The sequence below is a fragment of the Ornithorhynchus anatinus genome, chromosome 4 (assembly GCF_004115215.2).
Source record: "Ornithorhynchus anatinus isolate Pmale09 chromosome 4, mOrnAna1.pri.v4, whole genome shotgun sequence".
NCBI lineage: Eukaryota > Metazoa > Chordata > Mammalia > Monotremata > Ornithorhynchidae > Ornithorhynchus > Ornithorhynchus anatinus.
In genome coordinates, this window is record NC_041731.1 from 131,274,932 (window position 1) to 131,417,185 (window position 142,254).

The following is a 142,254-nucleotide window of genomic DNA, read 5'->3' on the forward strand; positions in this document are numbered from 1 at the left end:
ATCGTATTTATTGAGCGCTTCCCGTGCTGAGCGCCTGGGAGAGTACAGCCCAATATAACAGACACATTCCGGCGGGGGGAAAGAGGAAACGCACATCCTTTTACTTCCATAATAATGATAGTAATGTTGGTAACTGTTAAGCGCTTACTATGTGCAGAGCACCGTTCTAAGCGCTGGGGTAGATACAGGGGAATCGGGTCGTCCCACGTGAGGCTCACAGTGAACCCCCATTCTACTGATGAGGTAATCGAGGCACAGAGAAGTCGAGTGACTTGCCCACGGTCGCCCAGCTGACGAGCGGCAGAGCCGGGAGTCGAACCCATGACCTCTGACTCCCAAGCCCGGGCTGTTCCCATTGAGCCACGCTGCTTCTCTAAATGGAGATGCGCTCCGGGTGAGGCTCGAACTCACAACCTGGGCAGGGAGAGTACAACCCGACAATATAACAGACACATTCTGGCGGGGGAAGGAGGAAACACACATCCTTTTACTTCCGTAATAACGATAGTAACGTCGGTATTTGTGAAGCGCTTACGATGTGCCCAGCACTGTTCTAAGCGCTGGGGCAGATACGGGGGAATCAAGTTGTCCCACGTGAGGCTCACGGTCTTCACCCCCCTTTTCCGGATGAGGGAACGGAGGCCCAGAGAAGCGAAGCGACTCGCCCACAGTCACCCAGCTGACGAGCGGCAGAGCCGGGAGTCGAACCCGTGACCTCTGACTCCCAAGCCTGCGCTCTTTCCACTGAGCCACGCCGCTTCTTCCATTCCACGACCGAGGTTCCGCGCTCCTAAAGACTGGCCCGGGAGAGAGAGCAAGAGCCGAACCGAAAACACAAAACAAAACAAAACTCGACCGCAACGGCTTCGCCTTTGCTCGAGCGCCAAGGGGCTCCTCAGCCGTGAGCCTGTTGCAACAAAATTCCTTCCCCCGACACTCGCCTCGTTTAAAACCCGGCTGTCGCTTCCCGACCGGCGGGTGGAAATCCCACAGAGAAGAGAAGGCCCGTTTATTCATTCGCCCGGATTTATTGAGCGCTTCCTGTGGGCCCGGCGCTCTCCTGAACGCCTGGAAAGTACAATTCGGCGATGAAGAGAGACAATCCCCGCCCACAGCGGGCTCAGAGCCTATAAATTCCTCAGGGACACAATCCCCACCCTCTCTTTTCCGCCGGCCTCACTTCGTATCACGGAGGTCACCAGAGTTCTAGAGACGGACGGCGGGCGTCTCTTCCCTCGGACACGTTCGGATGCCTGCTCCGTGACCTTGGACAAGTCACTCAACTTCTCTGGGCCTCGGTTACCTCATCTGTAAAACGGGGATGAAAAGCGCGAGCCCCACCCGTCGCCCTTCTAGACCGGGAGCCTAGGGCAGGGATCGTCTCCGTCGCGACCGTCTCTATCTGGTTTCGAAGCGGACTTTCCGAGCGCCTACAACGGCGCTCTGCGCACAGGAAGCGCTCGGTAAATACGGCTGGAGGATGAACGAACAACCTGATCACCCTGCATCTACCCCAGTGCTTACAACGGTGTTTCGCACATAGTGAGCGCTTAGTAAATACCGTCATTATTACGATTATAGCCACACACATTTTGCGATAATGCCGGATAGGAAGCTCGCATCTTGAGCGCTACCCCTCTTCCCCCTCCCCCTACTCTCCCCCGCACCAAACCCCCTCCTCCCCCCCTCCCCCTTCTCTTTCATTCAATGGTATTTACTGAGCGCTTACTATGTGCAGAGCACTGTACTAAGCGCTTGGGATGTACAAACCGGCAACGGATAGAGACGGTCCCCGCCGCCTGACGGGCTCACGGTCTGATCGGGGGAGACGGACGGACGAGAACGATGGCGATGGATAGAGTCGAGGGGAGGGACTTCTCGTAAAAACAATGGAAAAATACGGAACGCTTACGCCCCATCCCCGTCCTGCCGTCCCACCGCCACCCCTCATCCCCCTCTCCCCGTCCAGGGCCCCGCCGCCTCCTTCCCATCCAAACCCTCCCCTCCCCCCGCCCTTCCCCCCCTCCCCCCCTTGCACCCACAGCCGCTTTCAAGTGCGGCCCCTGGAACCCCCGCTCTATTCCAGGTAAGCCACCTTTCGTCCGTGACCTTCTCCTCTCCCGCTCTCTCCTCCTCCTCGCCCTTTCGGAAACGCGGCTCACTCCCGAAGACGCGGTCTCCGCCGCCGCCCTCTCCGGCGGAGGCCTCTCCTCCTCCCGCTCCCCCAGACTCACCGGGAAGGGAGGAGGCGTCGGCTTCCTCCTCTCGCCCCGTTGCCGCTTCCGCGCTATCCCTCCTCCCCCCTCCCTCTCCCTCCCCTCCTTCGAAGCCCACATCGTCCGCCTCTACCGCCCCCTCCGGATACTCGTCGCCGTCGTCTACCGCCCTCCCGGTCCCACCTCCGACTTCTTGGACCACCTTGACCCCTTCCTCACCTTCCTCCTCTCCTTCTGTCCGCCCGCTCCGATCCTCGGGGACTTCGACGTCCACGTGGACGTCCCCGACGGCTCCTCCGCCGCCCGCCCGCTATCCCTCCTCGACTCTGCCGACCCCCTCCTCCACCGTACCGCGCCCGCTCACCGACTCGGTCGCGCCCTCGATCTCGTCATCTCCTACCGCTGCGCCATCTCCCCCCTCGCCGACGCCGAAATCCCTCTCTCCGACCATAACCTTCTCACCTGCCTCATCTCTCACACTCCCTCCCCCTGCAGATCTTCGCCACTGCCCCACGGAGACCTCCGCTCTCCCGATGCCATCCGTCTCTCCGAAAGCATCTCTCCTCACCTCGCCGCCCTGTCCTCGCTTCCCACTCTCGACGACCGGGTCTCCGCTCTCGACTCCGCCCTCTCTACTCATCTCGACTCTCTCGCCCCCCTTTCCCTCCGCCGCTCTCGCTCCGCCGACCCACGGCCCCGGATCGCCTCCTCCGTCCGCCTCCTGCGCTCCTACGCTCGAGCCGCCGAGCGCCGCTGGCGAAGGTCCGAGCGCCGGGCCGACCTCGCACGCTTCAAATTTATCCTTTCCTGCCTTAACTCTGCCCTCTCCTCCGCCGGGCAGAACTTCTTCTCCTCCCTCGTCGACACCCACGCCCGTCACCCCCGCCGATCGTTCCGCACCTTTAACTCTCTCCTTAGGCCCCCCGTTCCTCCCCCTCCCCCATCTCTCACCCCCGATGATCCGGCCACCGATTTCCTCACGAAAATCAACGCGATCGGGTCTGAGCTCCCCAGAGTCACCCCTCCGCCTCTCCCCTCCCCCCCACCGACCCCCTCCCCTACTTTCCCATCCTTCCCCGCGGTATCCTCAGAGGAGATCTCCTCCCTCCTCGCAAGCGCCACCCCCTCCGCCTGCGCCTCGGACCCCATTCCCTCTCGCCTGCCCTCTTCCCTTCCTTGACTTCTATCTTTAACCACTCGATCTCCAACGGCTCCTTCCCCTCTGCCTTCGAACATGCCCACGTCTCCCCCATCCTCAAAAAACCCGCTCTCGACCCCACTTCCCCCTCCAGTGATCGCCCCATCTCCCTACTACCCTTCCTTTCCAAGATCCTAGAACGAGTCGTCTACGATCGATGCTTGGAATTCCTTAACTCCCATTCTCTCCCGGACCCCCTCCGATCTGGCTTCCGTCCCCTCCGCTCTACCGAGACCGCTCTCTCTGAGGTCACCCGTGACCTCCTTCTTGCCAGATCCGATGGCTCCTACTCCATTCTGATCCTCCTCGACCTCTCTGCTGCCTTCGACACCGTCGACCGTCCCCTCCTCCTCCTCACCTCATCTCACCTCGGCTTCACGGACTCCGTCCTCTCCCGGTTCTCCTCGTATCTCTCCGGCCGGTCCTTCTCGGTCTCCTTCGCCGGCGCCTCCTCCCCCTCCCATCCTTTAACCGTCGGAGTTCCTCGAGGGTCGGTTCTCGGCCCTCTTCCGTTCTCCATTTACACTCACTCCCTCGGTGAACTCGTCCGCTCTCCCGGCTTCGACTACCATCTCTACGCAGGTGACACGCAGATCTACATCTCCGCCCGTCCTCTCCCCCTCCCTTCGGGCTCGCGTCTCCTCCCGCCTCCGGGACCTCTCCGCCCGGATGTCGGCCCGCCACCTAAAACTCGACGTGAGAGAGACCGAGCTCCTCGTCTTCCCTCCCGAACCCGGTCCTCTCCCAGACTTCCCTATCACCGTGGATGGAGCGACCGTCCTTCCCGTCTCTCGGGCCCGCGATCTCGGTGTCGTCCTCGACTCGTCTCTCTCGTTCACTCCGCGCGTCCTATCCGTCACCTAGACCTGCCGGTCTCACCTTTACGATATCGCCGAGATCCGCCCTCTCCTCTCCACCCAGACGGCTACCTTACTATTACGGGCTCTCGTCATATCCCGGCTAGACTACCGTGTCGGCCTTCTCTCCGACCTCCCTTCCTCCTCTCTCGCCCCGCCCCGGTCCATTCTTCACTCCGTCGCCCGGCTCATCGTCCCGCGGAGACGATCCGGGCCTGTCGCTCCCCTTCTTAAACAACTCCGGTGGTTGCCCATCGACCTCCGCTCCCAACAAAAACTCCTCACTCTAGGCTTCGAGGCTCTCCGTCCCCTTGCCCCTTCCCACCTCTCCTCCCTTCTCTCTACCGCCCACCCCGCACGCTCCGCTCCTCCGCCGCCCACCTCCTCGCCGTCCCTCGGTCTCGCCTCTCCCGCCGTCGACCCCCGGGCCGCGTCTTCCCCTCGACTCTATTTATCGCCATCGTTCTCGTCTGCCCGTCTCCCCCGATCAGACCGTGAGCCCGTCAAACGGCAGGGACCGTCTCTGTTGCCGACTTGTTCATTCCAAGCGCTTAGTACAGTGCTCTGCACATAGTAAGCGCTCAATAAATACTATTGAATGAATGAATGAATGAATGAGTGGGTCACTAATGGTCGTTTATTTGCAGGAAGGATTAAACAACAGGATAAGAACAATATCCCGGCAGAGCGTCATCTTAGCTGGAAAGAGCCGGCTCTCGGAGCATCTGCTGAAGCTTCGGTCTAAACAGACCTCATGGGGATCGTTTCTCTGCAAGTTACAGTCGATCGCGGCCTCCGCGGGAGCTTGGAGAACGGGGTTTTTGGGAACAGGGTTTGGAAGAGGAAGAAAAGAGAACGCCTTTTAAGGACGCAAGAAGAGACGAAGGAACGGAGCGGAAATGGAGAAAGGGAAGAATAAGACGGGCCGGAGGAGGAGAGGAAAGGGGGAGTATTCCAGGACAGAAAGTGTGGAATTCGGGTTCAAAGGAAGGTAAAGATTTCGAGTCAAAATAATCCCAGATGGAATGCTGAGAATTCGAATTTCGTTAATCTCATTTTTATTCGTTGGCATATCTGAAAACATTGGCAGATTGCCGCAAGCGAATGGAATAGTCTCCGTAGGACACTCCATTTTGATAGCGGTACAGATCTCTCTTCTGACGCTCCATCGTGGTGTACGCGGACATGCCTCGCCAGAAAGACGCTCCCTAATTTCCCGAGAATATTCTAATCAAAATGGTGAGCGAAAATGAGCACGACAGGAGAGTTGCCTACATCTTCCCCTCTCAGGGTGGCACCTGGAGAGTTTCCAGTCCTCTACCGAGAAGCAGCGTGGCTCAGCGGAAAGAGCGCGGGCTTTGGAGTCAGAGGTCATGGGTTCGAATCCCGGCTCGGCCACTCGTCAGCTGTGTGACTTTGGGCAAGTCACTTCACTTCTCGGTGCCTCAGTTACCTCATCTGTAAAATGGGGATGAAGACTGTGGGACAACCTGATTCCCCCGTGTCTACCCCAGCGCTTGGAACAGTGCTCGGCACATAGTAAGCGCTTAACAGATACCAACATTACTACCGCTCTCGGCTACGGGAGGGAGAGTGAAGCGGAGGCCCGTCCAGTCCGTTCCCAGCTTGGCCGGTGGCTAGCGAGGGGCGGGCCGTCGGCTACGAGGCAAAGCGCCCCCGTGCCGGGCGGCGGCCGCCCGGGAGAGAGTCGAGGGCGGAGACTCGAGTTGACCGTGCGGAAGGAGGCGACGGTCAACTCCCTCCGGATTTTTCCCAAGAAAACTCTGTGGATCCACTCCACGTTGGTAGACGGAGAGGCGCGTCCACGGAGTCGCTACGGGTCGGAGACGCCCTCGGCGGCACAAGACGAGACCGCATTTTAATAGATAAACCTCTTTCCCTTATGAGCAGGGGTTTTCTTTTACATCTTTTAACACCGTTTTAACGCTTCAAGGGATCGACAGAAAAAATCCAAGAAGTCTGCTGACTTCCTTCCCTATTGTCTCCTATATATATCTTCATCACCCTGTTTATTTTGTTGATGAGACGTACTTCACCTCGATTCCATTTATCCGCCACTGTTTTCAGGAGCCGTTCGTCCCCTCGATCCTATGCATCGCCATCGTTCTCGTCCGTCCGTCTCCCCCGTTTAGACCGTGAGCCCGTCGAAGGGCGGGGACCGTCTCTATCTGTTGCCGATCTGTCGATTCCAAGCGCTTAGTAGTGCTCTGCGCACAGTACGCGCTCAATGAATACTGTTGAGTGAATGAATGCGTCTGTTCTAGCTAGAATTTTTCTCTAATTTAAAAAATGGGCATTCAAAATTGGTTAACGGGCAACGTTTAGAAGAGTCTGGGGATCCTTTAACTATTTGAGCACAGGTCAGGGATATATTCCTTACCCTTAGGATGGATGGCCAGGTAAGCGACCGGAGAAGTGACTCGGAAATGTCTCCACCTGCTTCTGATTCATTCATTCGATAGTATTTATCGAGCGCTCACTATGTGCAGAGCACTGTACTAAGCGCTTGGAATGGACAAATCGGTAACAGACAGAGACGGTCCCCGCCGTCTGACGGGCTTACGGTCTGATCGGGGGAGACGGACGGACGAGAATGACCACCCACTTCTGTGTTAAAAGAACTAACCGACTGAATCAATTCACCGTTAACAATGAGCACGTGCCCCATTTACAGGTCACCTCTACCGGCAAAAGCATTCTAAACTGTCCCGCGGATCAGTCATCGTGTCCATTCTAATTGGACGTTGACACCGCTTCTATTTGGGACACCAAAGATCGGGGAAAAAAAAATTACATCGCTCATACCCAATAATAACTCCTAATCCGGATAAGCAAAATAAGATCTAAAGAGGGACACCCCCTCCCCCCACCCCCCCCCGCCCCCGGTAACACTGGAATGAAAAATTCCTGGAGTAAAAATAATAATTAGACTGGGATCTCACTGTGGGCAGGAAATGTCACCGTCTGTTGTTGTACTGTACTTTCCCAAGCGCTTAGTGCAGTACTTTGCACCCCGTAAGCGCTTAATAAATACCACCGCGTGAATAATAATCGCGATATCTGTTAAGCGCTTAAACACGTGCCAAGCGCCGGACGGAACGTGAGCAGATTGGATCGGAGCCAGTCGTCGTCCCACCCGGGGGTCCCGGGCTTCATCCCCGTTTTACAGAGGAGGAAACCGAGGCCCAGGGAAGTGAAGTGACTTTCCCGAGCCCACAGACGGCGGCCCCCGCGAGGGCACGGCTGGAATTTTCATCCGCGTGGCCCCTGCGGGAGAAGTTCTTAAGGGACTGGTTCCGTGTGGAATTTTCGGCAGGAGGTTTCGCTTCGGGAAGGAAGACGGATAAACAGGGGGCTGGCGAGACGGGAGGGGGGTTTGCCGGGGGCCCCGTTCATTGGGCCGTATTTATTCAGCGCTTACGGAAGAGAACGAAATAGCCTCAGTAGGACACCGTACTTTGACGTCGGTACAGATCTTCCTTCTGACAGGCGATCGCGTTGCACGCGGACACGCGTCGCCGGGAAGGCGCTCCCTGATTTCCCAATTGGGGAAAGAGCCCGGGCCTGGGAGTCGGAGGTCGTGGGTACGGATCCCGGCTCCGCCGCTTGCCCGCCGGGTGACCTTGGGCAAGTCACTTCACTTCTCTGGGCCTCGGTGACCTCATCAATTAAAGCTGGGAGCCCCACGTGGGACAGGGACCGTGTCCAACCCGATCTGTTTGTCCCCACGCCCAGCGCTCAGTACCGTGCTTGGCACGGGGTCAGCGCTTCACAAGTACCATCGTTACCGAGGTCACGCCTCCTCCAAGGGGCCTTCCCCGACGGAGCCCTCTTCTCTCCTCCTCCGTCTCCCTTCTGCGTCCTCTGTGCGCTTGGCTCTGCGGCCTTTGGGTTTGGGGATTTTCTCCCCACCCCCTCAGCGCTTACGTCCGGATCTCCGACTCGTGTGACCTAAATCCTCTTTTCCCATTAACGTCCGTCTCCCCCTCTAGAGCGTAAACCCGCGAGGGGCGAGGGGCGTGCTCCGGGGCGTCGGACTCTCCCAAGCTTCCGGTACGGCGGCGTGCCCGTGGCGAGCGCTCCATAAATACCAGTGTCGGGTCGATCGACCCGGAGCGTCGCCATTTCGCCTTAGAGCTTCCGGCAGGACGCCGGACTCGGATCCTCCCCTTTCCGGAGGAGCGAGGCGGCCTAGCCGAGGTCACGCGGCGGACGAGCGGCGGAGCCCGGACGGATGACGACGACGCCGCCGCCGCCGCCGGTCTCCGTTAAGCGCTTACTACGCGCAGGGCACCGTTCTAAGCGCCGAGGGGAGATCCGGGGTCATCGGGTCGCCCCGCGCGAGGCTCACGGTCGATCCTCATCGTACAGATGAGGTGACCGAGGCCCAGAGAAGTGAAGTGACTCGCCCACGGTCGCACAGCCGACAGATTAGATGAGAAGCCACGACCTTTTGACTCCCGGGTCCCGGCTCTAGCCGCCGGCCCGGAACTATCTAAATATCACCTATAATTCGATTTCTTTCCACCGAGGCCCGTTTACGGGTTTCGACGTCCGCCTCCCCCCGGCTCCGGACCGTAAGCCCGCTGCGGGCGGGGACCGCCTCTCTCCGCTGCCGTCCCGGACCTCCCGAGCGCTCGGTACAGTGCTCCGCAGACGGCGAGCGCTCGGTAAATACGCCCGAGCGAAGGATCGCCGCTCGGCAGGTCGGGGGCGGGGGGGGGGGGGGGGGGGAGGACGCTCCAGGCGAGAGGGGGGACGCGGGGAAGGGGTCGGCGGCGGGAAGGACGACGACGTCGGGGTCCGCCCACCTACAGTTTGGACGTCAGGCTTCCCAGGACGGGCTTCTTCACCGCCAACTCCGCCCACCACGAGGGTCGTTCCAGCACCCGGCGGCCCTGCAGGACGGCGCCCCGCAGGTTCTTGTGCAACTGCGACGGGGGCGAAGGACATCCCCGCCATAAGCAGAAGGAAACTGATGATCACGGCACCCGTTAAGCGCTCACCGTGCGCCGAGCGCTGTTCTCATCGCCGGGGCGGACGCGGGGTCCTCGAGTTGTTCCCCGTGGGGCTCACCGTCTTAATCTTGTGACTCTGAGCGGGTAACTTAGGAGAAGCAGCGCGGCTCAGTGGAAAGAGCCCGGGCTTGGGAGTCAGAGGGCACGGGCCGATGACAATGACGACGTTGGTATCCGTTAAGCGCTTACTACGCGCAGGGCACCGTCCTAGGCGCCGGGGGAGATACGGGGTCATCGGGTCGTCCCACGCGAGGCTCACGGTCGCTCCCCATTTTCCAGACGAGGTCACCGAGGCCCAGGGAAACGAAGCGACTCGCCCACAGTCGCACAGCTGACGAGGGGCGGAGCCGGGCGTCGAACCCACGACCTCTGACTCCGAAGCCCGGGCTCCTTCCACTGAGCCGCGCTGCTCGTATCGACCCCGGCGCTCCGAACGGCGCTCGGCACGTAGCGAGCGCCTAACGAATGTTAAGAATCCCCATTTTCCAGAGGCGGTCGCTGAGGCCCACAAGAGAAGAGGCTCGCCCACGGTCACGCGGCAGACAGGTGGCGGAGGCGGGATTAGAACCCCCCGACCTCTGACCCCCGAGCCCGGGCTCTTGGCCTCGGGCCGGACGGCCGGGGCGCTCCTTGAGCGCTTCCTAGGTGCCGGGCGTTGCACTAAGCACTGGGGAGAATGCATCCCCGTCCCCCCGCCCGGGTCACCCAGAGGGAAGCGGCGTGGCTCGGTGGGCGGAGCCCGGGCTCGGGAGTCGGAGGTCGTGGGTCCGAATCCCGGCCCCGCCACCTCTCAGCTGTGCGACTCTGGGCCCGTCACTTCACCTCTCTGGGCCTCAGTCCCCTCATCTGTGAGACGGGGATTAAGACCGGGAGCCTCGCGCGGGACCATCCGACGACCCCGCGTCGCCCCCCCCCCCCCCGGAGCCCGGGAAAGCGCTCGGCACGTAGCGAGCGCTTAACGGATACCGACGCCGTCGGTATCCCGACCGCCCTCCCGGGGGGATCGGGGCCGGGGAGGGGGAGCGGGCGGGGGACCCCGGTACCTGGCCGTCCGCCCGGCCGATGGGCGAGTTCAGGATGAAGTCCGGGGGGGGGGGCGACGACGTCCACCGGGGCCACCGCGTCGTCCTTCAGCTGTCGGGAGAGGTAGAGGCGAGGAGACGTGGCGGAGATCTCCCTCCCTCTCCCGCCACCGCGATTTCTGATTCGCCGACGTGGGACGGAGATGCCCATCTCCCACTCGGAATCGCCCCCCTTAGAGGAGAGAGCCCTTCTGCGGGGAGGCGGTCCGTTTGGAAGCGGGCTATTCAGACATCAGGCCATCGACGGCATCGACTGAGCGGCGCGCTTACCGTCCGCGGAGGGCTGGGCCAGGCGCCGAGGAGGGGACAGGGTAAAGGAGTCGGTCCGACCCGGTCGCCCCCCCCCCCCCCCCGCCCGCGAGGAGCTTCCGCTCGAGAGACAGAGAGAGCGGGCGTCGAAACGGTTCTCCGTTCCCCGCCCGAAGAGGGGCTTCCGGGGAAGAGCACGGTCACCCACGGTTTCCCGACCGGACTTTCCGATCTTCTCCCTTCCTCCCGTCTCTCCCCGCTCCGGTCTACTCTCCGTTCCGCTGCCCGGCTCGTCTTCCTACAGAAACGGTCCGGGCCCGTCCCTCCCCTCCTCGGAAACCTCCGAGGGGTCGCCCATCCCTCCACCTGTGGATCCAACGGAGACTCCTCGCTCTCGGCTTCCGGGCCGTCCGTCCCCCTTCCCCTCCCCCCTCCCCTCCCTCCTCTCCTCCTCCACCGCAGCCCGCCCGCTCCGCTCCTCCGCCGCCGCTCGCCTCCTCCCCGGGCCCCCTCCTGGCCCGCCTCATTCGTTCATCAGATAGCGCCGATCGAGCGCTCGCTACGCGCAGGGCACCGGACCAGGCGCTTGGACCGTCCGATCCGGCAACGGACAGCGACCGGCCCCGCCCGCTGACGGGCTCACGGTCTAAACGGGGGAGACGGACGGCAGAGCGAAACCCAACGGGACGAAAACAAGACCGCGCCATCAGGATAGAGAGAATCAAGGCCACAGACACCTCTTTAACAAAATAAACGGGGCACCGAATAACGTACACGGATGAGCACGGCGCCGAGGGGAGGGGAGGGGGGAAGGGCGGCGGGTGGGGAGGAGGGGGAGGGGGGGGGAGCCGAGGGGAAGGGGGGGCTCGGTGTGGGAAGGCCTCCCGGGGGAGGTGAGCTCCCGGCAGGGCACCGACGAGGGAGAGCGAGCGGGTCCGGCGGAGGCGAGGAGGGAGGCCGTCCCGGGACCCCGGGAGGACGCGGCCCGGGGGTCGACGGCGGGACGGGCGAGGCCGGGGCGACGGCGAGGAGGCGGGCGGGGGGGGGGGGGGGGGGGGTGGGGGGGGGGTGGGGGGGGCCGGGGGATGGACAGTCCGGAAGCCGAGAGCGAGGAGCTTCGGTTTCGGGCGGAGGTCGACAGGGTGACCCCTGGAGGTTTTCGAGGAGGGGAGGGACGGGCCCGGAACCTCCTCCCGCCGTCCCGAAACGCCCTCCCTCCCCTCCACCAAACTGCCTCTCTTCCCCTCTTCAGAGCCCCGCCGAGAGGTCCCCTCCTCCAGGAGGCCTTCCCACCCCGAGCCGCCCCTTTCCCTCCGCTCGCCCTCCCCATCGCCCCGACTCCCTCCCTCCGCTCTGCCCCTTGCCCTCCGCCGCAGCACTCGCGCGTGCAGATACGCATTCAGAGTTATAATTCCTTTCGATTAACGACGTGTACGTATCTATGATTCTCTTCGTCGACGAGAAGCGGCCCGGCTCCGTGGAAAGGGCCCGGGCTCGGGAGTCGGAGGTCACGGGTTCGAATCCCGGCTCCGCCACCCGCCCGCCGTGCGACCGCGGGCGAGTCGCTTCGCGTCTCCGGGCCTCGGTTCCCTCCTCTGTAAAACGGGGATCGACCGGGAGCCTCACGCGGGACGACCCGATTCCCCCGTCTCTCCCCCGGCGCCTAGGACGGTGCTCTGACGTAGTCGGCGCTTAACAGATACCAGCATTACCGTTCTAACGGCGCTACCGATGGCCGCTCCCTTGTCCCGGGGTCCGCCTCCCCCGCCGCGAGCCCGTCGCGGGCAGCGACCGTCCCCGTCCGTTGCCGAGCCGCACTTCCCCGGCACTTAGTACGGTGCTCCGCGCCCAGCAGGTGCTCAACGGATACGATGGGACGGACGGCAGAGTGCTCACCGAAACGGTCCTCGGACAGACCCATCCGCCGTAATGTTTTCGGTCGCCTCACTTCTCCGTGCCCCTGTTCTCTCGTCTCTCAAACGGGGATTCAAACGGGGATTCGCCACCCGGTGTTTTTTTTTAACGGCATTTAAGTCGCCGAAGGGGCGCTCCGCCACCCGTCAGCCGGGTGACCGTGGGCGGGTCACGTCACTTCTCCGGGCCTCTCGGTTCCCTCATCTGTAAAACGGGGATTCACCGTGAGCCTCACGCGGGACGACCCGATGACCCCGCGTCGTCCCTCCCCCCCCCCCCCCCCCCCCCGCCCCGGGCGCTCAGAAGGGTGCCCTGCGCAGAGTAAGCGCTTAACGGATACCAACGTTATCGCGGCGAAGACGCAAACGGTCAACTCTACGGCGTCCCCGGTGTCGGCGCAGGGCTCGGAGAGCGGGAGAGGGAAAAAACGGGATCCGGAGCACGTGGATTCTTTCGAAATGTGCCGTCGGAGAAGGCTTCGGGGAATGCCACGGACTGCCGGCAAGACAAAGGAATGGATTTCGGAGCGAACGTGACCCGCGCGGTCTTTGGGAGGCCGGAGGACCCGACTCGGATGAGCGGATTTTGGCCCCGCGATGGGGACGACGGATTCTCCGGAGAAGACGACGCCAACGCCGCCGGGGAGAGTCCGGGGAAGAGGCGGAAGGGGCCGCCCGGCAGCGAGACGGACGGACCGCCTAACGACCGTGACGGAAGAACCGGGCCGCGGGTCGGGGCGGAGGCCGGGACGCTGCGGAGAAGTCGCTGTCCGTCGGAAACGACTCGACGACCCTCGGCGACGCCAATGACAGCGCTGGCGTTTGTGAAGCGCTCACTAGGCGCAGAGCACCGTTCTAAGCGCCGGGGCGGATACGGGGTCCTCGGGTCGTCCCACGTGAGGCTCACGGCTGATCCCCATTTTCCGGACGAGGGACCCGAGGCCCGGGGAAGGGAGGCGACTCGCCCCCGGGCAGGCAGCTGACGGGCGGCAGGGCCGGGAGTCGAACTCACGACCCCCCGACGCCGAAGCCCGGGCTCCTCTCCGCCGCGCCGCGCCGCTTCACAGAGGGCTTACGACGGGCCAGGCGCCGTACCGAGTGTGGCGGCAAACTCTCATGCTGCTGTTCTGTTACAATTTAAGGTATCTGTTAAGCAGTCGCTACGTGGCAGGCAGCGCGCTAAGCGCTGGGGTAGGTCCGAATTTCTCAGTTTGGACCCGGTCCCCGTCCCCCACGGGGCTCGCGCTCGTAATTTCCATTTTACAGAGGAGGGAACCGAGGCCCGGAGAAGCAAAGGGACTCGCCCGAGGTCTCCGGGCGTCAGACCGTGAGCCCGTCGTCGGGCGGGGATCGTCTCTACCGCCTGCCGGACTGTACTTCCCGAGAGCTCGGTCCAGTGCTCCGCGCACGGTAAGCGCTCCGTAAATGCCATCGAACGAGCGAGTGAACGACGCGGCGGGAGCCGCGACCGGGACCCGGGTCCTTCCGGCTCCGAGGGCTTAAAAAATAGATGGCCGCAAAATCATCTACCATCTCTGTTAGAATGCGCTCTCCCGGGGCTCTGCGCACGGTGAGCGCTCCGGACTCGGAGGTCACGGGTTCGACTCCCGGCTCCGCCACTCGTCGGCCGGGTGGCCGTGGGCCGGTCGCTTCACTTCTCTGGGCCTCGGTTCCCTCATCTGGAAAATGGGGATTAACCGGGAGCCCCACCCGATTCCCCCGTATCTCCCCCCAGCGCTTAGAACGGCGCTCCGCACATGGTGAGCGCTTAACAGACGGCAACGTTACTGTTACTGATAAATGCAAGTCCACTTCAATTCACTTCAACTGTAATAATAATAATAATAATAATAATCACGGTATCCCGTTCAGTGCTCGCTACGTGTGCAGGGCACCGTTCTACGCGCTGGGGGAGATACAGGGTCCTCGGGTCGTCCCACGTGGGGCTCACGGTCTCCGTCCCCATTTTCCAGATGAGGGAACTGTATTTACCGAGCCCTTCGCGTGCGCAAAACACCGTACTAGGCGCTTGGGAACGTACAGTACGACACTAAAGAGACACACAGTCCCCGACGAGTGGCAGGAAGGGGACCTGTCGCCGACGAGAAGCAGCGCGGCTCGGCGGAAGGAGCCCGGGCTCGGGAGTCAGAGGTCAGGGGTTCGAATCCCGGCTCTGCCCCTTGTCAGCTGGGTGACCGTGGGCGAGTCGCTTCACTTCTCCGCGCCTCGGTTCCCTCAGCTGTAAAACGGCAAGACCGAGAGCCTCACGCGGGACGACCCGATGACCCCGTATCTGCCCCGGCGCTTAGAACGGTGCTCTGCACACAGGAGGCGCTTAACTATCGCCAACATCATCATCATCATCATCATCATCATCATCATCAACGTCCTCGTCATTCATCTATTCGTATTTCTCTGTACTGACGTCCGTCTCCCCCCCCCCCCCCCCGTCTAGACGTTAGCTCGCCGTGGGCAGGGAATATGCCCAATAACGCTGGCATCTGTTAAGCGCTCACTACGTGCCGAGCGCCGTTCTAAGCGCCGGGGGCAGACGCGGGGGAATCGGGTCGCCCCGTGTGGGGCTCCCGGTCTTCATCCCCGTTTTCCAGATGAGGCCACCGAGGCCCAGAGAAGCGAAGGGACTCGCCCACGGTGACGCAGCTGGCGAGCGGCAGAGCCGGGATGCGAACCCACGGCCTCTGACTCCCAAGCCCGTGCTCTCGCCACCGAGCCACGCCGCTTCTGGCGCTCACTCGTTCCACCGCGTTTACCGAGTGCTTCGCGTGTGCGGAGCCGCGCGCCGAGCGCCCGGGAGCGTACGGCGCGACAGTCGACGGACACGTTCCCTGCCCGCAACGAGTCCAGGGAGGGGAGGAGACGGCCGGCGATACAAATGCATCGATCGCAGGTACGTACGTAAGTTAACAGTAACGACGACGACGGCGTTCGTTAAGCGCTTACTATGTGCAGGGCAGCGTTCCGAGCGCGCTGGGGGGGGGGGGATACAAGGTGATCAGGTTGTCCCACACGGGCTCACAGTTTTCATCCCCATTTTACAGAGGAGGTCCCGGAGGCCCAGAGAAGTGAAGTGACCTGCCCAAAGCCACCCAGCTGCCAAGCGGCAGAGTCGGCATTCGAACCCGTGACCTCTGACTCCCAAGCCCAGGCTCCTTCCGCCGAGCCAGGCCGCTCCTCTATCGACCCGTCCTCTCCCAAGCGCTCGGTACGGCGCTCCGCACCCCGCAAGCGCTGGATGGGTACGACTGACGGAATGAACCTGGCACAGAGTGAACACTTCCCGGGCAGCTTCCCGTCTGGAGAACGGGGATCAAGGCCGCGAGCCCCACGGGGGACGACCCGATCCCCCCCCCGCGTCTCCCCCGGCGCTTGGAACGGCGCTCGGCACGGAGCAGGCGCTTAGCGAACACCGACGTCGTCATATACCGGTTTCGAAAGTGGCATCCTAAAGGGGACGGGACTCACCTTCCAACGGAGCTCCAAGATGGCGTTCTGGACGTCTTTGCCCGCTCGCTCTCCGGAGAAGTATCCGCCTGGAAGGGAAGGGCCGGATGGCGTTCGTTAAGCGCTCCCTAGGCGCGGGGCGCCGTTCTAAGCGCCGGGGCAGACACGGGGCGATCGGGTCGTCCCACGTCGGGCCCCCGGTCTCCGTCCCCATTTGCCGGATGAGGGAACCGAGGCACCGAGAAGTGAAGTGACCCGCCCCCGGTCACACGGCCGACGGGTGGCGGAGCAGGGAATCGAACCCGCCACCTCTGACCTCCGAGCCCGGGCTCCTACCGGACGCCATCCCTGTCCGCAGGACGGACGCGGCCGGATCCCTCCCCTCGAGGAGCCTCGCGTCTAGAGGCAGCGTGGCTCGGCGGAGAGGGCCCGGGCTTCGGAGTCAGAGGTCCCGGGCCCGAATCCCGGCTCCGCCCCTCGTCGGCCGCGCGACCGTGGGCGGGGCGCTTCACTTCTCTGGGCCTCGGTCCCCTCGTCCGCAAAACGGGGACGAAGACCGTGAGCCCCACGCGGGACGACCCGCTTCCCCTGCGTCTCCCGCGGCGCTCGGAACGGCGCCCCGCGCGCAGTAAGCGCTCGACGAGGACCCGCGTTACTGACGGTCGTCGTTAGGAGGGGGACCGAAGGGCACGGGGGTCGGGCCGCGGAGCAGCGGCGGGGCCGGGCTCAGAACCCGGGACCGGGCGGGTCCCCGGCCCGGGCCCGCCCCCTCCCCCTCCCCCCCGCCCCCCCGCGCCCCGGGGACCCGCCCGCCCCCCCGTCCCGTCGCGTCGACCGAGCGCCGACGGCGTGCGGGGCGCCGGGCCCGGCGCTCGGAAAGCCCGACCGGGCCACCGAGGGAGACCGTCCCCGCCCGCCGCCGACGGGGGGGGGGGCGGACCGCGGAACCAAACACGGAGACGGCCGTCCGTGGCGGCCAGACAGACGGAGACGGTTACAGTCCATAATGCTACCTATATCTGTGTATGCTATCATCTATATAATAGAATCACATACTATCTCCAGATCTAGCGGGTATCCGTCTACGATCCTATTCATCTTGATATCCGCGCCGCACGACCCGTTCTGTTCCGCCTCGCTTGGCCGCCGTCTCCCGCGTTTAGACCGTGAGCCCGGCGTTGGGCGGGGACGGTCTCTCCCCGTTGCCCAGTTGTGGTTTCCAAGCGCTCAGTACGGCGCTCTGCACATCGTAAAGCGCCCGACAGGTACGACCGAATGAGCGAATGAATCATCGGCAAGGTAAACAGAATGAGAAACGTTTTCCTTTATAGACAAGCGGTGTGGGGCGGGGGAGGGGGAGGGCAGAGGGAGGGAGTCGGGGCGATGGGGAGGAGGAGCGGAGGAACGGGGGGGGGGGGGGGTTTAGTGTGGGGAGAGACCCGGACCTCTGACCAGTCGAAGGAGGCAGCGCGGCTCAGTGGAAAGGGCCCGGGCTCGGGAGCCGGGGGTCTCTCTTGTACGTGTTGCTATTTGTTAAGCTCTTGCTACGTGCAGGGCACCGTTCTAAGCGCCGGGGGTGATAAAGGGTCATCGGGTCGTCCCACGGGAGGCTCCCGGTTAATCCCCATCTTCCAGATGAGGTCACCGAGGCCCAGAGAAGTGAAGCGACTCGCCCACCGTCACACGGCTGACGGGCGGCAGGGCCGGGAGTCGAACCCACGACCCCCGCCTCCGAAGCCCGGGCTCATTCCACTGAGCCGCGCCGCTTGGTCGTGGGTCGGGATCCCCGTCTGCCACCCGCCCGCCGCGTGACCTCGGGGAGGTCACTTCGCTTCACTGCACCTCGGCTCCCTCATCTGTATAACACGGGGATCGAGGCCGCGAGCCCCACGTGGGACGGGGACCGTGTCCATCCCGATCCGCTCGGACGCGCCTCGGCGCTCGGTACGGTGCCGGGCGGAGAGGGCCCGGGCTCGGGAGTCGGAGGTCGGGAGTTCGAACGCCGGCCCCGCCGCCCGTCGGCTGCGTGGCCGTGGGCGGGGGGGGGGGCTTCACTTCTCCGGGCCCCAGTGACCTCCTCTGGAAAAACGGGGATTAACCGCGAGGCTCACGCGGGACGACCCGACGACCCCGTATCTCCCCCGGCGCTCGGAACGCTGCTCGGCGCGTAGCGGGCGCTCCACGGATACCCACGTCGTCATCGGTACGAGCGCTTCAGGGACGCCATCGTTTTTCGCTATCGTCATTCTTTCGGAGGCCGTTCTCACCTGGCCGTTGTTTCTGGCTTCAAAATCGTCTCGTCCGGACGCTCTCTCCTGCCCGATCTTCCGCTGGCTCTCTCGGAGCGGGTAGCACACCAGCCACCGGTAGGCGGCCAAAGACGCCGCAACGGAAAAGACGCGGCGCGTCTCGCCGTTCCCCGCGGCCGTCGATCCGGCGCCCGTAGTCTCTGAGCCCCACGTGGGACCACCCGATTCCCCCGTGTCTCCCCCCCCCGCCCGGAACGGGGCTCGGCACGTAGCGAGCGCTTAATGAATACCGACGGTGTTATTTTGAGCGCCTGCTCCGGGCAGAGCGCCGTCCCGACCCCTCGGGACAGTCGTTCAGTCGGTCGTCTTTACCGAGCGCCCACTGCGCGCACGGCACCGCGCCGAGCGCTCGGAACGCGCAAATCCGAGGACAGACGGAGACGATCCCCGCCCACTGACGGGCTTACGGTCTAATGGGGGAAGACAGACGGACAGAAACGATGACGACGATTAACGCCGGCATTCGGTGAGCGCTCACTACGTGCGGAGCGCCGGGGGCCACACGGGGGAATCGGGCGGTCCCACGTGAGGCTCCCGGTTAATCCCCATTCTACAGATGAGGGAACCGAGGCACAGAGAAGCGAAGCGACCCGCCCGCAGTCACCCAGCCGAGAGGCGGCGGGGCCGGCGTTCGGACCCGTGACCTCCGATTCCGAAGCCCGGGCTCCTTCCGCTGAGCCGCGCCGCTTCTCGTCAACGGGACGACGTGGTCGCGACAGACGGAAGCAAGGGGACACGGACGCCTCACGAACGGAATGTTCATAAAGGGGAATAAATGATACAGACAAAGGGGCAGAGCGCCGGGGGGGGGGGGGGGAGAGGCCCGCGGGGAATTGCGGATTTAACCGTAAACGCCGCGAGGCCGAGGGAAGGGCGACCGGAAGGTGCGGATTCGAGAGCGGGGCCGCCGCCGAAGGGAGGGGGGGAGGGGGAAAGGCGAGGTCTAGTCTGGGAAGGCCTCTCGGAGGAGGTGGGCCCGCGGTAAGGCTCGGGAGAGGGTGGGGTACGAGCCCGGGAGTGGGAAGGAGCCGGGTCCTAAGCCCGGCTCCTCCGGCCGTCGGTTGAGTGACCTCGGGCCGGTCGCGTGAACCCCCCCCCGGGCCTCGGTGACCTCATCCGTAAAACGGGGACGAAGGCCGGGAGCCTCACGTGGGACCGCCCGATGACCCCGGGTCTCCCCCGGCGCTCAGAACGGCGCTCGGCACATAGGGACGCGCTTAACGGATACCGACGGGACCACGTTAGTATCGATCCCGACCCCGCCACTTAGCAGCCGCGTAACCCCGGACAGGCCACTTCACTCCTCCGGGCCTCGGGGACCTCATCCGGGAAACGGGGACGAAGATCGGGAGCCCCACGTGGGACACCCCGATGACCCTCGCGTCTACCCCGGCGCTTAGAACGGTGCTTGGCACGTGGTAAGCACTCACCAGATGTCGTCGTTACTATCGCTTTTATTTCGGGCTGGCTTCCTAATTCCCCCTTAGTCCACCTCCCTTCCTCGCTTCACGGAGCGACTCGCGAAGCGCGCGACGAGACGGGGTGGAACCGGCCCGAATTCGGGGATGTGACGACGTCGCCCGATCGGTAGAGAAATCTCGCCCGAGCGGTACAGACGACGACGAGAGTAGTAAAACGATCATTCTGGCGTTCGTTAAGCGCTTACTAGGTGCCGGGCGACTGCCCGCTACCTAGAGCCCGGACCCGGGAGTCGGAAGGTCACGGGTTCTGATCTCAGCTCCGCCACTCGTCTGCTGTGCGGCCTCGGGAGAGTCGCTTCAGTTCTCCGTGCCTCGGTTCCCTCGACTGCAAAATGGGGATTAAGACGACGGGCCCTACGCGGGACAGGGCCCGCGTCCGACCCGATCCGCGTGGATTCACCCCAGCGCTCGGCACGGGGCCCGGCACAGAGTAAGCGCTTAACGAACACCAACGTTATCATCACCGAGTGCCGGGGGGGGGGGGGCAGGCCGCTTCGCTCCTCGGCGCCTCGGTTCCCTCGTCTGCAAAACGGGGACGGAGACGGTGGGCCCCCCGCGGGACCACCCGGCTCCCCCGCGTCTACCCCGGCGCTCGGAACGGTGCTCGGCCCACGGCGGGCGCTGCGCGGATCCCAACGGGATTATTACGGTGTCATCGGGTCGGGCGCGGGCCCCGTCCCACGTGGCGCTCGTCGTCTTCATCCCCATTTGACAGACGAGGGCACCGAGGCGCCGAGGAGCGGAGCCACCCGCCCGAGGTCACCCGGCGGACAAGGGGCGGGGCCGGGATCGGGAGCCGGGACCTCGCGACTCCCGGGCCCGGGCTCCAGCCGCCGGGCGACTTGTCCGTCTACCCGTTTGGTTTTGGCGTCCGCCTCCCCCCGATTAGACCCGGAGCCCCTCGACGGGCGGGGACCGTCTCCCTCCCTCTCGCCGGACTGTCCGTTCCAAGCGCTCAGCACGCCGCCCCGCACACGGCGAGCGCTCGACGGACGCGACCGGACGCACGAGAGGCGCCGCCGCCGCCTCTCTCCGCGGCGGACGGTCCGTCCCTTCTGTCCCGCCGCGGGCCCGGTGACCCGCGACCCGGAGTCGGTCCCGCCGTCGGGGGAAGTCGGGGAAGGGGCCGGGATCCGCCCGACCCCGGCCGAGCGGAGAAGGAATACGAGATCGTCACCCGAACGACCCGGCCAGTCTTCGACCGTAGACGCCGAGCATTTCCGGCCGAGGATGTCGTCCGGGTCTTCCAGGAAATCCACCGGTCCCAGCGGGGTCCGAAGGCGCTTCTTCTCTGACCCGCGAAGGGGAGGGGAGAAATACGACGAGAAAGGCAAACGGGGGGGACGGGACGACGGGGAGGACGTTCCATCCGGCCGAGGGAGTCCGTCTGCCGCCCCGGGATTATCCCGACGGTCATTCCCGACACAGTTCCCTCCCACCTTCCAACAGAATCGGATACAGGCCCACGGTCAGACCCCCACGTCTCCCCGTCTAGGCCGTCGGCTGGCCGCGGGCGGGGGACGTGCCAGTTCATCCCTCGCCCCGTCCTCTCCCAGACCGCTCAGCACGGCGCCCTGCACGCAGCGCTCGCCGGGAAATGACGACGGTGACGATAATGACAATGATAATAATGTAATGTCGGTATCCGTTAAGCGCTCACTACGGGCAGAGCACCGTTCTGAGCGCCGGGGGAGACCCGGGGGAATCGGGTCGTCCCACGTGGGGCTCGCGGTCTTCGTCCCCGTTTTACAGTTGAGGGAACTGAGGCGCGGAGAAGTCGAGTGACTCGCCCACGGTCACACGGCCGACAGGTGGCGGAGCTGGGATTCGAACTCACGAGCCCCGACTCCAAAGCCCGTGCTCCTCCCGCTGCGCCACGCCGCTTCTCGTAATGACGACGTTGGTATCCGTTAAGCGCTCCCTACGTGCAGGGCACCGTTCTGAGCGCTGGGGGAGACACGGGGTCATCGGGTCGGCCCACGTGAGGCGGGACGAGCCCGGGTCTGGGGGTCGGAAGGTCCCGGGTTCTAATCCCGCCTCCGCCACCCGTCCGCGTCGCTTCGCTCCCCTGGGCCTCGGTGACCTCGTCTGGAAAACGGGGATGAAGGCCGGGAGCCCCACGGGGGATGACCCGACGACCCCGCGTCTACGCCGGCTCTCGGAACGGAGTCCGGCACCTAGTGAGCGCTTGACGAACGCCACCGTTTTATTTTTTTCCCCTCCGTTGGAAAACGGGGATGGAGACCGGGAGCCCCACGGGCGGGCGACCTGATCACTCCGCATCCACTCCGGCGCTTAGAACGGCGCTTGGCACCTAGCAGGCGCTTTGCCAACACCACGGGCGGCGGCGGCTCGGCGGAGAGGGCCCGGGCTCGGGAGCGGGGGGTCACGGGTTCGAATCCCGGCTCCGCCGCTCGCCGGCCGCGTGACTACGGGCAAGTCACTTCGCTTCTCCGGGCCCCCGTTCCCTCGTCTGGAAAATGGGGATGGAAACCGTGAGCCCCACGGGGGACGGCCCGATGATCCTGCACCCCCCCGGCGCTCGGAAGAGCGCTTTGCGCGCGGTAGGCGCTTGACCGACGCCACCATTCATTTCTTTCTTTCCCTCGGCTGCGAAATGGGGCTCAGGACCCCGAGCCCCACTGAGGGGCAACCCGACTACCGCTCAGGATAGCGGCTGGCACGTAGTGAGCGCTCAGGCAATACCCTAATTATCATTACTAATAATGACGTTGGTATCTGTCAGGCGCTCGCTACGTGCCGAGCACTGTTCTAAGCGCCGGGGGAGATCAGGCCGTCCCACGTGAGGCTCACAGTCGATCTCATTCATTCATTCATTCAGTCAATCGCATTTGTCGAGCGCTTACTGTGCGCAGAGCACCGTCCTCGGCGCTCGGAATGGACGAATCGGTGACAGGCAGAGACGGTCCCCGCCCTCGGACGGGCTCACGGTCTACGTTTTACGGGTGAGGGAGGCGGGGCCCCGGGCAGCGAAGACACGCAGCCGACGCGCGGCGGGGCCGGGGTCCGAACCCACGACCCGGGGCTCTTTCCGCCGAGCCGCGCGGCTTCGCGCTTAGAAGCGGGGTGGCCCGAGGCGAGCCGGCCGACGGCGGGGGGGGGGGGGCGGGATCGGAACCCGGGTCCTCGGGCCCCCGGGGCGGTGGGGGGGGGGGGGGGCCGACCTGGCGGGCCGGAGGGCAGCAGGCTCAGGAGGTAGTTGCCGGTCTGCTGCAGGAGGACGTTGTCGTCTCCTTCGTACGTGCAGTTCGGGTCGTTGTCGTTCCCGACGGCGCCCAGGCGATTGGCTGCGGGAGAATCCGCCCGGCTCGGCCCGGCCCCCCGCCCTCCTCCTCCCGGCCGCCCGCCTCGCCGCGGGCCAGGGGACGGGCCCCGCCGTGGCCCCGCCGCCCCCCCCCCCGCGGCGCCCGGTCCGGCGCTCCGGGCGCCGCGCGGCGCGAGGGGCGGCGCGATGAGGACCGTGGCGTTCGCCGAGCGCTCCCGGCGCGCCGGGGCGGCCGATCCCTCGCCCGCGACGGCGTCGGTCACGACGACGACGACGTCGGTATCTGTTAAAGCGCTCGCTACGGGCGGAGCGCCGTTCTAAGCGCCGGGGTAGATACGGACTCCGTCCCCGTTCCGCGGAGGAGGGAAGCGAGGCGCGGAGAAGCGGAGCGACTCGCCCGGAGTCACGCGGCCGACCGGCGGCGGGGTCGTCTCATCCGCGGAGCGGGGGGGGGGGGGGGGGGGTCGAGACGGCGAACCCGTACGCGGGACGGAGACCCCGACCGATCCGACCGGCTTGGATCCGCCCCGGCGCTCGGCCCGGCGCCCGGCAGGCGCTCGAGAAACGCCGCTGTCACTCATCGAAGAAGCGCGCGATGAACACGGGCGACCGATCGGTCCGTTAAGCGCGGAGGGCCGGCGGCCCGGTCTCCCGGCGGCGGCGGGACGGCGTCTCGGCCGCGCCGCGCCGCCCCGGGCGCTTAGCGCGGTGCCCCGCCGACGGCGGGCGCTCAACGCGTCCGACGGCACGAACCAACGGGGGCGGGGGCAGCGGGACGGGAGGGGGCGGAGGGGCCCGGGCCCCGCCGGCGATCCCCTACCTTCCAGGTAGCCGTGTCCGCCGCAGGCTTCCCGACATTCCCGAGCCCCCCGCTGCGCCGTCCAGGAGGCCGGGGCTTCGCCCGCGCAGGCCAGGGCGTGAATCTCCCGGCCCGGCTCCGCCTGGGGTCACGCACCGTGCCGGAGGAACGACGATAACAATGACAATAATGACGCTGGTATCGGCTTACTACGCGCGGGGCGCCGTTCTCGGCGCTGGGGGAGATACGGGGTCATCGGGTCGTCCCGCGGGAGGCTCGCGGTCGATCCTCATGAGGTCGCTGGGCCCGGAGAAGCGAGGTGACCCGCCCACGGTCACCCGGCCGACGAGCGGCAGAGCCGGGAGCCGGACCCACGACCTCCGACTCCCGGGCCCGGGCCCCCTCCGGGCTCCCACCCACCTGCCGGCGGCTCTGGATCTTCGCGAGGAGGCCGGCCTGCAGCCCCGCCAGGTCGAGGAACGGAGTTCGGCCGAGATGATCCAGGGCGTAGGTCGCCGCCAGGTGAGGGAGCAGGCGCCACCGCCGCGGAGAGAGAGAGGGAGGGGAGAGGCGAACGGGCGGCACTCGGCCACGCGACGGGACTCCCCGAGCGCTCGCCGCGGGCCCGGCGCCGTCCCGGGCGCGCCTCGCCGCCCCTCCGCGCGGCCCCGGGCGCCCGCCGGACTCCGCGCGGCGCGACGGGGAACCACGGCGGGGCTCGGCCGTCGGGGGTCGCGGGTTCCGATCCCGGCTCCGCGCCCCCCCCCCCCCCCCCCCCGTCCGCCGCGTGACCCCGGGCGAGCCGCCTCGCCTCCCTGGGCCTCGGTTCCCTCCTCCGCCAGAGGGGGACGGAGACCGGGAGCCCCACGGGGGACGGCCCGATCGCCCCGGATCTCCCCCGGGGCTCAGAACGGTGCCCGGCCCACAGCAGGGGCTCAACCGACACCGACGTCATCGACGGTGACGGCGAATGGTATCCGATGAGAACGCCCGTACGACGGCTGGCGACGGCCACGGTATCCGTCGCACGTTCGCCACGGGCCGGGCGCCGTTCTGAGAGCCGGGACACCCCCGCGTTCCAAAAGGCGGGTGGGAGGCTGCGATCTTTCATCTCCCCCGGATTCCGAGCCTCGCCGAAGGCCCATCTCCTCCGAGGAGCCTTCCCCGATCTATAACGATCCCGTCGGCCATTCGTTGAGCGCTCACTCTGTGCCGAGCGCCGTTCCGAGCGCCGGGGGCGATGCGGGGTCACCGGGTGGTCCCGCGTGAGGCTCGGCGTCTTCATCCCCGTTTTCCAGATGAGGTCGCCGAGGCCCGGAGGCGTCCGAACCCACGACCTCCGACTCCCAAGCCCGGGCTCTTTCCGCTGAGCCGTCCTCTCCTCGTCTCCCGCTCCCTTCTGCGCCCCCCCCGCCTCGCTCCCTCTGTTCACCCCCCTCCCGGCCCCGCGCCGCTCAGGTCCCCCTCTGTCATTTATTCATCCGTTCATTTGTTTACGTATATTGAGGTCCGTCTCCCCCCCGCCGGACCGTGAGCCCGTCGCGGGCAGGGACCGTGTCTGTTTTTTTGTTCTCGTGATCAAAATAACGATGCCGGTATCCGTCAGGCGCTTGCCACGTGCCGAGGACCGTTCCGAGCGCCGGGGGAGGTACGGGGGAATCGGGTCGTCCCCCCGCGGGGCCGCCGGCCCTCGTCCCCATTTTACGGACGAGGGCGCCGAGGCGCCGAGAAATAGAGCGATTTGCCCGAGGCCCCCCCCCGGGCCGGCGGGCGGCGGAGCCGCGATCGGAACCCACGTCCTCCGATTCCCGGGCCCGGGCGCTCGCCGCTAGGCCCCGCTGCTTCTCGTCCTCTCCCGAGCGGTCGGTCCGGTGTCCCGCTCCGTAGGCGCTCAATAAATCCGACGGGCTGAAGGAATGAATGATTTAGAGAGCGGGCCGCGGGGGAACGCTCCCTCCCGGGCCGGGCGCGTCGCGTCCGGCCGCCCGCGCTCCCCAGGTCACGGTCCGCCGTCGAGCGGCGGCGCGGCCTGGTGGGTAGAGCCCGGGCCCGGGAGTCAGAGGGTCCCGGGTTCTCGTCCCGGCTCCGCCGCCCGTCTGCTGCGTGACCTCGGGCGAGTCGCTTCACTTCTCTGGGCCTCGGTTCCCTCATCTGGAAAACGGGGACGGGGACGGGGAGTCCCACGGGGGACAGGGACCGCGTCCACCCCGATCCGCTGCAGCGGGGCTCGGTGGAAAGAGCCCGGGCTTGGGAGTCGGGGGGTCGTGGGTCCTAATCCCGTCTCCGCCACCTGTCCGCGCGGCGCTTCGCTTCCCCGTGCCTCAGTTCCCTCGTCCGTCAAACGGGGATTAAGACGGCGGGCCTCACGTGGGACGACCCGACGGCCCCGTAACCCACCCCGGCGCTTGGAACGGTGCTCGGCGTTGGGTAGGCGCTCAACGGATACCGACGTCGTGATTATCGTGTTATCACTAGTATCGTCACGGCACCCACCCCGGGGCTTAATACGGCGCCCGGCGCCTCGTAACGCTTGACGAACGCCAGGATCGTTACGACCGCTGCGATTCCGCCTTGAGCCGCCGCTCCGAGAACACCGATTTCGGATGCCGCGGGGACGTGGGCCTCGTCGGGAGCCCCGGCCGCCCCGATCGGGCGACCCTGACGTCTGGGCGGTGGGTGACGTTTATTATTATTATTATTATTATCGTCGGGGTATCCGCTAAGTGTCTGTTACGTGCTAAGCCCTCTGGCGTAGGGGGCATCCCTCCTTACCTGCATCTGATACTCCAGCACGGGGATCTCCTCCTCCTCCTCCCCCTCGGCCGCGTCGGGCCCGAACTGGCGCCGGGTGGCCGAGAAGCGGACGGCCACCGAGAGGGCCAGCTTCAGGTTGACCACCGACATCCCGACGACGGCCACCCTGGCGGCCGACAGGGCTCCCAGGGAGGCCCCGAAACGTCGCCTCGCGTCCTGGCCGGCGGAGGACGGGGACGATGATTAATAACAGTGGGGCCGGGCGTCAGGCCCCCCCTTCACCGGATGCCCCCCCCCCCCCGCGGGCGGGGGACGCGGCTTCCGATGCCGTCGGGGCGCCCTGCCCCGGACACCTAGCATTATTCTATCACGTATAAAAGTATACGTAACGTGAGACGCTATTTTATCACATACAAGGCAATATGATATGCCATGTAATAATAATGACGACGTCGGTATTTGTCGAGCGCTCACTACGTGCAGAGCACCGTTCTAGGCGCTGGGGGAGACACGGGGGAATCGGGCCGTCCCCCGTGAGGCTCACGGTTAATCCCCATTTTACAGAGGAGGGAACTGAGGCCCAGAGCAGAGGAGCGACCCGCCCACGGTCACCCAGCTGACGGGTGGCAGGGCCGGGAGTCGAACCCATGACCTCTGACTCCGAAGCCCGGGCTCCTTCCACTGAGCCGCGCCGCTTCGCTATATATAACCACGTATTCCATACGTATATAACATATTATAAGGATTCGAACCCACCGGGGTATGCGTTGTTGTTAATAGTAATGATGATGACAATAACGGCTAAGCGCTTAATAACAATACTAACAATAACAATGAGGCACGTGTTGACGATTATATCCGTTAAGCGCCCGCTATGGGCCGGGCACCGTACCGAGCGCCGGGGCGGACGCGACCGGACCGGGTCAGACGCGCTTCCGTCCCGCCCGGGGCTCCCGGTCTCCGCCCCCGTTTTCCAAACGGGGTCGCCGAGGCCCGGGGAAGGGGAGCGACCCCCGCCCCCCCCCGCCCCCCCGCCCCGAGGGATCGGAACCCGCCACCTCCCGCCTCCCGGGCCCGAAACGCCGACCCCGCCGACCGACAGGGGGGAGGCGGCGAGCGGACCTTAAAGGGCGCGCGGCAGACTCCCTCGGGGGTGACGTCGCCGGTTCGGTCGAGCAGGTGGGTCCGCGGAATCCTGACCCGGTGAGAGACGGCGAACCTGTCCGGAGACACCCCGGCCCCCGCCCGTCCACCCGTTCATCCCGCGGTACCTACCGAGCGCTCACTACGCGCCGGGCGCCGTACTGAGCGCTTGGAACGGACGGGTCGGTAGCGGATAGGGACGGTCCCCGCCCACCGACGGGCCCGCGGTCTAATCGGGGGAGGCGGACGGACCGGGACGGCGGCGAGGGACAGAATCGGGCGGACGGACGCCTCGTCGTGACGACGGCAGTGAACGGAATCGGGGCCGTGTACATCTCGTCAACGGAACAGACAGGGCGCCGAAAACACATCCAACCGAGCGGTGGGGCGCGGTGCCGAGGGGAGGGGGAGGGAGGGGGAGGAGCGGAGGGAAGGCGGGGAGAGGCGGAGGGGGGGTGGAGGGGGAGCGGAGGGAGCAGAGGGAAAAGGGGAGGCTCGGTGTGGGAAGGCCTCCCGGAGGAGGTGAGCTCCGACGGCCCCCAAGGCGAATCGAGGGGAAAAGCCGGCTGGGGGAGAAGCGGCGGGGCTCGGCGGCGAGAGCCCGGGCTCGGGAGCCGGGGGCCGCGGGTCCCGAGCCCGGCTCCGCCCGCCCGGCGTCGCTTGGCTTCTCCGGGCCTCGGTTCCCTCGTCCGGAAAATGGGCATCGACCGTGAGCCTCACGTGGGACCACCCGATGGCCCCGTATCCCCCCCGGCGCTCAGAACGGGGCTCCGCACGCAGCGAGCGCCCGACGGACACCAACGTTACGACGACGACTCTGTCTGTTTACACCGACGCCCGCCTGCTCGTCCCGACGGGTTCCATAATCCTATTCATCCGTAGCGGCGCCCGTTCGCCCGTTCTGACGTCCGTCTCCCCCCTTCCGGAGCGCCCGGCGCGGGCGGGGGCCGCCTCTCTTTACCGCCGGATCGGACTCGGCAAGCGCTCAGTACGGCGCTCTTCCCACAGTAAGCGCTCAGTGAATACGATTCAGCGAACGAACCAACCCCCGTGGCCCTCACCCCATCTCCGCCGGGCGAGGTGCTCGGCAAAGGGCCCCGGCGGCTCGGAAGGGTGGCGGGCAGGGAACGTGTCTCTCTGCCGTCGTGCTCCAGGCTCCCGGGCGCTTAGCACGGCGCCCCGCACGCAGCGAGCGCTGGCTAAACACGACCGAGCGTGAGGAGGAACTCCGTCGGCCGGGAGGCGGCGGGGAAGGGAGACGGAGAGAGGGAGGGGAGGCGAGGCGGGCGGGGAAGGGGGGTGGCCAAGCTCACCCGTTATCCAGACCGTTCTGCCCCGGCTCCCGGCCCGCGTCCCCGACCACGACGCCCGGCACGGGAAGGAGCGTCTTTGGGTCGCGAATCTGTTTGGCGGCGGGGAAACAGAAGCGGAAACCTCAGAGGGGATCCGAAGCCCAGAGGGGACGGGCCGGGGATCCGCGACTTGAATCCACCCCGGAGCCGAGAACGGCGTCTGAGACGTAGCCGGCGCTCAAGAGATACCGTTAAAGAAAACGGCCCCCCCCCCCGCCCCCCCCCCCCAAAATCGCGTTAGGGAGACGATCCTCCGCTGGCCCCGGCCTCCCAGCCTCCCGACGAGAACCCCCGCCCTTCTTCCTTTGGCAAACGGTTCACGCTCGGCTGCCGTGTGACCTCGGACGGGTCGCTTCGCTTCTCCGGGCCTCGGTCCCCCCGTCCGTAAAATGGGGATTGGGCCCGGGAGCCCCACGAGGGACAGGGACGGCGTCCCACCCGATCCGCCCGTACCCACCACGGCGCTTAGTCCAGTGCCCGGCACACGCTGAGTGTTTTGTTCTGTTCCGCTTTGCCGTCGCCCCCGTTTAGGCTGTGGGCCCGTCACTGGGCAGGGACTGCCTCTGTCTGTTGCCGGACTGTCCGTTCCACGCGCTCGGGCCGGTGCCCCGCACGTAGCGAGCGCTCGGTAGATAACGACCGAACGAAAGAATGAATGAAAAGTACTTGACCGATAAAATGATAACAATTATCGTTCTCGCTCGGGGCCTACTGCGTGTCGGGCACCGGACTAAGCCCGGGGATCGATGCCAACTCATCAGGTTGGACGCGGTCCATATCCCGCACGGGGCCTTCGTCTGCCCCGGCGCTTAGAGCGCCGGGAAGCGGCGTGGCTCGGTGGAAAGAGCCCGGGCTTGGGAGTCAGGGCTCATGAGTTCGAATCCCGGCTCCGCCACCTGTCGGCCGGGTGACCGTGGGCGAGTCACTTCACTTCTCCGCGCCTCAGTTCCCTCGTCTGTAAAACGGGGACGAAGACCGCGAGCCCCACGTGGGACGACCCGATTCCCCCGCGTCTCCCCCGGCGCTCAGAACGGTGCTCGGCACACAGCGAGCGCTTAACAGATACCGACGTTAGAGCGGCGTCTGGTACCCACGGAGCGTTTGACAGATCATAACGCTCGAGCGCCGCCGAGTCGTTTGCGACGGACAGCGGCCCCGCGGATAGACCTCCTCCGGGACGTCCCGTCCTCCGCCGTCATCCGGACCGTGAGCCCGTCCGAGGGCAGGGACCGTCTCTATCTGTCGCCCACCTGTCCGTGCCAAGCGCTTAGTCCGGTGCTCCGCACACAGTAAGCGCTCAATAAATACGACCGAACCAACGAACCTCCCTAACGGTTCTTCCGCGATGGCGGCTTCGGAATAGCCGCCGGGCGGCCTCTTCCCCCTTCTCCCGGGACTTTTCCCAGCGTTGGCGTCTCCTCCAGAGGATCGGTCCTCCCGAGGACGTGTCCGAAAGATAACACGGACCGCCTGTGGGGTGCCGGGGCCTCCGACTCCCCATTTACTGACCGCTTACTGGGTGCAGAGCACTGTAATAAGCGCCCGGGAGTAGGTTTAGGGGTTTTTCTGTGGTATTTGCTGAGCACTTACCCGGCGCCAGACACCTCACCAAGTGAGGCGATCAGAGAAGCGGCGTGGCTCGGTGGAAAGAGCCCGGGCTCGGGAGTCAGAGGTCGTGGGTTCGAATCCCGGCTCCGCCGCCCGCCGGCCGCGCGACCGCGGGCGAGTCGCTTCGCTTCTCTGGGCCTCGGTTCCCTCATCTGGAAAAGGGGGACGAAGACCGGGAGCCTCCCGTGGGACGACCCGATGACCCCGTATCCACCCGGCGCTCAGAACGGTGCTCTGCACACGGTAAGCGCTTAACGGATACCGACGTTATCATCATCAAATGCTGGGGGGGGGGGGGGGGGGGGGTCACAATAACAACGTCGGTACCCGTAAAACGTTTACCACGTGCCAAGCACCGTTCTAAGCGCTGGAGTAGATGTGAGTCGATCGGGTTGGACGGAGTCCCAACAGCCTCAGTCTTCACTTCGCGGAGGAGGTAGATGAGGCCCAGAGAAGCGGAGTGACTCGACCGAGGTCACACGGCAGACAAGCGGCACGACCGGAATGATAACCCACGGCCCGGGCCAGGGAGTCAGGAGGTCCTGGGTTCTAATTCCGGCCCAGCCACTTGTCTTCTGGGTGACTCTGGGCAAGTCCCTTCGCTTCTCTGGGCCTCAGTTCCCTCATCTGGAAAATGGGGAATGGGACTGCGAGCCCCACGGGGGACCGTCCCGATTCGCTGACATCCACCCCGGCGCTCGGTACAGCGCCTGGCCCACAGTAAGCGCTCAGCAAATACCGCGATTATTATTACTAGGACTCTCAGGCTCGTGCTCTATCCAGCAGGCCTCGCCGCGCCACCGTCTGTCCGTCCATTCGTTCGTTCGGTCGTTATTTACTGAGCGCTCACCGTGTGCAGAGCACCGTACCGAGCGCTGGAGAACGGACGACGCGCGCGACAGACAGAGACAGTCCCCGACCAGCGACGGGCTTACGGACGAACCGTCCATTCCAAGCGCCCAGTACGGTGCTCTGCACGTAGTAAGCGCTCGACAAATACCATTGAACGAGTGACTCGGCAACAGATAGAGACGGTCCCCGCCTAACGGTGGGCTCACGGTCTAAACAGTCCGTTCATTCAGCGGTATTTACTGGGCGCTCACTGTGTGCCGAGCACTGTATTAAACGCCGGGGAGAGGACGACACAGCGAGGAACGGACGCATTCCCCGCCCGGAACGGGCCGAGGCGCGGCGCCGGTGCGCCGAGAGGCGGGCGGCTCCCGGGAGGGGGCGGGGAGAAGGGGCCGGGGTCGCGGGCCGCCCACCCGCCGGCCGGGGACGTACGTGGCGGTCGTTCCGATGGCCTTCGTGTTGCTGCCGTGGCTCAGCTCCGTCAGGGCAAAGCACCCGAAGATCTGGGGGGGGGGTTGGGGGGGGACACAAGCAGAGGTGAGGGAAAGGCAGCCAAAAATCGGGGGGGGGGGGGGCGGGGGCGGCAAGCAGAAGGTCGAGGAAAGGCAGCCAAAAATCTGGGGCGGGGGCAAGTCGAGGGGGAGGGAAAAGCAGCCAAAAACCGAGGGGGGCAGAGGGTCACGGAAAGGCAGCCCAAAATCTGGGGGGGCAAGCCGAGGGTGAGGAAAAAGCAGCCCAAAATCTGGGGGGAGCAAACAGAGGGTCAAGGAAAGGTAGCCAAAATTCTGGGGGGACAAGCAGAGGGTCAAGGAAGGGTAGTCAAAAATCAGAGGGGGCGAGCAGAGGGTGAGGGAAAGCGATCAAAATCTGGGGGGGGGCGAGGAGAGGGGAGAAGAAAAGCAGCCAAAAACCTTGGGGGGGGGGCAAACAGAGGGTCAAGGAAAGGTAGCCAAAAATCTGGAGGGGGGCAAGCACCGGGTGAGAGAATAGCAGCCATAAATCTAGGGGAGGCAAGCAGAGGGGGAGGGAGAAGCAGCCCAAAATCTGGGGGGGACAAGCCGAGGGTGAGGAAAAAGCAGCCCAAAATCTGGGGGGAGCAAACAGAGGGTCAAGGAAAGGTAGCCAAAATTCTGGGGGGACAAGCAGAGGGTCAAGGAAGGGTAGCCAAAAATCAGAGGGGGCGAGCAGAGGGTGAGGGAAAGCGATCAAAATCTGGGGGGGGGGGCGAGGAGAGGGGAGAAGAAAAGCAGCCAAAAACCTTTGGGGGGGGGCAAACAGAGGGTCAAGGAAAGGTAGCCAAAAAATCTGGAGGGGGGCAAGCACCGGGTGAGAGAATAGCAGCCATAAATCTAGGGGAGGCAAGCAGAGGGGGAGGGAGAAGCAGCCCAAAATCTGGGGGGACAAGCAGAGGGTGAGGAAAAAGCAGCCCAAAATCTGGGGGGCAAGCTGGGGTTCAAGGAAAAGCAGCCCAAAATTTTGCGGGGGAGGCAAGCAGAGGGTGAGGGAAAAGCAGTCAAGAATTGTTGGGGGCAAGCGGAGGGAGAGGGTAAAGCAGTCAAAAATCTGGGGAGCAAGCAGAGGGTGAGGGACAAGCAGCCAGAACTTTCAGGGGCAAGCAGAGGATCAAGAAAAAGAATGCAAAAATTGGGGGGGGGGGGGGCAAGCAGGGGGTGGGGGAAAAGCAGTCAAAAATCTAGGAGGGCAAGAAGAGGGAGAGGGAAAAGTAGTCAAAAATCTGGGGAGCAAGTAGAGGGTGAGGGAAAACCAGTCAAACATCTAGGGGGGCAAGAAGGGGGTGAGGGAAAAGCAGCCAAAAATCTGGGGGGGCAAGCAGAGGGGAAGGGAAAAGCAGCCCAAAATAGGACAGGGGCAAGCGGAGGATGAGGGAAAAGCAGTCAAATATCTGGGGGGGCAAGAAAGGGGTGAGGGAAAAGCAGCCAAAAATCTAAGGGGGCAAGCAGAGGGGGAGGGAAGAGCAGCCAAAAATCTGGGGGGGGGCAAACGAAGGGTGAGGAAAAAGCAGCCAAAAATCGGGGGGGGGGAGGCAAGCAGAGGGGGAGGGAAAAGCAGCCAAAAATCTGGGGGGGCCAACAGAGGGTCAAGGAAAGGCAGCCAAAAATCGCGGGGGGGGGGGCAAGCAGAGGGGGAGGGAAAAGCAGCCCAAAAATCTAAGGGGGGCAAGAAGGGGGTGAGGGAAAAGCAGCCAAAAATCTGGGGGGGCAAACAGAGGGGGAGGAAAAAGCCCCAAATCAAAGGGGGTGAGGGAAAAGCTGCCCCGAATCTCGGGGGGCAAGGAGAGGGGGGAGGGCCGAGCAGCCAAACACCTGAAAGGTTCAAGCCGAGGGGCTTCAGCCCCTCTAGACCGGCAGCTGGTTGTGGGCGGGGAACGCCTCTACCCACTCCGTTCTAGTGTCCTCTCCCAAGCGCTCAGTACAGCGCTAAGCGCACGGTAAGCGCTCCGTCAGTAGGTCAGGTTCGGGGCAGAGCAGCTCAAAACCGGAAGGTCGAAGCAGAGGGTCTCCGGGGCCTCTAGACTGGCCGCCCGGCGCGGGCAGGGAACGCGGCCGGCGACCCGGGACCCACCCGGGCGTCCGGCGCCGTGCCCGACAGCTCCGACCGAAATCCTTTTCCGGGCGTTCGGTACGGTGCTCGGCACACGGTCGGCGCCCGACAGGTACGACCGGTGGGTCAGGGGCAGGGCAGGCCGACCGAAAACCGAAAGGTTCCGGAAGAGAAATCGGCCTTCCCCGGATTCGACCGTATTTACTGCGAGCGGGGGCGCCCGGGCCCGGGGGCCGGGGTCATGGGTTCCGATCCCGGCCCCGCCGCTCGGGCAAGTCGCTCCACTTCCTTGGCCTCGGTCGCCTCCCCTGTGAGATTGGGGATTAAACCCGACCCCCCTCCTACACATCATCGGGATTCATTGAGCGCCCAGCGTACCGTCCTCTCCCCGGCGCTGGCTACGGTGCTCCGCGCACGGTAAGCGCTCCATAAACACGGCCGGCCCGAACGCGCGGCTAAATCGGAGCCAAGTCAGCCGCCGACGATATCTCCGCTCGCCTCCGTCGCTAAGATCTTCCGAATCAGTTCCGGATGCCTCTGAGAGGGAGTGGGAGAGGGAACCGGTCCGCCGGTCGGCGAATGCGGAGCCGCGGGACCCGGGTTCTAATCCCGGCCCCGCCGCCTGTCCGCTCTGTGACCTCGGGCAAGTCACCGGACGTCTCTGGGCCTCCGTGTCCCGGGGATCCGTTGCTCGCTGTGGGCGGGGGGGGGGGGGTGAAACTGTCCGTTCATCGTTGTCTTGTACTCTCCCCCGGCGCTCAGCACAGTGCTCTGCACACAGTAGGCGCTCGATCAATACCAACGCAAAGTGGGGCCGCGTCTGACCCGACCGCTTCGCATTTACCCCGGTACTTAGGACGGTGCTCGGCACACAGAAAGCACGTGACGACTTTCTTCCTCCTACTCCTGCGAAGCAGCGGGGCTCAGTGGAAAGAGCCCGGGCTTGGGAGTCGGAGGTCATGAGTTCGAATCCCGGCTCTGCCGCTCGTCAGCTGGGGGACTGGGGGCGAGTCACTCCACCTCTCTGGGCCTCAGTTCCCTCATCTGTCCAATGGGGATTAAGTGTGAGCCTCACGCGGGGCGACCCGAGGAGCCTGCGTCTCCCCCAGCGCTTAGAACGGTGCTCGGCACATAGTAGGCGCTTGACAAACACCAACATCGTTATTATTATCATCATTATTATCACTCCATCCCCGGGCGTAGCGCTCGGCGCAGGGCCCGGCTCCGCCGGCCCGTCAGCTGTGTGACCGCGGGCCGGTCGCTTCACTTCTCGGTGCCTCGGTTCCCTCGTCTGGAAAACGGGGCCGAAGACCGTCGAGTCCCACGCGGGACGGCCCGATGACCCCGGACCTCCCCCGGCGCTTAGAACGGCGCTCGGCACGTAATGAGCGCTTAACGGACACCGACGTCATTATTGTTACGTGCTTAATAAACACCGTCACTATCACCATCACTTCAAAACCCCCGAGGACGCTGGTCCGCGCGGCGTACTTGCAAAAGAGTTGAGGAAAAACTTGGCCGCCAGGGACCAGTCGTACATTCCCAGGCAACTGATGAAGGCGAGGATTTTCAGCGGCTTCTCCAGCAGGTCCTGGACGCTCAAAAAGTCGTACTCGAAGAGTCTCTTACAGCGGAGGAACGGTCAGCTCCCGCGACTCCTCCAGGGGCAGGTCGCCCTCCGAGGGACGGTGAGCGAAAAGGGGGTCGTTTTCCGAGGCGCCGAAGATCCTCCGCTACAGGGGACGGACGGACGGACGGACGGACGGACGCGCGGGCGGACACGGCGTTAACGATACCGACAATGGTGGGGTCTGGTAAGCGCTCACCATGCGCGGAGCACCGTTCTAAGCGCCGGGGGAGAAGCGGGCTGCGCAGGTCGTCCCGCCTGAGGCTCCCCGCCTTCATCCCCGTCTTCCAGGTGAGGGAACCGAGGCACGGAGAGACGGAGCGACTCGCCCGCGGTCGCACAGCTGACGAGCGGCGGGGCCGGGATCCGAACCCGCGGCCCCCGAGCCCGGCCCCTTCCCGCCGAGCCGTGGCGGAGTGGAACGGAGCCCCGGGATCGGGAGTCGGAGGTCGCGGGCTCCGACCCCGGCTCCCCCACCCGTCGGCCGGGTGACTCTGGGGCGGTCACTTCGCTTCTCTGGGCCTCGGTCACCTCATCCGGAAAATGGGGATCTGAGGCCGGGACAGGGACCGTGCCCAACCCCATTCGCTTAGATCCACCCCAGCGCCCAGTCCGCCGCCGGGCACACTGTCGTCCTCCTCATCGTCGGTATTAAAAAGCGGAGAAGCAGCAGGGCCCAGCGGGTAGAGCCCGGGCCTGGGAGTCGGGGGACCCGGGTTCTAACCCCGGCTCTGCCGCCCGTCTCCGGTGTGACCTTGGACAGGTCGTTTCCCTCCTCCGGGCCTCCGGGATCTCCTCCGTCGAACGGGGATCAGGAAGGGAGCTCCGTGCGGGAGAGGGACCCGGCTGGGGTTCGACCTGACGGTCTTCGTTCAACTCCAGCGCTCGGCACGGTCCCCGGAACGTCATTATCGTTATTTTCGTCGTTACTAGAAAGCGGGGAAGCAGCGTAGCCCAGCGGCCGGAGCCCGGGTCCGGGAGTCGGAAGGTGGTGGGTTCTAATCCCGGCTCCCCGTACGTGTCTGCGGGGAGACCCCGGCCGAGTCGCTTCGCTTCTCTGGGCCCCGGTCACCTCATCCGTAAAATGGGACGTGAGACCGTGAGCCCCGGGGGGGGACAGGGACTTCGGCCGGCCTGATTGGTTCGCATCTACCCCGGCACTCAGAACGGTGTCAGCGCATAATACTCATACTAATAACGCCGCCGCCGTCCGTTGAGCGCTTACGAGGTGCCCGGCCCCGTTCTGAGAGCCGGGGAGGACGCAAGGTGATCGGGTCGTCCCCCGTGGGGGCTCACGGTCCTCATCCCCATTTGACAGATGAGGTCACTGAGGCCCAGAGAAGCGACTCGCCCAAAGTCACCCAGCCGACAAGCGGCGGAGCCGGGATTCGAACCCACGGCCGGGCTCTTTCCCCTGAGCCACGCTGTTACTCTCTGATATATCAGTCTACGGTAACGACTGCACGTCAACGTACGGCAGCGATGATTCTAATATGCGACTCCGTCTCGATAGCATCTGTTAAAGCGCTTCCTCCGTGCCAGGCCCCGTCCTGAGCGCCGGGCGGAGACGGGCAAATCGGGTCGGACGCCCACCCCCGCCCCGCGCGGGGCTCGCGGGCTCAACCCCCGCGACGAAGACGAGGTGACCGAGGCCCGGAGAGGCGAGGTGACTCAACCACGCCGGCCACGTCGCTCGCGGCGTCCGTTAAGCGCCCACCGCGCGCCGGGCACGGGGTGGGGTCGCTCCGCGGTCGCCGGCCACGGGTGCGAGGACGCGCCGGCCCCGGAAAGGGGCGGGAGGGGGAAGGGGCCGGAGACGCTCACCTTAAAGCGGAGGACGTCGTCCTCGTCCTCCAGGAACGGGGCCATCTCCCGCCAGGGGAAGGAGGCCCGCCGCCGGCAGCCGTCCAGGGCACCCCGCGGAAAATCGGGCAGCAGGACGCCGGGGGCGCCGGGCGGCGGCGCGGGGGCCGTCGGGGAGGGGCGGAGGAGACTGAAGAAAATGGGAAAAAAGTCAAAAGCCTGCCCTTAGCCCCCGCTAATGATAAGAACGGGGGTCGAGCGCGGGCCCTCGGCCCAGCGCCGGGGTGGACGCGAGGGAGTCGGTGTTGGACGCGGCCCATCCCGCACAGTCACGACGTTGGTATCTGCGGGGCGCCCTTCTAAGCGCTGGGGGAGACACGGGGGAATCGGGTCGTCCCACGCGAGGCTCACGGTCTTCCTCCCCATTGGCCGGATGAGGCGACTGAGGCCCAGAGAAGGGAAGCGACTCGCCCCCGGTCGCCCGGCCGACGAGCGGCGGGGCCGGGATTAGAACCCGGGACCTCGGACCCCCAAGCCCGGGCTCCTGCCCCTAGGCCCCGCTCCTTCTGAGAACGGCCAGGTGGGTAGAGCATCAGAAGGACCCGGGTTCTAATCCCGGCCCCGCCGCTCGTCGGCTGGGTGACCTCGGGCGGGTCACGTCGCGTCTCTGGGCCTCAGTGACCTCATCTGGGAAATGGGGATTAAGGCCGTGAGCCCCACGGGGGACGGCCCGATCGCCTCGGATCCGCCCCCGGCGCTTGGAACGGCGCTTAACAAATATTCATCCGTTCATTCAGTCGTATTTACCGAGCGCTTACTGGGCGCAGAGCACTGCGTTAAGCGCTTGGGATGTATGATTGGGCAACGGACAGAGACGACCCCGGCCCAACGAGGGGCTCACGGTCAGAGAGGCAGCGCGGCTCCGTGGCAAGAGCCCGGGCTTGGGAGTCGGAGGTCGTGGGTTCGAATCCCGGCTCCGCCGCTTGCCAGCTGGGTGACTTCGGGCCACTCACTTCGCTTCTCTGGGCCTCGGTTCCCTCCTCTGTCAAATGGGGATGAGGACTGTGAGCCCCCCGTGGGACAACGTGATCGCCCCGTATCCCCCGGCACTCAGAACGGCGCTTTGCGCATAGCGGGCGCTTAACAGATACCATTTTATTCATTTAAAATGGGGATTAAGGCCGTGGGACCCAAGTGGGACAACCTGTTGGGCTTCTATCTCCCCCGGTGCTTAGAGGAGTGTTTGGCACAGAGTAAGCACTCAAGACACCGGCATATTGTTCTTATTCGCTTCGCTGGGCCTCAGTTCCCTCATCTGTAAAATGGGCATGAATAACAAGGAGGATGGGATTTGTTAAGCGCTCAGCTATGTGCGGGTCACCGTACGAAGCGCCGGGGCGGATCCAGAGGAGCAGCGCGGCTCAGTGGAAAGAGCACGGGCTTTGGAGTCAGGGCTCGTGAGTTCGAATCCCAGCTCTGCCGCTCGTCGGCCGCGTGACCGTGGGCGAGTCGCTTGACTTCTCTGGGCCTCAGTTCCCTCATCTGGAAAATGGGGATGAAGACCGTGAGCCCCACGTGGGACCACCCGATTCCCCTCCGTCTACCCCGGCGCTTAGAACGGTGCTCGGCACGTAGTGAGCGCTTAACAAATACCAACGTCATTATTATCGTTATTATTATCCATGCAAAGCGGGTTGGACACGGTCCCTGTCCCACGTGGGGCCCACAGTCTCAGTCCCCATCTTCCAGATGAGGCAAGTGAGGCCCGGAGGAGCGAAGTGACTGGCTCAAGGTCACACAGCAGACGAGTGGCAGAGCCGGGATTGGAACCCATGACCTTCTGACTTCCAAGCTCTTCTCACTACGTCACACTTCCCCGCAGTCATGATGATGATAACGTTGGTATCCGCGAAGCGCTCACTAGGTGCCCAGCACCGTTCTAAGCGCCGGGGGAGATACGGGGTCAACGGGTCGTCCCGCCTGGGGCTCACGGGCTACATCCCCATTTGACAGATGAGGGAACCGAGGCCCAGAGAAGTCAAGCGACTCGCCCACAGTCCCCCGGCTGACGAGTGGCAGAGTCGGGATTCGAACTCATGACCTCTGACTCCCAAGCCCGGGCTCTTTCCCCTGAGACACGCTGGGGAGGGGCTGGCCCAGGGCGACCCAGCAGACACGTGGCCTTTCCCTGTACTTTCCCGATGGCTCCGCGCAGTGCTCTGCACCCAGGAGGCGCTCAGTAAATAGGCCTGGCTGCCTGCTGGGTGACCTTGGGCCGGGCCCTTCTTCCCTTACGCTGGGCCTCAGTCTCCCCCCCCTCAGTTAAATGGGGACGGAGGCCGTGAGGAGGTTCAGGGGCCGCGCCCGACGCCACATTCATTCCTGGATCCGGGCCGGCGCTCAGCACAGCGCCCCGCCCACGGGAAGGACTAACTGAACGCCCTCCGCCTGGGGGGGGGGAGGGGAGGGGACAAATCGGGACTGCGCCTGCGCCCTGTGACGTCACCGCCCGGACTCCCCGTGGGGTCAAATCGGGGTCTGCGCCTGCGCCCTGTGACGTCACCGCTCCCGCGACGGCGCGCCGCGTCATCGCCCGGCCTCCCCGTGGGGTCAAGTCGGGGTCTGCGCCTGCGCCGCCCGACGTCATCTCCCCCCCCCCCCCGCGACGGCGCGCCACGTCATCGCCCGGCCTCCCCGCGGGGGCCCAACGGGGACCGCGTCTGCGCCGCGCGACGGCATCGGCCCCGCGGTCGGCGCGCGGGCCGGGGGGCGGCGGCGGCGGCGGAGCCGGGATGGCGGGGCCGGGCGGGGACCCGGGGGCGGACCTGATCCCGGAGCTGCCGCTGCCGGAGCTGGTGCCGGCGGGGTCGGCGCCGGTGAAGGCCGCGGGCTCGCACCTCCCGCGAGGCTTCTGGACGGCGGTGCGGCTGTGGCTGGAGCGCCCCCAGCTGGTCGACCGGCGCCTGCGCGGCGCCGCCCTGGAGGCGGTCGGGGGGCGGGGCCCGCGCCTGCGCGGAGCGGCGTTGCCCGGGGCCGTCGCCAGGGGCGACGAGGGCGCCCCGCCCGGGGCCTGGTGCGCAGGCGCCGCCCCGCCGCCCCACGTGACCCTGCGCACCCTCCTGCCCAAGGCCCGGCCGGAGTCGGGACCGCATCTCGTCGTCAGGGGTAACGCCGGGGGCGGGGGGGAGGGGCGGGGGGGGGGCGAGCGCCCACTCACTCATTCCCTCCCTCCCTCATTCATTCATTCATGCATTCGTTCATGCACTCATTCCCTCACTCATTCATTCACTCATTCATTCACTCCCTCACTCCCTCATTCATTCATGCCCTCACTCATGCACTCACACACTCATTCACTCATTTATTCACTCATTCATTCACTAATTCCCTCACTCATTTATTCATTCACTCATTCACTCCCTCATTCATTCATTCACTCTCATTTATTCACTCATTCCCTCACTCATCTATTCATTCACTCACACATTCACTCCCTCATTCATTCATTCACTCTCATTTATTCACTCATTCATTCACTCATTCATTCACTCATTTATTCATTCACTCATTCACTCCCTCATTCATTCATTCACTCTCATTTATTCACTCATTCCCTCACTCATAATAATGTTGGTATTTTTTAAGCGCTTACTATGTGCAGAGCACTGTTCTAAGCGCTGGGGTAGACACAGGGGAATCAGGTTGTCCCACGTGGGGCTCACAGTCTTAATCCCCATTTTACAGGTGAGGGAACTGAGGCACAGAGAAGTTAAGTGACTTGCCCACAGTCACACAGCTGACAAGTGGCAGAGCTGGGATTCGAACTCATGAGCCCTGACTCCAAAGCCCGTGCTCTTTCCACTGCGCCACGCTGCTTCTCAGCTATTCATTCACTCACATTCACTCCCTCATTCATTCATTCACTCTCATTTATTCACTCATTCATTCACTCATTTATTCATTCACTCCCTCATTCACTCATGCATGCATTCATTCACTCACTCATTTATTCACTCATTCATTCCCTCATTCCCTCACTCATTTGTTCATTCACTCACTCCCTCATTCATTCATTTATGCACTCCTTTATTCACTCATTCATTCACTCACTCATTCACTCACTCACTCCCTCATTCATTCATGCACTCACTCATGCACTCACGCACTCATTCACTCATTTATTCACTCATTCATTCACTCATTCCCTCACTCATTTATTCATTCACTCATTCCCTCACTCCCTCACTCCTATTCATTCATTCATGCACTCATTCATTCACTCACTCATTCACTCACTCCCTCATTCATTCATGCACTCACGCACTCATTCACTCACTCACTCATTTATTCACTCATTTATTGGAGAAGCAGCGTGGCGCAGTGGAAAGAGCACGGGCTTTGGAGTCAGGGCTCATGAGTTCGAATCCCGGCTCTGCCACTCGTCGGCTGTGTGACTGTGGGCGAGTCACTTCACTTCTCTGTGCCTCAGTTCCGTCATCTGTAAAATGGGGATGAAGACCGTGAGCCCCACGTGGGACAACCTGATTCCCCTGTGTCTACCCCAGCGCTTAGAACGGTGCTCGGCACATAGTGAGCGCTTAACAAATACCAACGTTATTATTCACTCATTCATTCACTCGCCCATTCACTCACTCATTCCCTCATTTATTCACTCACTCATTCAATCGCTCATTCATTCACTCACTCATACACTCATTCATTCATTCATTCACTCATTCATTCACTCACCCACTGACCCATTCACTCATCCATTCACTCATTCATTCGCTCGTTCATTCGCTCACTCCCTCATTCATTAACTCATTCATGCACTCAGTAATTAACTCACGCCCTCATTCATTCACTCATTCGTGTACTCTCATTCACTCCCTCCCTCCCTCATTCATTCCCTCCCTCATTCACGCACTCATTCATTCACTCATTCATTCGCAGCCCCCAGCGGTTATCATTATTATCATTATTAGGGAAGCAGCTTGGCTCAGTGGAAAGAGCCCGGGCTGGGGAGTCAGAGGTCATGGGTTCGAATCCTGACCCCACCCCTGCCCAGCTGTGTGACTTTGGCCAAGTCACTAGACTTCTCCGTGCCTCAGCTCCCTCATCTGTAAGATGGGGATAAAGACTGTGAGCCTCACGTGGGACAACCTGATCGCCCTGTATTTACCCCAGCGCTTAGAACAGTGCTCGGCACATAGTGAGCGCTTAACAAATACCAACATCATTATTCTACAAGGTCATCATGTTGTCCCCCCGTGGGGCTCTCGGGCTTCGTCCCCATTTTCCAGATGAGGGGACTGAGGTCCAGTGAAGTGACTTGCCCAGAGTCACACGGCTGACCAGCGGCGGAGCCAGGATCAGAACCCATGTCCTCTGGCTCTTGCCACAGCGCCACGGACGATGGTATTTGTTAAGCACCTACCTTCTGCCAAGCGCTGTCCGTTCGTACCACCGAGCGCTTCCCCCGTGCGGAGCACGGGGGTATTTAACACTTAGCACGACCCTCTGCCCACATGGCGTAATAACCATAATAATAACGATGGCATCTGTTCAGCGCTTACTATGTGCCAAGCACTCTTCTAAGCGCTGAGGTAGATACAAAGTAACCAGGTGCTCCGCGGCTGAATCGTACTTTCCAAGCACTTAGTACAGTGCTCTGCACACAGTAAGTGCTCAATAAATAGGACGGAATGAATGAATGGATGAATCGGGTTGCCCCCCCCCCCCCCCCGGGGCTCACCGTTGTAATTCCCATTTTCCAGTTGAGGGAACTGAGGCCCAGAGAAGTGAAGTGACTTGCCCAAAGTCACACAGCTAACGGTTGGCGGAGCCGGGATCGGAACCCATGACCTCTGACTCCCAAGCCCGGGCTCTTGCCGCTAAGCCACGTTGTTTCTCATGATGACGGTGTTGGCGCTTGTTAAGCGCTTACTGTGTGCCGAGCACCGTTCCGAGCGCTGGGGGAGGTGCGGGGTCATCGGGTCGTCCCGCGTGAGGCTCACGGTCTTCATCCCCATTTGACAGACGAGGTCACTGAGGCCCGGAGGAGCGCAGTGACTTGCCCACGGTCACCCTGCTGACAAGTGGCAGAGGCGGGATTCGAACCCGTGACCTCTGACTCCCAAGCCCGGGCTGGTTCCACCGAGCCCCGCTGCTTCTCATAAGTATTAGTGCTTATTCGTACTCTTGTCGTTACCGTGTGCAAAGCACCGTTCTAAGCGCTCGGGAGAGTCCAGTGGAACGCTCAAGGGCCCCATTCCCTGCCTGCAGCGAGCTGACAGTCTGGAGGGGGAGGCGGATCTCAATATATAAAATATTAATATTCATTCCGTTGTGTTTCTTGAGCGCTCACTGCGTGCAGAGCACGGTCCTAAGCGCTCGGAGAGTACAGTTCGGCAAGAGATAGAGATAATTCCCGCCCAGCGACGGGCTCACAGACTAGAAGGGGGAGACGGACGGACAAAAGCGAAACCAGTAGAGAGGCATCCCTTTTTTCCCTTCGGGTTTCCTTTTCTTTTCCTCAGATTTCTCCAGTGGAACCGTGACCTTTTTTCCCTTGGAAGAAGGCGACGGAGGGGATTTCAAGGTTAAGGAAAGCGGCATTTATCAAATCCGGCTTCGGCACGTCGAAGGCGAGGACTGGTGAGGATCTCGGAGGGGACCCCGCTTTCGGTCGCGGTCGATCCTTGTCTCTCGTGCAACTCGGGAGGGCTCGGGCGTTAATAACAGCAGGAGTAATGATGATCCGTGGTCCTCGCTAAGGGCTTGCTGTGTGCCAGACTCCGTTCTGAGCGCTGGGGGAGATGCAGTCCCCGTCCCCCATGGGGCTCGCGGTCTTCTGTTCATTCATTCGGTAGTATTTATTGAGCGCTTACTATGTGCGCCGGACTAAGCGCTCGGAACGTAGAGTCGGGCGACGGATAGAGAAAATCCCTGCCCAACGACGGGCTCGCAGTCTAAACGGGGGAGGCCGACGGCAGATCCAAAGGGAACAGAACGAAACCCGATTAACCTTTCATTCGCTCATTCAGCAGTATTTACTGAGCGCTTACTATGTGCAGAGCACCGTACTAAGCGCTTGGGATGAACAGGTCGGCAACGGATAACCTGTTAACAGATAACGGGCAACCCGATGACCCTGTATCCGCCCCCCCCCCCCCGCGCTTAGAACGGTGCTCTGCACGTAGTAAGCGCTTAACGCGTATCATCGTCATTATTATTATCCACCCGATGACCCCGTGTCTCCCCAGCGCCGAGAGCAGTGCTCGGCACGTAGTAAGCGCTTAACAGATGCCGTCGTCATTCTTAGCGTTACCCTGCTCGCCTCGTCCCCCCCCCCCCCAGCGCCGAGAACGGCGCCGCGCGACCAGTAAGCGCTTAAGAAGCACCGTGATGGTTACTGTCGTCATCATTGTCGTTATTAACCCGATGACCTCGTATCTCCCCCAGTGCCGGGAACGGGGCCCCGCGCCCGGTAAGCGCTTAAGCAGCCCCGTGATGGTTATCATCATCAACCTGATGCCCCGGTATCTCCCCCAGCGCCGCGGACGGTGCTCCGCACCCGGTAAGCGCTTCGGGAAACGCCCTAACGGTTATCATCGCCCCGGTCTGCCCGCTCAAGGTGCATCTCGGTCTTCACGTCCCCGCCGGAAAGCTGGGAGGCGTCCGGAGTTGGGCGGCGGGAGCCGCGGTGGCTGGGGACCGAGCTGCTGGGCAAGCTGGCCGAGTGGTCCGTCCGCACCGACGCCGGGGAGTTTAAGAGCGCCCTTTCCCTCGTCCCGGTCCTGAGGTACACTCGCCTCTACCGGGAGCTCAAAGACAGATACAGAGGTATCGCCAAGGTAATCGTCGGGGAGGGCGGGAGGCGGGGGGCCGGGCGGGTAGAGCGCCGGTCGGGGCGGCGCCCGGAGGGTCTCCCGTCCTCTAATCGGCTCGGCTACGGGAGGGAGAGTGAAGCCGGGGTCCGTCCGGGCCCTCGAGCTCCCCTTTTTCCCTCCGCTCCCCCTACCCCCCCTTCACCTCTCCGCAGCTAAACCCTCTCCCCCTCCCCCTCCCCCGTCCCCTCGGCCCCGTACTCGTCCGCTCGACCGAACGTATCTTCATCGCCCTGTTCGTTTGGTTAACGAGACGTTCGTCGCCCTGGTTCTGTTTATTTGCCGTCGCTTTAATGAGATGTTCTTCCCCTTGATTAATAATGATGTCGGTATTTGTTAAGCGCTCGCTATGTGCAGAGCACCGTTCTAAGCGCTGGGGAAGGCACGGGAATCGGGTCGTCCCACGTGGGGCTCACGGTCTTGTAATAATAATAATAATAATAATAATAATGTTGGTATCTGTTACGCGCTCGCTATGTGCCGAGCACCGTTCTAAGCGCTGGGGTAGACGCAGGGGCATCGGGTCGTCCCACGTGGGGCTCACGGTCTTTGTCCCCATGTTCCAGACGAGGTAACTGAGGCCCCGAGAGGTGAAGCGACTTGCCCACGGTCGCACAGCTCTGTTTATCGCCGTCGTCCTCGTCCGTCCGTCTCCCCCGATCAGACCGTGAGCCCGTCAGAGGGCGGGGACCGTCTCTGTCTGTTACCGATTTGTCCGTTCCAAGCGCCCGGTCCGGTGCTCTGCACATAGTAAGCGCCCGGTCAATACTGTCGAATGAATGAGTGGATTTTTGGCTTGCCCGGCGGCCAGCGAGCGGCAGGCCATCGACTCCCCCGTGCCGGGCGGCGGCGGCCCGGGAGAGAGTCGAGGGCGGAGACCCGAGTCCACCGCGGTCCCCCACGGCCGCGTCTTTCCCCCAGAAAACTCTGCGGCTCCGCCCCCGGAGCGATGGCGGACGGCGAGCGGGACCTGCTGGGAGAGACGCGTCCGTGGCGTCGCCGCGGGTCGGAGGCGACTCCGCGGCCCGAGAGGCGGCGGGGAGGAATTTCGGGTCCGGCTCATCCGCTTTCGCCCTCAGGTGTGGCCCGAAGTGACCGATCCGCAAAAGTTTGTGTTCGAAGACGTCGCCATCGCCGCCTACCTCCTGGTGAGGAATTTCCCGGCGGCGGTTGAAGCGGCGGCCCGAAGGAAGATCTTTTCCCGTCCTCCCCCGTCCCGGCCCGGCCTAGCGGAAAGGGCCCCGGGCAACCGGGATTAGACTGTGGTATTTGTTAAGCGCTTCCTATGTGCAAAGCACCGTTCTAAGCGCCGGGGGATACAAGGTGATCGGGTTGTCCCACGTGGGGCTCACAGGTTTTTAGAACTCGCTAGTCTGCTGGGTAACCTTGGGCAATAATAATAATAATAATAATAACGTTGGTATCTGTTAAGCGCTCACTATGTGCCGAGCACCGTTCTAAGCGCCGGGGTAGACATAGGGGAATCGGGTCGTCCCACGTGGGGCTCACGGTCTTCACCCCCATTTTCCAGATGAGGTCACTGAGGCGCAGAGCAGTGAAGTGACCGGCCCAAAGTCACCCAGCGGACGGGGGGGGGGCGGAGCCGGGATTAGAACCCACGACCTCTGACTCCCCGGCCCGGGCTCTTGCCACTGAGCCACGACGTCATCCAACTTCCTTGCCGCCTTCACGGAAAGAATGAAAATAAAATCAACTGGATCTTTTTGGGTTTGTTTTCGATCCGTCTCGGTTCAGGTTCTCTGGGAAGACGAAAGAGCGGAGAGGCAGCTGACGGAGAAACAGTCCTTCGTCGACTTGGGATGTGGAAACGGTCTCCTCGTTCATATCTTAAACAGCGAAGGGGTAAATGCCCATTTTCCGGTGGAGTTTTAGGAAGCCCCTGACAGATCGTTACCGCCTCCCGGGTGGACGTCGAGCGATTTGCAACCTTCGGCTTTGATGAGGGTGACGGTGGTGAGGCCGCGGCCGCGTCCGACCTTCCCCGCTGGCGGCGAAGGTGAAATCGGGGAATTTCCCAGAGATTCCAAGGAGTGTCAGTTGGAAATAAGAAAGCGAGGCCCCCGCTCGGAATTCCCTGTTTCTTTGGCGAATGAGGTGCCCATCCCCTCGATTCTATTTACCGTGGTGATGTCGTCCTGTTCTTGTCCGTCCGTCTCCCCCGATTAGACCGCGAGCCCGTCATTGGATTGTCTCTGTCTGTGGCCGAATGGTATATTCCAAGCGCTTAGTGCAGTGCTCCGCACGGAGTAAGCGCTCAGATACTATTGGATGAACGAATTCGTGAAAAATGAAATGGCTTAAAAGGACGAGACCCCCGTGGCGGGCTTCGGGAGACGTCGTCTCCGTAGATCGTAGGCCCGCGGTGTCAAAATCCGGTCGAAAAGTTCGCCGGTTCCGAACGGCATCCGAAACCTACGGAACTTCCCCGATTAGATCCCGTTTTCCCCTGCTGGCTTTTCCCTCCGCGTCAGCTGGGCGCTTAGTTTGGGCCCTCGGTTTCCACCCCGCCCTCAGCCGCACGGCACTTACCGCCCGTATCCGTAATTCATTTACGTTAACGCCTTCTCCCCTTTTCAGACGGTACGCTCCTCGTGGGCGGGAAACATTCCGTCGTCTTGTACTCGCCCAAAAGCTCCGCACGCGGCAAGCGCTCCCCGACCGCCATCGACTGACGTGAGCCGAAACTTCGGACGTAAGCTCGTCGTGGGCGGGGAAGCCGCTCAATCATCCGGTCGTATTTACTGAGAGCTTACTACGTGCCGAGCACTCTCCCGTGCCCTTGGGAGAGTCCAGTAAACAGACACGCTCCTTAGGGAAGAGCGTGGCTCAGTGGAAAGAGCCCGGGCCCCGGGGGGGCGGAGGTCGTGGGTTCCGACCCCGGCTCCGCCGCTTATCCGGCTGTGTGGCTTTGGGCAAGTCACTTCATTCGATAGTGTCTGTTGACCGCTTACTATGTGCAGAGCACCGTACTGAGCGCTTGGAATGGACAGATGGGTAACAGAGACAGTCCCCGCCCTCTGCCGGGCTCACGGTCTAATCGGGGGGAGACGGGCGGACGAGGACGACGGCAATGAATAGAATCGGGCTACTTCTCTGGGCCTCAGTCCCCTCCTCTGTCAAATGGGGATGAAGACCGGGAGCCCCACGTGGGGCGACCCGATTACCTGGTATCTCCCCCAGGGCTCAGAACAGCGCTGGGCCCGTAGCGAGCGCTTGACGGATACCGTCGTCATTCCCTGCCCTCAGCCAGCCTCCGGTCTCGGCGCCGCCGCCGACTGAATTCCCCCAGAGCTCACGCTTTAGAGAATCCATCGCGAATTTAGCTCATCGAATGACCGGCCGAACTGATCCGCGGCTCTTTCTTCTTTCGGATCCCGCCACCTCAGCATCCGGGGAAAGGGATTGACGTCAGGAGACGCAAAATCTGGGCTACGTATGGGCCTCAGACTCACTTAGAGGTAGGACCGTGGCGGGGGATCTTGGTGTTGGGTCAGTCGTTGAACGCGCGGGAATCTGTTGGCGGGATATTCTGAATGTCACCGTCACCGTCGTCAGGGTATCCGTCGGGCACTCCCTGCAGCCGTTCGTCCCCTCGATCCTACGCCTCGCCATCGTTCTCGTCCGCCCGTCTCCCCCGATCAGACCGTGAGCCCGTCGGAGGGCGGGGACCGTCTCTATCCGTTGCCCATTGGTCCGTTCCAAGCGCTCAGTACGGTGCTCTGCGCGTAGTAAGCGCTCCATAAGTACTATGCGATGAATGAATAAGCTCTGGGGTGATAATGATCATACCGACGACGATGCTGGCATCTGTTAAGCGGCTACTGCGCGCCAAGCACCGTTCTAAGCGCCGGGGGCGATAGACGAGGTGGTCGGGCCGGCCCGGGTGGGGCTCGCAGGCTTAATCCCCATTTGACAGATGAGGGAACCGAGGCACGGAGAAGTCAGCGCTCGGCCAGCGCTTGGCACGTAGTAAAGAGTTTAGTGGAAAGAGCCCGGGCTTGGGAGTCGGAGGTCGCGGGTTCTAGTCCCGGCTCCGCCGCTTGTCTACTGCGTGACCTCGGGCAAGGCGCTTCACTTCTCTGTGGCTCGGTTCCCTCGTCTGGAAAACGGGGATGAAGACCGTGAGCTCCACGTGGGGCAGTCTCATGACCCTGTGTCCACCCGAGCCCCTAGGACAGCACTTAACAAATCCCGTAATTATCATCGTCATCGTCATCAACGACATAACGAACGCCGTAATAACGATTGTCGATAGCCAACGCCGTTCATATCATTATTAAACGTCTTGCCCAAAGCCACAGAGCTGACAAGCGGCCGAGCCGGAATCAGAACTCACACCCCCCGACTCCCAAGCCCGGGCTCTTTCCGCTGAACCGCGCCGCTGCTCCGCTGCTCTTCGCCCAACCTGATCGGCTGATATTTCCCCCGGCGTTTAGTACAGCGCCTGGCACCTTGGAGAAGCAGCGTGGCTCAGCGGAAAGAGCCCGGGCCTGGGAGTCAGAGATCATGGGCTCTAACCCCCGCCCGGCCGCTTGTCAGCTGTGGGACTGCGGGCGAGTCACTTCGCTTCTCTGGGCCTCGGTTAGCCCATCTGTCAAATGGGGACGAAGACCGTGAGCCCCACGTGGGACGACCCGATCACCTCGTGTCCTCCCCAGCGCTTACAACAGTGCTTTGCTCATCGTAAGTGCTTGACAGATGCCATCGTCGTCGTCACGCAGTAAGTGCCTAACAAATGCCATAAATGGAAAAATGGATTTAAAAAAAGAGAGAGAAATTTGACCGGTCCACAATCCTCCTTGGGAACGAGCGCAAGGGATCGTGGCAGGGAGGATACCGCGTGGGTCTGGGTGGCAGAAGGTCCTGGGTTCTAATCCCAGCTCCTCCACTCGTCAGCTGTGTGACCTTGGGCAAGTCACTTCATCTCTCTCTTCCTCAGTTCCCTCATCTGCAAAATGGCGATCGAGGCCGTGAGCCTGCTGTGGGTCAGGGACCGGGTCCGATCCTATCTGCTTGTATCCCGGCGCGTAGTAAGCTCTTAACAAGCGCCACAGTCACTAATACTGTCGTGCGCCGGGGACCGCGAGATTGCCGCCTCCTCTCCCTTGCGCCGATAACCGTGGTGTCCGTTAAACGCTTACTGTGTGCCAGGCACCGTACTAAGCCCCCCGGACGGGCCGGGGGGGGGGGGGGCGGACAAGCAAATCAGGTCGATCGCGGTCCCTGTCCCGCGCGGGGCTCGCCGTCTTTTTTATCCCCATTTTACACGGGGGGGAGCCGAGGCGCGGAGAGGTGACGTGAGCGGGCCGAGGTCACGCTGCGGACGGAGGGCGGAGTCGGGATTAGAACCCGGGTCCGTCCGATGCCCCGGGCAGGGCTCTCCCCACTGGGTCACTCTGCTTCCCCGAGCAAATACCATCGTAAAAAAAAAAGAACTATCGAAGACGTTCGGCATTAGTTTTAGGATACGGACGTGGCTCCTCCTCCCGGTGCTTCAGACGAGAGTTAACCGATGTGATTTCTTTTTCGGTTCTGGGGTTGTCTGTTTTTTTTCCCCCCCTCAAGGAATGTGCCATCGTGCCGAACGACAGTTCCTTGTTTCCAGATGTCGACTGGCTGATCGGAAACCATTCCGACGAACTCACCCCCTGGATCCCCGTGATCGCTGCCAGGCAGGTCCAGGGGCGGTGGGGAGGCCCGGCTTGGGAAGGCCTTTCTCTGTGGGATTTTTACGGGATGGTCTTTCCAAAAAGATCCACCGGCCGAAAGATCAAAATTCACGAGAAAGTGCTCCTCTAAGCACTTAACGTGAGGACCCCAGGATCGTGTCCTCAAAGGGACAAAAAGAAAAAAGGACAGTTTGTCCATGCCAGTGTTTTCGATTTTGAAAGCGTCAGACTTTCCCTAGAAATGAGAACTGTGATAATTCTCACGTTGAGGGCGGTATCTGTGAGGCGCTAAGTGCCAGGCACCGTACTGCCTGGCTACTTGTTTTGTCTTCTCTTCCGTCTCCCCCCCCCCCCCTTGCATTCATTCGGTCCTGATCACTGAGCGCTTACTGTGTGCAGAGCACTGTACTGAGCGCTTGAGATGGGACAGTTCGGCAACAGAGAGAGACGATCCCTGCCCACTGGCGGGCTCAGCTCTGCCACTCGTCAGCTGGGTGACTGTGCCTCAGTGACCTCATCTGGAAAATGGGGATGAAGACCGTGAGCCTCACGTGGGACAACGTGATCATGCTCTATCTCCCCCGGCGCTTAGAACAGCGCTCTGCGCATAGTAAGCGCTTGACGGGTACCGACACTATCATGGGTCGACAGTTCTCGACCGTGACCCTTGCGTCGGTCAGGGGTCGTCTCTATCGGTTGCCGGATTTTACTCGCCCGAGTGCTTGGTACAGCGCTCCGGTGAGCGCTCAGTAAATACGATCGAGTGGATGAACGAACTCACCAAGCGCCGGGGTGGGAACAAGCAGACGGGGTTGGATACGGTCCCCGTCCGCCGCGGGGCGCCCGGTCTCCCCATTTTACAGACGAGGGGACCGAGGCATAGAGAAGGGAAGCGACTCGCCCGAGGCGACACGGCAGACGAGGGGCGGGGCCGGGATTGGAACCCGCATCCTCCGACCCTCAGACCGGCGCTCTAACCGCCAGGCCGCCGGTTTTCGGTTTCCGAGGCCCAAGGCGACCGGGGCCCCCGCTCCGTCGGCTTAGCTTCGGCTCACGTGGCCGCGTCAAATCCGGGCTTCTCCTCTGCCGCGGTGTCCTCTCCCGGCGCTCATTCCAGCGCTCCGCGCTCGGGAACTGTTCGATGAATGCCATCAGTCGGTTGGAGAAGGGGCACGGCCCAGCGCAAGGAACCCGGGCCCGGGAGTCGGGGGGCCGTGGGTTCTGCTCCCGGCTCCGCCGCTCGTCAGCTGGGTGACCGGGCGGGTCGCGTCACTTGGAGAAGCAGCGGGGCTCAGGGGAAGGGGCCCGGGCTTGGGAGTCAGAGGTCGTGGGTTCGAATGCCGGCTCCGCCGCTCGTCGGCTGGGTGACTTTGGCCAAGTCACTTCACTTCTCTGGGCCTCAGTGACCTCATCTGTCAACTGGGGATGAAGACCGTGAGCCCCACGTGGGACCACCTTTTGACCTTGTATCCCCCCCCCCCCCCCCCCCAGCGCTCAGAGCAGCGCTTTGCGCATAGTGAGCGCGTAACAGATACCATCATTTTTCTCTGGGCCTCGGTGACCTCGTCTGTAAAATGGGGACTAAGACCCTGAGCCCCACCTGGGGTAACAACCTGATCGCCTTCCATCTACCTCGGTGCCTAGAACGGTGCCTGGCACATAGTAAGCACTTAAGAAACGTTCATTCATTCGATAGAATTTACTGAGCGCTTACTGTGTGCGGAGCGCTGTACTAAGCGCTTGGAGAGTGGCTCGGTGGGAAGGGCCCGGGCTTTGGAGCCAGGGGTCGTGAGTTCGAATCCCAGCCCCGCCACTTGTCGGCCGGGTGACCGCGGGCGAGTCGCTTCCCTTCCCTGGGCCTCAGTTCCCCTCATCTGTCAAATGGGGATGAAGACCGTGAGCCCCGCGTGGGACGACCCGATTCCCCTGTGTCGCCCGCAGCGCTTAGAAGCCCGGGAGGAGAACCCGGGCCCGGGCTCCGCCGGCCGCACCGCGCCGCTCGGCCAAGTCCTGCCGTTAATTCCGTGCGGGCCAGTTGGCGGCCCGGCTTAGCGGCAAGAGCCCGACGATGACGGTACGTCTTAAGCGCTCACCGTGTGTCAGGCACCGTTTTAAGCACCGGGGAGGATACAGGGCCGCCAGGTCGTCCCCTGCGGGGCTCCCGGGCTTCATCCCCGTTTTCCAGATGAGGGAACTGAGGCCCAGAGAAGCGACTTACCCGAGGGCAGTTGGCGGCACGGCTTCGTGGCGAGAGCCCGGGCTTGGGAGCCAGGGGTCACGGGTTCTGATCCCGGCTCCGTCAGCCGTCTTGACCTCGGGTAAGTCGCTTCTCCGGGCCTCAGTTCCCCGGTGGCCTCGTATCTTCCCCGCTGCTCGAAACAGCGCTCGACACACAGCGGGCGCTTAAGGCGTACGGGCATCGTGGTCGTCACCGTTAAAGAGGGAGGGTTCCCGAACGGCCGGTTTTAACGGGGATCCCGGACTCCGTCCTCCCAGGTCCTCCTACAGCTGCCGCTACTTCGTCCTGCCCTGCTGCTTCTTTGATTTCGTGGGGAAGTTCGGCCGGAGACAGAGTCGGAAGAGCCAGTACCGAGAGTACCTCGATTTCGTCACGGAGGTCGGCGTCGAGTGCGGGTTCCGGGTGGACGAGGACCGCCTCCGGATCCCCTCCACGAAGAGGGTGAATCCGCCACGGGCCGGTCGGACCCCCCGGTTTCCGCTTCGGGTCGGAAGCGGCGGTCCCGTTAGGGCGTCCGGGGCGATGAGGTGACGGTGACGACGTCGGCGTTTGTTAAGCGCTCGCCGTGGGCCCGGGCGCCGTTGTGAGCGCCGGGGTAGATGCGAGGCGATCGGGTCGCCCCCCCCCCCCCCCGTGGGGCTCGCGGTCTTCATCCCCGTTTTAACGGATGAGGGAACCGAGGCGCCGAGAAGCGAAGCGACTTGCCCGAGGTCACCCGGCTGACGGGCGGCGGGGCCGGAGTTGGAACCCGTGACCCCTGACTCCCGAGCCCGGGCCCTTTCCACCGAGCCGCGCCGAAGTGGCGGGGTTCGCCAAACTCTTACTTGGTGCCAAGCGCTGTTCTGAGGGCCGGGGGAGACGCCGGAGGCATCGGGCCGGCCCTCGCGGGGCTCACGGTCCCGGTCCCCGTTTTCCGGACGAGGGGACCGAGGCCCGGAGAACGACAGTAATGACGACGATAACGTCGGCATCCGTTAGGCGCCCGCTACGTGCGGAGCGCTGTTCTAAGCGCTGGGGAAGATACGGGGTAGCCAGATGGTCCCACGCGGGGCTCACAGCTTTGAATCCCCATCCGTACGGATGAGGTAACCGAGGCACAGAGAAGTTGCCGACGTCGGGAATTCGTCAAGCGCCTACTGTGTGCGGAGCGCCGCTCCAAGCGCCGGGGGAGGCGCGGGGTCATCGGGTCGTCCCCCGTGAGGCTCCCAGTTAATCCCCGCTTTCCAGATGAGGGAACCGGGGCGCAGAGAAGCGAAGAGACCTGCCCGCAGTCACCCAGCTGCCGAGTGGCGGGGCGGGGATTCGAACCCATGACCCCTGACTCCCGAGCCCGGGCTCTTTCCACTGAGCCACGCTGCTTCTCTAAGAGAAGCGAAGCGACTTGCCCAGGGTCACCCGGAGGACGAGTGACACGGCACTGAGGGCGGAGGCCGCTCTGCCCCCGTCTCCGTCGAGGATCGGGACGACGGAGAGTCGAGCCGCGTTCCAGCCGGAGGGTCGCGGGATCTGACCGACTGTTGGGTTTCAGCTCCTTACCTGAAGGATAAAATATTTTAGCGGCCTTTCCTGGGGGATAGAGCCCGGGCCTGGCAGTCGGAAGCTCGTGGGTTCTGATCCCGGCCCCGCCCCTTGTGACCTGAGCGCTCAGTACGGCGCTCTGCGCACGGCGCTCAAGGAGAAGGAGCGAATGGACGAATGAACGTACCCCGCGCCTGGGTGGATGCAAGCAAACGGGGTGAAATAGGATCGAAAGTCACTCCCGGTGGTATCTATTGAGCGCTTCCCACGCGCGGAGCACCGGACTGAGCGCTCGGGAACGGACAGATGGGTAACGGCTAGAGACGGTCCCCGCCCACTGACGGGCTCACGGTCCGATCGGGGGAGACGGACGGACGAAAACAGTGGCGATAAAGAGAATCGAGGGGACGGGCGGCTCACGGAAGCAATAGCGACCGAATGGAATCGAGGCGACGTACATCTCACGGACAGAATAGATAGGGTGACGAAGATGGACGCGGTGGAGCCGACGAGTACGGCGCCGACGGGGTGGGACGGGAGAGGGGGAGGAGCGGAGGGAGAGGGGGGAGAAGAGGGTTCAGCCGCGGACTTCCGTGGGCCTCGGTTCCCTCCTCCGGAAAACGGGGACGGAGCCCGACAGCCCCAGGCGGGACAGGGACCGTGTCCGACGCCGTCGGCCCGGATCCCCCCCCCCCCCCCCCCCCCCCCCCGGCGCCGTGCCCGCCGCGTCGTAAGCGCCCGACGGATACCCCGGTCGGTCGTCGCCCTTCATCGAGCGCGGAGCGGCGAACGGGGGGGGCTCGGGCCGCCCGCCCCCGCCTCACGTCCTCTTGCCGTCCTCCGTCCAGGTCTGCCTCGTCGGCCGCTCGCGCACCTACCCGCCGTCGGAGGAAGAGGCGGCGGACGGGGCCCGGGCCCGCTACCTCCGAGGCCGCCGCCGCCCCCCGCCGGCTCCGGTCCCCCCGCGGCCCCGGCCCGCCCCCGCCGCCTGGGCCCCCGGGTTCCGGCCCAGGGAGAAGACGGAGCGCGTCCGCAACTGTTCCTCGCTCCCGCGGGAGTGGGTGGACGAGGTGGTCCTGCGCGTGGCCGGCCTGCTGCTGGGCCGGGAGCCGGCCCCCCGGGAGCCCTCCGGCCCGGGCCCTTCCGACACCTGGGATCGAGGAGGTGAGAGCCCGCGCTCGGGGGCGGGGGCCGGCCGCCTCCTTCCGGGCCTCGCTTGATTATAGTCGCCGCTATCGGTGGAGCGCTCGCGGTGGGCCCGGCGCCGTTCCGAGCGCCGGGGTGGACGCGAGGTCACCGGGTCGTCCCACGTGGGGCTCGCGGTCTTCATCCCCTTTTTCCGGATGAGGGAACCGAGGCGCGGAGACGTGGCTTGCCCGCGGTCCCGTAGTAGACGGTCAGCGACGATAACGTCGGTATTCGTTAAGCGCTTACCGTGCGCGGAGCGCCGCTCTAAGCGCCGGGGGAGATAGAGGGCGATCGGGCCGTCCCACGGGAGGCTCCCGGTCAATCCCCATTTTTACAGACCAGGTAACCGAGGCCCAGAGAAGTGAAGTGACTTGCCCACGGTCACACAGCTGACGAGGGGCAGAGCCAGTATTCGAACCCTTGACCTCAGACTCCCAAGCCCGGGCTCATTCCACTGAGCCGGGCTGTCTGGGGGGAGGCGGGATTAGAACCCGGGACCTCCCGACCCCCGGGCCCGGGCTCTTTCCTGCTTTGAAGAGGCACATTCCCTGCCCCTAACGGGTTTACAGTCTCGAGACGGGGAGACGGAGATGCATAGAAATCGATAAATGCCGGATCTGGGCGTAAGCGGTGCGGGGCCAGGATGGGGGGGGGGGGGGGGGGTGAGTGAAGGGAGCGAGTCAGGGCGACGCAGAAGGGAGAGGGAGAAGAGGAAAGGAGGGCGCGGTCAGGGAAGGCTTCCTGGAGGAGATGGGCCCTCAGAAAGGCTCCGATAAACCCCGCCCCTGCCTCCGCCGCGTGAACTCGGACGAGTCACACCTCCCGGCGGGTGGCGGAGCCGAGATCGGAACCCACGACCTCCGACTCCCAAACCCGGGCTCTTGCCACCGAGCCCCGGCGCTCAGGACGGTGCCTGGCCCACGGTAAGCGCTTCGCAAATACCGTTACCATTATGGCTATTACGCATCACGCGTCTGCCGACCCTGTCGCCCAGCCCTCTCCCAACCTCCCGGCACAGCGCCCGGCCCCCGAGGAGCGCTCCGTAAACACGACGCGTCGCTCGATGGCTCGTCGGCCTCCCTCCTGCCGCCTAGCGCGCGGCGGTTTCTTTTGGGGGGAGGGGGGGGGGGCCCCCGGCGTCGAACCCGCCCCGTGGCGAATTCCTCTTTTGGCCGCAGAGAGCCTTCCGTTGGCGGCCGTCGCCGGGCGGTTGGACCGAGCGACTCTGCGGAGGCTGAAGAGCGAGTGCGGAGGCCTTCAGACGCTGCTCAAGAACAATCATCAGGTATTTGAAGGTGAGACCCGTCTCCTCCGGGAGGCCCTCCCCGACTAAGCCCTCCTCTCCTCTTCTCCCACCCCTGCGGCTCCGCCGTCCGCCGCTCTCGTCCGTCCCTTCCTTCGGTCGTATTTACCGAGCGCTCGCTTTGTACGTCTTCATCGCTCTGTTTTATTAGCGACGCGCCCACGTCTATCATTGTACTCATCTATTTCGACGGTACCGGTGCCCGTCCGCTCGTCTCGCTGGCTGTCTCCGCCTTCTGGGCCGCGAGCCCGTCGCTGGGCGGGGATGGTCTCTGTCCGTTGCCCAATTGTAGTTTCCAAGCGCTTAGTAGAGCGCCCTGCGCACAGTAAGCGCTCAGTAAATGCGACGGAATGAGAGTACACTACGGCAAGTCAGAGAGACCGTCCCCGCCCGCACCGGGCTTGCGGTCTGGAAGAGGGGAAGACGGGCGTCGAAACGAGCAACCGGGCATCGGTGTAAACGAATAGAGTCATAGCTATATACGCATCGTGACGAGTAAACGGGCCCGCCTGTAAATAAATGGAATTATAGATCTGTGCACGTCGAAACAAGTAAACGGGCATTCGTATAAATAGATAGAATTACACGCGTATACGTCGAAGCATTGATATAAATAAGTAGAATCGTACCTACGTACGCATCCGGACGAGTAAACGGGCCGTCGTATAAATAAATGGAGCGGTGGGTCTGTGCCCGTCGAAACAAGTAAGCGGGCGTTCGTATAAATAAATAGGATTATACAGATATACGTCGAAGCATTGGTATAAATAAATAGAATCGTACGTACGTACGCATCCAGACGAGTAAACGGGCCTTCGTATAAATAAGTAGAAACATAGATCTGTGCCCGTCGAAACAAGTAAGCGGGCATTCGTATTAATAGATAGAATTATACATGTATACATCGAAGCATTGATATAAATAAGTAGAATCGTACGAACGTACGCATCCGGACGAGTAAACGGGCCGTCGTATAAATAAGTGGAACGATGGGTCTGTGCACGCCGAAACAAGTAAGCGGGCGTTCGTAGAAATAAATAGGATTATACAGATATACGTCGAAGCATTGGTATAAATAAATAGAATCGTACGTACGTACGCATCCAGACGAGTAAACGGGCCTTGGTATAAATAAATGGAATGATAGATCTGTGCCCGTCGAAACAAGTAAGCGGGCATTCGTAGAAATAAATAGAACGATCGATATGTGCACATCAAGATTCCTCCCCCCCAGAGCACTCATGTCCACATCCGTGATTCACTTCTTTCCATTCGGGTCTGGACTGGACTGGAAGGCTCCGTTCTACTGTCCTCTGCAAGCGCTCAGTACAGCGCTCTGCACGTAGTTAACACGCGATAAGGACCCTCGACTGATTGATTCACATCATCATTCGCGGCCATGTGTGTCTCGGTACGGTCCTCTGTACCCGCGTTCAGTACAAGTGACTGATTTCCGAATATTCTACTTCCCAATGGACCAACTCCCCGCAAAAAGTCTCTTTACTTTAAGGGAGCGATTCTAGCGTCAAGTCGACGCTTATTAATTTACTATTTAAGTAATTTATCAACTACTTATTCGTTCCCCCCCCCCCCCCCAGCCCCACACCACTTAGGGCCGTATTTGTCATGTATTGATTTCTATTCGAGTCCGTCTCCCCCCCCCCCCGCTATACTGAAAGGTGGTCGCGGGCAGGGGACGTGTCCGCTCACCGTTCTCCCGCGCCGTCCCAAGCGGTTACTCCGGTGCTCAGCGCGCGCACGGTGAGCGCTCGATAAATACGACCGTGAGCCGGTTACGGGCGGGGCCCGGATCTGCCGAGTCGTAGGGCGCTCTGCCCGTAGTTAACGGGGTCAAGGAATCCCGTCGATGGATCGGTTGCGATCGCTCGGTTGTGTCTCCGACCGCAGTCGTTGGGGGCCGGGTTCGCCTTCGTGACCGGAGGGAAGGGAAGCCGGCGGCCAAGAGACGTCCGGAAGCCAAGCTCAGACTCTCCGCCGACGCCTTCAAGACCCGCCTGTGCTGGTTCTTCCTCCATCACCCGGATGGCTGCCCCCTGCCCGCCGAGTCTTGCCCGTATGCCCACGGATCCCGGGACCTCAGCCCCGTGGCCTGGGCCTTGAAGGAGGACCCGAAACGGGACCCAGCTCGGGGCACCTGGACGGCCGCTTGACGAGGAGGAGGAGGAGGGAGAAGAGAAGATGGAGGGGGAGGAAAAGAGGAGGAGGAGGAAGAGGAAAAGAAAAGGAGGAGGAGAAGGAGGAAAGGAGAAGGAAGAAGAAAATATGGAGGAGGAGGAGGAAGAAAATGAGGAGGCGGAGGAAAGGAGGAGGAGAAAGAAAATAGGAGGAGGAGAAGGAGAAAAAGAAGGAGGAGGAGAAAGAGGAGGAGGAGGAAAAGAGGAGAAGGAAGAGGAGGAGGAAGAAGAAAAATGAGGAGGAGGAGGAAAAGAGAAGGAGGAGGAGGAAGAAGAAAATGAGGAGGAGGTGGAGGAAAGGAGGAGAAGGAGAGAAAAAGGAGGAGGAGAAAGAGGAGGAGGAGGAAAAGAGGAAGAGGAGGAGAAGGAGAAAAAGAGAAGGAGGAGGAGAAAGAGGAAAGGAGGAGGAGGAGGAAAAGGAGAAAAAGAGAAGAAGGAGGAGGAGAAAGAGGAAAGGAGGAGGAGGAGGAAAAGAGAAGGAGGAGGAGGAGGAGGAAGAAGAAAATATGGAGGAGGAAAAGAGGAGGGGGAAAGGAGAAGGAGGAATAATGTTAGTATTTGTTAAGGGCTTACTCTGTGCCAGGCGCTGTACTAAGCGCTGGGGTGGATCCAAGCAAATGGGGTTGGACACAGTCCCCGTCCCACCCGGGGCTGCCTCGATCCCCATTTTACAGATGCGGGAACTGAAGAAGCACGGAGAAGTAAAGTGCCATGCCCACGGTCGCACGGCAGATGAGTAGCGGGGCCAGGACTGGAATCCGGGGCCTTCCGACTCCCAGGACCGGGCTCTATCCGCCAGGCCACGTTACGGAAAGAGCGCGTTACGGGGCTCGCCGCAGAGCGGCGGAAACCGCGTGGCCTAGTGGAGAGAACCCAGGCCCGGAGTCCGAAGGACCCGGGTTCCAATCCAGGCCCCGCCGCTCGTCTCCCGTGTGACCTCGGCCCGGTCGCTTCACTGCCCCGCGCCTCGGCGACCTCTCCTGCCGAATGGCGATTAAGACCGCGAGCCCCGGGTGGGAGAGGGACTGCGTCCGGCCCGATCGGCTTGGATCCACCCCGGCGCTTAGAACGGTGCCCGGCGCATAGGGAGCGCTTAACAAGTACCGTCGTCATCGTCATCGTCCTTATTACCGAGAGGTGCCGTTTGCAATAAAGGTGTCTTCGGAACACACAGCCGTACGCGTGTGTTCTTGATCTCCCTTAACGTCCCCTCCCCTCCTAGACCGAAAGCTCGTTGCGAGCCGGGAACCCGTCTGTCGGGAACGAGCGTCGCGGGGCGGGGAAGGGGGTAGAGCGGAGGGAGGGAGTCGGGGCGATGGGGAGGAGGAGCGGAGGGAAAGGGAGGGCTCCGTCTGGGAAGGCTTCCCGGAGGAGGGGACCTCTCCGTAGGGCTCTGAAGAGGGGAAGAGAGCGAGTCTGGCGGCGGTGAGGAGGGAGGGGGTCCCGGGACGGCGGGGGGACGCGGGCCGGGGGTCGACGGCGGCACGGGCGAGAACGGGGGACGTGAGGAGAAGAGCGGAGGCGATGGAGGGGAGGGAAGGGAGGTGAGGTAGGAGGGGGCCGAGGGATGGACGGCTTGGAAGCCAACGGTGACGAGTTTTTGTTGGAAATGGAGGTGGACGGGCAACCGCTGGAGGTCTTCGAGGGGGGCGGTGACGTGTCCTGATCGTTCTGGTAGAAAAATGATCCGGGCAGCGGCACGAACTGAGGACCGGAGTGGAGAGAGGCGGGAGGCCGGGAGGGCGGGCGGCCAGGGGGCCGACGGAGTCATCCGGGCGGGAGAGGAGGGGGAGCCATCGGATCAACGCCGGAGCGGTCTGGATGGAGAAAAAGGGGGAGGAGGAGGAGGAGGAGGAGGAGGCCTCCTCTCGTCCGCGTGCGTTTCTCCAAGAGCAGTTGGTGGGCCTCACCTCCTGGCGGGCGGTGACCTGGCTGTCTCTCGGTTCCCTGACCTTGTCCTCTCCCGAGCGCTTGGTGCGGTGCTCCGCACACGGTAAGCGCTCCGGAAGTGCAACCGCTCGGTCGAGGCCGGCCTGGGAATCACCGTGGTGTTTGTTCAGAGCTTACTGTGCGCCGGGAACCGTGCCGAGCGCTGGGGCGGAGACGAGCAAATCGCGTTGGACCCGATCCCTGCCCCGCGTGGGGCTCGCAGATTTGTCTCTTAGAGGAGCGGCGTGGTCCAGTGGCTGGGAACCGGGGCCTGGAAGCCAGAAGGACCTGGGTTCTAATGACGGCTCCTCCGCTCGTCTGCCCCGTGGCCTTGGGCGTGTCATTTCACTTCTCCGGGCCTCGGTTCCCTCGTCTGGAAAACGGGGGTTTGGACTGCGAGGGCTCGCGTTCATTCGATCGTATTCGTCGAGGGCCGAGTCCAGGGTACCGCGCTAAGCGCCGGGAGGGGACGGTGCAGCGGGAGAGATGATCCCTGCCCAGGCTGGGCTCGCAGTCTAGAGACGGGGAGACGGGGACTGCGTCCAACCCGATCCGCTTACGCCTTAGAGGAAAGGGCCGGGACCCGGGAGTCAGAGGTCGTGGGTTCTGATCCCGGCTCCGCCCCGCCCGTCTGCCGCGTGACTTTGGGCGAGTCGCTTCGCTTCTCTGCGCTTCGGTTCCCTCATCTGGAAAATGGGGGTGAAGACTGTGAGCCCCGCGTGGGACGACCTGATCGCCTTATATCTACCCCGGCGCTCGGAACAGTGCTTGGCACGGAGTAAGCGCTCAGCAGATACCGACGTTCATCATTGTGGCCGGCGAGAGCCTCTCCTCGGCCCCTTCGATCCAGATGCGAACATCGCAGATCACTTCCGGGAGGAGGGACGGGGCCGTTCCCTTAGGAGGTTGTTTCGTGCCGACTGCCGCTTCTCAAAATGTCACCCGCCAAACAGATCCGCCCTTTCCCTCCCCTTGCCCCCGGGCCCTGGACGAGAAAGAAGCAAGAAGCGGCGGGGCTCAGCGGGAAGGGCCCGGGCTTGGGAGTCGGACGTCGTGGGTTCTAATCCCGGCTCCGCCGCGTGTCAGCCGGGTGACCTTGGGCGAGTCGCTAAACCTCTCTGTGCCTCAGTTCCCTCATCCGGAAAATGGGGATGAAGACTGTGAGCCCCGTGTGGGACGACCCGATCGCCTTGTATCTCCCCCGGCGCTTAGAACAGTGCTTGGCATATAGTAAGCGCTTAACAAATACCGTCATTATAATAAAAGCAATTCAACCCAAAGGAAGATAATGCAAAACGCATTTCGTCACCATTCTGCACTGGGCTCGGTAGCTCTCTCCTGCCCTCCTTCCCTCTGGACTTGGGCTTTGCGAGACTAAAGTCGCCCCCAGATAAAAGTTATTTTGAAACATTTGAGAGAATCCCGCGCTCGAAACGGTGCTTCGCACATAGCAGGCGCTTAACAAATGCCATCGTCATTATCATTATAATACTGAGAAGCAGCACGGCCTATTAGATGCGGCGTGGCTCAGTGGAGAGAGCCCGGGGCTTGGGAGGCAGAGGACGTGGGTTCTAATTCTGGCTGCGCCACTGGTCTGCTGTGTGACCTTGGGCCAGTCACTTCACTACTCTGTCCCTCAGTTACCTCATCTGTAAAAGTGGGGGTTAAAAGCTGTGAGCCCCACGTGGGAGGATCTGATGACCCTGTATCTACCTCGGCGTTTAGAACAGCGCTCACCACATAGTAAGTGCCTAACAAATACCATCCTCATTATCAGTATTATCATTGGGTAGAGCACGGGTTCACGAGTCCGAAGTACCTGGGTTCTAATTCCTGCTCCGCCGCTTGCCTGCCCTGTGACCTTGGGCAAGTCACTCCACTTCTCTGGGCCTCGGTTCCCTCATCTGAAAATGGGAATTAAGACCGTGAGCCCCAGGTGGGACAGGGACTGTGTCCGACCTGATTAGCTTGTACCTACCCCAGGGCTTAGAAGACGGCTTGACACGTGGTAAGCGCTTTCAGAGTGTCATCGTGATCAGTATTCATTATTATATCTGGTCAGTCTCCAAGTGTCCGAAGCATGAAGGGGCAAAGAGGTTCTTCAAGTGGCCCGGTGTCGAGACTTCTTGATGGGTCCTGTCCTCGGAAGCATTTGATTCCTGTTATCCAGAGAGGAGGATTCTGTTCGATTCATTCATACCGTTTGAAAACTAAGGGTGGTTTCGTTTCGGTTTTTTAAAACTGGTATTTGTTAAGTGCCTACTGGGTGGCAGGCAATGAACTGAACGCTGAGTGAGGTACGAACCAATCGGGCTGGAAAGAGTCCATGTCCCACGTGGACTCACGGTCTTGATCCCCACCTCTCTGGGAACTGAGGCCCAGAGGAGAGTAATTAGCCCAGGGTCCCACAGCAGACAAGTGACAGAGCGGAATGAGAACCCGGGTCCTTCTGACTCCCAGGCCCGTCTTCTCCCGTGCTGCTTCTCAACAACAATAATAATAATGATGATGATGATAATAGTGATGATGTTGGTATTTGTTAAGCGCTCACTACGTGCAGAGCACCGTTCTGAGCGCCGGGGTGGATACAGGGTCATCGGGCCGTCCCCCGGGAGGCTCACAGTCTTCATCCCCGTTTTCCAGATGAGGTCACGGAGGCCCGGCCGACGAGGGGCGGAGCCGGGATTCGAACCCGTGACCCCTGGACTCCTCCTCTTTGGCTTTCTGTGGATCGGTGCTCGCTTACGTTGACCGTCTTAGTTGGCAAAACCTCCCACCGTGCCCTCCCTCCACTCTTTTCGGTATCTTTGAGTCCTCCCTCTCCTTCAACCCCCCAAAATCAGTCTGTCGCCAAATCCTGCCGCCGCTTCTCCTTCTCAAACTTTCCCCCTCTCAGCCCCTTCCTCTCCCCCGGACAGCCACCCGGCGTGGCCCAGTGGGCAGAGCCCGGGCCTGGGAGTCGGAAGGACCCGGGCTCTGATCCCGGCTCCTTCGCTCCGCTGTGTGACCTCGGGCAAGTTGCTTCACTTCTCTGGACCTCGGTTTCCTCGTCTTCGAAATGGGGATTGAGGCTGCGGGCCCCATGTGGGAAAGGGACGGCCTCGACCCGACTCGCTTGCATCCACCCCAGCGCTTAGTGCCGTGCCTGGCACGCGGTAGGCGCTCAGCAAATTCATTCCTTCGATAGTATGAACGTGCAGGGCACCGGACCAAGCGCTCGGAATGTACAATTTTTCGGCAACAGCTAGAGACGGTCCCCGCCCGTTGACGGGCTCACGGTCGAATCGGGGGAGACGGACGGACGAGAACGACGGCGACAGATAGAGTCGAGGGGCTGGACATCTCATTAACGAAATAAATCGGGTAATAGAAATCTATACGATGATATTATCAATAGGCCTTGAGGGAGGGGAGAATGGCGGTCTGGTGCATATGAAGAGGGAGGGAGTTCCAGGCCAGAGGCAGGATTTAGGAAAGGGTAAGCAGGTGAGATGGAGGTACAGTACAGAGAAGCAGCGTGGCTCCGTGGAAAGAGCCCGGGCTTCGGAGTCAGAGGTCATGGGTTCGAATGCCGGCCCCGCCACCCGTCAGCCGTGTGGCCGGGGGCAGGTCACTTCTCTGTGCCTCCGTTCCCTCATCTGTAAAACGGGGGTGAAGACCGCGAGCCCCACGTGGGGCGACCCGATCCCCCCGTGTCCCCCCCAGCGCTCAGAACGGCGCTCGGCGCAGAGTAAGCGCTTAACAGATACCAACGTCGTTGTTATCATGACAGTGAGGAGGTTGGCATTAGAGGAGCAGAGTTTGCGGGCCGGGCTGCGGAAGGGCCGCCGAATTAGCTCACGTCCCCCCTTCGGAGCCCTACCGAGAGCCCCCCTCCTCCGGGAGGCCTTCCCACACCGAGCCCCCCCTTTCCCTCCGCTCCCCCTCCCCTCCCCGTCGCCCCGACTCCCTCCCTCCGCTCTACCCCCTTCCCCTCCCCGCGGCGCTTGTGCGTATTCGTACGTATTCATTACTCTATTTCTTCTATTAACGGGGACAGATCTATCATTTTATTTATTGATATTGATGCCGTTGATGCCCGTCTACTTGTTTGTTTTGTTTTGTTGTCCGTCTCCCCCCCTTTCAGACTGTGAGCCCGTTGTCGGGCGGGGATGGCCTCTCATCTGTTGCCGAACTGTACGTCGCAAGTGGTCAGTGCAGTGCTCTGCACGTTGTAAGCGCTCAGTAAATACTATTGAATGAATGAATGAATGAATGAATGATCATCATAACGACGGTGATGGCGTCTGCGCGGCGTTTACTACGTGCCCGGCGCGGCGTTAGGTACCAGGGTGGATACAAGCAGAGGCTCAGTGGGAAGAGCCCGGGCTTTGGAGTCCGAGGTTATGAGGTCGAATCCCAGCTCTGCCACTTGTCAGCCGTGTGACTGTGGGCAAGTCACCTGACTTCTCTGTGCCCCAGTTCCCTCATCTCTGTAAAATGGGGATGAAGCCTGTGAGCCCCACGTGGGACCACCCGATTTCCCTGTGTCTCCCCCAGCGCTTAGAACGGTGCTCGGCACGTAGTAAGCGCTTAACAAATACCGACGTTGGATTGGACGCAGTCCCTGTCCCGCATGGGACTCTTTAATCCCTTTTTCCAGATGAGGGAACTGAGGCACGGAGAAGTAAAGTGGCTTGCCCAAGGTCACCCAGCAGACAAGTGGCAGGGCTAGGATTAGAACCCGTGACCCTCTGACTTCCAGGCCCGGGATCTAGCCACTGCGCCAGGCTGCTCTGGACTGTCAGCCTGTTGTGGGCAGGGGACGTGGGCTACCCGTTCTTTCCCACTGTCCTCTCCCAAGTGCTTAGTCCGGCGCTCAGCACATAAGTGGAAAGAGCCCGGGCTTGGGAGTCGGGGGTCATGGGTTCGAATCCCGGCGCCGCCACGCGTCAGCTGCGTGACCGTGGCCGAGTCACTTCGCTTCTCTGGGACTCGGTTACCTCATCCGTAAAACGGGGATTAAGACCGGGAGCCTCCCGTTGGACAACGTGATGACCCTGTGTGTCTTAGAACGGTGCTCCGCACATAGTAAGCGCCTAACAAATACCGATATTATCGAGCGCTCAATACAGCCGGTTGATTGACCGATTCTAATCAAGGCAGGCAGTGCAGCTTCTGCTTGTCATTGGTTCGGGCATTCAGTCGTCTTCGTCGAGCCCTTACCGTGTGCGGGGCACTGTACTGAGCGCTGGGAACGGACGACGGGGCGGACGGATCCGTGCGTCCGGCAGGTGGTGGGGGTGAAGAGGCGAGATCTTGCGGCGAGGAGCTCTGGGAGAAGCCGCCAGGCCCCAAGCCCAACTGTCCCGCCGCGAGAACCCGGAGCGGAAGATTTATTGCTCCGGGAAATGGAGACGTGAAGAAGCCCGGTTTGGGTTTCGGTCAACGTTCCCGAGCCCCGCGCTGGACGCCGTTGACGGCCACGCCGATGCGCGAGCCGGATCAGGAACCGAAGCCGTCCTTTTTCCCCGGGGAATGTCGGTTTCTCGTTCTGTTGGGCTCTCCCGAGCGCTTAGTACAGGCCTGCCCAGAGCGAGCCCCCCTTTTCCTCCGCTCCTCCTCCCCTCCCCGTCGCCCCGCTCTCCCCCCTTCCCCGCCCCACAGCACTGGTGTATATTCGGACCTATTTATTATTCTAGCTACTCATTATGTGTTATAGATCCCCGATCCTATTCATCTATTCTGATGGTACGGATGCCCGTCTACTCGTTCGGTTGTCTGTCTCTCCCCCTCCTAGACTGTGAGCCCCTTGTCGGGCAGGGATTGCCTCTATCTGTTGCCAAATCGACCCTTCCGAGCACTTGGTACGGCGCTCTGCACACAGCAGGCGCTCGATAAATACGCTCGAATGAATGAATGAACGAATACGTTGCTCTGCACACGGTAAAGGCTCAGTAAGTATTCTTGAGCCGGTGAGGGAATGAATCTGTTTCTCTTCCCACTAGAGAAGCGGCGCGGCCCAGTGGAAAGATCCCCGGGCCTGGGGGCCAGGAGGTCATGGGTTCCAATCCCGGCTCCGCCACTCGTCCGCTGGGTGACGCCGGGCGAGTGGCATCGCTTCTCTGGGCCTCGGTTCCCTCATCTGGAAAATGGAGATTGAGAGGGCGAGTCCCGCACCGGACGGCGACTGTGTCCAACTTGATTTGCTTGGATCCACCCCCAGGGCTCAGTACGGTGCTGGGCACAGAGTGATCACTCGACAAATGCCATTCTTATTATCGTCATTATTAGAATGCTGTTATTATTATCATTAGAAACGGTCCCAATCAATCGATCCGTTGTCGTCATCGAGCAATTACTGTGTGGAGAGCAGACTAAGCGTCTGGAGAAGCAGCGTGGCTCAGTGGCGAGAGCCCAGGCTTGGGAGTCAGAGGTCGTGGGTTCCGATCCCGGCCCGGCCGCTTGCCAGCTGTGTGACTTTGGGCGAGTCACTTCGCTTCTCTGGGCCTCAGTGACCTCATCTGGAAAATGGGGAATAAAACGGTGAGCCCCACGTGGGACACCCTGATCACCTTGTGTCCCGCAGCGCTCAGAACGGTGCTTTGCACATAGTAAGCGCTTAACAAATACCGCCGCCATTATCTGGGAGAGGGCAGTGGGACGATGAATTGACACGTCCCCCGCCCACAGTGAGCTTACGGGCTACAAGTGGGCAAACGGACATCAATAGAAATGAGTCAAATGACGGATATGGACCCAAGTGCTGCAGGGCTGGGAGAGGGGGGAAGAGCAGAGGGAGCAGGTCGGGGCGACGCAGAAGGGAGGGGGAGATGAGGAAAAGTGGGGGCTTAATCTGGGAAGGCCTCTCGGAGGAGGAGACGGGCCTTCGCTAAGGATTTGAAGGAGGAGAGAGCCGTTGTCAAATCTGAGGAGGGAGGGTCTTCCGGGCCGGGATGTGGGCGCGCTGGTCGGTGTGGACGCGGCCCCGTAATCAGTCGATCCTATTTGCTAAGCGCCGGCCGTGTGCCGAGCACTGCCCTGAGCGTTTGAGGGAGTACCGTAGGGTGATGATAATGACGTCGGCATTCGTTAAGCGCTTCCTACGTGCCGAGCACCGTTCTAAGCGCCGGGGTAGACCCAGGGGAATCGGGTCGTCCCGCGTGGGACTCACGGTCTTCGTCCCCATTTTACCGACGAGGGAACCGAGGCCCAGAGGAGTCAGGTGACTCGCCCCCGGTCGCACAGCCGACGAGGGGCGGAGCCGGGATTCGAACTCCCGAGCCCCGACTCCGAAGCCCGTGCTCTTTCCACCGCGCCACGCTGCTTCTCATAGAACAGAGCTGGTAGACATAGTTCTTGTCCCCATGGAGCTTCCAGTCCGCTCCGGTCACTCGGGCATTTCTCGAGCCGTTGCTGTATACAGAGCACTGATTGTCACCGATGGCGGCGGATCTGTTCGGCGCTTACGATGATGATGATGACTTGGGCATCTGTTAAGCGCTTGCTATGTGCGGAGCACCGTGCTAATCGCTGGGGGGAGATCCGGGGTCATCGGGTCGTCCCCCGTGAGGCTCCCGGTCTTCATCCCCATTTGCCAGATGAGGTCACCGAGGCCCAGAGGAGTGAAGTGACTCGCCCCCAGTCGCACAGCTGACGGGTGGCGGAGTCGGGATTCGGACCCACGACCTCCGGCTCCCGAGCCCGGGCTCTTTCCGCTGAGCCACGCTTATCATGTGCCAAGCGCTGTTCCGAGCACTGTCCCGAGAGCCTGGGAGAGTCCAGTCGAAGGTATCCACCCTCGGCTGGAGCCGGGAGCCCCAGAGCTCGGCCCCCGATCCAGCCTCGCCGACCGCGGACTCGGGCACGGCGGAAATGGGCTCCCCCTTCGTATCCGCCACCCTCGAAGCCCTGCCTAAGATCACACCTCCTCCCCTGAGCCCTCCCTGACTAACCTCTCTTCTCCCTGCCCTAGTCGCCCCGTGTGGGAGTCTGATCCCGGCTCTGCCGCTTCTCTGCTGTGTGACCTTGGGCGGGTCACTTCACCGCTCTGGGCCCCAGTTACCCTCGTCTGGGAAATGGGGGTGAAGACCGTGAGCCCCCCGGGGGACAATCTGATGACCTCGTATCTCCCCCGGGGGCTTAAGACGGTGCTTGGCGCGCAGTCGGTGCTTATCAAATGCCGTCATTATCGGTGGCATTATTTACCCCACAGAAGCGGCGTGACTCAGTGGAAAGAGCCCGGGCTTTGGAGTCAGAGGTCATGAGTTCGAATCCCGGCTCCGCCACCCGTCGGCCGTGTGACCGTGGGCGAGTCACTCGACTTCTCTGGGCCTCAGTTCCCTCATCTGTAAAATGGGGATGAAGACGGCGAGCCCCACGCGGGACGACCCGATCCCCCCCCGAGTCTACCCCAGCGCTTAGAACAGGGCTCTGCACGTAGTGAGCGCTTAACAAATACCAACGTTATTATCATTCTTATTACATCCGTAAAACCAACGATAATAATCGTGGTGTCTGTTAAACGCTTACTAAGTGCCAAACGCTGTTCTAAATTCTGGGGTGGGGGCAAGATAATCATGTCGGACACAGTCCCTGTCCCACCTGGGGCTCACGGTCTCAATCCCCGTTTTCCAGATGATGATGATATAATGATGATGATGATGATGATCTCGGTATCTGTTAAGCGCCTACTATGTGCCGAGCACCGTCCTAAGCGCCGGGGGAGATACAAGGCGATCGGGTCGTCCCGCGTGAGGCTCACAGTCTTCGCCCCCATTTGACAGGTGAGGGAACTGAGGGGCCGAGAAGTCGAGTGACTTGCCCCAAGTCACCCAGCTGACGAGCGGCGGCGCCGGGATTAGAACCCGTGACCTTCTGACTCCCGGGCCCTTTCCGCTAGGCCGGGCCGCTTCCCCGTTTTACGGGCGGGGAAATCGAGGTACGGAGAGTCGAAGTCATCCAGTCAGCGGACAGTCGAGGATAAACGCTGTGTCTCTCGACTCTTTCTCTGCCGTTTCCCTCACTGGACTTGGCTCCGTGCGTTCGATCTAAACGCCGTCGCTAACTGTAACCCCCCGAAATAACTGCCGTCCTTCGGTTCCCAGATGGAACGAGGTGGGTTCAGCTCCTTCTGTCCCCCGGTAGGAAACCGCCTTCCCGACAAGGCGTGTCTTTTTAGGATCGAGAATCCCGGCTAGGACGAACCGAGACTACCGCTTCTTCAAACTGCCGCATCGCTTTATTTTTAATTACGGCGACTGGGGCTTCTTCTTTCAAGGAGGCAGAATTGATTCGGTTCTGTGAGTCATAAGTTGGCATTTTCCAAAATGGTCCTGACCCACAGAATGCTAAACCTTGTTAACATCAGTAGACGAAGGGTATGAAAGGGGCATTTTTAGAACGGCTGCCGGTTATTACCTCATAAATCGCCCGAAGCGTGTATCCCTGGGGATAGTTAGGATTGCGGGCATAAGACCGGAAATAGAATCTAACCCTGTTTACTTTCCGCCGGGATGTGCCTCCCTCATCTCTATTTTTCAGGAATCCTCCCGAACCTCTGTTCGCTCCGGGCCTTCCGCTTTCAACTCTGTGCCTTCGACTCTGATGACGATGACGATGATTGCAACTGTTATTATTGTGGCATCCGTCCGGCACCTACTAGGCGCCAGGCGCTGCACAAAGCGCGGGGATGGAGACGAGTGAATCGGGTTGGGCCCAGTCCCTGTCCCAAGAGGGGATCACTGTCTCAATCCCCATTTTACAGATCGGGGAACTGAGGCCCAGAGAACTGAAGTGATTTGCCTGAGGGCACGGAGCAGACAAGCAGATCACATGTCCAAGACCGAGCCCCTCATCTTCCCTCCCAAACCCTGTCCTCTCCCTGACTCCCCCGTCGCCGTGGACGGCCGCACCACCCTTCCCGCCTCACGGGCCCGCGACCTCGGCGTCGTCCCCGACTCCGCGCTCTCGTTCGGCCCAGGCGTCCAATCCGTCACCTAAACCTGCCGGTGTCGCCTTCGCGACATCGCCGAGATCCGACCTTTCCTCTCCATCCGAACCGCCGCCGCGTCGGTACAGTCCCTCATCCTCTCCCCACTGGATGACTGCATCGGCCTCCTTCCTCATCTGCCAACTTTCCGTCTCTCCCCGCTCCAGTCTATTCTTCGTACCACTGCCCGGATTATCCTTCTACAGAAAGGCTCTGGGCATGTCACCCACCCCACCCCTCAAACCCCACCAGTGGTGGCCCGTCAACCTCCGTATCGAGCCAAAGCACCTCATTATCGGCCTTCAAGCCGTCCATCCCCTCGCCCCCTCCTCCCTGGCCTCCCTGCCCTCCTTCTCCATCATCTCGGCTCCTCCGCCGCCGCCCGCCCCCTCGCCGTCCCCCGTTCTCGCCCGGCCCGCCGTCGACCCCCGGCCCGCGTCCCCCCGCGGTCCCGGAACGCCCTCCCTCCTCACCTCCGCCAAACTGACTCTCTTCCCCTCTTCAAAACCCTACTTAAAGCTCCCCTCCTCCGGGAGGCCTTCCCACACCGAGCCCCCGCTTTCCCTCCGCTCCCCCTCCCCTCCCCGTCGCCCCGACTCCCTCCCTCCGCTCTACCTCCTTCCCCTCCCCGCGGCGCTTGTGTCTATAGGTACGTATTTATGATCACGGTTCTATTTATTTTTATTAATGACGTCTATATATCTGTGACTCTACTTTTTATAATGATGCTACTGATGCCCGTTTCCCTGTTTTGCTGTCTGTCTCCCCCCTTCTAGACCGTGAGCCCGCTGTGGGCGGGGATTATACTTTCCAAGTGCCTAATACAGTGCTGTGCACTCATAAAGTGCTCAATGAATACGACCGAATGAACGAATGAACTCACTGCCAAGGCTGCTAGGCAGCGGGGAAATGGGAGTGTCCGTCCGGAAACGATTATGCTGCGTTTTTTGGTGCTATTCCTTAAGCACTCACTATATGCCAGACGCTGTAATAATCATATTGTTGGTATTTGTTAAGCGCTCACTAGGTGCAGGGCACCGTTCTAAGCGCCGGGGGAGACGCAGGGGCCGTCAGGTCGTCCCACGCGGGGCTCCCGGTCTTCGTCCCCATTTGACAGATGAGGGAACTGAGGCGCAGAGAAGCGAAGTGACTCGCCCACGGTCACCCAGCTGACGAGTGGCGGAGGCGGGATTCGAAGCCGTGACCTCTGACTCCCAAGCCCGGGCTCTTTCCACTGAGCCACGCTGTACTAAGTGCTGGGGTGAGAAGCAGCATTACGTAGCGGATGGGGCCTGGGCTCGGGAGTCGGAGGTCGAGGGGCGCTAATCCCACCTCTGTCACTTGTCTGCCGGGTGACCTCGGGTAAGTCACTTCACTCCTCTGGGCCTCAGTTATTTCATCTGTAAAACGGGGATTGAGACGGTGAGCCCCACGTGGGACGGGGACCGGGCCCGACACGATTCGCTGGTGTCCAACGCAGTGCTTAGTACGGTGCCTGGCACACAGCAGGAAGCAGCGTGGCTCAGCGGAAAGAGCCCGGGCTTGGGAGTCAGAGGTCACGGGTTCGAATGCCGGCTCCGCCACTCGTCAGCTGGGTGACCGTGGGCGAGTCACTTCGCTCCTCTGGGCCTCGGTTCCCTCATCCGTACAATGGGGACGAAGACGGCGAGCCTCACGTGGGACGACCCGATGACCCTGCGTCTCCCCCAGCACTTAGTGCTCTGCACATAGCAAGCGCTTAACAAATACCGGCATTATTATAGTAAGAGCTTAACGGGTACCACCATGAGAATCATCATTATCACGAGCTACTCGGGTCGGACCCTCTCAGGGCGGCACCTGGAGAGTTTCCAGTCGTCTACCGGTCTCGGCTACGGGAGGGAGAGGGAGGCAGAGGCCCGTCCGTGCCGTTCCCAGCTCGGGCAGTGGCCGGCGAGCGGCAGCCCGTCGGCTACGGGTCGAAACTCCCCCGTGCCGGGCGGCGGCGGCCCGGGAGAGAGTCCAGGGTGGAGACTCGGGTTTACCGCGTGGAAGGAGGCGACGGTCAACCCCTTCCGGGTTTTTCCCAAGAAGACCTTCTGGATCCGCTACCGGAACGATGGCGGACGGAGGGCGGGCCGTCCTGGGAGAGACGGGTCCACGGAGTCGCTATGGGTCGGAGACGACCCGGCGGCGTAGGACAAGGCAGTCGGGTTGGACGCGGTCCCCGTCCCCCGGGGGGCTCCCAGTCTTCATCCCCATTTTACAGATGAGGTCACTGAGGGACAGAGGAGTGAAGCGACCCGCCCGAGGTCGTACGGCAGAACCCAGGTCGTCTGACTCTCTGACCCTGCCCCGTCCATTAGGTCGGGTGGCTTCAACGAGGCCCCGCTGCTTCTTTCGTGAGAGACTTGGAAAGGCCCCAAGCCTTCAAGTCAGAAGGCACGAGCACGAATCTTAGCCCGGCTTCTTTCCCGCTAGGGGTGAGTTTGGGCGTATCCCCAAACTCCTCTCTGCCTCAGTTTCTCCTCTGTAAAATGGGGAGAAAATACCTGGGTGACTGCGGGCGAGTCACTTCACTTCTCTGGGCCTCGGTTCCCTCATCTGTAAAATGGGGATGAAGACCGGGAGCCCCACGTGGGACCACCTGATTCCCCTGTGTCTCCCCCGGCGCTTAGGACAGTGCTCTGCACGTGGTAAGCGCTTAACAGATACCAACGTTAGTTAGCATTATGATTACCTTGCTGTGCTCCCTATAAGACCGCGAACTCCATGTAGAACAGGGAAGAAGTCCCATTTGCTTATCTTGTTTCTACCCCAGTGACTGGCACGGCGTTCAGCAGGTAGTAAGCACTGCTGCCTGTCTGCTGCCTTTGTTCCGTTGTCCGTCTCCCCCTTCTAATAACGGTGGTATCTGTTAAGCGCTTACTAGGTGCCGAGCACCGTCCTAAGCGCTGGGGGAGACACGGGGGAATCGGGTCGTCCCACGTGGGGCTCCCGGTCTTCATCCCCATTTTCCAGATGAGGTCACCGAGGCACCGAGAAGTGAAGTGACTCGCCCAGAGTCACCCGGCTGACGAGTGGCCGAGCCGGGATTCGAACCCATGACCTCTGCCTCCGAAGCCCGTGCTCTTTCCACTGAGCCACGCCGCTTCTAGACTGTGACCCCCCGCCCCCCCCGCCCCCCCCCCCCCGCTGCTGGGTAGGGATCGTCTCTGTCTGTCGCCCGATTGTACTTTCCAAGCGCTTAGTACAGTGCTCTGCACACGGTAAGCGTTCAGTAAATACGAGTGAGTGAATGAATGAATGAACAAGGACCACAGTTGTTGTGTCCAGCTCAGAGTAACGGCAGACAAGCGGCGGAACCGGGATTAGAACTCAGGTCCCGGCGATTCCCGGGCCCCGGCTCAGGAGTGCTTTGCACACAGTAATAAGCGCTCGATGAATCCGATCGAACGAGTGACCCCGGGGGTGGGTTTTATGCCTCAGTGACCTCATCTGTAAAATGGGGATTGACTGTGAGCCTCACGTGAGCAACCCGGTGACCCCGTATCTCCCCCAGCGCTCAGAACAGTGCTCGGCACACAGTAAGCGCTTAACAAATACCGACATTGTTATTATCATTATTCTTTCTCGGCCATCCTGCCCGCCGCCCGGGCCCCTCGGTCGGCTACCATTTTGTTCGATGGCTCCCGTCTCCCCTCCCACACGCGGAGACTCGGGCGCGAGGCCTCGGCCCTCCCGGGATGCTCCGTAGGTGGACTTTTCCGGACAGGGAAGTTGAGCGCGTTATTACCAACCGTCCTCCGATCCCACCGTGGACGTCTCTCCTTAGAAGCCAATTCCCCGGAGGCCCCGAACTGTGTTCAGAACATATTTCTCGTTACCCGGTCCCAGCCTTAATTTTCCGGGCTGGGCCGAAACGTTAATTAAAGAACGAATTAGGACGTTCAAGTGGGCGAATGGGCCTTTACGCTTGCCCGGAGAAAGCCCGACCTGTAGACCTTTAAGGGAAACGGGCACGGCCTAGTGGAAAGGGCCCGGGCTGGGGAGTCGGAGGTCGTGGGTTCTAATCCCGGCTTCGCCACTTATCAGCTGGGTGACCTTGGGCAAGCCGCTTCACCTCTCTGTACCTCAGTTCCCTCAGCTGGAAGATGGATGAGGACTTTGAGCCCCACCTGGGACAACCTGGTTCTCTTGGATCCATCCCAGTGCTTAGAACGGTGCTTGGCACATAGTGAGCGCTTAACAGATACATTCCAGGTGCTTAGTACAGTGTTCTGCACACAGTAAGTGCTCAATAAATACGATTGAATGAATGAATGAACGAGTGCTATCATTTTTTTTTTTTATTATTATTAGACCCTCCGCTGACGGCGTGGCTCAGTGGAAAGAGCCCGGGCTTGGGAGTCAGAGGTCACGAGTTGGAATTCCGCCTCTGCCACTCGTCAGCTGTGTGACCGTGGGCAAGTCACTTCGCTTCTCTCTCCCTCAGTTCCCTCATCCGTCAAATGGGCATGGAGACGGTGAGCCTCCCGTGGGGCGACCTGATGACCCTGTATCTACCCTAGCGCTTAGAACAGTGCTCTGCACGTAGTAAGTGCTTAACAAATACTAACATTATTAAATAGAGAAATGAAGGAGAGAAATAGAGAAGCAGCGTGGCTTAGTGGAAAGAGCTCGGGCGTGGCAGTCAGATGACGTGGGTTCTAATTTCGCCTCTGCCACTTGTCTAGTGTGTGACCTTGGGCAAGTTACTTCACTTCTCTGGACCTCAGTTCCCTCATCTGTAAAATGGGGATTGAGACTGGGAGCCCCCCCCAAGGGACAGGGACTTTGTCCAACCCGATTTGCTTGGATCCACCCCAGTGCTTAGTGAAGTGCCTAACACATAATAATAATAATAATAATAATAATAATGTTGGTATTTGTTAAGCGCTTACTACGTGCAGAGCACCGTTCTAAGCGCCGGGGGAGACACAGGGGAATCGGGTCGTCCCACGTGGGGCTCACACTCTTCATCCCCATTTTACAGATGAGGGAACTGAGGCACAGAGAAGTGAAGTGACTCGCCCACAGTCACACAGCTGACGAGCGGCAGAGCCGGGATTCGAACAAGCTCTTAAGAAATAGCATCATTATTATTATTCCCTCTCTCCTTCCTCCTCTCTCCCTCTCTCCTTTCTCCCCTTTCCTTCCTCCCTCCTCCCTTCTCTCCCTCCCTTCTCCCTCCCCCATTCCTTCCTCCTCCCCTCTTTCCCTTCCTCCCTCCCCTCTCTCCCTGCCTTCCTCTCTCCCTTTCCCCCCCGCCCTCACCTTTTCTTTTCTCCCCACCCTCACCTTGTCTTCCTCCCTCGCCCTCTTCCTTACCCCACTTCCCCCTTCCCCTTCCTCGCTCTCCCTTCTTTCCCTTCCTCCCCCTCCCCTTTCTCCCTCTTCTTTCCTCCCTCCTCCCCTCTCTCCCGTTTTGCCTTTTCCTTCCTCCCTCCTCCCCTCTCCTCCTCTGTCTCTCTCTCTCTCTCTCCCCATCCCTTTCTCTCTCCCCCCTCCCTTTTCTTCTCTCTCCCTCCCTGCCCCTCTCCCTACTTCCCCCTTTTCCTTCCTCCCTTCTCACCTCTCTCCATCCCTTTCTCCCTACTTCCCCCTCTTCCATCTTCCCTCCTCCTCTGCCCCCTTCCTCCCTTCTTCCCCTCTCCCCCTCCCGGTCTCTCCTCTCTTTTCCTCCCTTCCGTTTCTCTCCCTCTCTTCTTTTCTCTTCTCTTCCTGCCCCTCTCTCCCCCTCTCCCTCCCTCCCTCTCCCTCTTCCTTCCTCCCCTCTCTCCCTCCTCTCCTGTCCTCTCTTTTCTCTCTCCCTTTTCTCCACTTTCCCTGCCCCCTCTCTCTCTCCCCTCTCTTTCCCTCTCTCTTTCTGCCTTCCTCTCTCCTTCCCTCCCTCCCTTCTCCCCTCTTCCCCTTCCTCTTTCCCTCCCTTCTCCCCCATCTCCATCTCCTTTCTCTTCCTTCCCTCCCTCCCTTCCTTCCCTCTCTGCTTTCCCTCCCTCCCCTCCCTCCCTTCCTTCCTTCTTTCCTTCCTTCCCTTTCCTCCCTTCCCTCCCTTCTCTCCCTTCCCTCCCTTCCCTTCCCTTCCTTCCTTCCATTTGACTGGAGAAGCAGCATGGCTCAGTGGAAAGATAACCGGCTTAGGAGTGAGAGGTCAAGGGTACAAATCCTGGCTCAGCCGCTTGTCAGCTGGGTGACTTTGGGCAAGTCACTTCACTTCTCTGGGCCTCAGTGACCTCATCTGTAAAGTGGGGATGAAGACTGTGAGCCCCACGTGGGACAACCTGATCACCTTGTATCCTCTCCAGCGCTTAGAACAGTGCTTTGCACAAAGTTAGCGCTTAACAAACGCCGTCATTTATTTTCTTATTTATTTTAATGAGCACTTAATAAATGCCACTATTACTATTCCTCCTATTAAGTGTCAGAGTAGATGCCAGAAAATCATAAAGGACCCAGTCCCCGGACCACGTGAGGTTCAGAGTCCGGGGGCAACGATGAACGAGAATCAAATCTCCGTTTTACTAGTGACGTCACTTGAGTCCCAGAGGAGTGAAGTGACTTCCCCGAGGTCACACGGCAGACAAGGAGTAGAGGCGAATTAGAACCCAGGCCCACCCCCGCTCGTCCGTTTAGCGCAGAGAACACAGTCGCCTCGTTTTCCAAGAAATGGAGGCCGGTTTCGTTGTGAGCGGTTTAGCTTTTCTCAGCTATAACCGGTTGTCTCTCTGGTTCTGTCGGTGATTCTGAGAAAGCCCTGCTCCGGGCATTCAGACCCTCCTCCTTCATCCTTCTCGGAACCTGCTACCTTCTCTCTGGGTTATTTTTGGACAGAGATCCTGTTTTTCCTTGAGCTGGAGCCTCGCGAAACAATCGGAAGGCTTAAGGAAGTCGGTGGATTGGTACCATTGTTAACGAGGAGACGTATTATGTGACAAGCGCTACTCTAAGCACTGGGGTAGATACGAGATCATGAGATCAAACACGGGCCAGGTCCCTTCCGGGGCTCGCAGTCTTGGAGGGAGTGAGAACAGACGAAGAAACATTCGATTTTACAGATGAAGAAACACTGGCTTTAATAATAACGATGATAGGATAATAATGGTGTTTGTTAAGCGCTTCCTATGTGCCATACAAGAGCTTCTCTTCCAGGGAAATGCAGGGAAGATCAATCAATCAGTCGATCAATCAATAGTATTAGTGATGATGAAAATAATGATGGTATTTGTGAAGCGCTTACTAGTGTGCTCGGGGAGATGCAAGCTTAAGAGGATGTCCCACGTGGGGCTCACAGTCTTTATCCCCATTTGACAGATGAGGTCACTGAGGCCCAGAGAAGGGAAGTGACTTGCCCAAAGTCACCCAGCTGACAAGTGGCGGAGCTGGGATTAGAACCCGTGACCTCTGACTCCCAAGCCCGGACTCTCCCCACTAAGCCGCGCTGCTTCTTTAAAGTAGGCACACTCCGCTCCTCTAGCACCAGCTTCCCCACCGGGCCCCCAGGAGCGGCGTGGCTCAATGGAAAGAGCCCGGGCTCGGGAGTCAGAGGTCATGGGTTCGAATCCCAGCTCTGCCCCTTGTCAGCTGGGTGACCGTGGGCAAGTCGCTTCACTTCTCTGTGCCTCAGTGACCTCACCTGTAAAACGGGGATGAAGACTGTGAGCCCCACGTGGGACAGCCCGATGACCCTGTATCTGCCCCAGCGCTTAGAACAGAGCTCGGCACATAGTAAGCGCTTAACAAATATCATCATCATCATCATTATTATTGTTATCTCACTGCTGACCCCTTTCCCACATTCATTCAATGGTATCTGAGGGTTTACAGGCCTCCCCTTAGGCTGGCACTCCCTCCCCCTCCATAGAAGCCAGACCACCCCCGCTCCCCAATGCCTCTCCCCCGTCTTCAAAGCCTTCTTGAAGGCCCATCTCCTCCAAGAAGCCTTCCCCGACTCAGCCCTCCTTTCCTCTTCTCCCACTCCCTTCGATCCGCTCCCTTTAGTCACCCCTCCCGCAGCCCCACCGAACTTTTGTCCGTAGCTGTCATTTTTTTATTCTCTCGATTTGATTTGTCAACCCCTCGAGACTATAAGCTCCTTGTGTCTGCTCTGTTGTCTCTTCCCAGCACTTGGTATTCGTTCATTCAGTCATTCAGTCATCTTTATTGAGCGCTGAGCTCTGTACTGAGCACTTGCGGGGTACTAACACCAGAATCAACAGTGACCTGCCCTGCTTACAGAGAGCTCACAGTCTAGAGCCGGGGAGACAGACATCAGCAGAAATAAATAAAATGACAGCTATGGACAGAAGTGCTGTGGGGCGGGGAGAGGGAGGAAGGGCAAAGGGAGCGAGTCGGGGCCACGCAGAAGGGAGTGGGAGAGGAGGAAAAGGGGGGCTTAGTCAGGGAAGGCCTCTTGGAGGAGGTGGGCCTTCAAAAAGGCTTTGAAGTCGGGGGAGAGTCGTCGTCTGTGGGATTTGACCAGGGAGGGCCTTCCGGGCCAGAGGCGGGACGTGTAGGTGGGCAGTGAGATGGACGAGACGGAGGCCCAGGGAGGAGGTGAGCGGCGGCACAGGAGCGGAGCGTGCGGGCTGCGATGGAGGAGGAGAGGAGGGAGGGGAGGGAGGAGGGGGCGAGGGGTTGGAAGGCTTCAAAGCCCATGGTGACGGTGCTCTGCACAAAGTAAGCACTCAAGAACTGAGATTGACTGACTCTCCCACCTTCAAACCATTATTAAGGTCACATCTCCTCCAAGGGCCTTCCCCGATTAAGCCGTCTTCTCCTCGACTCCCTCTCCCTTCTGAGTCTCCCTCGCTCTCGGATCTGTGACATCTGGACATTTGACAGTTGCTCCACCCTCGGCCCCCCCAGCGTTCATGCACACATCTATAGATGGTCCATTCTGAATTATTTATTTACGTGAATGTCTGCCTCCCTTTCTAGACCGTGATCTCGATGTGAGCAGGGAACACGTCTATCCCCTCTGTTGTACTCTTCCAAGCGCTGGGTACGGTGTTCTGCACACAGTAAGCGCTGCGTAAATGCGATCGATCGATCGATCGATCGTTTGCCTTCCTAGACTGTCGTTTGCTCAGCACCTAGAACAGTGCTTGGCACATAGTAAGGGCTTAAAGGATGCCATCATCGTCATTTATACCCCTCATCTTTCTCTCACTGAAAGTTAAGCACTGAGGCAGATCATCAAAGGGTCGGAGGCCTCTTCGACCGAATGATCATCTGATTATTATTATTACGGCATCTCTTAAGTATCCACTACGTGTCAGGCAGTATGGCAGATATAGGGTTATTCATTCATTCATTCAGTAATATTTATTGAGCGCTCACTATGTGCAGAGCACTGTACTAAGCGCTTAGAATGTACAAATGGGTAACAGATAGAGACAGTTCCTGCCCTTCGACGGGTTTACAGTCTAATAGGGGGAGACGGACAGACGAGAACAATAGCAATAAAGAGGATCGAGGGGATGAACACCTCGTTACAATAATAGCAAATAACGATCTGATTGGACCTAATCTCCATCCCACATGGGGCTCACAAGAGATCTTTTCCCTCTTTTACAGCTGAAAATCGGTGTGACCTACCGAAAAGAACACGGCCGTGGGCGTCCTGGGTTTCAATCCTGTCTCCGCTCTTTGCCTGCTTGCTGTGTGACGTCGGGCAGGTCACTTCACTTTTCTGTCCCTCGGCTTCCTCATCTGTAAAATGGGAATTCGATTCCTGTTCTTCCTGCTTGGACTGAGAGCTCCTACCCCAGCACTCAGTACAGCGCTTGGTACCTAGTAAGCCCTTAATGAATACCGCAAGTATTATGAGGAAACGGACACCCGAAGAAGTACGCTATTTACTACAAACAGGCATTTCTGTGAACTATTAACTACTGACTGGGGGGCATGAAGCTTCCGCCGGCGTTATTTAACCTATAGATGTCCTCAAGATTGGCCTACGGAGAGCCGCCTCATGTCTCTGTGTCAGTCAGTCGTATTCATTGCGCGTTTACTGTGTGCAGAGAGCTGTACTAAGTCCTGGGAAGAGTCAGATACAACGATGACCGGACAAGTCCCCCGCCCACGACGAGCTTACCGTCTAGAGGGACTTTTTGCTTCACAGCGTTGGCCACGGCGTCAAATCCCTGTCACCACGTCCCTCGCCACCGGTTTTGTTCTCTTCCGAACTTAATCGGTCGTGGTTTTCTGCACGGCTCATCGAGGCGGATTAAAAATTCCTCATTAACGTGCTCCAGATAAAACCGGCTAACTGCTGAGGATCTGTTTACGGGGAATCCTCTGCTCCTGGAAAATCCCCAGCTTTCACGGCAATTTAAGGAACCAGGGACTCTCTTTCGTCAGCCACCAGTTTCGCTCATTCTACATACAATCAGTGATGGTATTTCTCAAGTGCTGACTCTAATAGCGATTGCGACGTTTGTTAAGCGCTCACTCGGTGCCAGGCGCTGTACTTAAGTGGATACCAACAAATCCACCCTGTCCCACATGAGGCCGACAGTCTCAATCCCCATTTTACGGAGGAGGTAACGGAGGCCTAGAGAAGGGAAGCCGCTTGCCCGAGGTGACACAGCAGACAGGTGGCGGAGCCGGGATCAGAACCCGCGACCTTCTGACTCCCAGGCCCGGGCTCTGCCCACTGCGCTTTATGAACTGTTGGGGAAGACACCAAGGAATCAGTTCAGGCACAGTCCCCGATTCATGGCTCAGCGGAAAGGGCCCGGGCTTGGGAGTCAGAGGTCATGGGTTCGGATTCTGGCTCCGCCGCTTGCCGGCTGTGTGACTTCGGGCGAGTCGCTTCACTTCTCTATGCCTCAGTTACCTCATCTGGAAGATGGGGATTAAAAACTGTGAGCCCCACTTGGGACAGCCGGATGGCCTCGAATCCCCCCAGCGCTTAGACCAGTGCTCTGCACATAGTAAGCGCTCAATAAATACTATTGAATGAACGATTCCCACAGCACTCACGGTCTCGGAGGGAGGAGGACAGAGATACCCATCTGACGTTTTACTAGATCCTAAACTCCCTGTGGGCAGGGAACATGTCTACCAGCTCTGCTGCATTATAATAATAATGTTGGTATTTGTTAAGCGCTTCCTACGTGCTTCCCGTTATACTCTCCCAACCGCTTAGGACAGTGCCCTGCATACAGAAAGCGCCAATTCAACCATTCGGTTATATTTATTGAGCGCTTACTGTATGCACAGCACCGAATTAAACACTTGGGAGAGTATAATAAAACAGTATACCCGACACATTCCCTGCCCACAACAAGCTCACAGGCTAGAGGGGGAGAGAGACATAAGTAGAAATAAATAGATTATGGATAGGGACATTAATGCCGTGGGGCTTACTGGAGAAGCAGCGTGGCTCGGTGGAAAGAGCACGGGCTTTGGAGTCAGAGGTCACGGGTTCGAATGCCGGCTCGGCCACCTGTCAGCTGTGTGACCGTGGGCGAGTCGCTTCACTTCTCGGTGCCTCAGTTCCCTCATCTGTAAAATGGGGATGAAGACCCTGAGCCCCACGCCGGACAGCCCCATTCCCCTGTGTCTACCCCGGCGCTCAGAACGGTGCTCGGCACATAGTAAGCGCTTAACAGATACCACCGTTATTATTATTATGTGCCAAACACTGTTCTAAGCAGTGGAGTAGATACAAGATCATCAGATTGTCCCACGTGGGACTCACAGTCTTAATCCCCATTTTACAGATGAGGGAACTGAAGCACAGAGAAATGAAGTGACTCGCCCGAAGTCACACAGCTGATAAGTGGCAGAGCAGGGATTAGAACCCATCACCTGTGGCTGCCAAGCCCACGCTCTTGCCACTAAGCCCCACTGCCGCACCCCTGTACCCCAGTGCTTAGTTCAGTGTCTGCCACTATCAATCAATCCTATTTATTAAGCACTTCCTGTGTGCAGAGCACTGTACTAAGTGCTTGGGAGAGCACAATACAAGACAGTCGGTAGACACGTTCCCCTGTCCGCAGGGAGCTTAAGTCTAGAGGCGCATATTAAGCGCTTAAAGAAATACCAACATTTGTTTTTTTAATCAGGATGGACACAGTCCCTGTCCCACATGGGGTTCACAGCCTTAATCTTCATTTTACCTTTGAGGTTACAGGCACGGAAAAGAGAAGTGATGTGACCAAGATGACAGAGCAGACAAGTGGTGGAGTCAGGATTAGAACCCACATCTTCTGACTTCCGGGCCTTTCCAGCGGGCCACGCGGCTTCTCCTGACTCCCAACCCGGCTCGCTTTCCTCTAGGCCAGACGCCCTCCATCTTACCAAGCGGTGCTGTTTTACCAGCTTCTTAACCTTTCTCTCCCTTCCTACCGATTCTTCTGATCGTTCATCCCGATGGACGTCTGCCCTTACACGATCCCATCTGAATCGAGTCATTTTTTCTAACGCCTGACCCCCGGGCGATATCGGGAGGATTTAGATGTTCAAAAATTACATTTCGTGTGGTGGCGGGGAAGGCTCTTTTTTATTTCTCCATCGTCGGTTCCCACCTTTCATTCGTTCATTCAATAGTATTTATCGAGCGCTCACTATGTGCAGAGCACTGTACTAAGCGCTTGGAATGGACAGATCGGCCACAGATAGAGACGGTGCCTGCCCTCTGACGGGCTCGCGGTCTCATCGGGGGAGACGGACGGCCGAGAACGATGGCGATAAATAGAATCAAGCTATTTTGGCGTTCTGCTTGCACCTGAGGCGGGGCAGAGGAAGGCTCGGGGGAATTCATTCAGTCGTTCATTCGATCGTATTTCCTGAGCAGAGGACTGTACCGACTGTTTGAGAGAGGACGATAGAGAAATAAACTGACATGTTCCGCAATGAGCACTTGGGCCTTCTACTGACCTAGGCAACTGAGGGTCTACGGGTGAGAAGAGAGATAGCAGGAAGCAGAGCCGGGGGCAGAGAGTTATTTTCTTCCCACCTCCCTCTTTTCGTTAGATGTGGAAAACTGTGTGGGTAACTGTAATAATAATGTTGGTATTTAAGCGCTTACTATGTGCAGAGCACTGTTCCAAGCGCTGGGATAGACACGGGGGAATCAGGTGGTCCCACGTGGGGCTCACAGTCTTCGTCCCCATTTTACAGATGAGGGAACCGAGGCCCAGAGGAAGTGAAGTGACTCGCCCACAGTCACACAGCTGACAGGTGGCGGAGCCGGGATTCGAACCCGTGACCTCGGACTCCAAAGCCCGGGCTCTTTCCCCTGAGCCACGCTACTGTAGTCAAGAGTACTGTAGTCAAGAGTCTTTTTCCCCTTTCCCCTCCGCTCCTCCACCTCTCCCTTCCCATCCCCACGGCACCGTACTCGTCCGCTCGACTGTATATATTTTTCGTTACCCTATTTAATTTGTTAATGAATCGTACATCGCCTCGATTCTATTTAGTCGCCATCGGTTTTTACGAGACGTCCTTCCCCTCGACTCCATCCATCGCCCTCGTTCTCGTCCGTCCGTCCCCCCCGATCGGACCGTGAGCCCGTCAGACGGCGGGGACCGTCTGTCTCTATCCGTTGCCGACTCGTTCATCCCAAGCGCTCAGTCCAGTGCTCTGCACATAGTAAGCGCTCAAGAAATACTATTGAATGAGTGAATGAATGAATGAAAGAGTAGTCTGGGGGTCTGCGTGCGTAGGCAGGGAAAAACTCAACAGCTTTTCAGATGGTCATGATGTGTATCGTGGGCGATTTCCCAACCAGCTCTGTTACGCCGTGCTCGCGGTACCCAGTAAGCCACTTGTCTGCTCTGTGACCCCCCCAGCAGGTCACTGCACTTCTCTGGGTCTCAGTTACCTCATCTGTAAAATGGAGATTAAGACTGGAAGCCCTAAATGGGACAGGGATTGTGTCCAGCCTGGTTGGCTTGTATCCACCCCAGTGCTTAGGACAGTGCCTGGCACATAGTAATAATAATAATAATAATAATAATGTTGGTATCTGCTAAGCGCTTACTATGTGCCGAGCACTGTTCTAAGCGCTGGGGGAGATACAGGGGAATCAGATTGCCCCACGTGAGGCTCGCAGTCTTCATCCCCGTTTTACGGATGAGGCCACTGAGGCACCGAGAAGTCCAGTGACTTGCCCGAAGTCACACAGCTGACAGGTGGTGGAGCCAGGGTTCGAACCCATGACCTCTTACTCCTGAGCTCGTGCTCTTTCCACTGAGCCCCGCTGCTTCTCCTAGTAAGTACTTAACAAATCAATACCAATTAAGCGCTCAATAAATACAATGGATTTGCATTTATTATATCCTGGGGAGATGAACCTCAAACTTTCCTTCTGCTTGGAGTTCCCTCCCTTTCCACCTCTAGCAGACCGGCACTCTCCCCGTCCTCTAAGGCCTATTCATTCATTCCTTTAATAGTATTTATTGAGCGCTTACTGTGCGCAGAGCACTGCACTAAACACTTGGAACGTACAGTTCGGCGACGGATAGAGACGATCCCTGCCCAATAATGGGCTCACAGTCTAAATGCCCGTTAATAATAAATAATAACGTTGGTATCTGTTTAGCGCTTACTATGTGCGGAGCACCGTTCTAAGCGCCGGGGTGGTAGACACGGGGGAATCAGGTCGTCCCACGTGGGGCTCACGGTCTTCACCCCCATTTTCCAGATGAGGTCACTGAGGCCCAGAGAAGTGAAGTGACTCGCCCACAGTCACAGAGCTGACAGGTGGCAGAGCCTGGATTCGAACCCATGACCTCGGACTCCCAGGCCCGGGCTCTTTCCACTGAGCCACGTCGCTTCTCTATTTTCTCTTTTCTATTGAAAAACTCACCTCCTCCAGGAGGCCTTCCCTGACTCATCTCCCATCTCCCATTTCAGGACTTCCACTTCACTTGGGGGCTAGCGTATCTAGGGAAGCAGGAAAGAGCCCAGGCCTAGGAGTCGGAGGACCTGGGTTCTAATCCCGGCTCCTCCACTTATCTCTTGTGGGTCTTTAGGCGGGTGTCTCTTCACTTCTTTGTGCCTCAGTTTCTCATCTGTGAAATGGAGATTATCTCCCCGTTCCCCCTCCTTTGTAGACTCTGTAAAGCCATGTTGAAAAGGGACTAAGCCCTCTTTTCCTCTTCTCCCACTCCCTTCTCCATCTCCCTGACTCGCTCCCTTGATTCATCCCCCGCACCCCGGCCCCCCACCGCTTAGGTGCAGATCTGCCATTTATCTGTCAGCACGGCGTAGTGGAAAGATCCCGGGCCTGGGAGACAGAAGACCTGGGTTCTGATCCCAGCTCTGCCACTCGTCTGTTGGGTGACCTTGGGTAAGTCACTTCACTTCTCTGAGCCTCAGTTCCCTCATCTGCAAAATGGAGACTGAGTCCGTGAGTCCCACGTGGGACGGGGACCGTGGCCATTCCGATCAGCTCGGATCCACTCCGGTGCCTAGGACGGTGCCTGGCGCGTAGTAAACGCTTAGCCAATATCGTTAAAAAAAGATTCGACAAAACGCTAGTGGTTCCGCTAAACAAACGCGCCGTCTGTATCCACGGAATGTCGTCTGCCACGTCTTTAAACACGCGTCCTCGTCGATTCAGTGCGTCGTTTTCAAAGCCGCGTACGGTTCTAGTCTTGCAGACGGTCGTAACGGATGGCCAGTAGCTGACCGAGACGTGCTGCGGGATTCCGTCGAATGTTTTATTGCCCTACGGTTTCTCCTTGACTGTTTTACTCTTCGGCGCACCAGTTTTTGCCACGGATGGCGGGGCGGTCGAGTGGAAAGAGCGTACGAAGGAAAGGTCTAGTCTGATGCCGCGGGGTCGTCTCTGGCCCATGGCGACACCGCGGACGCGTCTCTCCCGGAAGGCCCCACCGCCGTCTGCCGTCGTTCTGGTAGTGGATCCACAGAGTTTTCTTGGGAAAAATCCGGAAGGGGTTGACCGTCGCCGCCTTCCACGCGGTCAGTTTGAGCCTCCACCCTCGACTCCCTCCCGGGCCGCCGCCGCCCGGCACGGGGGAGTTTTGCCTCGTGGCCGACGGCCCGCCGCTCGCCGGCCACTGCCCAATCTCGGATTGGAATGGACGGGCCACTGCTTCGCTCTCCCTCCCCTAGCTGAGTCCGGTCGAGAACTGGAAACTCTCCGGGTGCCACCCTGAGAGGATGATTAAGAGGTAGGAGGCTCTACTCTTCGTTGGCCGTGTGACCTAGGGCACGTTCCTTAACCTCTCTGGGCCTCCGGCGGTCACATTTATTGGGCATTTACTGTGTGCAGAGCACTGTACTAAATCCTTGGGAGAGGACTATAGGACACTAAATGACACGTTCCCTGACCACAGTGAGCTTACAGTCTCAGTTTCCTCACATGTAATATGAGATCATAGTCAGCCCCATGTAACGTTCTTGTTTTCCAGCAAAACCCCCCCCACGCCTTTTACGGCCATAGGAGAGAATCCTCATCGTCTATGAGACCCTTTATTGCTGTACTGTACTCTCCCAAGTGCTCAGTACAGGGCTATGCAATTAATAAGCACTTAATAAACTTCTCACTCTAGGCTTCGAGGCCGTCCGTCCCCTCGCCCCCTCCTCCCTCTCCTCCCTTCTCTCTTTCCACCGCCCGCCCCGCACGCCCCGCTCCTCCGCCGCCCGCCCCCTCGCCGTCCCCCGTTCTCGCCCGTCCCGCCGTCGACCCCCGGCCCGCGTCCTCCCCCGGTCCCGGGACGCCCTCCCTCCTCGCCTCCGCCAGACTCGTTCTCTTCCCCTCTTCAAAACCCTACTTAGAGCTCACCTCCTCCAAGGGGCCTTCCCACACTGAGCTCCCCCCTTCTCCCTCCGCTCCCTCTATTCCCCCCTTCACCTCTCCGCAGCTCAACCCTCTTCTCCCCCCTTTCCCTCTCCTCCTCCCCCTCTCCCGTCCCATCCCCTCAGCACCGTACTGGTCGCCTCTACTGTATATATTCTCATCGCCCTATTTATTTTGTTAATGAGATGTACATCCCCTTGATTCTATTTATCTGCTATTGTTTTAATGAGACGTTCGTCCCCTCGATTCCATTTATGGCCGTCGTTCCTCTCTGTCCGTCTCCCCCGATTAGACCGTGCGCCCGTCACAGGGCGGGGACCGTCTCTCTCTGTTACCGATTTCTACATTCCAAGCGCTTAGAACAGTGCTCTGCACATAGTAGGCGCTCAATAAATACTATCGAATAAATACTATTGAATGAATGAATATGTCTGTCATCATCATGCAAATAGGCTTTAATCACCTTTTTTCAAACGGCATTTGTTAAGCACTCGCTTTGTGACAAGCGCTCCACATTCATCAAGCTGGATACAGTCCCTGTTTCACATGGGGTCCACGGTCTAAGTTGGCAGGAGAACAGGTATTAAAGTGAGGAAAGTGAAACGACCGGTCCAAGGTCACACAGTAGACAAAGTGGGAGAGCTGGAATTAGAACCCAGGTCCTCTGACTCCGAGGCCCAGGGTCATTTCCTCTAGCCCACGCCGTTTCCCTGTTCTCTACCAACGACGTAGGCACAGAGGAGGAGAAATTATGGAGAAGCAGCGTGGCTCAGTGGAAAGAGCCCGGGCTTTGGAGTCAGGGCTCATGAGTTCGAATCCCGGCTCCGCCACTTGTCGGCCGTGTGACCGTGGGCGAGTCACTTCACTTCTCTGGGCCTCAGTTCCCTCATCCGTAAAAAATGGGGATGAAGACCGTGAGCCCCACGTGGGACCACCTGATTCCCCTCTGTCTACCCCAGCGCTTAGAACGGTGCTCGGCACATAGTGAGCGCTTAACAAATACCAACATTATCATCATTATTGTGTTTTCTTCAAACCCCTCTGCCTTCGAACGTGGAGGACACCCCTCTGTACTTACCGTGGACTTGTTTTTCTATCTATCCCTTTCAAGCATTTAAGGGTCAGGATTTATCTATTCTATTTCTATTATACGATCTTAAATTCACCTAACTAAATTCCTTCATCCGATCGTCTTTATTGCGCGCTTACCGTGTTGCTTGGAACAGTCGTGCTTGGAAGGTACAATTTGGCAACAGATAGAGACCATCCCTGCCCAACGACGGGCTCGCGGTCTAGAAGGGAGAAAAAAATGAAGTCGGTCTCCCTCTCTAGACTGTGAGGTCTCTGTGTGCAGGGACCCCGTCTACCAACTCTGTCGTAGAGAAGCCGCGTGGCTCAGTGGAAAGAGCCCGGGCTCGGGCGTCAGAGGTCACGGGTTCGAATCCCACCTCCACCACCTGTCAGCTGTGTGACTGTGGGCGAGCCCCTTAACTTCTCTGGGCCTCAGTTCCCTCATCTGTAAAATGGGGATTAACTGTGAGCCTCACGTGGGACGACCTGATGACCCTGTATCTCCCCCAGCGCTCAGAACAGTGCTCTGCACATAGTAAGCGCTTAACAAATACCAACATCATTATTATTATTATTATTATTATTATTGTACTCTTCCAAGCGCTTAGTACGGTGCTCTGCACATAATAAGCACTCAATAAATACCACTGATTGATCGACTGGGACGTTGTCAGTCAATCTTGGACCACGGAGCCAGTCCGACCATAGGGACCTCCGGGTTTGGCGAATGTCAGCTCCCTGTGGGCGGGGAATGCGTCTACTAAATCTGTTGATTGTACTCTCCCAAGCGCTTAGTAGACCTTAGTGGAGTAACAGCGTGGCCTAGTGGAAGGAGCCCGGGCTTGGGAGTCAGAGGTCATGGGTTCTAATCCCGGCTCTGCCACCGATCAGCCGTGTGACTTTGGGCAAGTCACTTAACCTCTCTGTGCCTCAGTTAACTTATCCGTAAAATGGGGATGAAGACTGTGAGCCCCACGAGGGACAACCTGATGACCTTGTATCTGCCAAAGCGTTTAGAGCAGGGCTAGGCACATAGTAAGCGCTTAAAAGTGCCATCAATTTTATTATTATTATTATAGTGCACGGGTTGGAGTCAGAAAGATCTGGGCTCTAATCCCGCCTCTGCCACTTGTCCATCGTGTGACCTTGGACAAGTCCCTTTACTTCTCTGGATCGCAGCTCCCTCATCTGTAAAACGGGGATTAAGAGTGTGAGCCCCAGGGGGGACAAGGAGTGAGTCCAACCTGATTGTCTTGTATCTACCCCAGTGCTTAGAGCGGCGCCTGGCACAGAGTAAGTGCTTAACAAATATACCTTTATTAGTAGTAGTAATTGAGAAGCAGCGTGGCACAGTGGAAAGAGCCCGGGGGCTTGGGAGTCGGAGTTCCTGGGTTCGAATCCCGGCTCCGCCGCTTGCCAGCTCTGTGACTTTGGGCAAGTCACTGCGCTTCTCTGTGCCTCAGTTCCCTCATCTGTAAAATGGGGATTAAAACTGGGAGCCCCACGTGGGACAACCTGATCACCTTGAATCCCCCAGTGCTTAGAACAGTGCTCTGCACATAGTTAGCGCTTAACAAATACCACCCTTTATTTTAGTAGTAGTAGAAGTAGTAATATGGTGTTCTTCACACGGGAAGCGCTCGATCAATACCGCCGATTGATTCATCGACAGGGACTCGGTAGGTCAGTCTTGGACCACGAGGGCAATGCCACCGTAGAGACAGAGACGTTTGGAGAATGTAAGCTTGTTGTGGGCAGGGAACGTGTCCGTCTCTTGTTGTATCGTCCCTTCCCGCACGCTTAGCTGTCTCTCAGGGTGGCACCTGGGGAGTTTCCAGTCCTCCACCAGTCTCGGCTACGAGAGGGAAAGTGAAGCAGAGGCCCGTCCGTGCCATTCCCAGCTCGGGCAGCGGCTAGCGAGCGGCAGGCCGTCGGCTACGGGTCAAAACTCCCCCGTGCCGGGCGGCAGCGGCACGGGAGGGAGTCGAGGGCGGGACTCAAGTCGATCGTGGGGAAGGAGGCGACCATCAACCCCTTCCGGATTTTTCCCGAGAAAACGGTGGATCCACCACCGGAACGAATGCGGACGGAAGTGGGGCGTTCTGAGAGAGAGAGAGGTGTCCGAGGCGTCGCTGTGGGTCAGAGACGACCCGACGGCACACGGGAAATGCTCAATAAATACCACCGAATGATTGGAGGATTCCCCAAGGAGGATGGTTTCAGGGGCGGCTCTACACAGCCATTATTCCCTTCCTCTGCTTGGCTAAGGCTCGATTTCAGCATCGCTAGTGAAGAGGGGGTGGTATGGGGGAGTGAGCGGGCCGGGGGGGGGGGGGGTGGGGGGTCAGGGTCCTACCCGGGGTTTTGGGGGATGAAGCAGAGTCGGGGTGGGACCAGAGTCTGTCCGTAATAATAATAAAAACGATGGCATTTGTTAAGCTCTTAGTATGGGCCAAGCACTGTTCTAAACACTGGGGTAATAATAATGTTGGTAATAATCATCATAATAATAATAATGTTAAGCGCTTACTACGTGCAGAGCAGCGTTCTAAGCGCTGGGGGAGATACAGGGTCATCAGGTCGTCCCACGTGAGGCTCCCAGTTAATCCCCATTTGACAGATGAGGTCACTGAGGCCCAGAGAAGTGAAGTGACTCGCCCACAGTCACACAGCTGACAAGAGGCAGAGCTGGGATTCGAACTCATGACCTCTGACTCCCAAGCCCACGCTCTCTCCACTGAGCCACGCTGCTGCTGGGTAGACACAAGGTAATCAGGTTGTCCCGTGAGGGGCTCCCAGTCTTCAACCCCATTTGACAGAGAAGTTGTGGCGTGCCCCAAGTCACACAGTAGACAAAGGATGGAGCCGGGATTAGAACCCGCGACCTCTGACTCCCAACCCCGGGGTCTTTCTCCTGAGCCGCATCGAAGACCCATCTCCTCCAAGAGGCCTTCCAGGACTAAGCCCCCCTTTTCCTCTTCTCCCTCTCCCTTCTTGTGTCACCCCAATTTGCTCCCTTTATTCATCCTCCCTTGCAGCCCCTCAGCACCGATGTCCCGATCTGTCAGTTATTTCGTTTTTATTACTGCCTGTCTCCCCGGTCTAGACCGTAAGCTTTCTGTGGGCGGGGGATGTGTCTGTTATACTGTTCTAGTGTACTCTCCCGAGTGCTTAATCCAGTTCTCTGCGTAGAGTAAGCGCTCGGCAGATATGATCCTCTGATACTGAGCGTTTCTTCCACGGTAGGTACCCGAAACATACACCTGATCGATTGACCGACCTCTCGTTTGAAGATCAATCACGATAATAGTAATTGTAATATCGGTTCAGTGTTTACTGTGTGTCAAGAACTATACTAAATTACAGGATGGCCAGTTCAGGCCCATTGGGTTCACACTTTTAGAGGGGAAAACGGGAATCGAATCCCAGTTTTACTGATGAGGAAACCGAGGGCCAGAGAAGTGAAGTTACTCGCTCGAGGTCGCACAGCAGACAAGTGGCAGAGCCAGAATTAGAACCCAGACCCTCTCACTCCCCGGGGCCGGTTCTTTTTCTGTGTGACGAGGCTCACGGTCTCAATCTCCATTTGACGGGTGAGGTAAATGAGCCCCAGAGGGTGAAACGACTCACCCGGGGTCACACAGCAGACGAGTGGCAGAGCTGGGATTAGATCCGAGATCCTTCTGACTTCCAAGCCTGAGCTCTATCCATTAAAAATAATAATGGCATTTGTTAAGTGCGTACACTGTTCTAAGCGCTTTGGTGGGGGGGGGGGAGGGGGACGGTTCCAGGGTGATCAGGTTGTCCCACACGGGGCTCACAGTATTAATCCCATTTTACAGATGAAGGAACTGAGGCACAGAGAAATCACGCGACTTGCCCCAAGTCACGCAACTGGCTAGTGGCGGAGCTGAGATTAGAACCCACGACTCTGACTCTCAAGCCCGGGCTCTTTCCGCTGAGCCACGCTGCTTCGCAGGTCATGGCTTCACTAGGCCGATCAGAGCGTGAGCCCGTCAAACGGCAGGGACCGTCTCTATCCGTTGCCGACTCGTTCATCCCAAGCGCTCAGTCCGGTGCTCTGCACATAGTAAGCGCTCAATAAATACTATTGAACGAATGAATGACTAGGTCACGCTGCTTCTCAATACTATCGATTGATTGATAAGATAGCCTCATCTCAAGAAGCTTCTTTTCATCTTCATTTACTCATTCAATCGTATTTATTGAGCGCTTACTATGTGCAGAGCACTGGAGTAAGCCCGTCATCGGGCAGGGATCGTCTCTATCTGTTGCCGGATTCTATATTCCAAGCGATTAGTACAGTGCTCTGCACATAGTAAGCGCTCAATAAATACTACCGAATGAATGAATGTAGTAAGCAGCTGGGAGAGTACAGTACAGCAATAGAGACGATCCCTGCCCGCAATAAGCTTACAGCTATCTCATTTAATCGTGCAATTTTCTCTCTTGTACTTTCCCGACCTTAATCAAGTAATCGGCAAACAGTAGGCACTTAATCAATAAATAATAATAATGATAACGTTGGTATCGGTTAAGCCCTTACTATGTGCAGAGCACTGTTCTAAGCGCTGGGGGAGACACAGGGGAATCAGGTTGTCCCACGTGGGGCTCACGGTCTTCCTCCCCATTTGACAGATGAGGGAACTGAGGCACAGCGAAGTGAAGTGACTTGCCCACGGTCCCACAGGTGACAAGTGGCGGAGCCGGGATTCGAACCCCTGACCTCTGACTCCGTGCAATTTCCACTGAGCCATGCTGCTTCTCTACTGCCCGGCTGCCTGGCTTAGTGGAAATAGCACTGGCTTGGGAGTCAGAGGTCAGGGGTTCGAATCCCGGCTCCGCCACTTGTCTGCTGTGTGACTTTGGGCAAATTACTCAACTTCTCTGTGCCTCAGTGACCTCGTCTGTTAAATAGAGATGAAGACCGTGAGCCCCAAGGGGGACAACCTGATAACCTAGTGATCCCCCCCAGCGTTTAACAAATACCATCGTTATCATCACTCTTAATATTATCGATGGATGGATCAATTGATTGATCTTCCCTGCATTTCCCTGGAAGAGAAGCTCTCACGTTTCCAAGCACAGCTATAAAAGAACCCTTAAAGAGCCTTCGGCCGTTAGCACAATACGCTGCATCCTGTCAGTGCCAGTAAATTCAGTCGCTACAGCTATCAGAGGCCAATTTTATCTTTCAGACTCTATATATGTCTTAGGAATTTAAGAGCTAAACAGATTTGAGGGCGGAGGTGGCTAAATAAATCGCTTTATGCATTTTATTTTATTTTCTCCAGAAACTCTCATCCCCGGAGAGACGGTTGAGGCGGGACGGCGGATCGGAACGGAAACTGCTTGTTTGCAAACACCTAATTTTAGGTTGGAATTGTAATTTACCCGTTGCCGGTGGAAAGTCGTGGGAGATAAAATTGAACCTCAATTGAGTCTATCAAATTTATACTCCCACTTTGCCTGGTTACCGTTAAGGAATTCAAGTTTTCAAGTAGAGATTTGGTAATGACTGCAATATTGATAGGGTTAAGGACTTTGAACTGATTTTGCAGTAAATTAGGGACCTGTCAATCAACGGTATTTGGGGGAGCACTTGATAATTATCAGGTGACTACTGTGGGCAGAGCACTGTATTAAGCGCTTGGGAGAATACAGCATGGCATAGTGGGTAGAGCATGGGCCGCCTGGAAGTTCAAAGGTCATGGGTTCTCTGCCTGTTGTCTGCCGTGTGGCCTTGGGCAAATCACTTCACTTCCCTGGGCCTCGGTGACCTCATCTGGAAAATGGGGATTAAGACTCTGAGCCCCTTGCAGGACAGGGACTGTGTCCAACCACCTCAGTGCTTAGAACAGCGCCTGGCACATAGTAAGCACTCAAATACCCCAATTACTATTATCATTTTTATTATTCCAAAGCAGCAGAGTTGGCAGACATATGTACACGTTTATCGTTCTGTCGATTTTATTAAGGATGTGTATATATATTCATTCATTCATTCGATAGTATTTATTGAGCGCTTACTATGTGCAGAGCACCGTACTAAGCGCTTGGAATGAACGAGTCGGCGACAGGTAGGGACGGTCCCCGCCGTTTGACGGGCTCACGGTCTGATCGGGGGAGACGGACGGACGAGAACGATGGCGATAAATAGTCTGTAGTTCTATTTGTTTATATTGCTATTTTTGACGCTTGCCTACTTGTTTCGTTGTCTGCCCCCTCCTAGAATGTGAGCTTGCTGTTGGGTAGGGATGGTCTCCATCTGCTGCTGAATTGGGCTTTCCAAGCGCTTAGTACAGTGCTCTGCACACAGTAAGCGCTCAGTGCATAGGATTGAATGAATGAATGAATGAATCCCTGCCCACAACAACCTTACAGTCTAGAGGGGGAGACCGACATCGAAATCAAGTTTACGAGGGGAAGAGCAGAGCGGAGGGGCTCACAGCAGCCTGGCGTAGTCGATATTCATTCATTCAATAGCGTTTATTGAGCGCTTACTATGTGCAGAGCACTGTACTGAGCGCTTGGGATGAACCAAGTCGGCAACAGATGGAGACGGTCCCTGCCGTTCGATGGGCTTACGGTCTAATCGGGGGGGAGAAGAGAAAGATGTAGTCGGCAGGATAGATAGAGCTCGGGTCTGGGAGTCAGGAGGTCATGGGTTCTAATCCTGTTTCCCACAGTTGCCGGCTGCGTGACCTTGGGCAAGTCGGGTCACTTCTCTGTGCCTCGGTTCCCTCATCTGTAAAATGGGGCTTGAAACTGGGAGCCCCACGTGGGACAGGGACTGGGTCCAACCTGATTTGCTTCTTCCCACCCCAGTGCTTAGTACTGTACCTGACACATAGTAAGCCCTTAACAAATACTGTAATTACTATATGTACATTAAGCGTGGGGTGAATATCAAAATGCTAAAGGGTTGAGAAGGGAGGGAGAATAAGGTGGAGGGGATAAGGGATTCATCAAAAGCTGTTTGAGAAGCAGAAAATTAAAATGGGAAGCGGCGTGGATCGGAGCGAAGATCCCGGGCCTGGGATTCAGAAGGACCTGGGTTCTAATCCCTGCTCCGCCACCTGTCTGTTGCGTGACCTTGAGCGAGTCGCTCAACTTCTCTGTGCCTCAGTCACCTCATCTGTGACTGTGAGCCCCATGCGGGACAGGGGCCGTGTCCCACCTCCTTAGCTTGCGTCTATCCCAGCGCTTAGCGTGGTGCCTTGTACATAGAAAGCTCTAATATCTGTCTTTCATATTAATTAATGTCTGTCTCCCCCTTGAGACTGTAAGCTTGTTGTGGGCGGGGAACGTGACTGCCAATTCTGTTGAATCGTACTCCCCTAAGTGCTTAGTACAGCGCTTGGCACAGAAGCAGCGTGGCTTAGTGGCAAGAGCCCGGGCTTGGGAGTCAGCAGACGGGGCTTCTAATTCCGGCTCCGCCACTTGTCTGCTGCGTGACCTTGGGCAAGCCCTTTAACTTCTCGGTGGCTCAGTTACCTCATCTGTAAAATGGGGATTAAGACTCTGAGCTTCACATAGAACGACTCGATTACCTTGTATCTACCTCAGTGCTTAGAACGGTGCTTGGCGCATAGTAAACACTTAACACATACCGAAATGACCAAATACCCAAATCACCAGATACCCAAAATACCAAATATCAAATACCAAAGTAATCATCATCATCATCATAATAACAGCTATCATTATTATTAAGTGCTCAATAAACACGGTCGATTGATCGTTTAACAGATGCCATTAAAGAAAAGAAAATAGTCGGGCGAGGCTGTCTGAGGACAGGATTTCAAAGGGGAGGACGAGCGTGAAACTTTTTCTAGATATACAGGGGGGTATCGGGATCACGTGCGAAAAATGGTATGCTTCCTTTATTCATCCCCGCTACCAGCCCCATAGCACTTACTTCCATAGCAATCGTTTATTTATTTCTCCTCATCTCTGTCTCCCCCTCTAGACTGTAAACTCGTTCTGGGCAGGAAATTGTGTCTTCTATTATTGTATTTTACTCTCACGAGTGCTCTCAGTACAGTGCTCCGCACTCAGGAGCGCTCAATAAATGCAACTGAATGGATGGATGGATGGATGGATGGATGAATGAATAAATGGATAGCCTCTCTGGGCAAATATGGAGCTTATGTAATCATACTTATTGAGCACCTGCTTCGTGCAGAGCACTGTATTAGTCTTTTGGGAGAATACAATACAACAATAAACAGACACATTCCCGGCCCACAACGAGCTTAGGGTCTAGAGTGGTGGAGACGGCAGAGGATGTGGGTTCTAATCCCAACTCCTCCGCTTATAATAATCACAATAATTATGGCATTTGTTAAGCGCTTACTATGTGCCAAGCACTGTACTAAACGCTGGGGTAGTTACAAACAAACCGAGTTGGACCCAGTCCCTGTCACACGTGGGGCTCATAGTCTCAATCCCCATTTGACAGATGAGGGAACTGCGGCACAGAGAAGTGAAGGGGCTTGCCCAAGGTCTCACAGCAGACGAGTGGCGGAGCCGGGATTAGAAGCCACGGCCACCGACTCCCATAGTCCATGTTCTCGCCACTAGGCCAGGTATTTATCGGCTGTGTGACCTTGGGCAAGAAACTTCACTTCTCTGTGCCTCAGTGACCTCATCTGTAAAATGGGGATGAAGACTGTGAGCCCCACTTGGGACAACCTGATTATAATAATAATGTTGGTATGTGCAGAGCACCGTTCTAAGCAGTGGGGTAGATATAGGGTCATCAGGTTGTCCCACGTGAGGCTCACAGTCTTCATCCCCATTTTACAGATGAGGTCACTGAGGCCCAGAGAAGTTCATTCATTCATTCAATAGTGTTCATTGAGCGCAGAGCACTGTACTAAGCGCTTGGAATGTACAAATCCGTAACAGATAGAGACAGTCCCCGCCCTCTGACGGGCTTACGGTCTAATCGGGGGAGTGACTCGCCCACAGTCCCACAGCTGACAAGTGGCAGAGCGGGGATTTGAACCCATGACCTCTGACTCCCAAGCCCAGGCTCTTTCCACTGAGCCACGCTGCTTCTACCCCAGCCCTTAAAACAGTGCTCAGCCCAGAGTATTCATTCCATCTTATTTCTTGAGCATTTACTCTGTGCAGAACACTATAGTAAGCGCTTGGAAAGTACAATTCGGCAATAAAGAGAGCACTTAACAAATGCCATTATTGTTATTATTGTTAAGAATATGTCAATTACAGATATGTACGTAAGGGCCCTAGGCTGGGGCCGGGGGGTGGGGGGAGATTTCTTCTCTTAGCTTATTTCCTCCAAATGACTCGTCCGCTCACCGGGGAATAGCAAGAGATACCGTCGGGAGCGGTTACTTCCACACGAGCGTCACCGAACCAACACGGGCTTCAGACTAAAAAGGACTCATTTTACTACATAAATAGGAGCTTAGAAACAAGTATTTTCAGAAGCTGGGAATTGACAGGATAGTCATTTTCCCTGCTGCAAGTCTAGCAAAACCACCCATGTAATTATACTACTATAATTGATTTGAGTCTCCGGAATCAAAGCAGAGACGCTTACGGAATTATTATTATCCGAATGATCCTAACACTGCTCTCAGTGGAGTTCCCTTCAAAATCGGACGCTCCCTCTCTCCTGACTGGAGTTTCGGGCAGGGTGGCCGAGGGGAAACTCCTCACACTATCAAACCAGCTCTGTCCTTGTTTTGATTTAGAGCTAGCCAGATGGAGCTCATAATTCATCCGGATTATACCGGGCGAGGAATACGAAAGGTCAGTGATTTACATCTGGATTTTTGGGAACTGGGAGCCCGCTGAGGGACAGGGTTCCTATCCAATTCCCACCTCGGAATTCTTCCTCAGCGCTTAGTGCAGCGCTCGGCACGGTGGCTCGGTGGATGGAGCACGGGCCTGGGAGTCAGAAGAACAGGGCTTCTTGATTGCTGTGGACAAGGAATGCGTCCATTTCACATTAACGTTGGTATTTGTTAAGCGCTCACTACGTGCAGAGCACCGTTCTAAGCGCGGGGGGAGATACGGGGTCGTCAGGTTGTCCCACGGGAGGCTCACAGCCTTTAGAGTTATACTGTACTCTCCCAAGCGCTTAGTTCGGTGCTCTGCACACAGTAAGTGCTGAATAAATACAATTGAATGAATGACAGACATTGATATAATAATAATCATTATGGTACTTGTTAACTCTCGCCTGTCTTATGCCACTGAGTCATCTCTGACCCATAGCGATGCCGTGAACTCATGGCCGGGCCCGGGAGCGTCTTGGGCCTTTCAGATCTACTCCTGGCCCACGTCCTGCCTCCGCGCCTGGAACGCCCTCCCTCCTCACCTCCGCCAAACTAACTCTCTTCCCCCATTCAAAGCCCTACTGAGAGCTCACCTCCTCCAGGAGGCCTTCCCACACTGAGCCCTCCCTCTCCCTCTGCTCCCGCTTCCTCCCCTCCTGCTCGTCCCCGTTCCCGTTCCCTCAGCGCGGTGCTCCTTTGTATATATCAATTATTACCCTATTTATTCTGTTAATGAGGTGTCCATCCCCTGGATTCTATTTATCGTGATGATGTCGTTTGGTTTTTGTCTTGCTCTGCTTGGCTTTGCTGCCTGTCTCCCCCGATTAGACTGTGAGCCCGTCACAGGGGAGGGATTGTCTCTATCTGTTGCTTAATTGTCCATTCCAAGAGCTTAGCACAGTGCTAATAATGTCAGTATTTGTTAAGCGCTTACTACGCGCAGAGCACCGTTCTAAGCGCGGGGGGAGATACGGGGTCATCAGGTCGTCCCACGTGGGGCTCGCGGTTAATCCCCATTTTGTAGATGAGGTCACTGAGGCACAGAGAAGTCGTGACTTGCCCACAGTCACACGGCTGACAAGCAGCAGAGCCGGGAGTCGAACCCGTGACCTCTGACTCCGAAGCCCAGGCTCTTTCCACTGAGCCACGCTGCTTCTCACTATGCGCTCTGCACATATTAAGCGCTCAATAGATACTACTGAATGAATGAATGAATCTCTCCCAGAACGACCCACCGCCAGCGTGGCCCAGTGGAAAGAGCGCGGGCTTTGGAGTCAGAGGTCATGAGTTCGAATCCCAGCTCTGCCACTTTTCAGATGTGTGACTTTGGGCAAGTCACTTCACTTCTCTGCGCCTCAGTGACCTCACCTGTCAAATGGGGATGAAGACGGTGAGCCCCACGTGGGACAACCCGCTTCCCCTGTGTCTACCCCAGCGCTTAGAATAGTGCTCGGCACATAGTGAGCGCTTAACAAATACCAACATTATTATTATCCATCCGTAATCGTTCCGGTAATGGATCCGTAGAGTTTTCTCGGGAAGAATCCAGTCGTGGTCGACCATCGCTTCCTTCCGCGCGGTCAACTTGAGTCTCCGCCCCGGACTCTCTCCCGTGCTGCTGCTGCTTTTCGGCACGGGGGAGTTTTGATCTGTAGCAGCTGGCCTGACGCTCGCTAGCCACTGCCCAAACCAGGAATGGATACTCTCGCTAGGGTTACCTGCACAGGAAAGGTCTAAACGGAAGCGTCAGAGTCGATTCGCCTGTGCTGGGCAGCGGCGGCGTGGGAAGGAGTCGGAGGCGGCCTATCAAATGATCCAAGTGTCGATCCAAGACGAGACTCAAGTTTTCCCTGCGGATTTTTCCGGATTTTTTTCCAAGAGAACTCTACGGAAACACACATCAGAGGGACGACAGATATGGTGCAGGAAGATGAACCCCTCAGGTCAGAAGGCACTCAACCTACTGGGGAGGAGCACGGCAGACGACGTCTCAGAGTACCGTGGGCGTTTACGACGGGGCCGGAATGAAGCCTTCGGGACCTCCGCTCGCTGATGTTGCCGTATGAGAAAAGAATATCTGAAGCTGTAAAGATTACCCTTATGATTGCAGCGTGGGATGTGTATAGTACGAACCAGGGGAAGGTTGGAAAGTTAGAGAAGCAGCGTGGCTTAGTGGAAAGAGCCCTGGCTTGGGAGTCAGAGGTGGTGGGTTCTAATCCCGACCCTGCCGCTTGTCAGCTGTGTGACTTTGGGCACTTCACTTCTCTGTGCCTCAGTGACCTCTTCTGTAAAACGGGGATCAAGACTGTGAGGCCCAGGTGGGACATCCTGATAGCCTTCGATCTGACCCTGTGTTAATGTTGGTATTGGTTAAGCGCTTACTATGTGCCGAGCACTGTTCTGAGCGCCGGGGGAGACACAGGGGAATCAGGTCGTCCCACGTGGGGCTCACAGCCTTAATCCCCATTTTCCAGATGAGGTCACTGAGGCACCGAGAAGTGAAGTGACTTGCCCAAAGTCACACAGCTGACAAGTGGCCGAGCCGGGATTCGAACCCAGGACCTCTGACTCCAAAGCCCGGGCTCTTGCCACTGAGCCACGCTGCTTCTCCCTGTGCTTAGAACAGTGCTTGGCACAAAGTAAGCGCTCGACAAATACCATTATTATTATTATTATTATCAAATAGTCAAGAATAAAATGGACCGATTGAAGATAAGTATCCTAGGAGTAAGCCAACTGAAATGGACTGGTCTTGGGCATTTAATGAGCACGTCATCTACTACTCTGCCCATGCTGAAAAAAGAAGAGATGGCGTAGCGGTAATCACGACAAGGAAAATTGCTGAGGCAGTTATTGGTTAGAATGTTGTCGGTGACCGATTGATAGCTATTAGATTCGGGGGAAAACCATTCGCTATGGCAGTACTTCAGGTGTACGCCTCAACAACAGATGCAGAGCAAGAAGAAATAGGTTTTACAAGGAAATAGAGAGAGAGATTGATAAAGGCTGCAAGCGAGATGTGTTGATTATCACGGGGGATCGGAATGCAAAAGCTGGTAGTGGAATGGAATTGAAGGTTGTTAGGAAATATGGCCTTGGAAATCGGAATCAAGCCGGGGACCGACAATGGTTTCTGTGAATCAAATGACTTCTTTATTGCCATCACCTTCTTTATCCAACCTAAACGACGACTGAAGACATGGACTTCATTGAATGTACTACGTAGAAATCAAATCGACTATATTATTTCTAGAAAGAGAGGAGGAGTTCTGTTTTGGCAGCAAAAACGTGGCCTGGAGCTGACTGTGAACCGCTCATGAGCTGTTAATGGGTAAACTCAGGCTAAAACTTAGAAAGATCGATCACGCCTTACAGCTACCCAGATATGACCCGACGAATACTCCCCCTGTATTTAAGGATCACGTAAAAAATAGATTTGAAGCACTTAATCTCGCAGACATGGGACCAGAGGAAACGTGGACGGAGATTAAAAATGTCATCAAGGAAGAAAAGTGACACAGTACTGCAAAAGGTCAGGAAGACAAAAAAAGCCAAAACGGATGTCAAACGTAACTCTGGAAGTAGCCAAAAAAAGGAAGGAAGCAAAAATCAGAGGAGAAAAGATCCTGCTCAAAGAACTGAGCTGAAAATTCCAGCGCTCTGCTAGGAAGGGAAAACAGGAAAATTATAACGGCATATGTAAAGAAATGGAAGTCAACAACAAATGTGAGTGGACAAGATCGCTATTTCAAAAGATTAAGGAAATTAAGGGAACGTTTCCTCTTCGGATTGTCTTTGTCAAAAGCAAAGATGGACTGATGATCAATGATAGCAGTGGAATCAAACAGAGATGGAAAGAATACACGCAGGAACTATACCAGAAAGATAGAAATATACGAGAAGTATTTGAGGAAGCTCCTTTTGAATTAGAGCCACTCGTCATGGAGAAGCAGCGTGGCTTAGCGGAAAGAACCCGGGCTTGGGAGTCAGAGGTCGTGGGTTCTGATCCCGGCCCCGCCACTTGTCTGCTGTGTGACTTTGGGCAAGCCACTTCACTTCTCTGGACCTCAGTGACCTCATCTATAAAATGGGGATTACGACTGTGAACCCTGCGAATGGGGATTAAGACTGTGAAGACTGTGAATTGTACAATCCAAGCGCTTAGTACAGTGCTCTGCACATAGTAAGTGCTCAATAAATGCTAGCGAATGAATGAATGAACGAACGCCATGCACGATAACCTGCTTACCTATCCCACGTCTGGAGCAGCGCTTGACACGTAGTAAGTGCTTAACAAATACCATAATTATTAATCATTATTATCATGGAGAGTGAAGTTAAGTCACCGTTACGCTGCCTCCCCCCAAGTAAGGCACTTGGCTCTGAGAAGCTTCCTACTGAGGTGTTTCAGGCAGCTGAAGAAGAATCGGTTGAAGTCTTTACCAAATAGGTCAATAGGTCTGGCTGACGACTCCATGGCCATCTGATTGGAAGAGATCAGTTTAGTTTCGAATACTAAAGAAAGGAGATACAACTAAATGTGACCATTATCGTACGGTTTCCTCGATCTCACACGCCAGCAAGGTAGTTATTCGGCGTCAAACGGAGGCCTCCACGGAACGCGGCTTGCCCGATGTTCAAGCAGGATTCCGGAAAGGACGAGGGACGTGAGATATTATTGCCGATGTCCGTTGGATAATTGAATGGATGAGAGAATATCAAAAGGAAGTCAGCCTGCGCTTTATTGATTACAGTAAGGCTTTGACTGCGTGGATCATGAGAAACTATGGAACCCATTAAGGAAAATGGGCGTTCCAGACCATTTAATTGCATTAATACGGAACCTGTATGACCAACGGGAGGCTACGATAAGTGCGGAATATGAAGAAATAGTTTGATCCCTCATTAGCAAGAGCGTAAGAAAAGGACGGATCGTATCGCCTTATCCGTTCATCCTTTACAGCAAACACCTAACGAGAGAAGCCGGATGGGATGAAGACGAACGGGGAGTAAAGACCGGAGGATGGAATATAAGCAGCCTTCTTTATGCTGATGATACAACCCTACTAGCAGAAAGTGAAGAAGACTTGAAGGGCTTTTCATTAAAAGTTAAGCAACAGAGCAGAAAGATGGGCCTATATTTGAACGTCAAGAAAACAAAGATCACGACAACTGGCAGTTTTAACACATTTGTAGTGGACAGAGAGAGGATTGAAATAACGACAGTTTATCTCTCCTGGGATGGATGATCAATAATAAAGGAAATAGTAGCCAAGAAATTCGCCCAAGATGAACGTTAGGAAGACTTGCTAGGAAGAGCCTGGAAAAAGTCATGAAATGTGCTGATGTAATGACTGCCACAAAAATATAAATTGTCAACTCTTTGGTGTTTCCAGTGACAATATGTGGGTCTGAAAGCCGGACGGTGAAAAAATAGGAGAGAAGGAACATGGATCCTTTTGAAATGTGGTGTCGGAGAAGGCTTTCGGGAATACCATGGACTGCCAGAAAGACAAACAAATGGACTTCGGAGCAAATTAAAGGCAAGCGGTCTTTGGAAGACCAAATGACTCGTTTTAGATGAGCAGATTTTTGACACGTGATCAGGAGGACTGATTCACTGGAGAAGACACTAATGCTAGGAAAAGTCCAGGGAAAACGTGGAAGGGGCAGGCCGGCAGCTAAATGGACAGAGACCATAACAACGAGAAGGGAAGAACCGTTAGAAAGGTTGCGGATTATGGCAGAGGGCGGGATGTTCTGGAGAAAGTTTATCCTTGGAGTTGCTATGAATTAGAAACAACTAGATGGCACTTAATAATAATAAAAACTTGTTAAGCACTTTCTATGTGACAAGCACTGTTCGAAGCACTGGGGGTAGATACAAGTTAGGTCGGATGGACACAGTCCCTCTTCCACAAAGGACTCACATTCTTAATCCCCATTTTACAGATTAGATAACTGAGGCCCAGAGAAGTGAAGTGACTTGCCCAAAGTCACACAGCAGACATGTGGCAGAGCCGGAATTAGAATCTACGACCTTCTGATTCCCATGCCCCTGGTCTGTCCTTTAAGGGAGTCAGAGGTCATGAGTTCAAATCCTGGCTCTGCTGCTTGCCTTCTGTGTGACTTTGGGCAAGTCATTTAACTTCTCTGTGCCTCAGTTACCTCATCTGTAAAGTGGGGATTAAAACTGTGAGCCCCATGTGGGGCAACCTGATTACCTTGTATCCCCCCAGTGCTTAGAACAGTGCTTCTCACGTAGTAAGCACTTAACAAATGCCACCTTTATTATTATTATTATTAACAGGCTGGTAATTATTAATAATAATAATAATGATGATGATGATGATGGTATTTGTTAAGCACTTACTATGTGCCAGGCACTGTTCTAAGTACTGGGGTGGATATAAGCAAATCAGGTTGGACACAGTCTCTGTCCCGTGTGGGGCTCACAGCCTCAATCCCCATTTCACAGATGATGCCACTGAGGCCCAGAGAAGTGAAATGACTTGTCCAGGGTCACACAGCAGACAGGTGACAGGGCCAGGATTAGAACTCATGACCTTCTGACTCCCAGGCCCAACACTTATCCGCTATGCCACGATGCTTCTCTACGTATATGGACTTACAAATGATAGATATGAACTTCAGTGGTGTGGGGCTGGGCGCGGGGGATGAATAAGGGAAGCGAGTCAGGGTGACGAAGGAGTGACTTCAGCAGTCGGTATCAATCAAGGAATCAGTCGTATTTATTGAGCACTTACTTTGTGCCGAACACTGTTCTCAGCTCTTGTAAGACTACGCCGCAATAATGGGATGAACACATTCCCTATCCGCAACAAACTGACGGTCTAGAGGTGGGGAGACAGACATTAATAGAAATAAAGAAATAACAAATCTGGACATGGAGAAGCAGCGTGGCTCAGTGGAAAGAGCACGGGCTTCGGAGTCAGAGGTCGTGGGTTCGAATCCCGCTCGGCCACTTGTCAACTGTGTGACTGTGGGCGAGTCACTTCACTTCTCTGGGCCTCAGTTCCCTCATCTGTAAAATGGGGATGAAGACTGGGAGCCCCACGTGGGACGACCCGATTCCCCCGTGTCTACCCCAGCGCTTAGAACAGGGCTCTGCACGTAGTAAGCGCTTAACAAATACCAACATTATTATAAGCGGTGTGGGGCTGGGATTGGGGGCGATGAATAAAGGGAGCGAGTCAGGGCCGTGCAGAAGAGAGTCAGTCGGTCAGTATCAGTCAAGCAATCAGTCATATTTATTGAGCACTTACTGTGTGCAGAGCACTGTTCTAAGCTCTCGTAAGAGTACGACACAATAATGTAACGGACACATTCCCTGAGGGCAACAAACTGAGAGTCTAGTGGCGGGGAGACAGACATTAATAGAAATAAAGAAACGGAGCGGTGGGGCAGAAGTGGTGTGGGGCCGGGATGGGGGGGGGGGGGGTTGAAGAAAAGGAGCGAGTCAGGGCGACGCAGAAGGGCGTGAGAGACGAGAAAAGGAGGGCTTAGCCGGGGAAGGCCTGACTAAAGTATCAAACACCTTCCCGTTTTGTGAGCTATTGAGGAAAGACCCGTGAAAGTCTTGTAAATAACGGTCCAGGCTCACCGAGCGAAGCTCTTTCCGAGAGTCCGTTTTCCAAGTGCTTAACGGAGAGAAGCGGCGTGGCTCAGGGGAAAGAGCCCGGGCTTGGGAGTCAGAGGTCATGGGTTCGAATCCCGGCCCTGCCACTTGTCAGCTGTGTGACTGTGGGCAAGTCACTTCGCTTCTCTGGGCCTCAGTTCCCTCCTCTGGAAAATGGGGCTTAAGACTGTGAGCCCCACGTGGGACAGCCTGATCACCCTGTATCTCCCCCAGAGCTTAGAACAGTGCTCTGCACATAGTAAGCGTTTAACAAATACCGACATTATTATAACAGTAAAACAAAAAAAGAGGAAGACCATTCCAGGCCAGAGGCAGGTTGTGCCCCGCACATAGCAAGCGCTCAATAAATGCTATTGAATAAATGTGGACGAGAGGTCGGCGGTGAGATAGACGTGACGGAGGGGCGGCGAGAAGGTTGGCAGGAGAGGAGGGAAGTGCGTGAGCTGGGATTTGGTAGAGGAGCAGCGAGGTGAGGCAGGAGGGGAAGAGGTGAGAGAACGTTAACGAGTCGACGGTAAGGAGTTTCCCTCTAATCTGGAGGTGAATGGACTACCACTGGGGAAGCAAGCGTGACCTAGCGGTAAAGCAACGGCCCGGGAGTCGTAAAGATCTGGGTTCTAATCCCCCATCTTCCATTCATCTGCTGTGTGACCTTGGACCGGTCACTTCACTCCTCTGTGACTCAGTTACCTCATTTGGTAAATAAGACCGTGAGCCCCATGTAGGACAGGGACTATGTCCCATCTGATTAGCTTGTACTGCTTGGGAACAGCGTGGCTCAGTGGAAAGAGCCCGGGCTCGGGGGTCAGAGGTCTGGGTTCGAATCCCGGCTCTGCCACTTGTCAGCTGTGTGACTGTGGGCAAGTCACTTCTCGGAGCCTCAGTTCCCTCATCTGGAAAATGGGGATTAACTGTGAGCCTCACGTGGGACGACCTGATGACCCTGTATCTCCCCCAGCGCTTAGAACAGTGCTCTGCACATAGTAAGCGCTTAACAGATACCAACATTGTTATTATTACCCCAGCGTTGAGAACAGTGCCTGGTATATAGTGAGCACTTACCAAACACCAGAAAAAAACCCAAAACACTGGAGATACTTGAGCACTGGAGAGACATGAACTGAACATTTTTGTAGAAAAGCAACGTGGCTTAGAGGAAAGAGCACAGGCTTGGGAGTCGAAGGTCATGGGTTCTAATCCCGACTCCTCCACTTATCAGCTGTGTGACTTTGGGCAAGTCACTTCACTTCTCTGCGCCTCCATTACTTCGTCTGTAAAATGGTAAGACTGCGCCCAACCTGATGACCTTGCATCCACCCCAGCACTTAGAACAGTGCTTGGCACATAGTAAGCGCTTTCCAAATACCATCATTATTATGAGAAAAATAACACGTTTCCACTTATGCTACTGAAGAAGTTGAGTTCCCCTCTGCTGAAGACGCCGAAAGCTTTTTTTCTCCTCCCCACTGGGCAAAATATCCTTTGGTTCTTTCCTATCTGAAACTCATTATTTCTCTTTAAATGCCATGCAAACACTCAGGTCTCCATTCTCCTCTTGTTCCTGTGTTTGAAGAAATACTCACAAGAAAATGAAAAACACAATTTCGATTTTTTTTCTAGATGCTATCAAGAGGAAAATGGAGTTGAGAATAGCAGTTGCTATTGATCTCGGGAGAGTTAAAATGATTCCATCAAAATAGTTTTGGGTTTTTCCTTTAAGCAATGAGACAGTGCTGGAAAAGAAGAGCTTATAGAAAGGCATGTTGAAGCCTTAATAGAAAGAATGCCAGGAGATCTGGGTTCTAATCCCAGACTTGCCATTCATTCATTCATTCATTCATTCATTCATTCATTTATTCAATCATATTTTTTGAGTGTTTATTGTACTAAGCTCTTATGAGGGTCCAGCAGGATGACCCCCTATTCTGTACTTAGTGCTTGGGAGAGTACAACAAAACGATATAACAAACACACTTCCTGCCCACAGTGAGTTTATTTTCTAGAGAGGGAGACAGACATTAATATAAATTAATAAATAGTGGATATGGACATTTATTCGTTCATTTATTCAATCAGGTTTATTGAGAGCTTACTGTGTGCAGAGCACTGTGCTAAATGCTTGGGAAAGTAAAACATAGCAATAAACAGGCACATTTCCTGTCCACAACGAGCTTACAATCTAGAGGGGGAAACAGACATTAATATAAAGAAAGAAAAATGACAGATACGTGCATAAGTGCTGTGGGGCTGGGAGGGGGGGGATGAATAAAGGGAGCAAGTCAAGGCGGCGCAGAAGAGCGTGGGAGATGAGGAAAGGATGGCTTAGTCAGGGAAGGCCTCTTGGAGGAGGTGGGCCTTCAATAAGACTTGGAAGCAGGGGGAGAATCATTGTCAGATATGAGGAGGGAGGGCGTTCCAGGCTAGAGGTAGGATGTGGGCGAGAGATCGGGGTGAGAATAGACGAGATGGAGGCCCAGTGAGAAGGTTGGCATTAGAGGGGCCAAGTGGGAGGGCTGGGATGGAGGAGGAGCGCAATGAAGTGAGGTAGGAAGGGGCAAGGGAATGGAGTGTTTTAAAGCCAATGGTGAGGAGTTTTATTTGATGAGGAGTTGGGTGGACAACCACTGGAGTTTTTCGAGGAGCAAGGAAAGATGGCCTGAACATCTTCTGTGGAAAAATGATCCAGGCAGCAGGAGTCGATCAGCAAATGCCAATGATCGATTGACTGATCTGTTTCCTCCAGGTAGACATCGATGAAAGCCCCATAAATAATAATAATAATGACGGTATTTGTTAAGCAGTTACTATGGGCCAAGCACTGTTCTAGGCACCGGGGTAGATAGAGGTCATCAGGTTTTCCCACAGAGGGCTCACAGTTTCCATCCCCATTCTGCAGATGGGGTAACTGAGGCATAGATAAATTCAATGGCTTGCCCAAACTCACACAGCAGACAAGGGGCAGAACTGGGATTAGAAACCACGTCCTCTGATTCCCGAGCCCGGGCTCTTTCCACTAAGCCAAGCTGCTTCAATCCTTCTAGAATGGAATATATATTCCTCTAATGATTCTGTGTCCATCTTCCCAGCTGAACTGTAAGGTGCCTGTGGTCGGGAAATCGTGGTTTCTTCTATTAGTACAGTGCTCCGCGGGCAGTAGCTGGTCGATAAATACAATTGGTTGATTCACTGTTGACTTTTGATTTACCTAAATCAATTACTAGGTGGTTAGTAAATGCATTTTAGGTGGGGTTAGTGGATTGCCCACGGAGGGTGCTGGAATCAGTCGCTCAGGCAGCATCGTCTAGTTGGAAAAGCACGGGCAAGCGCTTAGACCAGTGCTCTGCACAGAGTAAGCGCTCAATAAATACTATTGAATAAATAGGAGTCAGAGGTCCTGGGTTGTAAAGTCGTTCATTCATTCATTCAATCGTATTTGTTGAGCGCTTCCTCTGTGCAGAGCACTGTACTAAGCGCTTGGAAAGTACAATTCAGCCACAGATAGAGACAATCCCTGCCCACAATGGGCTCACAGTCTAGAAGGGGTTAGTCAGGCATCAAAACAAGGAAACAGGGATCAATAACATCAGTATCAATAAATAGAATTAGAGATATATGCACATCATGAATATAAATAAATATAATAATAAATATGTACATATATACACAAGTGTTGTGGGGCGAGGAGGGGGGTAGAGCAGAGGGAGGGACTGGGGGCAATGAGGAGCAGTGGAAAAGGGGGGCTCAGTCTGGGAAAGCCTCCGGAGGAGGTGAGCCTTCAGTAGGGCTCTGAAGGGGGGAAGTGTGTGATTGTTATCCTGGATCTGTTACTTCCTTGCAGGGCGACCTTGGGCAAGTCACTTCACTGCTCGGAACCTCAGTTCCCTCATCTGGAAAAGTGGGGATTTAACGCCTGTCCTCCCTCCTACTTAGACTGCGATCCCCATGTGTCACCTGATCATCCCTTATCTCCCCTAGCGTTTAGTTCAGCGCTTGGCACGTAGTAAGAGCCTAACAAATTTCACAGTTATCATTCCCCCTCTAGACTGTAAGCTCCTTGTGGGCAGAGAGCACGTCTACCGACTCTGTTGTCCTCTCCCAAGCACTTAGTACAGTGTTCTGCACACTGTAAGCACTCAATAAATACCACTGATGAGCCCGATGATGTTGATGATGATGATATTATTCATTGTATGCCGAGCACCGTATTAAGCCCTTGAGAGACTGCAATAGTATTACTTGACACAGAGACTCTTTTTTCACCATATGAGCCAGTTGTTTCTGAAATCAGATTCTCTCCAAGCTCTCGGATAAGAAGGAATTGGAAAGAATATTTGGAAAAGCCATCCAACGGAGGCTTTCGGACATCTGCCGGGGGGAACTCTCTGTTTAGGAAAACAAAGCAAGAATTCCAAAACAAATAAATACTCTGGCTAAATAAACTGGGGTTTTTTTTCGGTCTGCTTTGCTGTTTCCTGCCATAAAGACTCCTCATTCCATTTGAGAATTAATTCCAGCATTTCAGTTTTTAATCAAATAGGATTAACCACTGAGGTCACAAACAGAGTAACCTAGTTTGGATTCTCTGTAGAAGAAACAGATGTGCTTTTATGCAGCACATTCTGTTTCAAATTCAATTCTTTTCTTCTAGACTGCGTTATAAGGAATGAGAAGGGAGCCCAGAATCAGGGTCTCTTTCCCATCTTTCTCATTCACCATTCATTCATTCATTCATTCAATCGTATTTACTGAGCTCTTACTATGTGCAAAGCACTGTACTAAGCGCTTGGGGGAGGACAATCCAACAACAAACAGACGCATTTTCTGCCCACAGTGAGTTCAGAGCCTAGAGGGGGACACAGACATCGATACGTATATAAATACGCAAACAAATGACAGATGTGGATATAAGGGATGTGGGGCCGGGGAGGGGGGTTGAATGAAGGGAGCAAGTCAGGGTGACACAGAAGGAGTGGGAGAAGAGGGATGGAGGACTTAGTCAGGGAAGGCTTCTTGGCAGAGACGGGCCTGCGACTGGGCTTCCATGTGGATATTAGGAGACTAGCTTTATAATAATAATAATAATGTTGGTATTTGTTAAGCGCTTACTATGTGCCGAGCACTGTTCTAAGCGCTGGGGTAGACACAGGGGAATCAGGTCGTCCCACGTGGGGCTCACAGTCTTAATCCCCATTTTACAGATGAGGGAACTGAGGCCCAGAGAAGTGAAGTGACTCGCCCACGGTCACACGGCCGACAAGTGGCGGATCTGGGATTCGAACTCAGGAGCCCTGACTCCAAAGCCCGTGCTCTTTCCACTGCGCCACGCTTTATGCTGGCTTTATGCCCAGGCCACGTTTGCTAATGAACTTCCTGTTTTCAGTGAACTGGATTTCCATCCTTGTCCATCGCTGTTTTTACCGTCCCTAATTCTTCTCCCCCTCAATTTTGTTTTTATTTTATTTTATGGTATTTGTTAAGCGCTTAACCATGGAATAATAATAGTAATAATAATAACTGTGGCATTCGTTAAGCGCTTACTTTGTGCAAAGTATTTTACTAAGTGCCGGGGTAGATACGAGGTGATCAGGTGGTCTCGCGTGGGGCTCACAGTCTTGATCCCCCTTTTACAGATGAGGTAAATGATGCCCAGAGAAGTAGACGGCTTGCCCAAGTTCACACAGCAGACAAGTAGTGGAGCGGGGATTAGAACCCACGTCCCTCTGACTCGTAAACCTGTTGTCTTTCCACTAAGCTACGCTGTTTTCTCTCCGGGGTAGATATAAGGTCAGGATGTTGGGCTCAGTCCCTACCCCACATGGGGGCTCACGGTTTTAATCCCCATTGTACGGATGAGGTAACTGAGGCTCAGAGAAGTGAAGTGACTCACCCAAGGTCACCCGGCAGAGTCAGGACTAGAACTCAGGTCCCCCAGACTCCCAGACCAGTGCTCTATCCACTAGGCCTTGCTACGCCTCAGTTGTCAGCTCTCATCCTTTTGACCTCCCCTGGATTGAGGAAAAACATTCTGTTTGTACCAGTCTCCGGCTGGGCGAGCTTTGTGGAGATGTGGTCGGATGGTGCTGTGGAAAGAGCCTGGGCCTGGGAGTCAGAAGGACCTGGGTTCTAGCCTCAGCTCTGCCTCTTAATAATAGTAATAATAATAACAACGGTGGTATTTGTTAAGCATTTACTTTGTGCAAAGCACTGTTCTAAGCGCTGGGGGGGATACAAGGTGATCGGGTCGTCCCCCGTGGGGCTCACAGTCTTCATCCCCATTTGACAGATGAGGTCACTGAGGCCCAGAGAAGTGAAGTCGCACAGCTGACAAGTGGCAGGGCCGGGATTAGAAACCATGACCTCTGACTCCCAAGCCCGGACTCTTTCCACTGAGCCACGCTGCTTCCGTCTGTTGTGTGACCTTGGGCAAGTCACTTCACTTCCTTGGGCCTCAGTTTTCCTGATCTGCAAGATGGGGATTAAGAATGTGAGCCCCACGTGGGACAAAGGACTGTATCCAACCAAATTTGCTTGTATCCACCCCAGCGCTTAGTACAGTGCCTGGCACATAGAAAGCACTATACCAAGAAAACAAAAAACAAAACAAAACAACGTCAAAAAACTTCTCTGTGCCTCAGTTTGCGTTTATTATGAATTTCTTTCATATATCCAATCTCATTTATCGAGTGCTTACTGTGTGCAGAGCACTGTACTAAGCGCTTGGAAAGTGTCATTCGGCAACAGAGAGAGACAATCCCTGCCCAACATCGGGCTCACAGTCTTAGAAGGGGGAGACAGACAATGAAACAAAACGAGTAGACGGGCATCATTAGCGTCAAAATAGATAAATAGAATTATACATCATTAATAAAATAAATAAGAGGTTAAATATATACAAATATACACAAGTGTTGTGGGGCAGGGAGGAGGGTAGAGCAGAGGGAGGGAGTCGGGGCGATGGGGAGGGGAGGAGGAGCGGAGTCTTGACCTTCTGACGTGGAGTCTTGGGTGAGGAATTTACATTTGTCTTTCCAAATGGAAAGAGCTCTGAAGAATGGGAGGAGTTCCCAAAGGGATTAGGCAGCGGGATAAACTGGAAGAACGCTAGCTGTTTCTCTAGCTGGGAGAGATCCCTGAGGTTTAAAAGAATAATAATTAATAATTGTGGTATTTGTTAGGCGCTTAGGATGCGCCAGGCACTGGACTAAGCGCTGGGGTGGGTACAAGCAAATGGGCTTGGACACATGATCCTCCAGTTACGAAGCTCATTCCGTTTACCAACCGATGATATTTACTGAACGCTTACTGTGTGTAGAACACTGTGCTAAGAAGTGAAGCAGCAAGGCCTAGTGGAAAGAGCACAGACCTGGGAGTCCAGGGACCTGGATTCTAATCCTGCCTCCTCTGCTAACCTGCCGTATGAATTTGGGCGAGTCACTTCGTTTCTCTGTGCCTCAGTTTCCTATCTGTAAAATAAGCATTAATACTGTGAGCCCCACGTGGGACATGGACTGTATCCAACCTTTCCTTCATTCAAACCATTCCTTCATTCATTCAGTAAATTAAGCATTTACTTTGTGCAAAGCACTGTTCTAAGCGCTGGGGGGGATACAAGGAGATCAGTTGGTCCCCCGTGGGGCTCACAGTCTTCATCCCTATTTGACAGATGAGGTAACTAAGGCCCAGAGAAGTGAAGTGACTCGCCCACAGTCACGCAGCTGACAAGTGGCAGAGCCGGGATTAGAAACCATGACCTCTGACTCCCAAGCCCGGACTCTTTCCACTGAGCCACGCCGCTTCTGTAACAGACCCATTCCCTGCCCAGAAGGAGCTGACAGTCTAGAGGGGGAGACAGATGTTAATAGGAATAAAAAATTCCATTAACCTCTCCGTGCCCCCGTTTACCTGGGCCTGGGAGCCGGGAGACCTGAGTTCTAATCTCGGCTCTCCCAAACTCTTAATACGGTGCTCTGCACACGGTAAATGTTCAATAAACGTAATTAATTGATCAAAAAACAGTGCAACTGATATTGTCCAAATTACAGAGTGTTTCCCCGCGAAACATGTGCAGCAGCAACACTGTTTTCTCAGTAGCCAGCACCTGTAAGGGTGGACACTGTAGGCCCGTCACTGGGCGGGGATTGTCTCTATCTGTTGCCGAACTGTACGTTCCAAGTGCTTAGTTCAGTGCTCTGCACATAGTAAGCGCTCAATAAATACTATTGAATGAATGACACCGTCTCTTCATAAATAGTATTGATTGATGGATCCATTGGTTGCAAAATACTGTTCTAAACCTTTGGGCAAGCACAGTGGAATCAAAGACTCAGTCCTTTCCCTCGGGGGCTTTGTCTTGTCCTGTGCTTTCGATTTGTGTTTGACCCATAGCGACGCCACGGACACACCTCTCCCCGCTCTCCATCTGCGATCGTTCTGGTAGTGGATCCACAGAGTTCCCCTGGGAAAAATCCAGAAGTGGCTGACCATTGCCTCCTTCTGCACAGAAAACTTGCGTCTCCGGCCCGGACTCTCTCCCAAGCCGCTACTGCTCAGCATGGGGGAGTTTGGCCTTGTAGCCGATGGCCTGCCCCTCTCTAGCCACTGGCCAAGCTAGGAACGGGATGGACGGGCCTCGGTTTCACTCGCCTTCCCGTAGCCAAGACTGGTAGAGGACTGGAAACTCCAGTGTTTAGCCTTTTGGAAAGGACATCTCCTCCAAGAGGCCTTCCCTGATTAAGCCCTCATTTCCTTTTCTCCTACTCCCTTCTCTGTCACCTTTGCACTTGGATCTGTCCCATTTATTCAGCCCACCCTCACCTTCACCAGACTTATGTCCGTATCCTCGATTTATTTATTCATTCAATAGTATTTATTGAGTGCTTATTATGTGCGGAGCACTGTACTAAGCGCTTGGAATGAACAAATCGGTAACAGATAGAGACGGTCCCTGCCCTATGACGGGCTTACGGTCTGATCGGGGGAGACGGACAGACAGGAACAATGGCAATAAATAGACTCAAGGGGATGAACATCTCATTAAGACAATAGCAAATTAATAGAATCAAAAGCAAATAAATAGAATCAAGACTAAATAAATTAATGCTGCCTCCCCCTCTAGACTTTAAGCTCCTTGGGGGCAGGAAACATGTCTACCAACTTCATGGCACCGTGCTCTCCCAACCCTTTAGTACAGTGCTCTGCACATGGCATGGGCTCAATAAAAGCAGTTGATTAATTGGTTTATTAGGGAAATAGATACACAAGAGTTAAAAGTGCCTTCTGCATATTTCACATAATATGGTTCGGGGTCAATTGGCTGGGAGGGGGGAAGGTGGAGCTTGGGGGACTTTGAGGATGGAAAGATTTGAGAACGAATGAGTTCTGGATTCTGGGAAAAGCATAAAAGATCAATCAAAAGTATTTGTTGAGTTGTCACTGCATGCAGTGTGCCGTACTAGGCACGTAATAATAATAATAATAACTGTAGAATTTGTTGCACGGTTACTATGCGCCAGGCACTGTTCTAAGTGCTGGGGTAGAGATGGCCAAATCAAGTCGGATATAACGCCTACCGCACTTGGGGCTCACAGTCTTAGCCCCCATTTTGCAGATGAGGGAACTGAGGCCCAGAGAAGTGAAGCGAATTGCCCGAGGTCACTTAGAAGATTTGTTCTGTTTTGTTTTGTTGTCTCCCCCGTTTAGAGTGCGAGCCCATTGTTGGGCAGGGATTGTCTCTATCTGGTGCTGAACTGTACATTTCAAGTGCTTAGTACAGTGTTCTGCACATAGTAGGCGCTCAATAAATACGATTGAATGAATGAATAATAATAATAATGTTGGTATTTGTTAAGCGCTCACTATGTGCAGAGCACTGTTCTAAGCGCTGGGGGGAGATACAGGGTCATCAGGTTGTCCCACGTGAGGCTCCCAGTCTTCATCCCCATTTTACAGATGAGGTGACCGAGGCCCAGAGAAGTGAAGTGACTTGCCCACAGTCACACAGCTGACAAGTGCCAGAGCCGGGATTCAAACCCATGACCACAGACTCCCAAGCCCGGACTCTTTCCACTGAGCCTCACTGCTTCTCTAATGGATGTGGTGGAGCCAGGAATAGAACGCAGGTCCTTCTGACTCTCAGGTCCAGGCTTTATCCACTAGGCCACGCTGCTTTGACCATGCAATAGAGTTGGTAGACTTATCTCTGCCCACAAGGAACTTCCAGTTCATTCATTCAATCGTATTTACGGGCACTTTTTGTGTGCAGAAAACTGTACTAAGCACTTGGAAAGCACAATTTGGCAAAAAATAGGGACAATCCCTAGCCAACAACGGGCTCACAGTCCGTTGAGTCTCACATCATGGCAGAGGATGGAGGTGGGGAGTGGGTTCTAAGAATAAGTTCTGGTGAGAAGTGAGTTGGAGAAGGTGGAGAGTGGGAGAGAGCCCTGATGGTAGGGGGAGAGAGTCTCGACACCACGGGCCAGGATTTTCCGCTAGATGGGGAAGGAGGTCAAGAGAGCCGATAGGTTAGGGAGGAGAAAACTGGTGGAAAACCATGAAACCAGTAACAACGGTAATAATAATTATAGGAAATAAGCTATGTGTTTAGTCCTTACTCTGTGCCAAGCATTAAGCTGAAGTGTCCGGGGAGATACGAGATAATCAGATTGGACACAGTCCCTGTCCCACTTGGGATGCTTCTGCTTGATGGGGGGGAGGCTCATGGAAGGGTAACCAGTGGAGGCTCATGGAAAGTGGCAGGGTGGCCTAACAGATAGACAACGGACCTAGGAGTCGGAAGGTCATGGGTTCTAATCCTAACTCTGCCACTTGTCTGTTCTGTGATCTTGGGCAAGACGCTTCACTTCTCTGGGCCTCAGTTCCCTCATCTGTAAAAAGAGGATTAAGACTGTGAGCCCCAAGTGGGAGAGGGACTGTGTCCAACCCGATTTGCTCGTATCTACCCCAGGGCTAAATACAGTACGTGGCACATGGTAAGCGCTTAACAAATACCAAAATTGTTTTTATTCTTACAGGATGCCCTCACCGAAATGCTGCTTTTTCCTCTATTTTCTCCAGGAGAGGTTCACGTGATCATTATTCCCGTCTCTCTGACTTTCGACTATCAGATAAGAGTCCTCTCCTTACAAAGCCCTCAAATTTCCTTTCGGAATATTGCTCGAGACTGAATTCTCCTTTCGGGCCAGCTCGGCTGTGATTCTACCGGCCGCCAAAACCACCTGACCCCGATCCCACTCCGGAGAACCAGATAAAGAAGGAAGACTTGGGATTCCCTGCTAGGAAATTATGGTCACCTTCCAGATAACCCATCCGCCCGGTGATAAAGCCTGGGACAATCAGACAAGAAATTACAGTTCGCCGAGTCCTCGGCAGGGAAGAAAACTTTGTGCAGAGGCACTGAGGGCGAGAAAGTCTCTGTCAATCCAATCAGTGGTATTTATTGAGCCCTGATCGGGTATGGAGCACTGTACTAGGTGTTTTGGAGAGGACAAGGCAATAGAGTAGGAAGCAGCTTGGTGTAGTGGATAGAGCACGGGCCTGGGAGTCGGAAGGTCATGAGTTCTAATGCTCCCTAGTCGGCTCCTGTGGCCTGGGGAAAATCGCTTCACTTCTCCGGGCATCTGGAAAATGGGGACTGAGACTGTGAGCCCCATGTGGGATAAGGCGGTTTCCAAACTGATTTACCTGTATCCACCCCAGGACTTGGCATAGCGCCTAGCACATAGTAGGTGCTTAACAAAGACCACTATTATTATTATTATCGTGTCCGAAACAGAACTCCTTATCTTCCCACCCAAACCCTGTCCTCCCCATGACTACCCTGTCACGGTAGACGACACCTCCATCCTACTTTTAGAGAGCACCATCCTGCCTAGAGAAGCAGCGTGGCTCAGTGAAAAGAGCCCGGGCTTGGGAGTCAGAGGTCAAGGGTTCGAATTCCAGCTCTGCCACTTGTCAGCTGTGTGACTGTGGGCAAGTCACTTAACTTCTCTGGGCCTCAGTTACCTCATCTGGAAAATGGGGATGGAGACTGTGAGCCTCATGTGGGACAACCTGATTACCCTCTATCTACTCCAGCGCTTAGAACAGTGCTCTGCACCTAGTAAGTGCTTAACAAATACCAACATTATTATTATTATTACTTTTCTGACAACCCCATAGCCTTCCCTAAGCCCTCCTTTCTTCTTCTCCCACTTGCTTCTGCATCACCCTTACTTTTGGCTTGGGACTTTTTATTCACCCCTCCCTCAGCCCTAATGTCAATATCCGTAATTTATTTATTTCTCTTAACATCCATCACTCCCGTCTAGACCATAAGCTCACTGTGTCCAGGGAACATGTCTCTCAACCCTATTATTTAGAATTCTCCCAAGCTCTTAGTACAGAGCTTAGCACAGAGTTAAGGCTCAATAAATGCAATTCATTGGTTGACAATTCCTGCCCACGGAGTGCTTCCAATCCGGAGGGGGAGCTGGACGTTAACATATATTAGGGATATGGACAAAAGAGCTATGGGGAGAATATCAATAATAATAATAATTATTAGCCAAGTTGGACACAGGCTCTGTCCCGCGTGGGGCTCACAGTCTCAATCCCCATTTTACAGATAAGGTAGCTGAGGCAGAGGGAAGTGAAGTAATAATAATAATAATAATAATGTTGGTATTTGTTAAGCGCTTACTATGTGCCAAGCACTGTTCTAAGCGCTGGGGTAGACATAGGGGAATCAGGTTGTCCCACGTGGGGCTCACAGTCTTAATCCCCATTTTACAGATGAGGGAACTGAGGCACGGAGAAGTTAAGTGACTTGCCCACAGTCACACAGCCGACAAGTGGCCGAGCTGGGATTCGAACTCATGAGCCCTGACTCCAAAGCCCGTGCTCTTTCCACTGAGCCACGCTGCTTCTCCAAGGTTACACGGCAGACAAGTGGAGGAGCCGGGATTAGAGACGAGGTGATAGGGCTCAACAGCGTCCAGCCAGGCTGATAGAAGGGGACCTGATCGACCTCGACAGAGCATTTCATTTCCAATTCGGCCTTCAGCTGTGAGAAATGCAGAGCACAAACTGTTCCTTGAGATGGGGGCCGATGTTCCATCGAGGTCAGCGGTAAACGGCCGCTCGGAAGGACGCTGGGGGACGATGAGATCAGCTGCAGCCAGGACGGAGGAGTTGGTGACTCCGGAGAGACAATTTCGGAACGCGGCCACTCGTTCGTGATCTGCGATGACAGCGACCGTGTTTCTGGCTGCGTCACTTCCAGAAGACAGTTTTGTTCTTTAATGGAAAAAAGTCGGGAGATCTGGAGTCTGGTCTCAGCTTTGCGATCTTGGGTAAATCGGTTAATCTGTCTTTCGGACCACTATGTGACCTTGGACAAGTCATTTCATTTAGCTCAACGGCCTCTCGTCTGATCCTGGGTAAGCCATTTAGCAGCCTGCTGGGTGACCTTTGAATCCATCAATCAATCGATCGTATTCGTCGAGGGCTTACTGTGTGCAGAGCACTGTTCTAAGCACTTGGGAGAGGACAATGGAACATAGTTGGTAGACTCGAATCAATCAATTATATTTATTGAGCGCATTCAGTGCGCAGAGCACGGTACTAAGCCCTTGAGAGAGTACAATAGAACGCAGATGGTGGACACGTTCCCTGCCCACAACGAGTTCAGAATCTAGAGGGGGAGACGGACAATAATACCAAAAAAAAATAAAAGGACGTGTACATAAGTGCTGTGGGGACGAGGTGAATAAAGGGTGCAAATCCATGTGCTAGGGCGACCCAGAAGGAAGCGGGAGAAGTGGACATGAGAGATTAATCAGGGAAGGCCTCTTGGAGGAGATGGGCCTTCAATAATAATGTCGGTATTTGGTATGTGCTTACTATGTGCAAATCACTGTTCTAAGCTCTGGGGGATACAAGGTGATCAGGTTGTCCCACGTGGGGCTCACGGTTTTAATCCCCATTTTACAGATAACTGAGGCACCGAGAAGTGAAGTGACTTGCCCAAGGTCACACAGTTGACAAGGGGCAGAGCCGGGATTAGAACCCATGACCTCTGACTCCCAAGCCCGGGCTCTTTCCACCGAGCCACTCTGCTTCTTTGTCTGTGGGATTTGAGGAGGGAAGAAGTGCTAGGCCAGAGATAGGACGTGGGGAGGGGTCGACGGCGGGACAGGTGAGGTGGAGGCCAGGTGAACGATGGCAGAGGAGCGGAGCGTGCGGGTTGCGATGGAGAAGGAGAGAAAAGAGGGGAGGGAGGAGGGGGCAAGGGGATTGAGGAATTTAAAACACCCGGACACATTACACATTTAATAAATACCATTCCTTCTATTCTCTGGGCTTCAGTTTCCTTATCCGGTAAAGGGGGAAAAGATTTCAGCTTTCCCTATTTCTTAGGTTGCTTACCCCGCCGCGAGACAGGGGCCGCATCTATTCCGCTGTGTTCGTATCGACACCAGCGTTTCGCGCTACGCTTGACGTTTAGTTGAGATGTGAAGACGGCTAGTGATGGCAGTCTATCTACATGTACGCAAAGACATAATTCTTCTAATGGGGAAAATTTGGTTTACCTAGAAGCCTATCCCCCTCTCAGGATGGAGCTTGGGGAGTTTCCAGTCCTCTGTCGGTCTCGACTACGGGAAGGAGAGTGAAGCAGAGGCCTGTCCGTGCCAGTCCAAGCTCGGCCGGTGGCTAGTGAGCGGCGGGCCATCGGCTACAAGTCGAAACTCCCCTGCGCCGGGCAGGGGCGGCCCGGGAGAGAGTCCAGGGTGGAGACTCAAGGTGACCATGTGGAAGGAGACAACGGTAAAACGCTTCCATGTTTTTTCCCAAGAAAACTCTACGGATCCTTTACGGGAGCGAATGCAGATGGAGAGCAGGATGTTTATTAAATGTGTATTGCGTCAAAGTGCTTTAAATTCCTCCATCTTCTTGCCCCCTCCTACCTCCCCTCCCTTCTCTCCTTCTCCATCGCAGCCCGCACGCTCCGCTCCTCTGCCCCCGCTCGCCTCCTCCCTGGGCCTCCTTCTCGCCTCTCCTACCAACGACCCCCGGCCCACGTCCCGCCTCTGGCCCGGAAGGCCCTCCCTCCTCACATCCCCCAGACAACGACTCTCCCCCGCTTCAAAGCCTTATTGAAGGCCCATCTCCTCCAGGAGGCCTTCCCTGATTAATCCCTCGGTGTCGCTATGGGTCGGAGACCACTCGACGGCATAAGACAAGAAGCCTATCATCCCACCAGGAAATCCCAACCCTTACAAACTCATTTACACCTGTCCTTCCCTCTCGTATTAGACAAAATATAGGTCCGCTATATTTATTGATTATGACTACTTGTGCAGTAGACGATTGTATTGTGTGTCTGCCGGTAGAGTGTAAGATCCTCGTGGGCAGAACACGTGGCTCTTCTTTATCCTGTACTTGCCAAGCATCTAATACAGCGCATCGCGCCAAATTGGTGCTCGGTAAATACTACTATTACTATTACAACACTACTAAACCGTGAGCCCATTGTTGGGTAGAGATTGTTCCTGTTTGTTGCCGAATTGTATTTCCAAGCCCTTAGTACACTGTTCTGCACACGGTAAGTGCTCGGTAAATACGATTGAATGAATGAATACTGCTATTTTTCCAAAGCCCCCCTTTTCCTCTGCTCCTTCTCCCCTCCCCATCGCCCGCCTCCCTCCCTCTGCTCTGCCTCCCTCCCTGCCCCACTGCGCTTGTGTATATCTGTACATATTTATTATTCTATTTATTTTATTAATGATGTGTATATGTCTATAATTCTAGAGAAGCAGCGTGGCTTAGTGGAAAGAGCACGGGCTTGGGAGTCAGAGGTCATGGGTTCTAATCCCGCCTCCGCCCCTTGTCTGCTGTGTGACCTTAGGCAAGTCACTTAACTTCTCTGTGCCTCGGTTACCACATCTGTAAAAATGGGGATTAAAAAATGTGAGCCCCACGAGGGACAATCTGATTCCCCTGTATCTCCCCCAGCGCTTAGAACAGTGCTCTGCACGTAGTAAGCACTTAACAAATACCATAATAATAATAATAATAATAATAATTTTTTATACTTATGCTATTGATGATTGTTTACTTGTTTCGATGTCTGTCTCCCCGCTTCTAGGCTGTGAGCCCATTGTTGGGTCGGGATTGTCTCTATTTGTTGCTGAATTGCGCTTTCCAAGCGCTTACTACAGTGCTCTGCATGCAGTAAGTGCTCAGTAAATATGACTGAATGAATAAAAGAATTATTCCTACTACTTCTAATATTCTATCAAGAATACTACTGTCATTAACATTGCTTTTACTTCTGCTATTACTACTACTGTTACTATTGCTAATTGAGAAGCAGCATGGTGCAGTGCATAGAGCCCGGGCCTGGGAATCAGAAGGTCATGGGTTCTAATCCTGGCTCCGGCCACGTGACCCCGGGCAAGTCACTTTACTTCTCTGTGCCTCAGTTATCTGACCTGCAAAATGGGGAAGGAGACTGTGAGCCCCATAAGGGACAGGGAGTGTGTCCAACCAGATTTGCTTGTCTCTCCCCCAGCACTTAGTACAGTGTTTGGCACATAGTAAGCGCTTAACAAATACCATCATTATCATTAGTCTTATTACTGCAACTATTCCTTCAGCTACTCTTAATACTACTATTTATATTACAACTACTACTATTATTTTTATTACTACTAATATTCAGTGTGGCTAAGTAGAAAGAGCAAGGGCTTGGGAGCCAGAGGTCATGGGTTCAAATCCCTGCTCTGCCGCTTGACAGCTCTATGATTTTCTGTCTATATGTATGTGCCACTTGTCAGCTGTGTGACTGTGGGCAAGTCACTTAACTTCTCTGTGCCTCAGTTACCTCATCTGTAAAATGAGGATTAAGACTGTGAGCCCCACGTGGGACAACCCGATGACCCTGTGTCTCCCCCAGCGCTTAGAACAGTGCTCGGCACACAGTAAGCGCTTAACAAATACCAACATTATTATAACAATAACTATGGTATTTGTTAAGTATTTACTATGTGCCAAGCACTGTTTTTAGCGCTGGTCTATAATTCTATTTATTCACATGAATGCCAGTTTACTTGTTTTGATGTGAATATATCTATAATTCTATTTATTTACATTAACGCCTGTTTCCTTGTCTTATATATATATAATTCTATTTACTTACGTTGATGCTATTGCTGCCTGTCTACTTGATTTGATGTCTGTCTCCCCCCTTCTAGACTATGAGCCCGTTGTGGGCAGGGATTGTCTGTCTTTATTGCTGTACTGTACTTTCCAAGTGATTAGTACAGTGCTCCGCTTGCAGTAAGTGCTCAGTAAATGTGATTGAATGAATGAATTAGAATTATCTGTGCCTCAGTTCCCTCATCTGTAAAATGAGGATTAATGTTGGTATTTGTTAAGCGCTTACTATGTGCCGAGCACTGTTCTAAGCGCTGGGGTAGACATAGGGGAATCAGGTCGTCCCACGTGGGGCTCACAGTCTTAATCCCCATTTTACAGATGAGGGAACTGAGGCACAGAGAAGTCAAGTGACTCGCCCACAGTCACACAGCCGACAAGTGGCAGAGCTGGGATTCGAACTCATGAGCCCTGACTCCAAAGCCCGTGCTCTTTCCACTGAGCCACGCTGCTTCTCCTGCTTCTCCAGGATTAAGACCGGGAGACTCATATGGGAAAACCTGATAACCTTGTATTCACCCCAGCACTTAGAACAGTGCTTGGCATATAGTAAGTACTCAATAAATGCCATTACTATCATTATTATTATTACTACTGCAACTATTATGACTATGAATGCTGCTATTACTACTGCTATTTCTATTACTATGATAATAATAGTAATAATGATGCCATTTGTTAATCACTTACTATGTGCCAAGCACCGTTCTAAGCGCTGGGGTGGATACAGGGAAATCAGGCCGTCCCACGTGGGGCTCACACTTTTAATCCCCATTTTACAGATGAGGTAACGGAGGCACAGAGAAGTGAAGTGACTTGCCCAAGGTCACAGAGCAGACAAATGGTGGAACCGGGATTAGCTCCCACGTCCTCTGACTCCCAAGCCCGGGCTCTTTGCACTAAGCCACGCTGTTTTTACTGCTACTAAGAATTATTGAGCCTAGAAACATTATTAATAATAATAATAGTAATGATAATTATAATGTTGGTATGTGTTAAGCGCTTACTATGTGCCGAGCACTGTTCTAAGTGCTGGGGTAATAATAATAATAATAATAATAATAATTATGTTGGTATTTGTTAAGCGCTTACTATGTGCAGAGCACTGTTCTAAGCGCTGGGGTAGATACGGGGTGATCAGGTTGTCCCACGAGAGACTCACAGTTAATCCCCATTTTACAGATGAGGTCACTGAGGCACAGAGAGGTTAAGTGACTTGCCCAGAGTCACACAGCTGACAAGTGGCAGAGGCAGGAGTCGAACCCATGACCTCTGACTCCCAAGCCCGGCCTCCTTCCACTGAGCCACGCTGCTTAGTAGATACAGGGTCATCAGATTGTCCACGTGAGGCTCACAGTCTTCATCCCCATTTGACAGATGAGGTCACTGAGGCCCAGAGAAGTGAAGTGACTTACCCAAAGTCACACAGCTGACAAGCGGCGGAGCCGGAATTAGAACCCCCGACCTCTGACTCCTCAGCCCGGGCTCTTTCCACTGAGCCAAGCTGCTTCTCTTTTCCAGGAACATCCCGAGGGAGTGAATTTCCATGAGTGGGTCTCTTTCAGCTACTCTGCCTGCTCACTGATTTTCTTCTGCCTGTGCAGGTAGAACCCTTGGCTTCATCAGTGAACAGAGATTTAAGGACAGTCCAACCCAGCTGATGCCGACGGTCACCCCTTAAACCTCGTCGGTGGAATCATTCCGCACGGCCAACAGAGGGACTCTGTCTTCTCTCCGTCAAGCTAACTTGGAAATTGAACGATCCGTTATAAGGATTACACTCGCTGACGATGCGCTCCAGAAGAAGTAGAGAAATTCATCTGTGGGTTTGAGCTGATCTCGTAGACTGGAGTAAAAAAAAAAAATGATGAAATAATAACGCCGATGTTTGTTAAGCGCTTACTATGTGCCAGGCACTGTACTAAGACGCGGGGTGGATACGTGCAAATTGAGTTGGACACAGTCCCTGCCCCGCCTGGGGCTCAAGCCCCATTTTACAGATGAGGTCACTGAGGCACAGAAGAGCGAAGTGACTTGCCCAAGGTCACACAGCAGTCAAGTGGTGGAGCTAGGATGAGATTACACCCCCCGCTGCCCCACAGCATGTGTTTATATTTATATATATATATATATATATTATTCTATTTATTTTATTAATGATGTATATATATATATATCTATAATTCTATTTATTTACGTTGATGCTTGTTCACTTGCTTTGTTTTGTTTTGTCTGTCTACCCCCTTCTAGTCTGTGAGCCCGTTGTTGGGCAGGGATTGTCTCTACCTGTTGCCAAATTGTACTTTTCAAGGGCTGACTACAGTGCTCTGCACACAGCAAGCGCTCAATAAATATGATTAAATGAATGAAGCAATGAAGAACTCATGACCTTCTGATTTCCAGGGCCATGGTCTATCCGCCACACCACGCTGCTTCTCTATGAAAATTAGTAGAAAGGGCACGAGCCTGGGAATCTAAAGATCTGGACTGACTGGCCTTTGCCAGCTGGGTGACCTCTGGCAAGTCACTTCACTTCTCTGTGCCTCAGTTTCCTCATCTGTCAAATGGGGATTCAATACCTGTTCTCCAGCCTCTCCTCTTTAGACTGTGAGTCCTGTGTGGGACAGGGACTGTGCCCAACCTGATTAACTTGGATCTCCCCCAGTGCTGCGAACAGTGCCTGGCACATGGCAGGTGCTTAAGAAATACCACAGTTACTCTTATTATTCATTCATTCATTCATTCACTCAATAGTATTTATTGAGCGCTTACTATGTGCAGAGCACTGTACTAAGCGCTTGGAATGAACAAGTCGGCAACAGATAGAGACGGTCCCTGCCGTCTGACGGGCTTACGGTCTGATCGGGGGAGACGGACATACAAGAACATTATTATTGTTATTATTCAAAAAGAAAGGGATGGATAGCAGGGCAGCCAAGGCCTTGGACAAACACTAATGCGAAGCTCCTGAAGGAAGATCCGTCACCAAGCGTAAGCATTCACCCTGAAGCTGGTCCCTGAGAGAGCAGATTTTCTTCTTGAAAATGCCAATTTACCACCATCAGGGTGAAAATTCAAAGTGGATTTGTGTTTTCCCGCATCCCGCAGCTTGGCACCGTGAGAGAATAGATAGTCCCTGTGACTCAGCCCCTTCTCCAACTCCTCGAAGCTGTGTGCTTCAGGGGCGGGTTCCAACGAGTCTCTTCAAAAAGTAAGCACTTACCGCTCACTATTCCTGAGTTCTCTGCCATCTTTTAAAGCCATTCAGATCGTCCTCCACAGACTCAGACACGGCCACCTGTAAACTCATTATAGGAGCAGGGAACGTGTCCGTTTATTGTTTCGTTGCACTCTCCCAAGTGCTTAGTAGAGAGCTGTGCACACGGTAAGTGCTCAGTAAATACGACTGAATGAATGGAAAAGGAAGATAAAGTGTGTTGCCCATTCTTGTCATGTGACTCAGTTGTTATTGTGCGGGTATGCGTGCACACACCCAAACATACACATCCCTGCCAATGGAGAGCAGTCAGAATATTATAATAATTGTGGTACTTGCTAAGTGCTTCCTATGTGCCAGACATTGTATCGGGGTGAATACCAGCCAGTCGGGCTGGACCCAGTCCCAGTCCTGCGTGAAACTCACGGTCTTCATCTCCATTTTCCAGATGAGGTAACTGAGGACAAGAGAAGTAAAGTGACTTACCCAAGGCCACACAGCAGACTAGTGGCAGAGCTGGGATTAGAACCCATGAACTTCTGACTCCCAGACCGGAGCTCCATCCACTGATTCGTATGTTTCTAGGAATTAATTTAATCAAACATCTGCACTCATCCTTTCCTGCGCGTGGCATGTGGAGAAGGTTTTCACTTGCAGAGTTCTTGGAATGACTGACACTAGAAAACTCCCAGCTGGCCTGACTTTTAATGATTCCTAACCTCCCAGGCTCTTATTTTTCCCTTTACTGAAAATGATGGAAACTCTATGTAGACTGGGGCTAATTAAAGAGGACTGCAGCAAAAGAACAGAGACCCGGAGAGAGGAAGAGAGAGAAAGAGGAAAATAGAGAGAAAAGAGAGTGAGAGAAAGAGAAAGAAAACTAAGAAGGAGAAGAAGAGAGAAAGAGAAGAGGAGAAAAAAGGAAAAGAGAGGGAGAGAAAGAGGAAGCAAAAATGAAATAGAAAAGAGAAAACAAAAGAGAAAAGAAAGAGAAAAGGGGAAACAAAAAAGAGAGAGAAAGAGAAAGAAAAACAGGAAGCAAAAGAGAGAAGGAGAGAGACAAGGAGAGAGAAAAAAGAAAGAAGAGAGAGGGGAGAGAGAGGAGGAAAGACAGAGGTAGAGAGCTAGGAGACAAAGGTAGGAGAGAGATAGAAAGAGAAGGAGAGAAGGTGAGAAAAGAGAGATAGAGAGGGAGAGAAGAGACAGATAGGGAGAGGACTGATAAGGTGAAAGAGAGAAGGGGAGAGAGACAGAAAGAGAGAGAAAGAGGAGAGAAGATGAGAAGGAGAGGACAAGAGAGAGGGAGAGGAGAAAGATAGAGAGGAGAGAGAGAAGGAGGAAGATAGGGGAGGAGAGAGAAAGGAGACAAAGGAAAGGAGAGAAAATCAGAGAGATATGAGAGAGGAGAGGAGAGATAGAGATGAGAGAGGAGAGGAGAGATAAAGAGAAAGAGGGAGCCAGGGGACAGAGATAAGAGGGAGAAAGAGAAGAGAAAAATGAGAGACAGAAAGAGGGAGAGAGGAGAGAAAGATAAGAGGGAGAAAGAGAGGAGAGAGAAAAAGGGAGAGAGGAGAGAGAGATAGAGAATGAGAGAGGATAAAGGAGATAGAGGAGAGAGAGGAGGGAAGGAGAAAGGAGAGAGGAAAGAAACAGCGTGGCATAGTGGAAAGAGCCCGGGCTTGGGAGTCAGAGGTAGTGAGTTCTAATCCCCACTGTGCGATTGATCAGCTGTGTGACTTTGGGCTACTCACTTGACTTCTCTGTGTCTGAGTTCCCTCATCTGTCAAATGGGGATGATGACCGTGGGCCCCACGTGGGATAACCTAATGACCTTTTATCTACCCCAGCTCTTAGAACAGTGCACAGCACTTAGTAAGTACTTAACAGATACCATTAGTATTATATAGGAGGGAGAGAGAGTGAAGGAGAGAGAGGAGAGAAAGAGAAAGAAGAGAGATAGAGGAGAGAGAGAGAGATTGAGAATGCACCAACTAGCTTCTTCTTACCGGCCTCTGATTTGCTTGTTGACTAAAGGGCGAAGCGAGAGTGAGCCCTCCCTGAAATCCATCACGGAAGGGAGTCTTTTCAAAGCAATTTGCCTTAAATGACATTATCAGGGCAAGAGGTGGAGGTTTTGGTGAGGAAAGGATCTGTCAACTCCTTGAGGGCTGAGCTGGTATCTACTCGCTCTATTATTATTTCCTATTGCTAGCAAGGTGCTTATTCAATGCCATTTTTTATGGTATTTGTTAAGCGCTTACTATGTGGCAGGCACTGTACTAAGCCCCGCGGTTGATACCAACTAATCAGGTCGGACACAGTCTCTGTCCCCCACGGCCTCACAGCTTTAATCCTCATTTTAAAGATGAGGGAATTGAGGCACAGAGCCGTGAAGTGACTTCTTCAAGGTCACCGAGCTGGGATTAATACTGATTATGGTATTTGTTAAGCATTTATTACGTATCAGGCACTGTACTTAACGCTGCGGTGGATGCAAGGAAATCAGGTCGGTCAGTCTTAATAGAACCCACGTGCTCTGAATCCCAGGCCTGCACTCTTTCCACAAGTCCACACTGCTTCTCAGTGGCTTGATAAGCAGCGTGGCTCAGTGGAAAGAGTCCGGGCTTGGGGGTCAGAGGTCATGGGTTCAAATCCCGACCCTGCCCCTCGTCAGCTGTGTGACTGTGGGCAAGTCACTTCACTTCTCTGTGCCTCAGTTCCCTCCTCTGTAAACTGGGGATGAAGACTCTGAGCCTCATGTGGGACAACCTCATTCCCCTGTCTACCCCAGCCCTTAGAACAGTGCTCTGCGCGTAATAAGTGCTTAACAAATACCAACATTATTATTATTATTATTATTATTATTATTGATTAATTAACAGTAGGGCCCAAGAATTAAAATGTTTGGGGAACCGAGAGAACCAAAAATAAATACATTTAGCCCTGTTCCAAGGTAAAGCAGGTTCCTGACTGCTGTTTTTTTCCCCCCAGTGGTTGAATTATTTGACTTTACAAATTCACATGCCTCGAAAACTGGCTGTTCTTTAATTGGCAGATCTTCTCAATACAAAAGAGGACGGGGAAGAGCTGTCTTGTCTGGACACATTCTTGTAACTAAAAATAATGATAAGGGGATGAAATGAAAATGCACAGTTTCTTTTGCTGTGAAACGAACTGTAGGCTTGTTCAAGTTTTCCTGGGAAATATGTTTCTCTCTCTTCTGTTCCAATTTTCTCCTCGATCCCTTGCAATCTGGCTTCCTCCCGCTCAACTCCACAGAAACTGCCCTCTCTAAGGGCACCAGTAATTGCCTTCTGGACAAATCTAAAGGCCTCTACTCCATCTTTGTCTTGTCTTAGGCTGTGGAGTCGTGTCCGTCCCATAGCAACTCCATGGGCACATCTCTCCCGGAATGCCCCACCTCCAACTGCCATCGTTCGGGTAGTGAATCCACAAACCTTTCTTGGGAAAAATCTGGAAGTGGTTGACCATCGCCTCCTTCCACACGGTCAACTTGAGTGTCCATTCTCTCGTGACTCTTCTGCCCAGCACGGGGGAATTTTGCCTTGTAGCCGATGCCGTGACACTCGCTAGACACTGCCCAAGCTCAGAATGGCATGGACGGGCCTCTGCTTCACTCTCCCTCCCGTAGCCGAGACTGGTAGAGGACTGGAAACTCTCCAGATGCCATCCTGAGAGGCTAACTCCATCCTAATTATCCTTCTTTTTAAAATGATATTTGTTAAGCGCTTATTATGTGCCAGTCACTGTGCTAAGCTCTGGGTTAGATACAAGATAATCAGGTTGGACGCAGTCCATGTTCTACTTGAGGCTCAGTCTTAATCCCCATTTTATAGCTGAGGGAACTAGTGGATAAAGGATGCTTCTAGGAGCCAGAGGATCTGAATTTTAATCCTGGCTCTGCCACTTGCCTGCTGTGTGACCTTAGCTTCTCTATGTTTCACTCAGTTTCCTCTACTGCATAACGGGGATTCAATATCTGATCTCCCTCCTACTTCAAAGCCGTGAGCCCCAAGCAAAACAGGGACTGTGTCCAATCTGATTATTTTGCATCTAACCCCCTGCTTCGAACAAGGCTTGACACATAGTAAGTGCTTAGCAAATACCATTAAACATAAAAAAGCCCGGGCCCGGTAGTCGGAGGACCTGGGTTCTATTCCTAGCTCCACCATAAATAATGATATAAAATACAAAAGTATCATTTTATTATTCTATTCATTTTATTAATGAAGTGTATATATCTATAATTCTATTTATTTATATTGACACTATTGATGCCTGTCTTCTTGCTTTGTTTTGTTTTGTTGTCTGTCTCCCCCTTCTAGACTGTCAGCTGGTTGTTGGATTGTCTCTGTTGCCAAAATGTACTTTCCAAGGCGTAAGTACAACGCTTTGCACACAGTAAGTGCTCAATAAATGCGATTGAATGATTGAATGAATGAACCACTTATTTTTATGGTTTGTTAAGCACTTACTACATGCTGGGTACTATACTAAGCACTGGAATACGTACAAGCTAATGAGGTTGGCCCCTTTCAGGGTGGCACCTGGAGAGTTTCCAGTCCTCTACCAGTCTCGGCTACGGGAGGGAGAGTGAAGCAGAGGTCTGTGGGTGCCGTTCCTAGCTCGGGCAGTGGCTAGCGAGCGGCAGGCCATCGGCTACAAGTCAAAACTCCCCTGTGCTGGCAGCAGTAGCACGGGAGAGAGTCGAAGGTGGAAAATCAAATTTACTGCATGGAAGGAGGCAGTGGTCAACCACTTCTTGATTTTTCCCAATAAAGCTCTGTGGATCCACGACTGGAATGATGGCAGATGGTAGTGGGGTGTTCTGGGAGAGATGCGTCCATGGTGTCGCTATGGGTCGGAAACAACTCGACAGCATAAGACAAGACAATCAGGCTGGACACAGTCCATGTCCCATTGAATCCCCATTTTACAAATGCGGTAATTGAGGGACAGAGAATTTAAGTGCCTCGCCCGAGAGCACACAGCAGACAAGTGGAGGAACAATGATTAGAACCCAGATCGTTCTGACTCCAGGTCCGTGATCTATTCATTAAGCCTCACTGCCTTCACTTGCCTGCTGTGTGACCTTGAGCAAGGCACTTAACTTCTTTGGGTCTCAGTTTCCTCATCTATTAAATGGGAATTCAATACCACTTCTCCCTTCCTCTTAGACTCTGAGTCCCATGTGGGACAAGGTCTGTATTCTCTACCTGTTTATCTTGTATCATATCCAGTGCTTAGCACATGGACTCACTAATCAAATAGAACTATCATCGCTATTGCTGGTATAACTGAAATAATAAAAACAATAATAATGGTATTTGTACAGCGCATACCATGTGCCAGACACTGTACTAAGCACTGGGGTGAGTACAAGCAAATCAGGTTGGACAGAGTCCCTGTCCCACATGGGGCTCACAGTCTCAGTCCTCCTTTGACAAATGAGGTAACTGAGGCCTGGAGAAGTGAAGTAACTTGCTTGAGGTCACACAGCGGACAAGTGGCAGCGTCAGGATTAGAACCCATGACCTCTGACTCCCAGACCATTCTCTAGCCACTAGGCCATGCTGCTTCTCCCATGACTTTCACTGGTGCTGGATCTGATTAGGCACTAAGCACTGAAGTAGTGGTGTGTATCAAACACAGTCCAGCTCCCATAGTTGGCTCATAATCTAGGTGGAGATAAACAGATTAAGACAAGGGTATAAATTCATTTATTCAATCAATCGTATTTAATAACAATAATAATAATGATGGCATTTGTTAAGCACTTATTATGTGCCAAGCACTGTTCTGAGCACCGGGGTAGATACAAGGTAATCAGGTTATCTCACTCGGGGCTCACAGTCTTAACCCCCATTTTCCAGATGAGGGACCCGAGGCACAGAGAAGTGAAGTGACTTGCCAAGGTGACCCAGCAGACGAGTGGCGGAGCCGGGATTAGAACCCATGACCTCTGATTCCCAAGCCTGGACCTTTTCCACTGAGTCACGTGGCTTCTCATTATTCAGTGCTTTCTGTGTGCAGAGCACTGTAATAAGCATGTGAAAGAGTACCATAAAACAATAAAGGGACACATTTCCCTTCCTACAGTGAGTTTAAAGATTAGATTGGGGGGAGACAGACATTTATATAAATAAATTACAAATATGCACTTAAGTGCTGTGGGGCTGGAAAGAGGGAATAATGCATGGTAGCAAGAAGCATAAGAGTCAACAAAGCAGGAAGACAGGTCAGGACAAATCACAGAATAGATCTTGGGAACGGGAGCCAATTGATCGTATTTATTGAGCGCCGACCGCATGCAGAGCACTGTACTGAGCTCTTGGGAGAAGACAATAGAACATTAAAACAGACACATTCCCAACCCACGGTCAGCTTAACATTCCATAACCTTTCCGGTCAGTCTTTTCACTGAGTGATTTCAAAGCGGTGGAAAAAAAGAACTGTTTTTCTGTTCCATTTCCATGGATCCATTTCCATGGCTCTACATGCACCTGTTCATTCAGGTGTATTTCTTGAGTGATTACTGCATGCAGAGCACTGTTCTAAGCGCTTGGGAGAGTACAAAAGAGCAATAAACAGACACATTCCCTGACCTCAACGAGCTCGCAGTTTAGACGGGTAGGGGGACGTGAGGCTGCTCAGCAGTTACACAGTTAATGCTGACTTTTAGCACGCACTGTGCTGCATCCAGATGTGAATTCCAGGCGGCATTCTTACCATACTGTGGATGACCTACTTAGTTGGGGGAGCTCGACCCGGCTTGCTTCTGCTAGAGATTTGAAAATGTCTAGATCTGATAGCTGTTTTGACTGTCAAAGTGCATCATACCAGCTTCACTGGATTCAGCAAAACCGCCAGGACTTTCTAGCTAGCTAAAGATGAAGGCGAACACTCAATACACTGCTCTGAGCACCGTAAACACTCAATTAACCACATCGATCAGCTGACTAATTGCAGGGGAAGCATTTGTAAGAAAGGACTTGCTTATACGTGGAAACCACTGGTGCCAGAAGATTGCGTGCTCCGGGATCTTGCGCAAATCAGTCCACTTCTCTGTGCCTCAGTGACCTCAGCTGTCAAATGGGGATTGAGACTGTGAGCCCCACGTGGGACAGGGACTGTGTCCAACCCGATTTGCTTGAACCCACTCCAGGGCTTAGTACAGTGTCTGGCCCGGAGTAAGCGCTTAACCAATACCATAATTATCATTATTATTTTTATTATGAAATGTCCAGTAGGGTCCACCTGAAACTGTTCTGTGACAAGAGGGATCGTGTGAGAAATAGTGAAAAGTTTTGTGAAAGGTTGATCGCCCCACCACTTCTTCCCTAACCCCGAAAACAAAAAAGCTAAAGCACTAATAGCAAAGAAATCCTAAAACCAATCAATCAATAGTAATAATAATAATGATGGTATTTGTTAAGCGCTTACTATGTGCCAAACACTGTTCTAAGCACTAGGGTAGATACAAGACAATATCAGGTTGTCCCACGTGGGGCTCACAGTCTTCATCCCCATTTTCCGGATGACGGAACCGAGGCACAGAGAAGCTAAGTGACTTGCCCAAAGTCACACAGTGATAAGTGGTGGAGCCGGAATTAGAACCCCTGACTCTGACTCCCAAGCCTGTGCTCTTTCCATCGAGCCATGCTGCTTCTGGTATTTATTGAGTGCTGTGTGCAGAGCTCTGTACTAAGCACTTGGGAGAGTAAATTACAGCAGAGATAGTAGAATCTTCCCCTGCCCACAAGGAGCTCACAGTCTAGAGCAGGAGATGGTGATTAAGATGACAGATATTTATAGAGGGGCCGTGGGACTGAAGGTAAGGGAGCACAAGAAGAGGAAAGGAGGGGTTAGTCAGGGAAGGCCTCTTGGAGGAGGTGGGATTTCAATAAGGCTTTGAAGGTGGGGAGAGTCAACGTCTGTTGGATTTGAGGAGGGAGGGCCTTCCGGGCCAGAGGAGGGACGTGGGCCGGGGGTCGACGGCGGGACGGGCGAGAAGGAGGCCCAGCGAGGTGGTGAGCGGCGGCAGAGGAGCGGAGCGTGCGGGCGGCGATGGAGGAGGAGATGAGGGAGGGGAGGGAGGAGGGGGCCTGGGGGATGAACGGCTTTAAAGCCAATAGTGAGGAGCTCCTGTTCGATGAGGAAGTGGATGGGCAATTGCTGGAGGTTCTTAAATAGGGAAACGTGGACTGAACTCTTTTTAGGAAAATGATCCGGACAGCAGACTGAAGTATGGATTACAGTGGGGAGAAGAAAGAGGCAGGGAAGTCTACAAGGAAGCTGACCGAGTCAAATCTAAGAGATCATTTAGCTCCCTTTTCTGCTGCACAGACTAGTAGTAATTATGGTATCTGTTAAACGCTTACTCTGTATCAGGCACTGTATTAAGCGCTGGGGTGGATACAAGCAAATTCATTCATTCGTTCATTCAGTAGTATTTATTGAGCGCTTACTATGTGCAGAGCACCGTACTAAGCGCTTGGAATGGACAATTCGGCAACAGATAGAGACAATCCCTGGAGAAGCAGCGTGGCTCAGTGGAAAGAGCCTGGGCTTTGGAGTCAGAGGTCATGGGTTCAAATCCCGGCTCTGCCCCTTGTCAGCTGTGTGAGTGTGGGCAAGTCACTTCACTTCTCTGGGCCTCAGTTCCCTGATCTGTAAAATGGGGATGAAGACTGTGAGCCCCACGTGGGACAACCTGATTCCCCTGTGTCTACCCCAGCGCTTAGAACAGTGCTCTGCACATAGTAAGCGCTTAACAAATACCAACATTATTATTATTATTATTATTATCCCTGCCCCTGCCCTTACAGTCCAGTCGGGGGAGATGCATATGCTTCAGTTTGGACACAGTCCTTGGCCCCCATGGGGCTCACAGTCTCGACCCCCATTTTCTAGATGAGGTCGCTGAGGCAAGGAGAAGTGAAGTACTTGCCCTAGGCCACACAGCAGACAAGAGGCGGAGCCCAGGATTAGAACCCTAGACCTTGTGATTCCCAGGCCCAGGCTCTACCCACTTAGGCCATGCTAGCAGTAATAGCAGGAAGGAGTGTTGACTCCCTTAGGGGAGACAAACCTAAAAATACTGGTTGAATAATCATATTCATTCATTCATTCATTCATTCAATCATATTTATTGAGCTGTTACTCTGTGCGAAGCACTTTATTAAGAATTACAGGGCCTGACGCATAGTAAGCACCATACAAATACCAGAATGAATACTACCAATTATCATTAATCCACAATTGGCAGATGGGTAACTGAGGACCAGAGAAGTGACTTGCTCAAGGTCACACAGCAGATATGTGGCAGAGCTGGGATTAGAACCAAGGACCTTCTGACTCCCAGGCCCGGGCTCTAGCCACCAAGCTATGGGTTCCCAGGAAGATTACGTGTCAATAATCCCTCGTGCCAGGAGTTATTTTTCTTGGAGAAGAGACAGTTCTACAGTGAAGAGAGGTCAAAGTCAGCATGGCCCAGTGGAAAGAACCCAGGTCTGGAAGTCCGAAGGACCTGGGTTCTAATCCCGGCTCAACCACCTGTCTGCTCTGTGACCTCGGGCAAGCCACTTCACTTCTCGGTACCTCATTGACCTCGTCTGTAAAATAGGGATTAAGATTGTAAACCTCACGTGGGACAACCTGATTACCTTGTATTTACCCCAGTGCTTAGAACAGTGCTTGGCACATAGTAAGCGCTTAACAAATACCATAATTATTATTTAATATCTCTGTTCCTCAGTTTCATCAGCTGTAAAATGGGGATTCAATCTTACTCCCTCCCACTTAGACTGTGAGCCCTAAATGGGACAGGGACTGTGTCCAACCTGATTGACTTGTAGCTACCCCGGCACATCGAACAGTGGTTGACACATATTAAACACTGAAATACAATAATAATAATAATAATTTTAATGACCCAGTGCTTCGAACAGTATTTGGCACATGGTAAGCACTTGATAAATACCATCATTATTAAGAACGATGAAGGTAATGAAATAAATAATGGCATTTGTCAAGTGCTAATTACGTCATGGACTCTTCTAAGCGCTGGAGGAGCTACAAGATAATCAGGTTGGACACAGTCCCTGTCCCATATGGGACTCACAGTTTGAATATCCATTTTTCAGCTGAGGGAACTGAAGCCCAGAGAAGTGAAGTGATTTGCCCAAGGTCACACAGCAGACAAGTGGAAGAGCCGGGGTTAGAAGCCAGTTCTAGGGAATGTGTCTGTTTATTGTGCTAGTGTACTCCCCCAAGCACTGTGTACAGTCCTCTAGACTGGGAGCTCACCGTTGGTGGGGATTGTCACTCTTTATTGTTGTATTATACTTTCCCAAGTGCCTAGTACAGTGCTCTGTACACAGTGAATGCTTAATAAATACGATCGAATGAACGAATGAATGCTTTGCACGCCGAGAGTGCTTAATAAATGCGATTTAAAAGAGTAAATGAATGGATGAAAGTTCTTTCCGACTCCCAGGCCCAAGTTCTATCTACTAGGCCATGTTAAAATAATAATGAAGTAGCTATTGAATTCATAAATTCAATGAAAGATTCGCTAAAATAGAATCCTCACAGAAGAAACGGCATCATCCATCCGCTTACATTTCCCTATTCGGAGAGTACATCACTGATTTCAGCCCACTGAAATCCAAATCTTTCCTCATGAGGCCAACATTATGTGTCCCCATTTCCAGAGCTCTGTAATGCCAACTGCTGTAATACCATAACGACTTCAAAATTAGTTGTTTCAAGGGATATTAAGTTGTAAAATATATTCCATATGCGCTCTTTCTCTCCTCAGGCGAGTCATCTATCTTCCTCGAGCTAGCATTTCAAGCTCTTCTATGTTGGGAATTGTGGGTTCTCACTCTAGGCTTCAAGGCTGTCCATCCCCTTGCCCCCTCCTACCTCTCCTCCCTTCTCTCTTTCTCCTGCCCACCCCGCACGCTCTGCTCCTCCGCCGCCCACCTCCTCGCCGGCCCCCGTTCTCTCCCGTCCCGCCGCCGACCCCCGGGCCACGTCCTCCCGCTTTCCTGGAATGCCCTCCCTCCTCACCTCCGCCAAACTAACTCTCTTCCCCTCTTCAAAGCCCTACTTAGAGCTCACCTCCTCCGAGAGGCCTTCCCACACGGAGCTCCCCTTTTCCCTCTGCTCCCTCTGCTCCCTCTCAAACCCCCCACCTCCCCTCAGCTAAACCCCCTTTTCCCCCCTTTCCCTCTGCTCCTCCCCCTCTCCCTTCCCCTCCCCTCAGCACCGTACTCTTCCGCTCAACTGTATATATCTTCATTACCCTATTTATTTTGTCAGTGAGATGCACGTCACCTTGATTCTATTTATTTGCTATTGTTTTAATGAGATGTTCATCCCTTTGATTCTATTTATTGCTATTGCTTTTATCCGTCTGCCCCGATTAGACCGTAAGCCCGTCAAGAGGCAGGGACTGTCTCTATCTGTTACCGATTTGTCCATTCCAAGCGCTTAGTCCAGTGCTCTGCGCAGAGTAAGTGCTCAATAAATACTATTGAATTGAATGAATGAATGAATGAATGAATGAATGGGTTGGGGAGACGGATCTCTCTCCATTTACCTTCATCCACACTGAATGTTCATAATGGGCAGGGGAGAAAGCCGTTACTCTGAGGTGTCTAATTTTGGCGACAAGAAATGTTCAGTTCCCCCTGAGCTGAGTCGGGAAGTCAACGCTCTCCTTCACACAGAAACAAAAAGGTCGCCCTTTCCCACCACTTCCCACTCTACCAGGGATGGGATCTGGAATTCCATCTCGTTGTGGGCAGGGAACGTATCTATCAATTGTTATACTGTACTCTCCCAAGCGCTTAGTACAGTGCCTTGCTCACCCTAAGCGCTCAATATATACTACTGATTGACTAGCTGAGGACGGCAAGACTATGAACTAAGCCACGATCCTTTTTCTGTAAATACACAGTCTTCCGGGGGGAATGGAGAAGGAGCTTGGCATAATAATAACGATAATCATGATCATTTTGGTATTTGTCAAGTGCTTACTATGTGCCAGGCACTGTAATAAGCACTGGGGTGGGAAGCTGCGTGGCTCCGTGGAAAGAGCCCGGCCTTGGGAGTCAGAGGTCATGGGTTCGAATTTCCACTCTGCCACTGGTCAGCTGGGTGACTGCGATCAAGTCACTTAACTTCTAGGTGCCTCAGTTACCTCATCTGTAAAATGGGGATTAAGACTGTGAGCCCTACGTGGGACATCCTGATTACCCTTATCTACCCCAGCGCTTAAAACGGTGCTCGGCACGTAGGAAGTGCTTAACAAATACCAACGTTATTATTATCATTTATTATTGATTCCCATTTTACAGATGAGGTAACTGAAGCACAGAGAAGTTAAGTGACTTTCCCAAAGTCACACAGCTGGCAAGTGGCAAAGCCGGGATCGGAACCCATGACCTTCTGACTCCCAGGCCCATGCTCTATCCACTAGGCCATCAGCATGGCCTAGTGGAAAGAGCACGGGTCTTTGCATCAGAGGACCTGGGTTCTAATTCCAGCTCTGACACTTGTCGGCTGCCATTTGTCTGCTGTGTGACCTTGGGCAGTCACTTAACTTCTCTGGGCCTCAGTTCCCTCATCTGAAAAATGGGGATCCAATGCCTGTTCTCCCACCTACTTAGATCCCATGTGGGATCTGCTTATCATGTATCAACCTCAGTGCTTAGTTCAGTGCTTGACACCTAGTAAGCGCTTAACAAGTACTATGATGATTATGATTATAACAGAGGGACAAACGTGAATCTCGGTAGGCAAGAATGCAAGGTTTCCTACCCCGGAGGTTGTTGTCTTTGGTTCGGAGCTGTGGGGAAACCCCAGCACCTGAGCCCATCCCCAAGAATAACACCTCCAGAGGGGCAGGTATGGAACGGCAACTCCCCAGATTTCAGTGGCTCCCAACTGAGACCCCCAGGTTATGAGTGGGGTGACCCCTTCTCTTATTTGGGCCCCTATATCTTGTACCCCAACAACTCCGAGCTATGAAGACTCTCTGCGTGAAGACTCTCTGCGCAGGACTTAATAAGAAGAAGAATAATGATGGTATTTGTTATTCGCTTACAGCGTGGCTCAGTGGAAAGAGCCTGGGGTCATGGGTTCGAATCCCAGCTCCGCCACTCGTCAGCTGTGTGACTGTGGGCAAGTCACTTCACTTCTCTGGGCCTCAGTTCCCTCATCTGTAAAATGGGGATGAAGACTGTGAGCCTCACATGAGACAACCTGATTACCCTGTATACCCCAGCGCTTAGAACAGTGCCCTGCACATAGTAAGCGCTTAATAAATACCAACATTATTATTATTATTATTATGTGCCAAGCACTGTTCTATGTGCTGGGGGAGATATAAGGTGATCAGGTTGCCCCACGTGGAGCTCACGTACTTAATCCCCACTGTACAGATGAGGTAACTGAGGCCCAGAGAAATGAAGTGACTTGCCCAAAGTCACACAGCTGACAAGTGGCAGAGCGGGAATTAGAACCCACGACCTCTGACTTCCAAGCCCATATATTTCTATTTACTAGACCTTGAAACTACTGATTTTGAAGTTGTTATTGTATTTCAACATTTGGCATTACAGGACTCTGGAAACAGGGACACATAATGTTAGCATCATGAAGCAGCAGCATGGCTCAGTGGAAAGAGTCCGGGTTCGGGAATCAGAGGTCGTGGGTTCTAATCTCTGTTCCGCTGCTTATCAGCTGTGTGACTTTGGGTGAGTCACTTAAATTCTCTGTCCCTGAGTTACCTCATCTGTAATATGGGGATTATGACTGTGAGCCCCACGAGGGAAAACCTGATGACCTTGTTTCTATCCCAGTGCTTAGAAGAGTGCTTGACACCTAGTAAGTGCTTAATAAATACCATCCCCCCCAAAAAAGCCTTTTGACTAAGCCACTTTTGACTTTGAAGCCTTTTGACTAAGCCACTTTAGGTTCAGACTGAGGCCAGATGACAGAAATGTGGTGATACTCAGCGTTTGCTGTGATTCCCCGTGGCCCGAAGGAACCATAAATTGGCTGGGGAATTTCCTGGCCCGCTGGCAATTTCACAGATCCTGTTGACGTCTTTCAGACGACGGGAGTCCGCGATTGGCATGGAGATAAACAAGGCCCTTCGGTAGAATACGGTCCTGCCCATAATAACATTTGAACAAATGAAGCAGCTTGACCTAGTGGACAGAGCGAAGGCCTGGGTTCTAATTCCGGCTTCTCCACTTGTTTGCTGTGTGACCTTGGACAGGTCGCTTCACTACTCCGGACCTCAGTTCCTTCATCGGTCAAATGGGGATTCCATAGAGAAGCAGCGTGGCTCAGTGGAAAGAGCCCGGGCTTGGGAGTCGGCGGTCATGAGTTCGAATCCCGGCTCTGCCACTTGTCAGCTGGGTGACTGTGGGCGAGTCACTTAACTCGTCTGTGCCTCAGTTACCTCATCTGTAAAATGGGAATTAACGGTGAGCCTCACGTGGGACAACCTGATGACCCTGTATCTACCCCAGCGCTTAGAACAGTGCTCTGCACATAGTAAGCGCTTAACAAACACCAACATTATTATTATTACCTGCTCTCTCTCCAACGTAGACTAGGACGCCCCATGGGGGGCAGGATTTGTGACCGACCTGATGAATTTGTACGTCTCCCAGGGCTTAGAATAGTGATTGACACTTAGTAAGCAATTCACAAGAAGCAACATGGCGTAATGGGTAGAGCACGGGCCTGGCAGTCAGAAGGACCTGGGTTCTGGTCCAGGCTCCACCACTTTTTGCTGGGTGACCTTGGGCAAGTCATTTCACTTCCTCTGTGTTTCAGTTACCTCATCTGGAAAACGGGGATGAAGACTGTGAGCCCCAGATGGGACAACTTGA

General features: G+C 56.0%; 2 protein-coding genes across 2 annotated transcripts; one reads left to right on the plus strand and one right to left on the minus strand.

The window, feature by feature from the left end:
- Positions 1–9,026: 9,026 nt before the first annotated feature.
- Positions 9,027–37,658, minus strand: ACOX3 (acyl-CoA oxidase 3, pristanoyl). The gene is given in 18 exon segments (XM_039911980.1): positions 9,027–9,223; positions 10,354–10,401; positions 10,403–10,444; positions 16,038–16,105; positions 17,015–17,051; positions 18,104–18,523; positions 20,973–21,097; positions 22,992–23,114; positions 23,913–24,033; positions 24,312–24,435; positions 26,665–26,861; positions 27,768–27,864; positions 29,102–29,317; positions 32,033–32,103; positions 34,541–34,630; positions 35,616–35,801; positions 35,803–35,895; positions 37,614–37,658. Coding segments are annotated over 18 exon segments (2,223 nt in total). The 3' UTR covers positions 9,027–9,103.
- A 2,726-nt stretch (positions 37,659–40,384) lies between these two features.
- Positions 40,385–59,664, plus strand: TRMT44 (tRNA methyltransferase 44 homolog). The gene is made up of 11 exons (XM_039911951.1): positions 40,385–40,757; positions 44,132–44,249; positions 45,229–45,448; positions 46,561–46,629; positions 47,237–47,344; positions 48,889–48,960; positions 51,068–51,174; positions 53,668–53,851; positions 55,777–56,092; positions 57,295–57,411; positions 59,328–59,664. Exons 1-11 carry the CDS (start codon positions 40,385–40,387, stop codon positions 59,588–59,590), a joined length of 1,947 nt encoding a protein of 648 aa, XP_039767885.1. The 3' UTR covers positions 59,591–59,664.
- The last annotated feature ends 82,590 nt before the right edge of the window (positions 59,665–142,254 follow it).

Excerpts from the sequence above, each read along its gene's own strand:
- TRMT44 (XM_039911951.1), top strand. The coding sequence starts at position 40,385 with ATGGCGGGGCCGGGCGGGGACCCGGGGGCGGACCTGATCCCGGAGCTG. Across the intron at positions 44,250-45,228 it reads CACGTCGAAGGCGAGGACTG|GTGCATCTCGGTCTTCACGT; the intron begins GTGAGGATCTCG and ends TGCCCGCTCAAG. Across the intron at positions 57,412-59,327 it reads CAATCATCAGGTATTTGAAG|TCGTTGGGGGCCGGGTTCGC; the intron begins GTGAGACCCGTC and ends CTCCGACCGCAG.